General features: G+C 44.1%; 2 protein-coding genes across 4 annotated transcripts; one reads left to right on the forward strand and one right to left on the reverse strand.

Annotated features, from left to right (window-relative positions):
* Window positions 1–36,320: 36,320 nt before the first annotated feature.
* RFXAP (regulatory factor X associated protein) lies at window positions 36,321–42,702 on the forward strand. Its single transcript, XM_048848234.2, has 3 exons — window positions 36,321–37,073; window positions 38,895–39,002; window positions 40,783–42,702. Exons 1-3 carry the CDS (start codon window positions 36,336–36,338, stop codon window positions 40,891–40,893), a joined length of 957 nt encoding a protein of 318 aa, XP_048704191.2. The 5' UTR covers window positions 36,321–36,335; the 3' UTR covers window positions 40,894–42,702.
* Window positions 42,703–49,502: 6,800 nt separating this feature from the next.
* On the reverse strand, window positions 49,503–121,441 carry SMAD9 (SMAD family member 9). 3 transcript variants are annotated; one of them, XM_048848142.2, is made up of 7 exons: window positions 121,296–121,441; window positions 98,015–98,644; window positions 86,921–87,178; window positions 80,970–81,077; window positions 72,519–72,740; window positions 62,853–63,109; window positions 49,503–58,127 (listed from the first exon to the last, which is right to left on the reverse strand). In XM_048848142.2, exons 2-7 carry the CDS (start codon window positions 98,424–98,426, stop codon window positions 57,984–57,986), a joined length of 1,401 nt encoding a protein of 466 aa, XP_048704099.1. In that variant the 5' UTR covers window positions 98,427–98,644; window positions 121,296–121,441; the 3' UTR covers window positions 49,503–57,983. The 3 variants fall into 3 exon arrangements, with proteins under 3 accessions (XP_048704099.1, XP_048704089.1, XP_048704109.1); XM_048848132.2 differs by lacking the exon at window positions 121,296–121,441 and adding an exon at window positions 120,708–120,918; XM_048848152.2 differs by lacking the exons at window positions 80,970–81,077; window positions 121,296–121,441 and adding an exon at window positions 120,708–120,919.
* Window positions 121,442–125,734: the final 4,293 nt, after the last annotated feature.

A 125,734-nucleotide genomic window follows, 5' to 3' on the forward strand; every position in this document is an offset into this window, starting at 1 on the left:
TCCTCCCAGTTTAGTATCATCCGCAAATTTGCTGAGAGTGCAATCCACACCATCCTCCAGATCATTTATGAAGATATTGAACAAAACCGGCCCCAGGACCGACCCTTGGGGCACTCCACTTGATACCGGCTGCCAACTAGACATGGAGCCATTGATCACTACCCGTTGAGCCCGACAATCTAGCCAGCTTTCTACCCACCTTATAGTGCATTCATCCAGCCCATACTTCCTTAACTTGCTGACAAGAATACTGTGGGAGACCGTGTCAAAAGCTTTGCTAAAGTCAAGAAACAATACATCCACTGCTTTCCCTTCATCCACAGAACCAGTAATCTCATCATAAAAGGCGATTAGATTAGTCAGGCGTGACCTTCCCTTGGTGAATCCATGCTGGCTGTTCCTGATCACTTTCCTCTCATGCAAGTGCTTCAGGATTGATTCTTTGAGGACCTGCTCCATGATTTTTCCAGGGACTGAGGTGAGGCTGACTGGCCTGTAGTTCCCAGGATCCTCCTTCTTCCCTTTTTTAAAGATTGGCACTACATTAGCCTTTTTCCAGTCATCCGGGACTTCCCCCGTTCGCCACGAGTTTTCAAAGATAATGGCCAATGGCTCTGCAATCACAGCCGCCAATTCCTTCAGCACTCTCGGATGCAACTCGTCCGGCCCCATGGACTTGTGCACGTCCAGCTTTTCTAAATAGTTCCTAACCACCTCTATCTCCACAGAGGGCTGGCCATCTCTTCCCCATTTTGCGATGCCTAGCGCAGCAGTCTGGGAGCTGACCTTATGCTGTTCTTCCCTTCCTGCGGACTTCCCATCCCCTTGTATATAAATGGAGCTTTCATTGTTTTGATTCCACCATGCTTAATTTACACAGACAACAGGTGAATAGCTGCCCTCTCTCCTGCCTGTGAGGGAACCTGTTTCTCCCTGTTTGGCCACAGACTTTGAAATATAATATGATTAAGCATCCATATTCCCTCATATAGTGTTAATACATTCATTTCACAATAATATTAATCACCAGTGTAGCTTTAGCTTCCAGAAAAGACCTGAATCTATGCTCTTGTATAATACCGCAATAATTGTGTACGATCAGTTGATTCAATTGCTTATCACTTGAGGTTCAGCCCCCTTGGCTTTATAGACCATTAAACCTTTGAAATAGATACTTTGAAAAGTAAAACCAGACCAAGTTTCTCTCTTGCTGGGAGTAGACACCATGCTGCCTGCTCCCCCACTTGTTTTTGAGAGATTTGTTTCCACCCCTTGTTAGCCTGTTGGGTCTGTTTATGAGATTGGTAAATACATACTCACTGTCTCTCAAAGTACTCTGGAAGTAACTCCCTGGTGGGGAAAACAAGTTCCTTTCTCTAGTGCAGGCCTGTTTATCAACTCTCCCTGGCAATCCTGGTTTGCACTCACATCATTCAGAATTCCAGCATATATTCATAACACTTAATACCTGCCAAGTGCACACATTGTGCAAGAATACTAATGATCAGAAAGTTATTGGTTTTCAAATGATACCTCACAAGGCATATTTTGTACAAAGATTTTTACAATAGTGTCTAGGTTGTGGGTACAAGGGTGCTCAGGGTCACAGAGAGCTAGCACAAGCAAGCTTGGAATCACAGTCCTAACTCCAAGTGTAGACATAGCTTTAGTGAGAAGCAGGCTAGTGTGAGGTAGTTTATATCCAAGCTTGCTGCAAACTGTGTTCATTTAGACAAGCCCTAAAATAAGCCATTTTGTCTGAAACCATATATTTTGCTTTTTGTGTATGAAAATAAAATAGCATACATACATCTTGTTTGACTGGATGTCCTCCAAATTCCAACCTGGAATTCATCCATAATGCCTTTGGAGACTGTGGCAGGGGTTCATTCACTGCTGGGGGACATCCGGGGATTTGCTCCTTTCAGGTTTGACGCCCCTTTCTGATGGTTGCTCACATCACATTCCCCACCCACATTTGCTCTCTAGGGCTCACACTACTCTTTCTTCATGGCTCAGCCCTCCAGCCAGGTCACTGTATAGTCCTCCCCTTCAGTGTCACTGAGTCAGCTGTCTGCATGCCATTCCAGACAGTGTTCCAGACCAGGGCCAGATCTTGAGCCACTTTCCCAGTGCGTGGTAGGGGAATCCAGGCCTGCCTACTACCCCAGGTTCTAGCCCAGGGACCTTATGTCCAGCAATTACAGTCAGCTCACTCCCAGACTCTGTCCCTATTTCCTTGGACTACTTCCCTTTTCTCCCTTCTGGGTTTATTGGCCCAAACTCCCTCCTCCCAGAGAGTAAATATAGGCTACTTTCCCGCTCTGACTTCTTGCCAGACTCCATAGCCCCAAACAACCCTCCCTTCTTCCAGGGAGTGACTGCAGACTGCTTCCCCTGCAGCCCCCTTTCTGTTCTCAGCTTCATCCCTTTATTCATACTGAACTTGCTCCTTCCCAGCTGAACTTCATCTTCCATTAGGCTTTATTGAACCCTGGCTCTCCTCCAGGTGCACCACATAAGGGTACTGTAAACGACCTAATTTACCCTACTCTGCCTTGTTCTGTTGGGTTCCGGGAAGTAGGCAGGATACTCTGCCTTGTCCTGTTGGGTAGATACCACATCCCAGAGACACAAATTAATGTTCTGTCTTTCAGCCTTCTGAGTTTTGTTCGGAGTTGGACATTTTGGAGATTACGTGGACAGTGGAGTAAATATTAAGTTGACTCACTAGGAATCAAAAGCACATATATAAATCTTTGCAGGATTAAGATGTTAATCTTGCTGGCCATATTGCCCTCTCCCAAGAAAGAAAGAAATGTCCTTGTATAAGACCAGGTCTACACCGCAGACTATCTGGGTATAACTACATCACTCAGGTGTATGAAAAAGCCACACCTCTGAATGACATAGTTATACTGACCTAACTCCCCGTGCAGACAAAACTATGTCAACAGGAGATCTTATCCCATCGACACATATCCCCGAGAGGCAGCAGCTGTGTCATAGATATGCTCTCCTGTCAGCATAGTAGCATCTTCACTAAAGCCCTCCGGTGTTGCAGCTGCACCACTGTACATGAAGACAAACCCTTAAAATTTGCAAATCAGAATAACAGCAAACAAGACTCCTAAGCATTGTAGAGACATTTCATTGATGAAATATTTTCTGTCACTTTGGCATACAAAAATGAATTCTCAAAAGCAAACTTCTATCAACAGAGTTGTCAGACACAGCGGTGGTGAAACAGGAAAATCAGTTAATCATTGTCAGGCTATGTAGAAGAAACTAATAAATCGCCCTTATTTTTATTATTACACAAATCTTCCAACTGAGCACATAAGAAAAATTTAACAAGATCATAATTAACCCCCCCTGCATAATACTGTTATTGTTAGTCATTCTAAATTTTGCTGGGAGCAGAAAAGAGATGCAGCAGTCTAATGATAAAAAGTTTACAAAAAGTGCCAATAGCTTATTATTACATGCGTTATTGATTTCACTAATATCTGGGCAAATCAAGCGTCTTCTCTTTTTGTAACAGTGTAGTACATTTCACTCTCCAGGCATTAGCTGAGGTCATCAATAACATTTCCAGTCGAAAGTGTGGAACCTGGCACTAAAGCATTTAGTTAAAAGGCCAGTAGGGGAAAAAAATGTGTCCATTATTGACAGAAATTTGTAAACACCTCCCTTAGGGAGGGACTATTGCCAATGTCTAGTAAGGAAGCTGCTATAGTACTGCTTCTCAAAATGCCATCCCTATTTATTCTTCAGTGTCTTTCTCATTTTGGTTAAGATTATTGAGGAGGCTGGGACAAGAAATCTCTTAGATTATTTGATTGCCTCAAATCTTGACCCTTGTTAATCTGGTATCGGTATCAGGGGCCAGACACAAAGCTGGTGTAAATCAGGATACTCCATTAAAGTCAATGGAATTACCTCAATTGACACCAGCTGAGAATCTGGCCCTGGGTACCCAGGCTGATGCTGTTCAATCTAACAGCTGCCTTGGATTTTCAGGGCACAAATACATGACTCATATTTTTATCCAGACATTTGGGGAGAAGGAAGCCTTATTGGGATCCAGGAAGTGGGTGGGCGAAGCCCGCCCACTGCTAAAGGATCCCCCCCCCCCAGCCTAAGGGGGGAATCCTTAAGACCTGGGAAGGGGAGAAGGAAGCACACTAAAGGTGTGTCTACACTGCAATTAATCTCCCACAGCTGGCCCGTGTCAGCTGACTCAGACTTCCAGGGTTTGGGCTGTAGGGTGGTTTAATTGCCGTATAGATGATTGGGCTCAGGCTGGAGCCCTCCCCCTTTCCAGGGTCCCAGCAAGCGGACTTCACTGCATCATCATCTACACTGCAATTAAACAGCCCTATAGTCCCGGCCCCCAAGCCCAAGTCAGCTGACACAGCCATGGGCATTTAACTGCAGTACTGACATATCCTAGGGGCTGGTATAGTAGGCAGGATGGTTTACTATTGGGATACGGTTAATGTGATATATGTGGTGTTAGAGTAGATGGGCCTTAGTGGTCCTTAAATCCTTGTCCTCTTAAAAAGCCTTGTTAATCAGTACCAGTGTCTAAGTGAGGTGGTAATGTTGGATTTATCAGAATGTCAATCTGAGGTACTGTACTGAAGATTCTAAGGGATTGGAACAGTTCCTTTGTCAGATAGGCTTTTAAAGTCTCTCTTATACAATTTTCACTTTTTATTTTAATTTTTCTTTGTACAAAAGGCCTCGATTAGAAGAAAAGTCACATATTGTATATTTTTAAATTCTTTGAGCCAAATTGTCTGCCCCTTGCAGATTTCCTGTCATCTCTCAGGGGGTGGGAAAGTGTGGAAACAACCTGAGGAAGAATAAAATGTCCTTTGGTGCTAAAATGGGTAATAGGCTGACAATTCCTTTTCCAAGAAACTGATTTTCAGAGAAGGAGAGCTCTATAATTAAAGTTACATTTACATTTAAAAGGACTGCTCAAAACAGGCATTTAAGAATTTGCACATCTTTCAGATTGCACAGCAGGCTATCAAAACTCTTTGTTTGCCATCCGAATATCCTTAGGATTGTATCAACCAAACTGAAGTCCAAAACCACTTTATTTTCCTGTATCAGAATAAATTAGTATTGTAAACAATTAGTAATTTACACAGGTGATTGCAAAGACATACTGATCAAAGCAACACAGCATATTCAGCCATGGGAATTCACTTACTGAAAGTATCTCTGTTTTTGTTCATTATTAACTTCTTTTTAAAGAATTTTGTTAATTCCCATTTACAGAAGCAACTTCAGAAGCTCTTACCCAGTGTTTACTCAATCACAGAAACTATGAGATTTTTTCCCTGAGTAAAAAAAAAATTAACAAGTGAATGAGGACTTCAAGATTTGGCCTATAAAGTTTATGTGAACAGATACATACCAAAATGGGTTGAGGAATACATACAAATAGGTGACAGGAAAAGATCTGTATGCATGTATATATGTAGTTCAATGCAGTCAACACGACAGAAACATTACTTAAAACACACCTTGTACTGAAAAAATTAACTCTCACACTAAAAGACAACAGGATACATTATATTTTAAATAGATATCCAAACACAGATGAAAGCCAAATATATACTGTTTATTCCAAAAATGGCTGGGTTGTAAACACAAGGATTCCAACGGTAATCCATGTTCTGAGAATGGAAATACTTAATGACCCTTGTCCCACTTCCCTCAAATCAAAATGCTCTTACTCACAAAAAGAATCCTCTTGAAATGAATTGTATTTCATAATGCAGGCAAAATACACATGTATATTGATTTGAGGGGAGCATTTTTATTTGAGGGGAATGCGACAAGAATCATTAAGCATTTCCATTCTCAGAATGGAGGAGGTCCATCTGGGACCAGTTTTCCATAGGCAGCAATACTTTGATCCTACTCACTTGAAGTCAAGTTTTGCCATTGATTTTAAGGGGAGCAGGAGCAGGTAGTAAAAGGCTGCAAATAGTCACATGCCCTTAAACTAGATAAAACACCTGCTACAAGGAAAATGCATGCATAGATTTTAATATTAAATATTACTTTTAATCAATCATCATATAACTAGATGACTCCAATCCTACATTGGGCACATTATGAAAAATACTTCATCTTAAAGATTCACTTATGTCTTATAGCAAACTATCAGTCCTGAAATGTTTAAATGATGGGACATTTTCAGTACAATTTCAACAACACTTTTAGTGTAAGCCTTTCGCACAGCTGAGCTAGCCAAGTGAGTGAGCCTTTCTTGGCACATCCAGAGTCCCCAAAGTGGGGTCCTCCCATACGGGAAGTAACTGTGAGTGGGAATCAGGTATGTGTCTATTTTCCTGCCTCTCTTTCATTAAATGTAACAGCGTCAGTAGCAGAAGGAAGTGTGATATCAGTGTAAACTCTTCCAGCAATAAATGCATGTGGCTCCTCTGTTTAATTAAATTGTGCCTGCTGTCATTTTTCCAGTGCTGGTTTATGCAGGCCCATCAATGAACTGATTACAAGGTCACATCACAGTATGCCAGATGTATTGTTAGTCTAAAAGTATAAGCAGGTGACGAGATACTGTCAGTGGTTTGCTTACAGTCATATGGTTTATTAGGGAGTCATGATTCTGTTAACACTGTCTGCTGGAGTAACTGAAGAATAGTTCTGGTATTAAAGTGACAGTGTCATGTTTATTTCAGCCTCAAAATTGAAGCTTTGTAAAGACAAGGTTTCCAAAAATCTAAGATCAATAGAAATTTTCTCATAATGTCTTTAAAATTCCAGTGGAAACTCTTTTTTAATTGGATTTAAACATCCTCTGCTGTGTTTACCGTGTGCCAGGTGCTAATCACAGTGCTTAATCTATTGTTGAAACCATGAAGGTTTTAGTATCAGGACTTGAATAGAATAAAACCTACATATTCCAGTATGAAAGCCAAAGCCTGAAACTGACTAGTAACAAACATGACACTGACTAGCTAATTTACACTGCCCCGCCCAATGCAGTGCACAGAGAATAGGGGTAGCATTAATCATAAAAAGGACCTTAGATTTTAAACCTTTTGGGTTGACTCTAACCAAAACCCATTTTTGTCAATCTCAGCAGAAAAACTAAGAACTGAGTGAGCATGGAGACTGAACCCTCTTATTATAGCTGGTAATGGTCCTTCCAATTTATAGAAGGGGCATATTGGCAGGATAGCTTAGCTAAGTTTGTCCCGTCCATCCAATAGCTGATTTGTAGGTAGAGTTCCTTGCTCTCCAGTAGAACCAGTCAGGAATTTTTTGATGAAATTTGCGGGAAAGGGGGTGTAAGAAAATGCTGTTACATTTCTGCTAAACGTTTCAATGAATCAGTTTCTGTATAACATGGGAGAGCCAAGGTTTCAAATCATTGCTCTGAATCAAGGAGCACAGGGACTTGAACCTGAGTTTCCCACATCCCAGATGAGTGCCCTAGCCTATGGGCTATTCTAAGCTGGGTCTTGAGTGTGTTTTTTAATGTGAAAATTTTTGGAAGATCTAGTTTTTCTTTCGTAGTGGAACAAAAAATGTCAAAACCTCAGTTTTTCACAAAATGGAATTATTTTTTTCCATCCAGCCCTATTCTTCAGTGCTTTCAATCTGGCATTAGAACCTGCATTATTAAAACAAAGCTAAATCTTTCCCTTACATAGGGCTAGACTGCATTAGGACCTATGTGAAGCCTCGCTGTCCCAGGTAGAGAACTGGAAGGGACTGTGCCTAGTAGTCATTACTCCTGTGGGTGCAGGGTGTCTGCAACTTGCCTTCTCTGCTAGGCTGCTGCAGGCTATCTACTTTGTAGGCCAATGTGGAGAGTAGGGTAGAGTCATAGCCCCCCTCCTGTCCATCCCTCCTGGGGTGGTGTGTGCTTCTAGGTTTGTGACACTACCCAAAGTACAATCTGGACTGTTGAACAGTTGAGTACCCTCAGTTTTCTAACCTGAGGTGCCTTTTACACTGCTTTGCTGCAAGAACAACCGCTCCTGGTCTGTTCACACAGCCTCCAGCAGGTAATTCACTCTCACCTATGTTGAATGAATGCTATGGCTAGCCATTCATGAATTATATTGCAGAGTGAAACCAGCAAATTTGCAGTCCCAGACTTGTCCCCAGAAATGTGCATCTTGTATTGCCCAGCTCTTTCCTTCTGAACAATACAAGCTCATAGAAAGTCCCTAATTTCATTAATAGAAAATGATATGCACAAGACTTGCTATCTCAAATGGAAGTTCCCAAATACACTGGTTTAGATAAAATAATAAAACAAGATTATTAACTACACAAAGAAAGATTTTTAAGTAATTACAAGTAATGAGGCATAAAAGTTAGAATTTGATTCCAAGAAAATAAAAAGTAAAAATGCAACTAATATATAACTTAGCAAGCTAAATGAACTCAAAGCAAAGTTTTTTCTCATCACATGCTTTTGCAGTCTACTGGCTGGATGCCTTTCAGTCAGGAACCCTTCCCCAGTTCCATGTCTTTTCAGGTGCTGCTTGTACCGAGAGCAGAGAGAAAGGGAGGAGGAGGAGGAGTGACGTGTGTCCACTGTTCTCACCTCTCATAGCCATTTTCCCCCTTGAAGATCACCTCCAACTAGGTTTCAGGAAACAGAAGGTCTCGGGGACGGGAACCCCCATCTGTTTCTTTGAAAATATGTAAAATTCTCTCTCAGACCCTTCTTCCAGCCAAAGAATGGCCGGTTAACCAGGTGAAAGTCCATTTGATTATATTGATACCTGGCTGAGGTGTCAGTTTGCCTTTTGTTTCTGAGGAACTGGTTTGTGCCTGCTTTTTTAAACTTAGTAATGCCATACAGTAGAATCTTATAGCTTTATGTACAATGTTGCCACACATATTTTACCAAGACAATAATGTTCAGCAGATTATGATTTTTTTTTCAAATGATAGCTCAAAAGTCATACCTTGTACAAAATTTATCTCTTAAATTTAGTCTCTTAAAAAGGGTGACCATAATAGTACAGACTGTCACAAGGATACACTGAGGGACTGAAATCATGTCTAGTCTTTGTGCAGGTCACTCAACAGAGAGAAGAGAGACACCTGTCAACTTCCTCCCTCCATGTGCCTGCGCAAGTGTCCCATAATACACAGCTTTATTTCTCAGACAGCTAATTGCCTGGGTTCACACTGAACTAGTGAATAAGTATCACATTTGTCACCTTGATAACATTTTAGGTTCTGCTTTTGTTAACTGAACTTTACAATGGTAAAAACAAGAAGGTCTAATTAGGTATTCATAAATTCAAAGTATCCTAATTTTTAGGCCATTTTTTATTCCCCACTTTGTTTAATGAAGGAGAAAACTGTCTTTATCAGAAATGTCTCATACATCAGGAAACTAAGATAGTGATAATCAGCAAAGAATGACATCATGCTGTATTTGACATCATGCAGCATTTGACTCCAGCAGCTCTTTGTAGCGCAGGGGTAAAGCCCTTGTAAGCAGAGCGGGGGTGGGCTATGGCCTCCTCCCTGGACATCTTTTATACGTCAGGATGCAATTTGTTCCTCTCAGGGACAGTTCTCTGGTACCCAAATAGTGTGGTGAACAGTATTTGAGGCAGGGGATCCCCTCCCCTCTGCTCTCAGTGAAGATGCAGTAAGCTTTGTTGTTTTGCTTGCTGCATTTGGTCAGACTAGCGCCTTAGCATTATAAGTAAGGATAGATGACCCCAGACAAACAGGGGGTCAGGTCTCCATAGCAGGAGAGGTTAAAAGAGCAGCAGCAGCTCTCTCCAGCCTGCTCCTCTGGTCACCATGCAGGTTTCCTAACTAAAATCTGCTTAGGAAGTAATGTGGTTCACAGCAGCATTAACTCCTCCCCTGTCTTGGCTAGCCTCAGGAGGAAACAGCCAATAGCAGTGAGACTTCTTTAGATGCCATGATGCCAGGGGTCTCGAAAGTTAAGGGTAAATCATAGGGAGGGATGGCTAACTGTATAAATGACCTGGGTCATATGAAAAATTTTGTTCATACCAGTTACCTGGACATATGGCCTTTTCAGGACACAGATATCCTTCCAACCCTCTTGAATGAGGGATCTTTCTTCCAGGAAAAATGCTGTGAGAAAAACTAGGAAGGAATGAGATGCACAGAGAATTGCAAAGTAGTGGGGAAATAAATATCATGTGATTTTCCCCAACCTCCCCCCCTTCTTTCTGATGAGTGTAATATGGAATTAAAAACTTTAGTTTTAGAAATGATTAATGCCAGGTAAGTGAAATGAACCAACATCTCAAGCTGTCTCGATGCTATGTAAATAAAGATCCAGAATGAAACCCATTTGTCATAATGAAACGTGGTTTGGTGACTCACTGTGGAGATTAGAAACAGAAGAGAAGCATCCAGTTTAGGTTCTGAATGAACTTTCTCGCTGATTAATAACTGTTAAATTGTTGTCTGAGGTATTTGTACTGTGCCTTGAATGAAAATAAGATTAGGCTATTGCAGGGTGTGTGCGTGTGCGTGTGTGTGCACAAGCACTGCAACACAATCACAACCTCATTATTTTATTAATGCCTTAACATAAGGCTATGGACATCCAGAGTGAGTCAGTTAGACAGCTCGATTCTCCACTGAATGTAGACCAAATGTGACAGATAATTTTGTTGGATCAAACAGCAAGAGGTATATGAATGTCTGATCTTCAGTATCTGACCTTTTCTACCAATTTATAATGTGTGCACTGCTTTCCACACAGAAGATCGCAGGAAAAAATACTTGGTATACTTCTGTCTCTCTCTAATACTACAGCATGTGCCCCTAATTTGGAGCTCATCTCAAATTGCTGTGCCGTGTGAACAAACTACCTCAATGCACAGGGTCTGAAATGTCCACTGTGACAGATGTACAGCGAAACTTTTAAAACATGCTGACTTTTTAAGGCTGTGCATAAAGGGAACTGGAAGGTTTAGGGGACTGGTTATGGGTCATGTTCCTCTGCTGCCTTGTGTAGTTATTGATACTTGTGCAAAGTGGGTGTAAAGCACTGTAGGCCCAGTTCTCATTTCCACTAAGGCCACTTTACATCCCTCTGGCAAGGTAAAGTGGCTTTAGAACATAGGAATGGCCTTACTGGGTCAGACCAATGGTCCATCTAGCCCAGTATCCTGTCTTCCAACAGTAGCCAATGCCAGGTGCGTCAGAGGGAATAAACAGAACATGTAATCATCAAGTGATCCATCCCCAGTTGTCCACTCCCAACTTCTGGCAGTCAGAGACTAGGAACACGCAAAGCATGGGGTTGCATCCATCACTATCTTGGCTAATAGCCATTGATGGACCTATTCTCCAGCAATTTACCTAATTCTGTTTTGAACCCAGTTATACTTTTGGCCTTCACAATATCCCTTGGCAACAAGTTCTATAGGTTGACTGTGTGTTGTGTGAAGAAGCACTTCCTTTTGTTTGTTTTAAACCTGCTGCCTATTAATTTCATTGGGTGACCCCTGGTTCTTATGTCATGGGAAGGGGGAAATAACACTTCCTTATTCACTTTCTCCACACCATTCATGATTATGTAGGCATCTATCATATCCTCTCTTAGTCATCTCTTTTCCAAGCTGAAAAGTCCCAGTCTTATTAATCTCTCCTCATATGGAAGCTGTTCCATATTCTTAATCATTTTTGTGGCCCTTCCCTGTAGCTTTTCTAACCCTAATGTATCTTTTTTGAGATTTAGTGATCAGAACTATATATAGTATTCAAGGTGTGGGTGTATCACAGATTTAGACAGTGGCATTATGATAGTTTCTGTTTCATTATCTATCCCTTTCCTAATGGTTGCTAACATTCTGTTCGCTTTTTTTGACTGCTGCTGCACATTGAGCTGACGTTTTCAGAGAAGTATCCACAATAACGCCAAGACCTTTTTCTTGAGAGGTAACAGCTAATTTGACCCCATCATTTTATATGTACAGCTGGGATTATGTTTTCCAATGTACATTACTTTGCATTTATAAACATTGAATTTCATCTGCAATTTTGTTGACCAGTCACCAGTTTTGTTCAATCCCTTTGTAACTCTTTGCGGTCTGCTTTGGACTTAACTATCTTGACAAATTTTGACAGGTTTCAGAGGAACAGCCGTGTTAGTCTGTATTCGCAAAAAGAAAAGGAGTACTTGTGGCACCTTAGAGACTAACCAATTTATTTGAGCATGAGCTTTCGTGAGCTACAGCTCACTTCATCAGATGTATACTGTGGAAACTGCAGCAGACTTTATATACACACAGAGAATATGAAACAATACCTCCTCCCACCCCACTGTCCTGCTGTCATAACCATCAAATCTACCTGAACTTTTCAGAGCACTTAATCACACAAAAGACATCCCCAAAAAGAGTTCTTGTAAGATGGCATGGACATGCATTAGAGTTCATCATGAAAAACTGCTGAACTACAAAACCCTCAACGTGAATGAAAGCCTCAGAGGCTGTATTCAGTTGACAAAGATGTCATTGAAGTTGAAGGATAGCTTGCTCTCTCTTCCCACTAATGTCTGACATCACCATTGTAATTCATGTCCAATGCAGGCTAATTATGCACCACTGCATCAGCATGCAAGCTAACAGCATGCATGCTACTGTCACACACCGAAGTGTAGGCAGTGTGGTCTAGTGGTTGGAGCAGAATCAGAGAGCAGAGCCTGAGGTATGGTCAGGAGGTAAGCCAGTGGTTGGAGCCAGGACCCAGAACAGAGCCAAAGGGCAGAGCAGGAGTCATGGTTAGGAGACAAGCCAGTGGGCAGAGCCAGGAATCAGGGGGATTCAAAGGAAGCCAGGGACTAGGGCTGGAGCAGAGCAGGGGCTGGACAGGAAGTAGGTTTGGCACAGTTGCAGGCGTGAAACACATTGAGCAGACTCTATGCTGCTCTCGCTACCAGGTTTAAACAGGGATCTGTTGGCCCTTCTGTCCAATCAGGGAGCGCAGTCCCTTAGTGAGGGTTTATTGGGCCCAGCCAAGCTTATTGGGTTGCTAGGAGACCGTGCCCAGAGCCATCTTGAGTTCCTGACAGCTGCCAGTCTCGGTACAGAAGAAATCACAAGAGTCTTGGCTGATTTCTGTCTTTTCTGGATATGACGTGGTTATGCACAACAGTACACCAGAACACTGTGACGCAATGGCCCATGTGGTGATGTAAGTCTTACACAGCGTTTGCACTGATTTCACAACACAGTCATATTGATGTATAGAAGACTACGCAGAAATAACAAAAATACCAATCTGTAATAGCCTCTGCGGGCAAACAAGGTGGGTTTGAGCAGGATAAGGATATTCCTTGTATATAAGAACAGCAATAAGGGAATGCAATGCTCCTGAAAGCAGGCAGTAGAATGACTGGCCTGCAATGACACAAGCAGAGGCAGTGCAAGCTTGTCCAAGTTCCCCCTCTGATGTACTTCACCATGAACTTGGAGAGGTCACTTACATTAGCAGGTCTATATCCACAGTCAGTTCTCAGTATTTCTGTTGACATGGCCAACAAGCTTGACAATTAGAACAGAGCAGTGTTTCTTCAACACGGATCCCTGGGGGTCCATGAGGATACTCCAGGGGGTCCACAAGTCATATCTGGGGCCGCCGGCCCCACTGATCAACTCCTCCCCCTCCCTCCCAGTGCCTCCTGCATGCCACAGAACAGCTGTTCAGTGGCATGCAGGAGGCTCTGGGAGGGAGGAGATGTGGGGACGGGACACGCTTAGGGGAGGGGCAGAAAGAGGCTGGGAAGAAGAGGGGCAGGGGTGGAGTGGGGTGAGGGTGGGGCCTTGGATGGAGTGGGGGCGGGCCCTGGGGCTGAGCGGGGAACTTGGGGGTCCATGAAAAATTTTAAATCAAAATGGGGGTCCTTGGGTTGCTAAAGTTTGAGAACCGCTGGTATAGAGGGTATTGCGCTCAGAATATTTATATAGTAGAAACAGGGCTGAGACAATTCACTCATTTCACATAGACCATCAAAGAGCCTTCACACTGTAACAACTTTTAGTTACTCACAACCTGGGCTAGATTTAACCTGGTGACCTAGTGTGTGATTTTCAAAAGTATCTAAGTGACTTAGGAACAACAATCCCATTGGCTAACACTAGGCCAGCTATATAGGAAAGTACTCGCATACACAGCCCTCTGGCTGCATGGTGTGGATGAGATCTGCTCACCTGAACCAGTGTGGGCAATAGTGGAAAATCTTTTGAAAATGTCCCTTACAGTAGATGATTCATGTCAGATTCTGCATAAAACTTCCCAGCCTTAAATTATCCCACCCTCAACTTGTGGCTTTTTTGTTGTTATTATTCCAAATATTGAGTATGCTTTGGTCTGTTAAATTGGGTTGTCCACCTTTTTTCTGACTGCACTGAGAGTCATAAAAACCTCCCTTTCAAACGGTGTTTACACTAGGGATATTAGAAAGAAATCTGTACCAGTGTTACTACTTGTGCAGTTAAACCACTGTTAAGAGTGGGGGGGATGTCTCCCCTCGAAAAAGTCCCTAATGTAGACATGGCTTTCAACATAAGGGTGCAAATGTTGGCTGCTAACTGCCTACCTTCTACTGTTCTTATTTAAGGCCTTTCAAGCACTGGAGTGTTAACCTGTCAGTGAGCTGATGTATCTGCAGTGGCTCTTTGCAAAACGAGACAGGCAAAGTATGAGAGTGTTGAAATGCAGTGAGTATGTATCCAGTGCAACTGTATGACCTTTATCAGCTAGAGGTTACCAATCAGTCTTCTATGCATTCATATACTAGCCCCCACAACTAGATATTTATTACATGGACAAAACAATAGCAAGGGAGACAAAAGGATGACCCAACAGACTACACAAATACAGTACTGTTATTTGCATTCATCTCATGTTGGTTTTCACTAAACCATTCCGACTCAATCCTTCAGAGAGAGGACCAAATTCTCTGATTTCTGTGGAGTTATGCCAGCAGCAAATTTGGCCCAGAGATTTATTTTCGTGTTGTCAGTCATCAGCCTTATATTTGGAACCAAAAGGAGCAGATGGCAGCAATTCTAGTAACAACTGGGTCCTTGTAGTGTGCTTCAATGGAACAAAAAATTACAAATAAGTCTTTTCCATCTGTAATTGTATGTCAGCTATGATCTTCAGAAGAGCAGTAGTACTGGTTGGCAATAAGCCAGTTGATTTTTAATTCTCATTCATTTAGGGCTCTGGAAGCAACCGCAATACAATTTTACAGTACCAGTTTCAGGATGATTAGAGCATAAACTATTTATTCCTCCAGCTTCTGAGGTGTAGATATGTAGCGTCAGATATCCCATGATTTTTGGTGGCAATATCAATGAAATATTGCTATTATAACTGTTAGGACCAATAATTATTTTAATATTTATGCAGAATCATTGGTGTGATTGAGATATTTGCCTCAGAGACCTCACCTGCACTACGAAAATTACCTCCTGCTGACATTGGGTCTCCCTGAACTAGTGCTGGAAGAGTTTAACCACAAGTGAGAATGCGACATGATCATTTTCAGTGCTGTTACAGGTACTGTTCTTGAGACTTAGTTGGGGAAGCTCAAAGGGACATATGCTGACAACAACTGTCAGCAATGGGTCAATTTCCTAATGTTGATGAAGTCTCTGAGGCAAAGCAAGTCTCATGACATTAATATCAGTAAAGAGCCAGTCACACCAATGGTGCTATATAAATAACAACATAATCATTAGCAGTAATAATTAATGCTAATATTTCACTGAAATAACAAGAAGAGATCATGGACTATCCCATGGCACCAGTTGTGCATGAACAGAAGTGTATTCTACTCAATCTTCATACACAGCACAGTAGCAACAAAGCAGTTAAATGTATAAGGATAAGGCAGTCACTCACTGCACTTTTATAGTTCAGATTGCAAGAACCATGGAAAGGTAATTTCCTTCTAGTAAATTCTAAGGAATTGGGTTTTTTAACAAAAGTGATCATGCTTTTATTAAACTTGTTTTTTTTCTTCTTATATGTAGGCAGTGCTCAGTGCTCTGAAAAAGCTTTGCAACATTTCAAAGGTCATGATTTGAAGGGCATTTCATAATTTACTGAGCCAGAAGGAGAGCAAGATCCAGACTTTATGGTTCTCAGCTTGGGACAGCTTTCTAAGGAGCTTTAATTACCTGGCACAAAAGCTGGGCCATGTGTTGGGACCACATTCTGCCATTGTTAGTCAGAGGAATGCTCCTCCAGCAATTACAATTTTTCATCTGTGAGAAAGTACTTTGATGAATCAGTCAGGTGGTAGTTTAATTACAGAGCTCAAGCATGATCTCATTTTGATTCAGGAAAAGGCTTTTGAATACTAAAATCATTCCATTAGCTCAATGTTTTCCATACAGATTTGGTGGGAGTCAATAAAGACACATGGTACTATTAGGCAGGATGAGGGGCAATGAGGAGGGAGACTTTTTTTGTGAGATTCCTCAGACTGGGTGTGTGATTAGGCTTTGTGTTTTGAGTCCTGATCAGCAGAATTTTAATCAGGAAAAACAAGAGAATGCAAGTGTCTTAGGAAAATCACAGGGAAATATATTAATATCAAATGAATCAGATGGCAAAAATAGGTCTGCACTATTAGTGTTCTACACTTATTTGAGGGGACATAGGCGGCGACTCTGTGGGTGCTCCGGGGCTGGAGCTATCAATATACATAGCTCATGTAATAGATGGCTGCATGCTGTACTTGTGGATGATCCTCAGTGGGTAGACAATCACAGGGAACTACTCTGGGGTCTTGTACATGACCACAGACTAGTGAGGCAGAGTTGTATTCATGACATGGAATAAGCAGCAATAGCTGCAAAACTTTAGAATGGGGAAGCAGACTTTCCTGAGTGTCGTGGGGTGAGCCAGCCCCAACATTACAGTACCAGACCACAAGGATGAGAACTCCCTTCCTCATGAGACAGAGTGGTGTGAACACCCCGTGGATAATCACTGGTCAGTTGGCACCAGTTTGGAGGTGGGAGCTGGGGTGCTGGAACAATTTTTATAGTGGGGGTTCTGAGAGCCATTGAACCAAACTGTAAATCCAGTATATAATGGAACCACTTCAAGCCAAGGAGTGCAGCAGCACCCTGAGCAGCCCTAGTTCCAGCACCTATGGTGGGTGGTGTATGATGGGGGAGGCTTCTGTGGGGGAGGTTTTCAGGGCAATCCACAGTGTGCTGCAGGGGAGGAGATCTAGGTGGCCAACATTCCAGAGATGACTGAGAGAATTAAGAAGTTGGGGTACTTGAACTGTGCAGATTTCACTGAGATAACCCACGTGCCACAAAATCCCAGGAGTACAGTAACAGAAAGAGGCACGGTCAACAGTGATTCAGGCTTTGAGGTTCATTGTGGAAGATTCATGGATGTGTCAATAGGATGCCAGGCAGACTGCATCATGCTAGAATTTTCACAAATCTAGACTTTTGAAGATTGGACAAAGAGGAACTCTACACCTGCTGAACAACACTGACATTAATGGTGTTTCTGTCCCAACTGTGATTCTGGGTGACCTGCTTACTCACTTTCACCATAGCTCATTTCCTGACTCCACAAACTCTGCAGGAGCAGGATGTTATGGTCCCTTCATATTCTCCATTTTATTTTTTAGTGATTCTTTTATTCTGTCTTCTCCAATGTTGGTCTTCCCTCAGAAGCATTTAAAGAAACATTTCTAAAATATTTTGGCTTATTTTTCTTATCATGATGGCACCTAGGAATGCCAGTCCAAGATCAGGGCCTCTTTTTTGCAAGGTGCTATGCAGACAAATAACAAAGAAAACAAACCCTGCACCAGAGGGATTACAGTCTAGGTGTCAAATAGGATGCTACAGGTGGACAAAACACACAGAAGGTATATGGGAAGACCAGGCAGCAAAGATAACAGAGTTTAGCAAAAACCCTAAAACCTTTTCTCAAGATATTTTTTTCTCATTGTTTTCCTTTCTCCTCTTCTCTGTCTAACTTCAGGGTATTTTCTTTTCTTCCACTCTCTTCTCCCATTCTCTCCCTCCATTCTTTCCCCATTACTACTCTATCCACTCTTGGTCCTCTCACTCTGTTACTCTCTCCTCACTCTTCTCCTTGACCCTGTTATTATGGAGGGTATAGAGTATGTCCTGCTCATATTTCAGATATGGCTGGATAAGCATTTTGAGGACGAGTGGGCAAGAGGAATTTGCAGGCATTTCCCTCTAGCAGCCTTATCCAGAGATTCCCAATTGACATCAGTGGACTTTGGATCAGGCCCCAAATATAGGTGAGTTGATAGGTTTGCTCTGCAGTCTCCTGTCCAGTCTTCCTCAGCTAGAATATTGGGGGCTGCAACGCAGGGCATCAAGAGTAAAAGTGAAGTGCAAAATAAAGGAAAATGGGGAAGGTTTAGAGTTCTGATGGGGACGTGGAAAAACTCTCCAGAAACAAACACAGTGAACATTAGGCCAAGTGATTCAAGGCCTAAACGATTTTACAGTGGTATTGCTCTTTATTAAGCCCTAACATTGTTACAGGAAAAAGCCTATAGCCGTCCAGGCTGCACTTAGGTTTAATCGCCAGTATAGCACATTAGCTGGAATTACATTTACTCCATGTGCTAGCTAGACTCAAAGTTAAATTAACCCTTGGGAAATATATAAAACCATTTGAAGGGTGGTTGGCAAGGTAGGAGTTTTTATTGCTATTCTAGAGGCTGGATTATGCAGTGTCACTCCCATGCTGCTTCAATAAATATATATTAAATTGAAAAATGCCCCTTTAAAAATTCTCTTTTGGAAATTTGAAGGCTAGCTGTATAATATGTTCTGCAGTAACTGCTGAACTTCTGCAAAAGGACACATTACATTCCTCTTGTTGTAGATAAGAGCTTTGGCCCAAGGAGAGGCTAATTCCTAAAGACTCTTTTTTTGATGCTGTCACATATGACATTCTCAAAAGTGAACTTGGGAAATACAGTCTGATGAAATTACGAGTGACCAACTAGTTGAAAAAACCATTCTGAAAGAGCAATTATCAATGGTTCACTGTCAAACTGGAAGGATGTATGTAGTGGGAGGTGGGGTTTGTCCTGGGGTCAGGTGCTATTTAATATTTTAATTAATGACTTGGATAATGCAGTGGAGAGTGTGCTTATAAAATTTGTAGATGACACCAAACTGGGAAGGTTTGCAAGCACTTTGGAGGATAAGTTTAGAATTCAAAACAACCTTGACAAATTGGAGAACTGGTCTGAAATCAACAAGATTAAATTTATTAAAGACAAGTACAAATATATTTAGGAAGGAAAAATCAAATGCAGAACTACAAAATGGGGAATAACTGGCTAGGTGGTAAGACCACTGAAAAGCATCGGGAGGTTATAATGGATCACAAATTGAATATGAGCCAACAATGTGATGCAGTTTCAAAAAAAGCGAATGTCATTCTGGGATATATTAACAAGTATATGATGTAAGACACGGGAGGTAATTGTCCTGTTCTATTGGTACTAATAAGACCTCAGTTGAAATACTATGTCCAGCTTTGGGCACCACACTTTAAGAAAGATGTGGACAAATTGGAGAGAATCCATAAGAGAGCAACAAAAATGATAAAAGGTTTAGAAAATCTGATCTATGAGAAAAGGTTAAAAAAAACCCTGAGCATGTTTAGTCTTGAGAAAAGGGAGGACCTGATAACAGTCTTCAAACATGTTAAGGGCTGCAGACATTATTTTATCATCCAACTTCAACCCAGAAGACACCTGGCAATGGGCAGGCTCTGATGTAAACAACAAGCACCTCATAGATGATTCCCACCATCTGGTCTCTTGCTCTGCTGAAGACAGTGGCCAACCATCAACGATATTAGGATGTTGCACACACCTGATGCACAAATGGGGGATCAAGGATTTGCCACAGCGTTAATGTGGAGATCTCCAAACCATCAAACACATTGTGAACAAGTGCTCCCATCTTTTCATTTCCAGGAGGTATACCAAAGGCGCACTTGGCATCTCCTGAAGCCTCAAATGGATTACAACCTTTCTGTTAACTTGTAAATGTTGCTATTTCCATACAAAAGAAGAGCTGTGATAAAGAGGACAGTGATCAATTGTTCTCCATGTCCACTGAAGGTAAGGCAAGAAGTAATCTGTAAGTTAGATATTTGGAAACATGTTCTAACTATAAAGATAGCTAAGCACTGGAATAGGTTATCTAGGGAGGCTGTGGAATTCCCATCATTGTAGGTTTTTAAGAACAGGTTAGACAAACACTTGTCAGGGATAGTCTCGATATACTTGGTCCTGCCTCAGTGGAGGGATGGACTAGATGACCTCTTGGGGTCCCTTCCAGCCCTACGTTTATTTGATTCTATGATTCTGTATAATCTGCTGGTGACACAAACTACAGCATTTGAAAGTAGCCTCAGCTATTTTAATAGGTGAGAGCTCTTGGAAGACTACTCTATGACAAATTATAAGGAATTTACAAATAAAGATGTATGAGCAAGTCAAATCAGTGGGAATTTTTAAAATGATGTGCCAGCAATGCCCCTCTGCCATGTACATTGGTCAAACTGGACAGTCTCTACGTAAAAGAATAAATGGACACAAATCAGATGTCAAGAATTATAACATTCATAAACCAGTCGGAGAACACTTCAATCTCTCTGGTCACGCAATCACAGACATGAAGGTCGCTATCTTAAAACAAAAAAACTTCAAATCCAGACTCCAGCGAGAAACTGCTGAATTGGAATTCATTTGCAAATTGGATACTATTAATTTAGGCTTAAATAGAGACTGGAAGTGGCTAAGTCATTATGCAAGGTAGCCTGTTTCCTCTTGTTTTTTCCTACCCCCCCCCCCCCCAGATGTTCTGGTTTAACTTGGATTTAAACTTGGAGAGTGGTCAGTTTAGATGAGCTATTACCAGCAGGAGAGTGAGTTTGTGTGTGTATGGGGGTGGGGGGGATGTGAGAAAACCTGGATCTATGCAGGAAATAGCCCGACTTGATTATGTAAAGAGTTGTCACTTTGGATGGGCTAGCACCAGAAGGAGAGTGAATTTGTGTGGGGGGGTGGAGGGTGAGAAAACCTGGATTTGTGCTGGAAATGGCCCACCTGTTGATCACTTTAGATAAGCTATTACCAGCAGGACAGTGGGGTGGGAGGAGGTATTGTTTCATATTCTCTGTGTGTATATAAAGTCTGCTGCAGTTTCCACGGTATACATCTGATGAAGTGAGCTGTAGCTCACGAAAGCTCATGCTCAAATAAATTGGTTAGTCTCTAAGGTGCCACAAGTACTCCTTTTCTTTTTGCGAATACAGACTAACACGGCTGTTCCTCTGAAACCTGTCATTAAAATGATGATGATGATGATTGCATAGCACCAAGAATGTACACGGAGCCATACAGTGGAAAATCTGTGTCAAACAGGTTGCTACTCCCTTAGCCCAGAAAATCTTTGAATCTAATGGCCCCAGCAAAGACAAACCTTGCAAACAAGACAGAAAGAGTGGGATTACAAGCAGACTTTAAGCTGAGAGGTGCAGCGCCTAACTTTTAAGCACACTGCCACCAAGTGCAATTCACAGCCCCAAGTTGGGTGGCTAGGCTCCCTGTACAATTCCTGGTACTAGACACATTCTTGGTTTTCATCTAAAGACTCGATGGATTTAAACATGACTGTTGAAACACAAATTAACAGTATGCTTTACCACTGCAGAATTAAAACATACATGCTCAGAAAGAGCTAGTCTCTTTAGCTGGGAGCTACGCACTAGAAAATTAAGAGCAAGAAATAAAAGGGATGGAGCAAAGAGAGAACTGGGAGTTATAAAGCAAAACGTACATATTTTCTTATAGCATGGAATACTGACATTACAAGTGAGATTAATGCATGCAGCAGCTTACAAGCATTTCACAGAGTCTAAACACTGAATACATTCTTATCAGACTAACAGCTATTTTGAGCAAAACTAACATACAGATGAATTGGTCTGGACTCCTTTAGTAAGTCTTTTGATACTGCCTCACATGACCGTCTCATAAACAAACTAGGGAACCACAGCCTAGATGGAGCTACTATAAGGTAGGTGCAAAACTGTTTGGAAAATCATTCCCAGAGAGTAGTTATCAGTGGTTCACTGTCATGCTGGAAGGGCATAATGAGTGGGGTCCAGCAGGGATCGATTCTGGGTCTGGTTCTGTTCAATATCTTCATCAATGATTTAGATAATGGCATAGAGAGTACACTTATAAAGTTTATGGATGATACCAAGCTGGGAGGGGTTGCAAGTGCTTTGGAGGATAGGATTAAAATTCAAAATGATCTGGACAAACTGGAGAAATGATCTGAAGTAAATAGGATGAAATTCAATAAAGACAAATGCAAAGTACTCCACTTAGGAAGGAACAGTCAGTTGCACACATACAAAATGGAAAATGACTGGGAAATGTCTAGGAAGAAGTACTGAGGAAAGGGATCTGGGGGTCATAGTGGATCATAAGCTAAATATGAGTCAACAGTGTAACACTGTTGCAAAAAATGCAAACATCATTCTGGGAGTAGTAGGAGTACAGTAAGCAAACATGAGAAGTAATTCTTCTGCTCTACTCCACACTGATTAGGCCTCAACTGGAGTATTGTGTCCAGTTCTGGGCGCCACATTTCAAGAAAGATGTGGACAAATTGGAGAAAGTCCAGAGAAAAGCAACAAAAATGATTAAAGATCTAGAAAACATGACCTATAAAGGAAGATAGAAAAAATTTGTTTGTTTAGTCTGGAGAAGAGAAGACTGAGAGGGGACATGATAACAGTTTTCAAGTACATAAAAGGTTGTTACAAGGAGGAGGGAGAAAAATTGTTCTTCTTAACCTCTGAGGATAGGACAAGAAGCAATGGACTTAAATTGCAGCAAGGGCGGTTTAGGTTGGACATTAGGAAAAACTTCCTAACTGTCAGGGTGGTTAAGCACTGCAATAAATTGCCTAGGGAGGCTGTGGAATCTCCATCATTGGGGATTTTTAAGAGCAGGTTAGACAAACACCTGTCAGGGATGGTCTAGGTAATACTTAGTCCTGCCTTGAGTGCAGTGGACTGGACTAGATGACCTTCCGAGGTCCCTTCCAGTTCTATGATTCTATGATTTACGAACAAGGAAAAGAGCATAGGGTTTAGATAGCAGTAAGAGCAAGGAGCCTGGGGGGTCAGGGAGCAAGGTGGCTCCTGGATATGGACAGCCAAGTAGGGAGCGTGAGGTTCAGATTATCTTTGTCTCTTCTGTGGGAGCACAGCTACCTTTTCCACAAGCATCTCACACATTCACAGCCAGAACTGTAGCAGTCATCACTCTAGAAATTTATACAGCTAATTTTTAATTTCTTAGATTAATTTCTCATACGAAATCTTATCAGTGGGACAAATGCAATAACTGGTGACAGAGTAGACTAGAAAGGAATTTACATTTATATAACACCTTTAATAGACAAGTTAACACAAAGTGTTTTTCGAAGTGATGACTCCAACCCTTCTGCTGCCTTCCCTTGGCACAGAGGGGAGGAGAAAGATCTCAAAGTCACAGAAGATGGTCGTCAGGGACTGAGAAATGTGGTGTGCTCCTCTCACATTACTTAGCTGGTGGCAGTCCTTCTGTGAACTACTCAGAACCCTTTTTGGGTTAGGACCCCTACAGTTACAATACCGTGAAATTTCAGATTTAACTAGCTGAAATCATGAAATTTACAATTTTTTAAATCCTATGACCATGAAATTTACCAAAATGGACGTGAATTTGGTAGGGCCCTAATTATAAACCTTCATGGATATGAAAGGGGTAAAAAGTAGCTTAGTCTTTCTGCTGCTGGGCTTTTTCCAAAAGCAAGATGGATCAGCCAGTTACTGTAGGGATAACTAAACGTATCATGATCTTCTTGATGTAAGGGCTTGATTTATAAAATGAAACATTGCCTCTTTCCCCCAATTCATCAAGTAAATGATGCTTAGTGTCAAATTCTGCCCTGACATAATGTAATTGTACAGGATGTAAGTCAGGGCAGAATTTGTCCCTTAGCATTTATATATATATATATATATATATATATATATATATATATATATATATATATATAATAGAAAACAGGCATATTTGTACATAATATCACTATCTGAGATCTTTATATACATTGTTTTCAAAAGTGAAAACAGAAAACAGCACAGGAAAACTTTGTAACAACACACAAGCAGATTAATATGGCTTAAGACTGGCATTTATGAAAATAATGTCTGCCCACAGTAGATGAGGTAGCTGATCAGAACTACTAGGTACTTTCCTCCAAAAGACCTTTTGTGACAAAAGCTGAAGCATACTGAGCTAAACTTCATCTTGTCATTATTTTTACTTTCCAGAGCTCAGCCTTTGCACTACTCCTTCCCCACCAATAGAATCACAAATCCACACCATCTCCGCTTCCCACATTCACCCAGTTCAAATCCCATTGACCAGCACTCCAGCAGTGGCTTTACCTTCTGAGCACTGTACTGTTGTTTTCAACCTTTAACTACGCGTACACTAAATGTCTTTTACCAAATGTTTACAGCCAGATGCTACCTTCCTTACAATGACTCCTTACAGAGGAAGTTATTACGCAGAGTGAGTAATGGCAGGAGAATTTGGCCCACAATAAGTGACAGTGACAGAAGAAGCAAAAGACTAACATGGCTTGAATCATGTGCTTTCAGATTTTTAGAAAATACCCCGATACCTTATAATAACTGCAGAAAAGCAGAATGAGATAAAGTTTATGACCTGACTATTAATTAGCTCCTTAGTCAAATTTGTAATATTACTTGGCGTACAATATGCTTGGTTTCAGCTCATGTAACAGAAATGACTTATAAATGGGAAAAGAATCAATGCTACAGTAACTAAGTTCTTTTTTGTACAGTTGTACAATGTGCAATTGTAATGTGACAAGGCACTTTGAAGCTGGTGATGCCTTCAAGGGGAGAGGAAGTATGCTACCATCCCCACCTTACTGTCATTTCTGTGAGGAGAAAAGCAGACTTGTTGATGTTCTGAGCATTTGCAAGATGCGTTTTTAAAGTATTCCCAACTCCATGATTTTAGTGTGCAACAATTTAGAGCCAAATGCTTCCCTCTATTGGGCACTTGCAGAAAACTGGTTTGAAAATTGAGGTTGGAGGGGAAAGCAGCCTAAGCAGTGTGTTTTCCCCTCCCTCCCAGTTGCCTCTCTACACAAACACAGCACATTTGAAGATCAACAGGGTCTGATGAGATATGATTGCCAAGATAGAAGGCACAGTCAGAGAGCAGCTGCAGGGACATAGCACATACATATATTAGTCTGTTTCTCCTTCCATCAGCCATTTCTGCATGTTTTGACAGAAAACTCATCGTGTAGCATCAACCAGAGACAAAACCAGGGGAGAAGCACACAGCTGCTTCAGCATTGATGTGTTACATTCTCAGGATCATTCAGTGATTCAGTCCTTTGAATAGTGTGAACCTTTCTCTCCCCTGGGGGAGCTCTTTCCTTCTGAGATGCTCTGAATCTGATCCCACTGAAGTCAATAGAAGCTTTTGCTATTCATGACAGCAGGCTCTTGACCAGCTAATGGCAAAGAGAGTTAAAGCCCTGAGAGCAGCTGGCAGGCAAAACACATTAATGAAGAACTTATAAATCTTAATTAGTGAGAGGAATATGGTCTTAATCAGTGACTGCATAAGCCAACAACTCTCAATCTTTTCCATATCAGGACCACCCTTCCTCCCTATACCCCCTTTCATCTACTTGGTGTCTAGCTGAGACAATCTCCATCCCGACTAGCAGTCTGTGATCCCCTGATATCCATCATGACAATCAATTTAATAATAATAAAAAAGCAGTTTCCTAAGGACAAACTAGTAACTGAAACATCTGTACCTGCAGATAAGAATTTGCAGAATTGCTATTTCACAGCTTGAACGAGGCAGTAGGAAGAGGTGAAGAAATATAATTGCAGTCCAAGAAAAGAACTTTCTGTACATAACATGAAACAATTCTCACTCATGTAGGTGACTCATGAGTGCTACCAAAAAAAAATCATGAAAATCAGAAAAATTGGATGATTTTTAAAACACCTATATGTGAGAAATTCTTTGCATAAGACCAGGAAGACAAAATAAAATATAGATGCTGAGCTAAATATGCAAGCAGAAAGAAGTTTTAAAACTTTGCAAGAAGTAGCTGCATGGTTGACCTGTCACAGAATGTCCATGTATGTACTGTGCAAGTCTCACAGACAACATCTTACTGGTTGACTAAAGTGAAGGTGATAGGTCTATGTAGGGTGAAACTTGTTTGTAGCTGGCTTGAGACTCTAATGAAATATGAATGGCTCCATAATCAGTGCATGAAGGAAGTTAAGTAGTAGAGCCAAAAAAGGTGACCCCCTGGCCCAACCATTATTACGAGTTAGAGAACATAAACAACTGAAATTCCCCAAGGCCATAGATGTTAGAAGTGGAAAGACTTGCTGGACTTCATAGATCATCTGGTCCATCTCCCTGACAACACAGGGTTGCTTCTTTGCTAACACTTTCTAGTGCTTTGTTCAGTCTAGCTTTAAATGTCCAAAGCAACCGGGCTTTTATCACTTCTACTGGAAGAATGTTTTACATCCTAATGGACCTCACCGATTTTCCTGATATTCAACCTCATTTTTTTTCATTTCTTCATTTCATTGCATTACTTAGCCTTACCACTTCATCAAGCACAGTAGTTATGTCTACTTTTACTATACACAATCATTTTTCTCTCTATTTGGTGCTCACACGCTTTGGGCTGCAAACATTGAAATCTTCTGCATTGTCAGTGTAAAGTGGAAATGGATTAAATGTTTTAGAAAAATAACAGTCAACCAATGTAACAATAGTCATTAGAATCAGGGATATTGACCCTTGCCAAAGTAACCGCTATGTTATCTACATCAAAGTCATATGCTATACCCACTCTAAAGGAACAGAAGACATCTAATCATAATCAAGAAGGACACTAGCTCTGCATTTGTTGAGGACATCCAAAATGCTACTGATAGTGTACCTGTGCTAAAAGAAGTAACATATGCCCACCCAGTCACAGACAATGAAAAACGCAATAGCAGCAAACATGGGATCCAGATGTCAAATCCACTCCAGCTGCTGAAAAGGCTATCACAGAAGGCTTTGTGTTGAGAACACGAAGTGGCCAGGTAACCAAAAAGCAGCTGAGGTTCAGCAATAGTAGTTCAGGACAGGTGTCTGCTAAGAGGCGAAATAATCCCCTTTTCTCTCCAGGAGATTGAGATCATCTTCCCTGACCTCCTTCCCTGGCCTGCACATTTCTATTTATGTTTTTTTAATTAATTTTAATCAGATATCATTTTATTTTCATTTAATATAAAATAAATAAATGAAGGGGAGGAGGCAGATAAACATAACCATTAGAATCAGTGGATGTGCCCTGCCATGGGACAGAAATACCCCTGAGAAATGTCATGTGCCTGAGACCAAGAAATAAAAATTAGCCTTTTACCAGCACTCTGACATGTCACGCCTTTAGTACAACCTGAACCTTTTTCCACAACTCAGACCAAACTGATCCCAAACTTTTTTCTGAGTTTGACATACCAAGGCACAATCTAGACTAGTCCTGTAACCTCGGGTGCCCTTTACACTGCTTTGCTGATGTAGCGTCCAGTCTGGACTGGTCATAAACAGCCTCCAAGTTACTCCCAGCTATATCTGTGCATGTGCTGCAGCCAGCCAGCCATCCACACCTTGGCTTTTACCAGTCTGGTTTATGCTGTAGGGTGACCCCCAGTCCCAGATTTTCCCACAGAAATGTATGTCCTGTACTGCCTGGCCCGCTCCTGGACAGTTTAACATATTAAATTTGTTATTCCTTTAGGGGAATAATATGCCAGCTTATTATCTTAAATAGTTATCCAGACAATTCAATTTAAACACATTGGATTAGATAAAATAGTAAAACAAGTTTATTAACTACAAAGAAAGAGATTTTAAGTAAGTGCAAGTAATGAGGCATACAAGTCATAAAAATAAAGATATAACATTTACTAGTGCCTAACTTAACAAAGTATATTAGATTCAAGCAAAATTTCTCACCACATGCTTTCAGCAAGGTTACTGACCAAACTCTTCAGGTGAGGATCCCTCCCACAAAGTCCAGTGGCAGTTCCTTTTGTCTTCTGAGGTGCAGAGAATATGCTGGGCAGGGAGAGAAAGGGAAGGGTGTCTTGAGATGTCTGTCACTTTTTTAATAGTCTCTTCCCCGCTTTCAGAAGCATTTCCAGCTGGGAGCAAGGCAACAGGCAATCTAGTGAAGAAAGAAAACTCCATGCTGTTTCTTTGCTAAAATGTAGATTTTTGTCCCTGCCCAGTTCCTTGCCAAAGAATGGCCACTTAGCAGGTAATGGTCCATCAGCCTTGGTCACACCTGGCTGAGGCACCAGAGCTTGCCTTTGTCTCTGAGAAACTGCTTTAGCCACACCCCAGACTTATCTAGGAAACATAGTTCAGTCATGATTTCAACTTATGTTCATAACTTTACATATAATGTTGCTCTGTGCATTTTGTCATGATATTCTTGATGAGCAAGTTATTTAAATAATACCTCACAAGGCAGACCTTGTACAAACATTATTACAGTAGTGTGTAGGGTGAACACAGGTGTATACTCTGTCACACTGAGGTTTGCAAAAATGTAGTCAATTTTTATTTTTGAAAGGCTATGTCCTTCTGCATGTTGTCTGGAAAACCGAAACACTTCAGTACTGTGAGAAAGGCTGTTTATAGTATTTGATAATATAAGCATCAAAACTTTGGTTATCAAAACCAAACCTTAAGAAGTTCACCACTGGCAGTCTAATGCAGTTTGCATTGCCATTAATGATGAGGGTTCAACATTCATTGCTTTCAAGGAATTAATATTCATAAGGCACATTTCACCATTTTGTTTGTTTTGTCTTTTTTGATTGTATGAGGTTTTCCTATTACCAGGCTTTAGAATCTCCTCATGGTTTTCTGACTAGGTTTTATGACTCAATATGGATGGTGTTAAGCGGTAAAATGAGCAACAGAACTAAAGGACAAGAAGCCATTTTTTCTGCTACCAACTTTTGAATCCTTTTCAAAAAGAAATGTCTTTGTTAAGAGATGGGCTTTAAATGAGATTAATTCTCAGTTTAGGCAACCCTCCAGGAATTAAAGATTAATCTTTAATTAAAGATTATGTTATATGTGATGAAATCTTCAGGAATACGTCCAACCAAAAGTGGCAACCCTATCACAGCTTTACTCAGAAGGCTCTATTTCCATGTATCTTTCAAACCTGTGTTTTAAAATCTCAGGCACTCTCCTTAGCTTGACGTTTTCATTTTATAATGGTGTAATAAGGTTACAAGATAATTTGCATTTATTTTATGGTTTCTCTGTAGGGCTACCCTAACATTGGATATATGAATTTCATCATTTCACTTTCCACTGAAGTTCTTAATATTTCATGAGATACACACATTAAAAGATAACAGCAAAAGCACTTTGTGTGCAAAACACTCTTAAACAACAATAAGCAAACAGACCTCATACCCTCTGTCCTCATAAAAGGGAAAATTTTGCTGCAGCTGCAAGTATAGACATCAGTGCCATCTTATGCCAGAACTAGGGCAGCTCAAGTGGCCTAATCACTTCATATGGATAGTGAAAGACAGGTTGATGTGCTAATACTGAGTTCACACCCTTATATTAATATTTGGAAAAAAAATCACTGCCTGTCAATATATTCTTAGTGTATTCCAATCGATAATCATAGAATCATAGAATCATAGAATATAAGGGTTGGAAGGGACCCCAGAAGGTCATCTAGTCCAACCCCCTGCTCGAAGCAGGAACAATTCCCAGTTAAATCATCCCAGCCAGGGCTTTGTCAAGCCTGACCTTAAAAACCTCTAAGGAAGGAGATTCTACCACCTCCCTAGGTAACGCATTCCAGTGTTTCACCACCCTCTTAGTGAAAAAGTTTTTCCTAATATCCAATCTAAACCTCCCCCACTGCAGCTTGAGACCATTACTCCTCGTTCTGTCATCTGATACCATTGAGAACAGTCTAGAGCCATCCTCTTTGGAACCCCCTTTCAGGTAGTTGAAAGCAGCTATCAAATCCCCCCTCATTCTTGGTGAGAAGTACTCATTAGAAAAGCAGTCATTGGGGACAGAACTCAAGAAGATTGTGAGAATATTGATGATGGTGAGAGTATTGATGGCACATCATCTAAACTAGTAAACTCATCCAGTAGCCACCAATACAATTAATCTCTTCTGGCTTCTGCTGCCAGCCAGATAATGGCTTCCCCAGTTCCTCAATTATGACCTAATAATTCTAATTTATCACCAGTCTGTACATATGTACAAAATGAAAAGTGGTGGTAGTAATGCTAACAATATACTTTCGGAATTTTACCTCTGCTGGGAAATTATAGTATATGAAGCCATGGAGGATACAAGCCCCTCAAATCTTACATCAAAGAGAAAAAGATTCTCCAGAAACTTTGAAAAATGTGTTATTTGTCAAGAAAATCAAAACAATGCAAAACTGTCAAAAGCCACCAGTGGTGGGTGGTATTCTGTGCTGCTGGCAGCAGAAGCCAGAAGAGATTAATTGTATTGGTGGCTACTGGATGAGTTTACTAGTTTAGATGATGTGCCATCAATACTCTCACCATCATCAATATTCTCACAATCTTCTTGAGTTCTGTCCCCAATGACTGCTTTTCTAATGAGTACTTCTCACCAGGATAGTTACTGAGGACTAGGTACTAAAAAATTGGCACAAAAGCTCTGGCACATCAAAATGAACCACTTTATGAGCACTAATGTAGATCAGAAATGTACAGACTCTATTCAAACCACGAGTAGGCAGCCTGCACAGAGATGAATATCTATGATTTAAGCATGCAGTTTTTGGCATCCGATGTTAGACAAACCTGGGAAGGCCAAAGACTGTGTATCTGTTCCCAGCTGGGCAGCTGGGACATGGAGATTAAGGACCACATTGTCAAAACATGGCCTTAATTCCCCAAAATCAAGGCTGGTACAAATGGTATATGGCATATAGCATTTGTTTTTTGCATTTGAACGTTTCTTACTCAACATTTTCTACAGTCTCTCCTAGGCACATCAGGAACAAAACAATATTTCATTGCAATTTTTAACCCATAATATTCCATGAGTTCAAAGTTAGGCTAAATTGATTAGCTATCCATTCCTTTTCCACTTCTGTTTCTTCTTACGCACAAACGTTCCAAATCATTCAAAAAGCAACCTTCTGGTTAACACAAAGTAGAAACATCATAATATTATAATATTTTGCTTTGCATTCTAAAGTGCCTTTCATCAAAGGATATCAAAGTATTTTGCAAACTAATTAAACCTTACAACATCCCTGTGAGATCCATCAATGGCGATTAGCCAAGATAGTTAGGGACACAATCCCATGCTCTGGGTATCCCTAAATCTCCAACTGCCAGAAGTTGGGACTGGATCACAAGGGATTGATCACTGAAAAATTGCCCTGTTCTGTTCATCACCTCATAAACATCTGGCACCGGCCACTGTCAGAAGAAAGGATACTGGGTTGGATGGACCATTGGTCTGACCCACGGCAAGCCTACACTCAAAACACTACATGGGTGCAACTGCATAACTGTGGCACTTTAATGAAGATGCTCTAAACTGATGGGAAAGAGCTCTCCTGTCGGTGTTGTTAATCCACCTTCCCAAGAGCTATGTAGATATGTCAGTGGGAGAAGGTCTCCTGCTGATATCCCACTGTCTACACGGTGGGTTAGGTCGGTATGACTATGAATTTTTCACACCCCTGAGCAACGCAGGCATACCATTATAGATCTATACTGTAGACCAAATCTCAATATGCCCATTCTTGTTATCTTCATTTTTTTCAGGTGTAGAAATTGAGGAACAATTATACTAACTAAGGGCCAAATTGTGCCTTTAAAGCACAGTCCTCCAGTAAGAACTCCAGTGCTGCAACTGAGATCAGAGAAAGTGCCTGAGATACCGTCTCCTCAGGTGAAAAGAGAGGGAGCTGCCAACAGGGTGGTCTTTGCAAAGACCTCTCAATTTTGGACATAATCCTCCACTTTGGTCTGAAATAGCCCATGCCTGTTGGCTTTCCTGGCATGTTGCAAAACCCATCTGTCAGACAGGACTCTTAGGGAGGGCTGGGGTATTTTGTAAGGAGTTTTGCCTTTGCTTGTTGGGCATTGTTAGGGGGCTTATTCCTTCACCCACTTACTTCCCTGGTCCTTCTCGCATGAACAGAGAGCAACAATACCCGAAGTCCAAAGGTGCAAACAATTCGATGTTTATTGGGGTGAACTTCCAGCAAGCATGATTCCAGTTTCCTTCCTTAGTATCCTCCTTCCCAGCTCTGACACCACAGAGCCTTACACCTGTGTCCCTGTTCCCATTCCTACCCTTAGCCAAACATGATTCCAACTTCCTTACTCCCATTCCCTGTTCCCATTTCCCCCTTTAGCAAAACATGATTCCAATTTTCTTACCCCCATTCCCTGTTCCCATTTCCCCCTTTAGCAAAACATGATTCCAATTTTCTTACCCCCATTCCCTGTTCCCATCTCCCTTACCCACATGCCCATGCCCACACCCACACCCACCCACACCCCCACCCCCTCACTTCCTCATTGACTACAGATTATATAGTAAAACTTGAGTTCCGCTTAGCTATACCTTAGCCAATCATTTTCCTGAAATTTAACTAACCAATCCTAACATATTGTAACATGATTATGTAACCAATTATATCCCACCACCTTAATTAGTTTACACCCAGCAAAATTAATTATACAGCAGACAGGAACAATCACAGAACCAGACAGAGATTATACAGACAAACAATAGCAAAGTGGGAACTATAATGACAAGACAATACAGAAGTGAGGATTTCACATCCCAGCTATTGATAAGTGAGTTCTTGCCAGACAGGATGCTATCAAACTAAGTTTCCTTGTACATTTTCTAGGCACTTCCCTTTCTCTGGAGGTGACAGGAACTATCAGGACAGGATTGTATTCCTAACAGCCGAATAGCACCTTATTTCAGTGTGACTAGTTTGGAATGTGAGGATGTGACCGTTCGCTTCCCAGCTTATGGCTGCCTCTGCTGCTTAGCCAAAGGCCTTAGCCTAAGAACAGGGCTTCAGACTGTCACAGTAAGAAAAGGCCCTTACACCAGCAGACAGTGATTTTGATTCTTTCTTTTATACCTCTATAATTAGCCAAGTGATAAGAATACACCTAAATTCTTAGAGTATAGGCCTTTACAGACAGGCCTGAATATCTATATCCTAACAGGCATGTGAAGGGGTCTGATGTATAAAACATGTTCCAACTAATTATTATATGGTTTTGTGGAGAAGGGGGGAGAAATGTGGTAGTATTCAGGTTTTGTCATTATTTTTGTACTGTGTTTTTAATTAATCAGAAGGACATCTAGAGTTTCAGACAGGCATTCTGTCTAGTTGCATTTAAATCAAAACAAATAAAATTAATTGACTTCAGCAGAACTACTCAAGCTCACCATTGAGTAAAAGGGTTCTGAGAATAGCCCTAATTGTCTGAGGTGTATATTATTATTCTCATTACTGTTGCTACATATTTGCACTAGTGCCCGCTATGTGCTAGGCACTTTCCAAAAACCTATGAACAATCCCTGCACCACAAAGATCACAATCGAAAGACAGAGATCAGGGGATGGGGAAAAAATAATATGCAACTTCTATACAATTTATATATACATCAACACGATTCACTCTAGGTACCAGTTCAGAGCTGGTTCTTTCAGAGGGCTACAAATTTGGCGAGATTCTTGTTGCATGCATGCAAGAAGGCACATCAGTGCTTTTCAAAAATGGAAGGTGTTGGTGCTGTTGATACGTGTTGTAGTTCTTTCCACTGCATCCTAGATAGAGCTGGGTAACAATGGGGCAGGGAACAGGCAAGACTCTGCCCAGCCCTAGATGCGGGGCTACATACAGGCTGATTCGTGGGGCAGATGAGCAGGACAGTTCCCTGGATCACCATGTGGCTTGGCTTTTTGCTGGGCTGCGTGGGAGAGTGGGAGCCTAGAGGGGCTGTCCGTAAGTTACATAGCACATTTCTGGGTCATTTTCACCCCCTCCTCCTTGTCACTCTTTGCAACAGTGTAACAAACACGCAGTATTAAGGGCCTGTGCCAGACTGTACTCCTTTAGTCACCCCTTGCATACTAATTGTAATAATCTTTGTACAAAGTAAACCTCATGAGGTATAATTTGAAAATTCATAATTTCACTTGCCCTGGTAACATATGTGGCAACAATGTATGTAAAACTATAACATTCCACTGTATGGTGTTACTAAAACATGTTTCAAGCCTGGGGAGTGACCAAACCAGTTCCTCAAAGATATAGGGCAAGCTGACATCTCAGCCAGGTGTAAACAAGGTCATTGGGTCATTACCTGCTAACTGGCTATTCACTGGCAAGAAAAAGGGCATGGGCAAAAATAATAATTTTATTAAGATGATGTTGAAGTAAAAAGAAAACGGTACAGAGTTTAAGCATAGAAGTTTCTTGTTATCAGGGAATAAGGTACAGATTATCAAGGGGTGCAAAATTCGGTTTAGGAGCAGGTGGCATAAGGAATACATAATCTGCAATCTCCCCGATTGGGGGTAAAAGTTTAATGGGTCAAAGTACAGACATTGAGATATGGGGGTATATCTACATTTTAGCAAAGAAACAGAATGGGGTTCCTGTCCACAGAGTCTGCCTGTCACCATACTCCCAGCTGGAAATGCTTCTCAAAGGGAAGACAGGACTATAAAAAGAAAGGGAAAACACCCCAAGGCACCCCTTTTCCTTGCTCTCTCTCTGTTGATTCACTGCACCAGAAGGAACAAAGGAAGCAGCCAGTAAAACAGAAGGAGGGGTCCTGCCCTAAAAAGTTTGGCCAGGAAGTTTGTGGAGAGCATGTGGTGAGAAAACTTTGAGTTTAACACAGTTTAAGTTAGGCACTAGTTGCATTTTATCTTAATTTTTATTGTAAGCATTTCTGATTTTTACGTCTCATTACTTGTATTCACTTAAAATCTTCCTCTCTGTAGTTAATATCCTTGTTTTATTGTTTGATCTAATCCAATGTATTTGAATTTAAGTGCTTGGGAAACTCCATTTGCAACAACACAATCTGTGCATATAATTTATATTAATAAAATGAGGGCCTTCATATAAGCTTGCATTGCCCAGGAGTGGGCTGGGCAATACACTATGCACACTTGTGCATGCGGGAAATCCAGGACTGGTGAGGGAGGAGCTGCTCTGGGGGTCACCCCACAGTAAGACGGAGGCTGGAGAGAGCCAGAGTGTAAGCTAAGTGTGGCTGGCAGGTGGCAGCTGCACAGACACTAAAGGGGTGGCCTGCATGCTGGGAACTCCTTTAGCAGGGCATTGCGAGGCATCCGAGGTTGCAGGGCAGGTGTGACATACTCATCAGCGTGGGTTGTACCCGAAGTCCGGGTAGCCCTAGCAGGGCCTGGCGCCCCGTGCCACAGTTCTCTGGCACAACGCATGTGGGAGTGGGGCTGCCCCGCTTGGCACGCGCACGGACCTCCGCAGACAAGGCGTCTCCATTGTCAAATAACCACCCCAGCTACCCTGGGTGCTTAAGGGCTCCACAGGCCCCCACTCCTCATTTCATCTTGGGGGGGAGGGATAGCTCAGTAGTTTGAGCATTGGCCTGCTAAACCCAGGGTTGTGAGTTCAATCCTTGAGGGGGCCATTTAAGAATCTGGGGCAAAAATTGGGGATTGGGCCTGCTTTGAGCAGGGGGCTGGAGTAGGTGACCTCCTGCGGTCCCTTCCAACCCTGATATGCTATGATTCACGCCTCGCCTCTTCGCCCATGTCAGGTTTGCGCACGCGCAGTAAATTGCGTCTTGGGGTCGCGACAGAACGACCGCCGCGCACGCGGACCTGACGCCCTGGTGTGGCACTTCCCTAAGTGCCAAGTTAGTTTTCCACAATGCGCATGCGTGCTCACTCCACACTCCCCTCAACAGTTGCCGCCGTAAAGCGGGCCCAGTTGCGCGCCTGCCACTGCCCCCAAGGCGCATGCGTTCCCGGGCCCACACGCATGCGCAGTAGGCACCCGGGAGGTGGCTGGGGTACCCCCGCACGCGCGCTAGGTCTCAGTGCTGGCAGGCGGCGTGTTCGTTTGGTCGCCGGTCAGGCCCGCCGCGCCTGCGCAGTCACTGCTCTGTGGCGGCCGGTCCAGAGCCGCCCGGAGCGCCTGTCAGAGGCGCTGGCTGGGTGGGAGAGCGGGACGGAGGGTCTGGGCGGCGGCGGCAGCAGCAGGGCCCTGCGGGCCGGTCCCGCCGCCGCTTCCTCCTCGGCCCCGCAGCTGACGCTGCTGGTGATGCAGCCGTGCAGCGGCGACGAGGAGGCGGCGGGGGGCATCGTGCGGCATCAAGGCCCCGCGCAGGCCCCGGGGACCTCCGGCGGCCTCGTGTTCCTGTGCGAGCTGGGCCCCAGCGAGGGCGAAGGGGACGCGGCCGAGGAGGGCGAGCCGGCGGGCGGCGAGAGCACGGCCAGCCCGGAGGAGCTGGAGGACGAGGAGGCGGCGGCGGCCTCGGGCGGGGAGGCCCCCCCGGGGGGCGGGGGCTGCAAGAGCTGCACGTACCAGGGCTGCAGCGAGACCACCACGCAGGTGGCCAAGCAGCGCAAGCCCTGGATGTGCAAGCGCCACCGCAATAAGATGTACAAGGACAAGTACAAGCGCAAGAAGAGCGACCAGGCCCTGGGCGGCGGCGGGGCTGGGGCGCCCCCAGCGCAGGGCGGGGCTGCCACCCCGGGGCCCAGCGCGCGGGCCGAGGTGAGGGGTTTGTGCCCGGCTCACCGCTGTGCCACGCTGCCGCGGTATCAGGGCAGAGATGTGCGGAGGTGGGGGGGCAGCCGAGGCTACACATCAGCACCCCCCCCAACCCCCACCGCTGTGTGCAAGGGTGGCTTGCTGTGCAGCGACCAGTTAGCAACACACCGAATCACTTGAGCGAAGGGAGAGTTGCAGGTAATCAAGTTTTCGGCGGGCTCCCCCATTGGAGGGGGGAAACCTAGCCTGCCACTATGTGCTGCTGTTACAGGTGTCTGGGACCGCACCTCCCCCACTGTAGAGCCACATAACTCTCCTAGTTCTCTTCTCCACTAAGGTACAGATTCAGTGCAGAATGGCACTAGTTATTTACATCACCTGCCTAGCTTTTTGGCTGCCCCTACTCCCCACACAAAGTGAGTTCTTTCTAACCAGCCTGTCAGCCTGGTATGATTTCCTGTCCTGTCGAGTTCCAATTATCTAAGCATGTTTGTGGTGGTCCAGGTGGTTCCAATAATAGTAATTCTCCTGTACCAGAAGGAAATCCACACCCGTCTTATAGACTGAGGCCACCGTGCCAGGGAAAGCCTTGCAGAGAATAACTTTTTGGCCATCCGCTTTCCTGCTCCACCCTCCCTGCCCCTTGTCTGTTACACTTATGAAACCCTGTAAGCACGCTTAGTCCTTGTATAATACTTTAAACATTCAGAACTATATGGAGTCTCACAACATCTTCATAAACTGAAAAACAGAGGCACAGGGATCACACAGTAAATCAGTGGTGGAACTGGTATTAGCAGTTTTGGCTCTCAATCCCAAACTCTATACAATGTAGTCTCTGATAGTTGCCATAATTTTTATAAAGAGTTTTCAAGCAGATTTTGCGTTTTGTGCATGTATTGTATCTTGGAATAGTATTTGGAAGGGGGAAACCACATTTCTTCTACTGAGTTTCAAAAAATGGTGATGGAGGCGGTTTGTACTGAGGGGATGGTTTTGGAAGGGGCCGGATTTTCCTTTTCCACAACTACGTAGTGTCTACACTAGGCTTTGAAGATTAGTGAGACTCAAGATCGAATATCGATATATGCATCTAATAAAGGCTGAGTCTTTTGACATTTAAAAAGAGATTATATGCTTTCAAGCACTGTAGACAATCTTGTTCATCTAATAGGTCTCTTTCATTTTTTTTCTTTTTCTTCAACAGTGTTGAAGTAGCAGATGCTAGGATAGGTATTTGCCTGACCCCTTTCAGTTGGAAGAATAGTTAACAAACTTTACAGGGTGGGATGCCTCAGGCCAGAGAGAAACCAGTGTGAGGAATCTGCAGGATATTGTGAAGTTAGCATCTTATCTGTGCTAAAATGTGGATAGAACTGCTGCAGCTGTGAGTATAGCCTGACCTGGCCTCCAACCTCAGATTCTCTAGACACACATTACTTTCACGGAAATATGGTTAAAAAGTGTGGAGGGAACAATTGGACTGTTTCAAATTACTTAATTTTTGATCAAATAGATTAAAATTTTATTAGCTAGCAATGGTAACTTGGTTAGGAGTCTAATTTAGAAGTCTAATTCACCAGTTTTTGGAGTCGTGCTCACTGTGGCGAGTGGAGACTAGAAGCTGTATAGAGGGAAAGGAGAAAAACAGAACATTGTGTGGATTCTTTTCCTCTCTGGCACACCTTATTTCCTTCCACAGGTTAGGAAAGGGAAGCAGGCCCTTTTATTCTGAAATCTTTCCCCTGTAGAAATGAAAATGCATTGTAATGACTGAACATATAACATATGTCTTTCCTCTTGTATTTTGTGTCTCATGTCCAGGATTGCGTTGAAGGTTCAGTTTCTGTTACAAAACAAAGAACAGGGTCTATTGGAGATCGCCCAGCAAGACCTACTCTTTTAGAACAAGTATTGAATCAGAAAAGGCTGGTAAGTACCATGGCTTCACAAGGCTGAAGATAGTAGGGTTGCATTTTGAGAACCAATTTTTGAAAAATTCTGTTGCTCACTCCTTTTCATATAGAATATGTATTGAAACTTATTGGTGCCCCTCTGGAAACTTGGAAGTCAATAGATTGCTGTTGTGCATTACATAGTTATACAAACACGTTTTAAAAACTGAAATATCAGAGTAGACATGAACGATGCACATTTCAACATCTGCTCAGAACACAAATATGAATAATCATGAGTATATGAATCACAATTACATTAGCTGCACGTGGACATTTCTGTACTATTAGAGAAATATGCAGTTCTTTCTTTGGGCAGATATCATTCGTAATGTATATAGGATGTTTTAATCTGTTAACCTAACTTTGCTGTAAAGTCTCCAGTAAAACAGTAAGATGTGCACTTTAAATGGTTCCAGTGCAAGCATCAGTCATGGCAGTGTAAGAAATAAAGTTAGTAGAATTCTTAGACTCACTACCTCACTTACTATGATATTGTATACACCAGTGGTTCTCAACCTGGGGCCCAATCAGCACTGAGCTGCAGCCCATGTGACATCCTCAGGGCCGTACAGGTAATATTGGATGTGGCCCACAATGGTAAGTAGTTTGAGAACCACTAACACTAACATCTGTTTTACATTCTAGTCAACACAAGATCATTTTTGTGGCTCCTTTAACTGCCTTCCCTGAAGGTCACTTACATGGAGGAGAGAACGTAATATATTTGGTGGTTTTGGCTTTTATTGTGACTGTTTCTACTGTACCTTCACCATTGCTTTTAATCTCCTTCCATCAAAAGAGAATCAAACTGCTCATCTACTACCTTCATTAACAATGAAAAGCAGCATAACCTGCCCTGATTATTGTGCTGGAGGTCTCTTTAGCCACCTACATGCATGATTAAAATGGAGGACTCCAGGTCCCAGATATTGTGAAGATGAAAGTCTTTAAAGAAAAGACCTCAGAATCCTAGGTGTTTAGCAAAATAACCTTATTTTTGTCTCTCCTCTCCCAGTGATATACAATATATAGAAGAAGCACCTATTTAAAGTCTAGAAATAAACTTTGGAATAGTGTTCATGAAGAGGAAGTTATTTTCTCTAATTCTTTAAAGTAGCCTGCAGAAAAATTGGAGTCACAAAGCAACCCTTTGGCTGCTCTCTGAGTCTTGCTATTGTATTGCAGTTCTTTGGCTCCCTTGCCTGACTGACAGTACCTTCACAGCTCTTAGCTACACTTGACAAGGTCCTTTTAGTAATGGAAACTGAAAACACTTTTATGATTTCCCTAGAAATATAGCAACCAGATGATCTTGGGAAAAGTAAATATTTCTTTGAAAGGCCTTTGCGAAAGATTGAAGCTCTTTCATTCATGGTTCTGCCCACCAAACAGAAAAAGCAAGGCACAGGTCCTCCTTGAACTGTGTTGCTATCTTCTTCAGTGCTTTGCCCCTTTTTCTCATTCAGCAATATTTCTTTAGGAAAGATCCCTTTGTTTTTAATATAGCCCACCTGGGGCAAAGTATGTGGGAAGGAGGAGGACATGATCTCATAAACCATAAGGGTATTTTTAAATGGAATGTTATTGTATACATCTTGAAGTTTTCCAGAAAGCCAGTTCTTTTTCCAAGTGGCACAAGGATGAAAACATTTCCTAATACAGTAGATAATGTTTAGCACTTTTATGGCACCTTTTATTCAAGGATCTTAAATATTTTGGTGTCAATTTAAAATATCCTCTTTTCTTTCTTTAAGTCATTATTAAGAAGTCCGGAGGTGGTACAGTTTCTGCAGAAACAGCAGCAACTGCTAAGTCAACAGGCTTTGGAACAAAGGCAGCAACAATTTCCAGGAGCACCCGTGTAATGGGGACAAAGATCTGCAGCAGAATCTCTTGCTGAAGTGGTGGAGGGATATGTATCTGACATAAGTGAAAAAAGGCGTGTTAAATATTAAGATGGAAGACTAAAATTGTTGCTGCTGCATTATACCTGTATTGTTTTGTGGTTGCACTTTTGGGGTTCTGAGCTGCGTGGATGTCCACAAATTTGTGAGCAAATCAGGAGGAATCTGGTTCCCCATTCTGTTTCAGAAATGTAACTTATTCATAATTTTTTATATAAACGTCATTGTATCAGTAATCCTTACATAACTCCCTACCCCTAGCAAAGTCTTCCATTATAAACTAAACACTTTGCTATGTGAAAGATTTCATAGCTTCAGTGTAGTCACTCTTTGATGATAATCATTGAAGAAATAGAGGCAATTACTTTCTGTGGAAGTTGTGAAATAAAAAAAGTACTGACTTTGAGCCAGCCCAGTAAGATGACATAGTAGCATATTGCTCAGGGATCTAAGAGACTTGAAGGCATTAGATGCTGTTGCACTAACAGTTATAGACAAAATAATGCCATGCAGTAGCTGCACTAATGGCTAAGAGTGTAAGTCATTGGTTGATCCTGTTGGTCTGTGTCCATAATTCACAGGTCTAGCTGGATTGGAGTGTTTAACTGTTCTCTCTAAAAGAAGTGCTACAGGGCTGTAACCAGCGTAATGGGTAGTTTGAAGGAATTGATGTGGAAAATAGTCCCAGAATGAATAGAAAGGAGAAATTGCCATTTAAAGGAAGAACTAAAGTGCAAAAAAGAAAATAACCTAAGGTTTTTCTATTGTTTACATGACCTTCCACTATCCAGTGTTCATGAACTTTACAAAAAGTAATATTCAAAGAATTGGTGGTCAGTAGTGGTGGACCGTAGCTTGCTGAGTGATAAAGTGACCTCATGGATGAACCAGTTTAAGAATGATATTAATTATTATTAATTTGTCTTGGATTTGAAGACCGTGAGTGACTTTCATTCCTCTCTGTAAGTGAATAAAATGAAATATTTAGAGTTAAAGTTGTTGAATTTAGTTATAACATCTGTGTGCAAAGAGTAAAACTAAATCCATATCACTTGTTCCTTATCCGTAATCTTCCTCCTACAAAAACAAACCTTTTAAAAGAGCTAATACAAAAGAAATATAATCTAATCCACTCAGGTTTCTAGTTAATTAAAATTGTTCATTGTAACAACTGGTTTACCTGTTTAAGAATTGAAACATGATATCACAAAATAATGAATCCTGAGTTTTTCTTAGTATTAAAACTAATTTTCTAGTAGAGGGTTTTTAAGTAATAGTATAAGTACTTATTAAGCTGTGACTTTGGTACAAACTCTTAAGGTCCACTAATAAGTATCAATTCAATAATATTTCTGTTACTCTTGTATGGGTGTTGTGTAAGATGTATTTATTTACAGAAATTGTTCAGATAGGAATCTATTAAACAGCAATTGTGTGTCTGGAATTGTGCAGGTGGTTCTCATTTCAAACATGTTTTAAGAAATTTTGTATAAAAAATTTTGGACCAATAAGTGTTCTTTGAGCAACTTTTTTGTAAAAACTCGTGTTCCTTATATTTCTTATTTGAACGTATTGTACATTCATTTTTATATTCTGTCTCTGTAATTCAAATGGCTAGCTCTGGTTAGGTAGCCTTACACTGTGCTGCATTTCCAAACTGCTTGTGTTCAGAGAGAGACCACACATTTAAAAAGATAAAATCAGATAAAGTGTTTTCAGGGTGTAAATGGTTGTTATATGAAAAGAAAAAATAAATACTAATTTTATAGATTTTTATTCTGATATTTATATATAGAAGAAAGTAGTGGGGGTTTTTTGGTCTAATTTGGCTAAGTTTTTTTTTGGGGGGGGGGGTTGTGAAAACATTTTGGGCGAGACAACTTGCAATTCAGTTAATTTAAAAAAAAAAAGTTACAGTAGTCTTTGCTACTGTAGGTTTCAGAGTAGCAGCTGTGTTAGTCTCTAAGGTGCCACAAGTACTCCTGTTCTTTTTGCGGATACAGACTAACAAATTTATTTGAGCATAAGCTTTTGTGGGCTACAGCCCACTTCATCATATGCGGAGAATGGAACATATAGTAAGAGGATATATATACATAAGAAAATATGAAAAGGTGGAAGTTGCCAAACTAACTCTAAGAGGCTAATTAATTAAGATGAGCTATTATCAGCAGGAGAAAAAAACTTTAGGTACTATACTTGCCCCAGAGCTCCCATGCCAATTATTATGGGGTTTTTTGTTTTTTTTTACAATCTCATTTTCTTATTTTTAAAGTTTTCTGGCCTGTTAACAATTTGCTGAGCCCATACATAAGAACATCTATACTGCGTCAGACCAGTGGTCCATCCAGCCCAGTATCCTGTCTTCTGACAGTGGCCAATGCCAGAAGCTTCAGAGGGGATGAACTGAACCCGACAATTATCAAGTGCTCCATCTCCTGTTGTGCACTCCCAGTTTCTTGTAGTGAGAGGGTTAGGACGCCCAGAACATGGGGTTGCATCACTGGTCATCTTGGCTAATTGTCATTGATGAACTTATCTGAATCTTTTTGAACCATTAGTTTTGGTCTTCACAACATTCCCTGGCAATGAGTTGCACAAGTTGACTGCATTGTGTGAAGTACTTTTTTTGTTTTAAACCTGCTTCCTGTTAATTTCATTAGGTGACCCCTGGTTCTTGTGTAATATGAAGGGGTAAAGAATGTTTTTTCTCCACACCATTCATGATTTTACAGGCCTCTATTATATCCCTCCGCACCCTCATAGTCAGTTTTTCAAGCTGAAAAGTCCCAATCTGTTAAATCTCTCCTCACATGGAAGCTGTTCCATACCCCTAATCATTTTTGTTGCCCTTCTCTGTACCTTTTCCAATTCTAATATATTTTTTTTGGAGATGGGGCAACCAGAAGAAACTGGTCTACAAAGAGTAGATCTGGAAATGGACTATACAAAGTGCTGTCAAATGCAAAAGTAAATTAGAAATTTTTCTTTTAATCTTTTAGTAATAGTTAACATGACTGCTAATTGTTACAATAATACATAATTATCAGAATTTGATTTGTTAATGGTGGGTCTTTCTGAAATGTCACTCAAAATACTCATTCTGTCTAAATTATGTTTGTGAATGTTTAAATTGAAGGTCTGATTCAGCAAATCCTCCATTTACGCAGCTACTAATAACTTTCAGCATTTGGATATTGTGAAGCAGGAATATATCACACTTGTCTAATGATTTCAATCTATTAAAAACAATCTGACATTAATTTACTAAGGTGAAGTGATAACTCAGGAAGTAGTTTGCTGTTTGTGATTTACTGAGCTTGTAAAGCATGTTAGGAGCCATACAATTTAAAGATGTGACATACAATGACTTAAGTTAGAAGAACTATGCTTCAAGAACTAGGCTGATCTCACTCAGAACATAAAGAATAAAATGTATGGGATGAAAATAAAATATAAAAAAAGGAAAGCAGAATCAAGTCATGTTGGGACTAGCAACTTCTTTGTGAGGCTTATCATCCTTATATTGATAACTTGTTATTCTGTTGTCTGTCCTAGTACATAGACATAACAACTGGTGATTAGATTTCACTCTGATTGCCCTTGACAGTCTAACAAGGAAGCTAAATTTTTCACATGCCTTCCTTAAACTGTGAGGTATTGGCATCTGAAAATTAGAATTTTGCATGCAGTGGCTGAACAGGCTACTTCCTTGCATAATAACTTATACAAGTCCATTTTACAAGCACATCATATAACTCAAATATCTATTATCTACCATATTGCAAGCTGACTGAACTCAGAAATACATGATCTGTGCTATTTTAGTATCTGTTAGCTTAATTTTCTCAAGTATGATATCTATTTGGGGCAGAGTGTCTTTCTTGAGTGTTTCATAAATCCTTCTCAGAGTTTAACATATTAAATAAGTATATTTGATATATCTAGCTTACCTAAAGGCACAAATTTTTGACAGTGAGGGTGATGAATCATTGGAACAAGCTACAAAAGGACATGGTGTATTCTCCATCTCTTGAAGTCTTCAGACCAGACTGGATGCCTTGCTGGAAGATTTGGTCAAACAAGTTAGTGGGCTTTTATTCCCAGTAACTGAGTGGTTAGAACACTCGCCTGGGATGTTGGAGACAGAGATTCAAATCCCTATTTTGCCTGATTTGGAACAGAAACTTCAAGTCTATATTCAAGTCCCATCTATATGCCCTAGCCACTGGGCTATGGGATATTCTATTGTGGTTTTATCTCAGTAGCTTCTGTTGAAGCTCTTCCATTTTGAATAAAATAATTAAATAGTCATTGGAACCCAGGTCTCCAGTGTTTGTGCCAACCATGGGGCTAGAGTCATTATCTCTCAATATTTAATTTTTTTTTTAATATACAAAGCTGCTATGGTAGAGATTGAGAGGGCCCCACCCCAGAATATGATTTAGCTCAGTAGCCAGGGCTCTTGTCTGAGAGGGAAGATCTGGGTTCAAGTGCGTGCCCCAAAACAGGCAGAGTGGGGATTAGAACCCTAGTGTTCTACATTCTGGCTAACTTCTCTAACCATGAGATGATATACAGAATGGGGGGGAATGTGACATGCCAAGCATTCAAATGTATACACCACTTGCCCAATGTATGCAGGAGTCTTCACTACCCTGCCAAGTCAGGGACCAGATTGGGAAAAACTGGCACTCCTGCTCCACCAACAATTTACTCATGCTGTTAAAATGAAAACAGATTCACAATGGGTCATGTTGATCTATGTCCAATTCCCACTTCTTTTCTACAATGTTTGCATGCTGTGACACTGGCTGATCATCATCCACACAGAAGCCGTTATTTGATGCAATTTCGTAGATCAAATGTTCTGCCAGATAGCCTATCAAGGCTCACAAACATTTGTTCAGGCTTTATAGTTATTGAGTGAATGGAGTGACCTGGATACAGAGTATTGTTTATGGTACAGAAGCTGTCACATTCATCCGTGAGAGAAGATGATCAGGTTACTATTGCAGTTTTCAGTCTTCTCATGCCAGGCACTACACTGCCTCCATAGTCCTTGAAAGGGGATGAGCTCTTGTAGTGATCTATTCAATTTATGTTAAACTTTCTATAGAGGCTTCCTATTCCTCTATCACTTTAGTTTGTTTGTCCACATTAGCAGGCTAGGTATTTGCCTGGTCATAGCAGTAGTAAATGCAGGCAGTGATCTAAGAAGAAATTCTTTGAGCAGACACTGGATGATCTTTTATTCCGTTGGCCAGTGCGATGACCAGCTGCATAGATTTGCAGAATGGCCTGGGCCATTCAATGTAGAAGGCAAGCGCTCTTCTGACATCTAGGAAATGCAGCTGATGCTCCTCCGACTTATGGGGCTTTGGAAAAAAGATGGGCAGATAAATCTCCTGGCCCTATGAAACTGGGCAGGAAGGCTGGGTGTGGACACAGTTGGACCTTGTCCTTGTAAAAGACTGTATAGGGCGGTTCTGTGATAAGTGCCCTAATTTTAGAGACACTGCAGGCCGAAGTTATTACAACCAAGAATGTGACCTTCCAAGAAAGGAGGAGAGACTAGGAAGCCAGCAGCTCAAAGGATGTGTATGTGCCATGAGCCGGGATAACATGAGATTTAGGTCCCACGGAGGGACTGGGTCCATGACATGTGGATAGAGGTGCTCAAGGCTATTGAGGAACCTGGCAGTCATGCTGTGGGCGAAAGCCGACTTGCCCTCTAGTGGCGGATGGAAAGCCGAAATAGCAGCCAGATGGACCTTAATGGATGACAAGGCCTTGGAGCCTGAGGTGCAGAAGTATTAGGATTAATGCAGCAAAGCCTGCTTGGGCCAAATGCCTTTATTGGAGAACCAGTACATAAAACGTGTCCACTTGGCTGTGTAGGTTGCTCTAATGGAGGGCTTTCGGTTGTCCAGCAAGACTTGATGGACTCTGGTTGAGCACTCCTACTCCTCTGCATTTAGCCATGCAGCAGCCAAGCGGTTAGGTGCAATGCTGTAAGGTTCGGGTGCAGGAGGGCATCGTGGCTTTGTGAGAGAAAATCTGGCCAGAGCGGTAGCTGAAATGGAGCCACCATCAAGAGGTCCAGCAGCGTGCCGAACCAGTGCTGGTGTGGCCAAGCTGGCACTATGAGGATCACTTTTATTTTGTCCTGCTTAATCTTCATGGGGACTCTGTGGATCAATGGAACTGGGGGAAAGGTGTACATTAGAGTCTCTAATCAGGGGAGCAGAAAAGTATCCAACAGAGAGCCTCTGTCGGACCCTCGAAAGGAGCAGAAGACGTGGCATTTCCTGCTGTGTCTGGACGCAAACAGTTTCACTCAGGGAGTACACCACCTATGGAAGATGATGCTGACCATCTCCAGATGGAGAGACCACTCACGGTAAGATGAGAAAGTCTTGCTGAAGCAATCCGCCAAAGAGTTTCTGGTACTGGGGAGGTGCATGGCTACGAGATGGAAGTCGTATTGCACACAGAAGTCCCATAGCCTGAGAGCTTCCTGGCAAAGGGCAGATGACCTGGCTCCGCCTTGCTTGTTGATATAGAACACAATCACTGTATTGTCTATCAGGACCTGAACCATTCAGTTTTATCAGGTGAGGTAGGAAGGTATGGCAGGCCAAGTGGACCACTTTGAGCTTCCTGATATTGATTTGTAGTGAACAATTGAGGCGGGACCAAATTGGGTCAAGCACCCAATGGTCTGAGGTCAGCCACAACCACGGTGAACGAAGGGGGGTAGACGGCCGAGGAAAAAGCAGGGGGGTGGATCCTGGGAAGTGGCTGGGGCGCCATTCTTGGGTGCATCCTCAAAATGCCTGCTTCTGGCTGCCCTGATCTCGAAAGGGGCCAAGCTGGGCAAAGGAGCGGGAAGACAAAGGTTGCTGTCGCTTAAACCCCTTGTCTTTCTCCTTTTGTGTAGGAGTTGGACCGGCACACACCCCACAATCTTGATGGAGGTGGGAGAGGCAGCGGCTGGAATGGCTTTCTAGCCTGTTGAGGGGTGTGCAGGCCCAAGGACTGGAGCGTGGCATAGGAGTCTTTAAGGCCGTGGAGCCATATATTGGTCATCTCCGAGAAGAGCCCTGCTCCCTCAAAAGGGAGATCTTGGAGGGTAGTTTGTATCTCCTGGGACAGCTTGGAGGACTGTAGCCAGGAGCTGTGCCTCATGACCACTGCGGAGGCAACCACCCTGGCTACCGAGTTTGTATTGTCCCAGGCCATCTTGAGGGCGCCTCTTGCCACTGCTTTGCCCTCAGCCACTAAAGTGGAAAACTCCTGGGCTTGGTCCTGTGGAAGGCCCTCCTTGAATGTGCTGATGGAGTCCCACAAGTTGAAATTGTATCTGCCTAGGAGGGCCTGATGGTTAGGCACCTGAAATTGTGGGAGTCAGAGATGGATCCCTGGCTGGATCCGGTCCAGCGGAGGGCAACAAAAATGATTAGGGGACTGGAACACATGACTTATGAGGAGAGGTTGAGGGAACTGGGATTGTTTAGTCTGCGGAAGAGAAGAATGAGGGTGGATTTGATAGCTGCTCTCAACTACCTGAAAGGGGGTTCCGAAGAGGATGGATCTAGACTGTTCTCAGTAGTAGCAGATGACAGAACGAGGAGTAATGGTCTCAAGTTGCAGTGGGGGAGGTTTAGGCTGGATATTAGGAAAAACTTTTTCACTAAGAGGGTGGTGAAACACTGGAATGCGTTACCTAGGGAGGTGGTGGAATCTCCTTCCTTAGAAGTTTTTAAGGTGTGTGCCCTTGTTGCCAAGAAGGCCAATGGCATTTTGGGATGTATAAGTAGGGGCATAGCGAGCATAGCTGCTTTCAACTACCTGAAAGGGGGTTCCAAAGACGATGGCTCTAGGCTGTTCTCAATGATAGCAGATGACAGAACGAGGAGTAATGGTCTCAAGCTGCAGTGGGGGAGGTTTAGATTGGATATTAGGAAAAGCTTTTTCACTAAGAGGGTGGTGAAACACTGGAATGCGTTACCTAGGGAGGTGGTAGAATCTCCTTCCTTAGAGGTTTTTAAGGTCAGGCTTGACAAAGCCCTGGCTGGGATGATTTAACTGGGAATTGGTCCTGCTTCGAGCAGGGGGTTGGACTAGATGACCTTCTAGGGTCCCTTCCAACCCTTATATTCTATGATTCTAAGGTCAGGCTTGACAAAGCCCTGGCTGGTATGATTTAGTTGGGGATTGGTCCTGCTTTGAGCAGGGGGTTGGACTAGATGACCTCCTGAGGTCCCTTCCAACCCCGATATTCTATGACGTCGCAGCGAACCCTACAGATACTGCTATGGCAGAAGTCGCCATCGACACTGCACATGGGCATGCACATACCTAGAATGGAATCGACTTGAGCAAGCACTTGAAGAACCAGATTCCAGTGGTTCTTCATTTGTGTAGTTTACTCATCTGATTGAGTGTTTTCTAAGGGGCGTACTCCTGCGCCTGTAGTGAATGGGAGCAGGACTGGGCCCTAGACCCTTATCAAGGTTTAATTTGTAAATCTCAGCCACACAGAAAAATGCAAGCCGAAAAACTGCTCTCAGTTTGGAAGTAACTTTATTAACAGTAAGCACAAGACATGTATTACACTAGGATAATTCTAGCCAAAAGAAATGAAAGTTTGATTTAAGAAGTGTGTTTTTCAAACATCAGACTAAGTACATTGTTTTCAGGCAGCCCCAGTGCTGCTATGGGTTTATTTTTGGATTGTAGATGTACCCTAAATCCCTTTTTTCTGGACAATGAAGAAGTTTTGCTCAGGCTGTGACAGTGGGAGGAAGAAATGTCAGAAATCAACCAGAGAGAGAACTCATGTAGTTTACTCTTGTATATTTAGGCTGGGCAGAAATTTGTTGTTTGAAATAATTTTGACAGATAATGTTTAATTTTAAGCATTTTTTTTCAATTTTTATTTATTTAAACTTTCACAATTGCACGAAATTATGGGTTTTAAGCATTTTTTTATTTCTATCCATTTAAATTTTCACAGTTGAAGGAAATTATGGGGTGAGGTGTCAGACAATAATTATTTAATGACAGCAGACATTGAGATCCAAAAAATTAAAGCTTTCTAACCATTAGAACACACATTTTCAGCATCACATATGAAAATATACAAAGTAAATATTCTCTCATAGGTTCTCAAGCTGCATTTTTCTTACTTCACCTATTTGTAAATTATTACAGATGGATACTTTCCCCACTGGTTTGTGTGTACAGTGAAATTGATGTTTACTGACATTCAACAATAAAAATCTAATCCTTCCAAGCCTTTGTACATTTATATATTCCATTTGTACTGGGTTTTTCCCTCAAGTAGAGTGTGATAACTAATACATACCAAAAAACAGCAGAGAACCTCTCAAATCCATAGTTTGGCCCCTCACATGCATACATTTTTGGAGGATTAGAGCCTTCATTACTATACACACTTTATAATCCACACACAAAGGGGTTAATCTTCCCATTTATCAGTAAAATTTAAATAGCAGAGGCAGTGCTGTAATGAGATCTTGAATTACTAATGAGTTATCTTTACAAAATATGCTGTGGTAAATTTATTTGTATTTTAGAAAGAATTATAAATAATTAAAACAGAACTAAAAGTGCCAAAATAAATGAAGAATATGTAGCGATGAGTTATCCCTGCTCTTTGTTAAATTTGCTCCCGTGCTCGTTAATCTGCAGTGTCTCACAGGCATGAGTGTGAATTAATGAGATTCTACCATACATTGTAATATCAGAAACATTTTGATACAGATGACATGATAATGTATTTGAAAGTGCAAGAGGTTAGGATTAACCAAACTTCCAAGGATTTCAATTTATGATGAATTATGTATTTGAAATTAACTGGTTGGTCTAGTTTTCCTGTGCTATTATTATGCATGACCATTTTAGGATTAACTCAGAATACAAAATAGCAGTATACATGTGTAACAAAAAGACTGCACATCAGAAAACAGTTCACAATTTGCCAGTGTGAATATTTCCAGCTATGATGGAAGTGCAACTGACTCTAAAGGACTCAGTGTGTAATTTAAAACAGAATTAAACCAGCCAAACCCAAAATGGTTATTAACTAAGACGGCAACCCCATGCTCTGACTGTCCCTAAGTCTCTCTGACTGCCAGAAGCTGGGACTGGATGGCAGGGCATGGATCACTCAATAATTGCCCTCTTCTGTTCATTCCCCCTGAAGCACCTAGCATTGACCACTGTCAGAAGAAAGGATACTGGGTTAGATGGACCATTAGTCTGATCCAGTATGGTTGTTCTTATGTTCTAACCCAGGGAATCAATTTAAGGAGGAAGTATTTGATCTACTTTGCACAAGCAGTTGATTGTAAAATAAAAGCTGTATGTTGTCTTGTCTTGTGCAGGTGCTCTGGGGCAAAGTGGGTGTTTGACAGGAGTATTAGCTGACCCCCTTCTAAACCAAGGTTTAACTACCACTCAGCCTCTCTTCACCTGGCAGAGGTGCTCAAAGGAAAGGGCTCTGAGAGTGGTTGTTCTGGGAGGAGGATGCCATTAAGAAGGTAGCGCTCGCTCTACACCAGGAGTCATGGCATTATGCTGAAGCCCCCAAGCTGCGGAGATTTTTTGTTCATGTGAACTTATTTTGATTTCTTGTTATAAAGGTTATTCCTTAAGAAACAGGCCTTGCTGACTGTGACTCTCCTTTTTTTCCCTGTCGAGTCATTCCAGCAGCTTACTGGGTGAAAGAGGGTACAGGGATTCTCTCCTCTATCCAGGAGCCAGGCAGAACACTGCCTGACAACTCCCTAACAGCGTGGGGGCAGCTAGCCCCAGTCCATGGTTCCTGATATGTAGTGCCCAGTCAGACTGGGACTACGGCTAGGCGCTTTTGCGCCATGCACAGACTCAGATGGAAGGATAGGGAGGCACGCATAGCTGCACATTTCTGCTGCACACATAAGTACACTGTCCAGCATGCTCCCTACCATCACACCTTTCCTGGGGGCATTCTGCTCATGAGCTCCTCTCCCTGGTCCCTCAGTGAAGCAGAATTTAGTCCTAAAAACTTTAGAAAGCTGCAGCCCTGCATGGACCCTTCTCAGCTCTTTCACTAAAGCTCCCCATTGTACCTGCTGACTATTCTGACTAGCTGCCTGTCCCAACTCAAAAGCAGGAGACACCCAGGATAAAACCAGCTTTCTTGGCAATGGCATAATCTGTATTATGAGCAACATGTCTCGGCTTTGAAAATGACACTTTAATGAGTGTTCTATTCTGAGTTTACTCCATTGTTCCCCAACCTTTATTTACCGCATCTGCTTCTAGTTTTCCTGGAATCAATAATGAAAGAGAGAGATTAATAGGAAGATGGATGAAATGCTTGTCTATGGTTTTGACTTCCATCACAAAATGCCCTGCACTGCTAGGGATGATATCACACATTACATTTCAAATGGTCTATAGATCTCCCCCCAGATTTATCAGATAGAATATAAGTATTCTTAAAGTTGCACATGAAAGAAAAAGTCCCTAATGAGCCAAGAACACTGGCTTTCCCTTTGAGATCCATTCCAAGAACAAGTAAATTCAGCCACGCTTCTTTATTAATGTTTCTATTCAACCGAAAGAAACAGATGCAGTTTCTTCCATAGTAGTCACTATAAATCTAAGGGACTGTACAGCTCTCTAAGCAGCAAGTGGTGAGTGATGCTTCCTGATTCCCATAGCTTTGCAAGCAGATAATAAATGCTGTCAGCCATGAAAGAGCAGGGTCAAATCAGACAAAGCTAGACACAGATGCCTCTCCCTCAATCCTGAAGCTGAGGGGGCCCACTGATGTTCATGCGTCAGTGCCACAAGGTGTGGAGTACAAGTTGCCGCTCCTTAGCAGAGCTCTCCTGTGATAATGTTGCAACCACCGTCTTGGTCACTACCAGGAACGAACCTGCAGAGCTAATGTGTGGGCCACTTCACTACAGTTTGACTTAGACTATAATCCTGACTGAACACCCATTGGACAGACTTACTGATTTCTGTGGGTGTTGGACTGGGCTCTAGATTCCCTAGCTGACAGCTGTGTCACAATCATATCCTCTGTGGAGCAGAGACAACAGGACCTTGGGCCCTAAGGGGAATGAGGATGTCTTCCCCTTTATTGCAGTCATAACTATTGCACTGCAAGGCCTTCTGTGCTCCTGTTTAACAGGAAACCTCTTAACTCTCTCCACAAACACATGCACTCACCGGGTCTGGACACTCTATATGCCTGCCCATCTGGTGTGGGGTAAATGGGGGACTAAGGATGGGAAAAAGAAGGAGGGGCCAACTGATGGCTTCATGGGGGATGCCAAGTTTGCTTGAACGGGCTCTGAAAAAAGGTGATATATTAATACTGCTATTTCTGAAATACTGGCAGAAATTAAACTACCATCAACCCACAACAATTTTCTCGCACAGATTTCTTAATAGGAAAATAAGCAGTCTGAGCACCATGATGAATGTTCTTTGTGCCGCCAGCAGCTCAAACCTCATAACTCTCTTGATACATTGGCCTTCTCTGTAAGAACCTTAAACATGGTTTGAATTGTTGATACGCAGAAGCTTTAAAAAAAAAAAAAAAACATTAAAAAACTTGTCTTTGCTAAGTAGTTTTCCTCTAAGTGGCTTTTAAATCTCTCTGGCAGCCTCTCTAAAAAGCTGGAGTATTTACGAGTTCATTTAAAGGTTTTTAATTGAATACTAGCTGACAGCTTCATGAAGACCTTTGAGCAGAAAATATCACTGTTTACAATGGGGAAACATTGCAGTGAAATACAGAATTACCTTGCCATCAGTTATGGGAAATTTATGTCCAGTTTCAGACAACGTGGATTCAGAAGAGGCTGAGCACCCAGCTAAAATCAATCAGGGCTGCAGACACTGAGGCCCTTTGAAATTCAGGCCCAAGGGCCCAGATCCTCAAAGATGTTTAGTCCCTTAGGTGCTTACTGCCACTGACGGGAACTAAGTATCTTTAAGGATCTGGTATAAGGTGGCTGAAGCTGGGCACTGCAAATCAGTGGCTGCTTTTGTAAAATTTGGACTGAGTGTAATTTAGGGTTTTGCCACGTCTGCTGTGAGCGCTTTAAAACCTGATGACATACCTTAACAAGGCAAGTGGGGTTTACACACTAGGAACTTGGTACTGCAGCCCTTACTCAGGGGTGTAGTCTTACTTAAGTTAATGGGGCTATTTTTATAAGGATTACTCCCAGGATGGTGGAATGCAGGAGGGAAAAAGCCAATCTGAGGTGACTGGTGTTTTAATCACACACAAATCACATGGGTTATTACTGTGCAAATGCCATTGCTTTCCAGCGGTAAAACCCCCTACGAACCGCAAATATTTTAGAAAAGAGACTGGTGCAGCTGGTTCTGCTGCACTATCAGCAGGAGACAACTGGATTCTAAAGCTGACAAAGACCAGGTGCACCTTGGAAGGGACATGTTCACTCTCCGAGTAGAAGAGGAAGGTGCTGAGAATGTCTATATTCAAGTCCATTCTATACAGGCATTAACAGGGGATTGAGGAGGAGGAGGAGGTTGCAACTTCTGCCCTCTGGGCTGGAGGGAGTCAATTGTCTTTTACTGAAAAGGGCAGCGCAAACCTAGGATACAGAATGGGGGAAAGTAAGTAGCTGCTGGAATGGAGCAAGTGGGTTTTCTCCATTCTCAATTGCTAAAAATGGAGGGGGAGCTGCAGTCAGAAAAGCACAGAAAAATTGGTGGAGAAACTGAGCAATGAGTATTTTGAAAACCACAGTTCAAAGACCCCAGTAGGGTGACATTGCTGATGCAGAGGATGCTGTGTAGAGAAGATTAGAGAGCTGATGAAAAAGTCTTTTCCGACTAATTTTCGTCAACTCTGCTAAGCAGTAAATGGCATGCCTAGAGTTGCTCTGTACCGATATTACTTGATTTCATTGCTGTGGGAGATTATAAAGGAAGCTTCTCCTGTCAGATAATGATGCTGCTGATATCAAGTGGTGACAGAATGGGGCTTTTCACCAATATACGTTTCCCTTGCTTGCTATCTTGCACAGAATTTAATGATAATTTATTATTCTGTGCAATAACGCTGTTGGAAATGCTTAAAGCTGTATTCAAAGAAAGTAACCCTGTTGGTTTATTAAAAATTCTTATGCTACATTCATAATTATCACCTTATAATAGATATTACACAACTTCTAGAAGTTGTGAGAAATCTTTTCAACAGATGTTGTTTGACTTTCATACAACATATACCTAAAGGTTTCAGAAATCCTCTTCTTACAATTGGACAGTGCAATGCTTAGTTCTAGATATTGTGCAAGGAGAAAAGAAAAATCATTCTGTTCAATAAAAGTTTCAGGGTAACTCTTCTGTTTAGTAAAAGGCGGGATCTATGAAGTTACTGGAGTTTCTGTCCCTTACAGCAACCTGGTTCCTGGCAGCTAGCTAAGCTGGCCTGCCTAGGCATAATCAAGTGTTCACCCACCCCTTTCACATGTTGTTGGTGATCATGAAAAAGGATTGGTGCCCTTCAGAAAAGGTTACGTGCCCTGGGCGAGTGGAGTTTTGCCAGTCTGGTTCCATTCACCAGAGTGTAGGCAACAGCTTGTCCAACTTGCAGAGGGAACGTGGACTGGAAGCTTATAAAACACTTTTGCCCACTGCTTTGCTCTGGACTTTCTGTTCCCCCTGCAGCCCTGGCCATTCCCTGCAACATGGCCAAAACCACTGTGCAAATGCCAAGGCCTATGGCTAAGATGGTAAACAGCCTATTCCAGCAACTGTAGGGATGAGTACTGTATCCTTTGCCCCCTGAGACTGGCTGAGAGCATCACCTGCTGAGTCCCTGAATAATCAGGGGCCCAGAGTCAGTCCCCAAAGCAAGGCACCATCAATACAGTAAACATATCCGAGTCAATCCCACTCCCACCTCCCACTCTTGTATGTTTGCTGCTCCCAACTCTGCCATGTACCCAGTACACAGGCTCTCCCACAGGGAATAAGCTACTTATGTAATTTCACAATTTACACTTTACTTCCCTTTTGTGACTCAGATTCGAAGTCCCTTTCAGACGTACCATGGATAGCACCACAATAGTCTAACTACAGATAGTTCTAATTTAAAAACAAAATACATCAATACTGCTCAGTGGAATTACATGCCAGATAAGTATTTAATTTATTTATTTATCTATCTATCTATCTTGCAAAAAGCAGTAGAAGTTAACTCAATTTTTATATATGCATAGATTTTGGTTTTGTTTAAATGAAATTGTTCTTGTTTTTCAGTGCAACAGTACCATACACTACTGTGTCAACAGTATCTGACTACTGCGGTTAGGCCAGGATGCTCTGACAAGGAAGAGCTGAACACCTCCTGTGAGCCAGCAGCTCCCACTGAAATCAACGGTACATGTGGAAAACTAAGCTTCTCATAGGACCTGGCCCATAATGCTTTGCCATAGTGTGACAGACTGTACTTTATGAAACTATGATAAATCTTGTACAAAGTATGCCTTGTGAGATATTGTTTGAAAACTCTTAACTCGCTGATCATTATTGTCCTGGCATAATATGTCTGGCAACATTGTATGTAAAGTTAGTAACATCATAGAATCTTATAAGGCATATTCCAATTCTGGGGAAGCAGCCCAAACCAGTTCCTCAGAGACAAAAGGAAAATGGATGCCTCTGCCAGGTGTCAACAAAATCAATTGGACAATCACCTGAGTAAGCGGCCATTCTTTGGCAGGAAGAAAGGTGTGAGCGATAAATTTGTATCTTGGCAGACAGACTTGCTGTCACCTGAATCCCAGTTGGAGATGATTCTCTAAGAGGAGGAAAAGATATAAAAATGAGGAACAGAGGACCCAAATCACCTCTCTCCTCCCTTTCCAGCTGCTCACAGCATTAACAACCCCTAAAGAAACACCGAACTGGGGGAAGGGGCCTGCCTGAAGGAGTTCAGCCAGTAAAAGCATGTGGTGAGAAAAACCTTTGCTTTGAATTCACTTCGTTTGATAAGTTATTACTTTGCATTTTACCTTTTATTTCTTTGTAACCAATTCTGACTTTTATACCTCATTACTTGTAATCACTTAAAATCTATCTTTCTGTAGTTAATAAACTTGTTTTATCTAAACCAGTGTGTTTGGACTGAAGTGTTTGGGAACCTCCATTTGAGATAACAAGGCTTGTGCATATCATTTTCTATTAATGAAGTGACAGACTTTCTATGAACTTGTATTGTCCAGGAAGGTGCTGGGCAGTACAAGACGTACATTTCTGGGGACAAGTTTGAGACTGAGAATTTGCTGGTGTCACTCTGTAATATAATTCAGGAGAGACTGGCTAGAACACTCAGATCTTTCAGCTGGGAGTGATTTTGCATGCTAGAGGCTGTGTTTGAACAGGCCAGGAGTGGTTATTCTCAAAACAAAGCAGTGTAAAAGGCAACCCCAGGTTGCGAAAAGAAGGGACACAGCTGTTCAACAGTCCATATTGTTCCCTGCAGAATGTCACAAATAGGGAGACAGACTGGAACTGCTGTTTATTCCTTTAACTCACCAGCTGAAATTCACCCTATGAACAAATCCTGCGGGCCACTTTGGTCCTGCTTAAGTCCTCAGAATTTAAAACGGATTTATGCGGTGCACAGCTGTGGTGTTGGTTCTCTACAGCCAGGGGTTCTTAATCCATATGGCATGCTGAGAATTCTCACCTCTCAAAGACTTGGGTGGGAAGTGAAGATGCTCACAGGAAATGTTTAGCTCTTTGCAGGGATCTGGTTTATTTCATATAAGAGAACAGATGTGCTAACCCTGAATTTATCACCTTGTCATACTAGCATCATGTTAACGAGAAACAACAAAACATATCATGAAAAAAATAGGGATAGTAGACTATGTATATATATTTACATCTACATATAGAAACTTCTTTTAATTGGAGATTCTATAAGCCACTGCCTGCAATAGCATCCATCCTATAGGTAATATTAGAGATGATTCTTAAGAGACTGAGGAGATGGGGTTATGAGGTGAGCCCATCTGTGTGAGCACCTTATCCAGCCATTGCAATGGTCCATGCAGATGAATCTCAATCCAGCAGGGAGTGCTTGTCACGTCCTGGCGATGATACTCTGCTCCCCAGCCCTACAGAAATACCAAAGGATCAAAAGGTGAGGTTTTTTCATTGTAATTCCACCACTAAAGGCCCAGCTTCATTGCAGCCAGTGGGAAAGTGGCCAGCGATGTCAACTAAGTTGCCAGCATTTAATACATTTTCCTAGGGCCAACTTCTCCAGTAAGTGGGGAGTCTCAAGGGCCAGAGCTGTCTATCCATTTCAGTGAATTTAAGATTGTTGGTGACATGATTATCTAAAAGTCTGTGGTTCACACAGATGTTTGAATACTAAAGACTCCTACAAGGCCCCATGAGCCTCTTCTAATTTACACTTAGTTTATTTATAGGTTTTTCCATCCTCCATCAACCCCCTTCCTCTTCTGGGGATTCTGACCTGCAACTGTCCCTTGTGGGGAGGCTTCATAGCTTTCTCATTCTGGGTTCTTGAGTACATGGGTTTCTCTCCCCCTGCCTTTCTTCTAATGGAGGGGGAGGGGGTTCTTCCTCTCTTGGATTCTCCTCTAGGGTGGGGAACATTTTGGGCTTCACCCATTTGTGTATGTTCCCATTCCCTATATCATCATTCCCTCATCTCCTGCTCTGCCATTCTCACTTTGGGTCTCCAATCTTCCCATGTCCCTCACTTCCTATTTCCCTCTGTCTCCTCCAACAACTACACCCTCACCTTAAGATAAGGTAAATGGGGCATACACACACTTGCTCTCTGTTCCTGGCTCTCACAGACCCCACCACAGGGAGATGGGATATACAAGAAGCCTTCGGCTTCTCAACAGTTCTCTACAGTGGATCCTTGTAGCAGGAGGCCACTCTGCCAGCTGCCCAGGACTCTTACTGGGGTTTGAGAGACCCCAGGGGAGTATGATGGGGTTAATAATGCATTGGAGTCCTGGAGCACCAGGACAACCAACAAGTCTGTTTCAATGGGTGCAGAACTGAATTCTTATTGTGCAACTAACTGCATAAAATAAACCACAACATTCAGTATGAAACCTAGTGGAGCGACTATGCCCAATTTCAGCCCAAACACAGAAGGCCCAATTCTACCACACCTAGTGGGACTACGTAGTACCTTACTCAGTGAAATCAGCACGGTAAAGTGGCTTAAGAGATTACAAGACTAGCTCAAAGTTACACTTCTGGGCAATGTCAGAGCCAGGAACAGAACTCCGAAGTCAATAGGACTAAGCACAAAGTAAGATACTAGTCAGCATGAGTGAAGTTGGCAGGAGCAGGCACTTTTAGTGGGTCACTAAGCAAAGATGCTGAGGTTTAATCTATGTTGCTCCTGATCTGGAGGGCTAATAGATTTGCCATCACCAAAGAGACATTTACTTTAATACGGTGTGAATTTTTACAGGGAGAAGAGTAAGCTTTGGGACCTGTCGAACAGGCTCCTTTTAATCAATTAATGTCATTCTGGGCTGCAGTGAAGTCAGTTTACATTAAAGTTCTGGAAAAGTTTTCATAAAAACTCTTTTCTTTACATTGGCCCCAGTTTGTGTACCAGACCTCCTGGATCTGTAATACTGGTGTGTTCTGTACTCTTTTTTCATCAGAAAGTGCATAGAGAGTAGGACAAATGTCAGAAGTGCCTAAGCCCCTCACTTTATTGGCGGTACTGCCAATCTGAGGGGAAAAAAAATCAAAGTTTGTGCACACCTGACTAGTTTGGTGCATGGAACAATGACTTACATTGCAGCAAGCCAAATGTCCAATCCATCTTGTTTAGGTGGCTGGACAGCTCCCTCTTGTGGCCGCTTGAACACGTTCTCAGGCTCTTTAATGCTCAAATAAATTGGTTAGTCTCCAATGTGCCACAAGTACTCCTTTTCTTTTTACGAATACAGACTAACACAGCTGCTACTCTGAAACCTGTCTTTAATGGGTTTGTTACTCTTCATGCTGCACACTCAAACCCACCGGGACTAAAATGGCAAGGAACTGTGACTTCTGCTTGTGTCTCTATCAAAGAAAGTTACTCCAACTCCACTGCTGCTTATGAACAGCCTGCCCTGGGCTGCAGCTGGAATTCTTGGCTCCCAGTACTAAAATGAAGCTGGAAGCTTAAGCAGATGGAGGAGCTCTCTGAAGTGATTAGAAAGGGAGTACAATCAAAACTACGGGCAAAATCCTAACCTTGTTGTCTTGTGCCATATGATTGCGATGGGGATGGCAGTGACTAAGTGGAGTCCTGCTTGCCAGCATAGAGCAAATGGCTCAGAGGTTTGGAGGCAATGAACTCAGAAGAAGTCCACACTGGCGGTTCCAAGTAGGAGAAGCACAGGCCCCTCCTGGCAGGTTCTGTCAACAGCAGCCTACATGCAGGGAGCCTGGGGGTTGGCCATGCCCTAGATGAACAAGCTATGCGGTCCCTTCAAGCTGTGGAGCACCACGGTAAGTGTTTTCCAGGTCCTCTCTTTAGCACTGCGACCTCAGGCAGTGTAGTCCAAGAGGAAGTGAACCAAACTGGGAGTCAGAAGACTGGGTTCTGTTCCTGATACTGACAAGCTGTGTGATTGTGGATGTCTCATTTAACCTCTCCGTGCCTCAGTTTCCCCATCTGCAACAGGGAAGATGATGCCCATCTTTGTAAAGAACATCACAATCTATAGATGAAAAGCGTTCTATATGTTCTTAGTATTATTACAGTTAACAGCACTCAAGGATGCACAACGTTGTAATTCTAACCAGCTGCTGCATGGGTGCACTGGGGAAGAAGGGACAGAAAGCAGCTGCTTGCACCCTCTGTCCCCAGTGGAGGAGAGGACAAGGTTTTGCGACAAAAATGACCATACGAGGACTCCCAAAGCAGTTTTCCAAGGAACAAATAAAAAGGAGCAATGAAGTTTGAAAAGATTAGAAATGGACCTCTCACACATTGAGGATAGGGAGCCAAAAGGGTGATAATGTTTACAATTGTTTCAACAAAGCAAGATGATAACATGGGAGCAGTCTGGTTCAGCATGAAAACACAACAGCATTCCCTGCCACTCGGGTTTGATTCCAGATAACACATCAAAGAGAGCGCCAGTGAGTTACTGAGATAATGAAGGTGTTGCATGCACTTCCTGAACAAACATGCCCATTCATGTCTTCCAACAAAGAGCACTGTTTTCGCTACTAATGCTTGAGTTGTACAAGACTTCAATTCCTTCCGAAACTGGAACACAGCATAACAGTGCAGATCATGGCTTGGGAGACTTTGGCTTGCACGCTTAGGAAAAAAGTGCCAGGGGATTTTTAATGTCCACAAAATGCAGATAGGACTTTGGTCCTTAAGGTTTTATAGGAAAGGTCTGCACTTAGGAAGCTGTTCAGACACTTTTCGGGGTGGTTTGAGCCTGCTGATATTCATTCTAGGCAGATCAGTCCTGATTCTTGGCCCAAAAGCCCTGTCCCCTCTGGCATAAATACACTCAGCTTACTGTAGTCATTTGGACAGCACCACTTCTTGTATAAAGTTGCAAAGACCGGTCAGTTATTACAAACAAGATCAACTAGACTGAGGGAGTCTTCCAGAGCTGAAGAAGTGAAGAGAAAAAACTTTCAGTCCTCTGTGGTTAGCTTTCTCCCAGAACTGCAATCATAAGCTCTAGAAGCACTGGGAGAGGTTTGTTCAACCACCTGAAAGTTACCAGGCTCCTCTTAAGCTATGTCTACACTAGCAATTAAAAGACAAAACTTTTGTCGTTCAGCGATGTTAAACTTTAACAGAGATGTTAAAGTATTTTGTTGGCAAAAGAGCCGACAAACAGCAGCTACACTGCCCAACTTTTAGAGACATGGCTGCGTCAACATAGCTGTGTCGCTAAATCCTGCATAATGTAGACATGGCCTTCATCAGGACAAACTAATGGGAGATGGATGGGCCTGTGAGGTTATAAACTGTAATTGTAAATGAGAGGACAAGCTGCCGGCAGAGCTCAAAAGGTTCTGTATTCTATCCCTTGCTCCTAAGCTTTTTCATTTTTCACTTAGGTCGATATTTCCAAACCTGGGTGCCTAAAGTCAGGCTTCCAACTCTGTACCTAAACAGCAATGGGCTGGCTTTCAGAGGTGCTGAGCAACCCCAACTTCAAATGATATTGAATGGGAATGACGGGCACTCTGAAAATCATCCCACCTTTATCTAGGTGCCTAAATACGGATTATGGAGTCTGACTTTGGGGACCTAGATGTGAAAATCTGGCCCTAGTCTCCTCTTGCTGGGAAAGGGCATTGAGAAGATAGTAGAAAAAAGTCAACTCTAGCAGAATCTGATACATTCCAAGTTTCTGGAGAGCAGTTAGTCTGGCTTTAGACCAGGCCATGGCCCAAAAAAGCAATAGTTTCAGTGGTCAACAGTCTCCTCAAGTCAGTGGGCAATGGGCAGTTGTCTTCAATACTATTGATCATAAGGAGATACTAACTCACTAGCTGAACACGGCTGGGATGGATGAACAGCTTTGAAGAGATTCTCTTCATTCCTTGCAGCGAGAGATCAGAAATGTGTGGACCACCATCAATTCCTATCAAGTTCAATGAAAACTGAAGGTGTTCAGCACCTCACAGCTAGGCCCCATCACTTTCATTCTACAGCAACTACAGACTGTGAATTGTTTAGGAGCATTAATACATTTTTTTATGTTAGTGGCGAGACAAAAAACTCTATTGTAAAATATCAACACAGTTAACTGATCCCAGGGATTTCCCTTTTCTTTCCAGAAAGGCAACAGAAGAAAAGGAATCCTTACTTTAACAAAGCTCATTCGGATAGTGCACATCTTGGTCAGCTCATACACCACCTCAAAGCCATGGTTGACTGACTGGGCGAGCAACTGGGCAAAGAGCTGGTTGTTGAAAATCTTGAGGCTGCAGCCACTGGGAATCTTGCAGACAGTGGCTGGGTGGAAGCCATGCTGATAGTTACAGTTGCGGCTCTGTACAAAAATGCTGCTGTCACTCACGCATTCTGCATACACCTCGCCACCAACATAATACAGATGGACACCTTGAAAGAACAAAACCCACGAGTTATTTCTCTGTAATCCTTGACATATATTATATCAGGGCTTTACACTTTGGCTACTTTACTTCTGTACAGTGTAGCCAGGGGGCGTGGTCTCCCTCAGAGACTGATTGGAAGGAACCCCCGTCCACACCTTGGTGGGCGGAGCCAGGACACCCACGCCCACCCTGCCAAAAGCAGAGGGGTGGGACAGGAAGTATAAAGGGCAGGCCAGGAAGTATGAAGCTCAGTTTGGCTAGAGCCACCAAAGGAGACAGATGCCTCCCACCTGCTGTTCGAATGGGAGCCTGAAGAGGACCTCAACCGCGCTAACTCGGCAGGATTGCCAGAGCTGCCAGCCAACCAGGATGCCGAGGAGCTGCTGCTGGTGACATATTCTGGTGTATGGAGGACAACCCCAAGACACAGGTACACAGCAAAGGGAGCATAGGAAGTAGCCCAGGGACAGCTGACTACAGTCCAGTTGTGTTGTTACCTGAACCCAGGTCAGCGTATTTCGGCTGGATCACCGCTGACCCATTAGCGGAACCATCTGCCAATGTTAAGGCCCTGGGCTGGAACCCAGTGGAGTAGGGTGGGCCTGGGTCCCCCCTACTGCTAACCCCACCCTAGGGTGGCAGCCTCCCCACTTTGGGCCAAGAGGCCTGCATTTGTCTGCCATTTGCCAGAGCTAGGATGTCAGACTCTTTGGTGCTCCACCCTGCTTGAAGGCCTGAGCCCCTAGACTGGTGCTCTGCCCTGTTTGCAGGCCTGAGCCCTAGACTGCTAGCTACTCTGCCCTGTCCGAGGGCCGAGCTTGTTAGATCACTCATTTCTCTGCCCTGCCTGAGGCCAGAGCCCTGGACTTCTTGCTGCCTAGCCCTACTTAGAGGTCCAGGGCCTCAGACTGCTAATCCCGCAGTAACCCTTGTCTTGCCAGGGGCCTGGGAGTAAAGGGGCATGGCCTCCCTTGGAGACTGATGGGGAGGGACAGACATGCAGTCCTACATACAGGAACCAGCCCATTATTATTCCATCCATGTAATTCCTGTATCTCACCCTAATGATAGTTACTGTAAAGTCACAGATTTCCTATACAAAATAATAAAATATTGCTACTGATACATATAAACACCTACATAAATACACATTAAATGTAACATATCATGCACAGAACAAACCTTTCAGTGAATTATGTCACAATTCTATTCCATACCAAAAAACTATACCAAAAGCCCATTATTAAGGTTGCAAAATCAAGCATACTACAAAGTTAGGAAATGACAGAATTAAGGTTGCCTGCGCAGTCTTAATTTCTTCCCCTGCACACTGGATATACCTCATTCAGTACACAGAGTGGAGGGTACTCTCTTACCGAGCAGCCATTCAACCGTTTGTTTTATCCTCACTGTTCAATGGGTGGTCCCTGCCTTATTTACACTACTCAAACCCTGCTACAAAGACAACAGTATTAATTTCCTCATGTGTTTTTCCTGCAGCATCTGAGTGTTTAAAAATATTAAATTAATTAATTTTCCAAACACTCAGAGAGGAGGGGGTAGAATTTCCACCTTACAGACGGGGAACCGAGGGACAGACAGATTAACACCAAATGTATTCACTAATTTTGAGTGCCCAATTTGAGACATGAGCACCTGATTTTTCAGAGTACTTAGTATTAGGGCTGTCGATCAATTGCCGTTAACTCACGCGATTAATTAAAAAAATTAATTGCGGTTAATCTCCCTTTTATACGCACTATTAAACAATAGAATACCAACTGATTAAATACATTTGGATGTTTTTCTACATTTTCAAATATATTGATTTTCAATTACAGCACAGAATACAAAGTGTACAGTGCTCACTTTAAATTATTTTTGATCATTTTTACAGTGCAAATATTTGTAATCGAGAGTATTTCAATTTACCTCATACAAGTACTGTAGTAAAATCTCTTTATCGTAAAAGTGCAACTTACAAATGAAGATTTTTTTGTTACGTAACTGCACTCAAAAACAAAACAATGCAAAACTTTAGAGCCTACAAGTCCACTCAGTCCTACTTCTTGTTCAGCCAATCGCTCAAACAAGTTTGTTTACATTTACAAGAGATAATGTTGCCCGCTTATTAGTTACAATGTCACCTGAAAGTGAGAACAGGTGTTCTCATGGGACTTTTGTAGCCGGCACTGCAAGGCATTTACGTGCCAGATATGCTAAACATTCATATGCCCCTTCATGCTTCGGCCACCATTCCAGAGGACATGCTTCCATGCTGATGATGCTTGTTTAAAAAAAAAAAAAAAGTGTTAATTAAATTTGTGACTGAACTCCTTGAGGAAGAATTGCATGTCTCCTGCTCTGATTTACCCACATTCTGCCATATATTTCATGTTATAGCAGTCTCGGATGATGAACCAGCACATGTTGCTCGTTTTAAGAACACTTTCACTGCAGATTTGACAAAATGCAAAGAAGGTACCAATGTGAGATTTCTAAAGATAGCTACAACACTCGACCCCAAGGTTTAAGAATCTGAAGTGCCTTCCAAAATCTGAGAGGGACGAGGTGTGGAGCATCTTTTCAGAAGAATTAAAAAAGAGCAACTCTCCAATGCAGAAACTTCAGAACCCGAACCACCAAAAAAGAAAATCAACCTTTTACTGGTGGCATCTGATTCAGATAATGAAAATGATTGTGCATCGGTCCACACCGCTTTGGATTGTTATCAAGCAGAACCCCTCACCGGCATGGACACGTGTCCCCTGGAATGGTGGTTGAAGCATGAAGGGACATATGGATTTTTAATGCATTTGGCACATAAATATCTTGTGACGCTGGCTACCACAGTGCCATGCAAACGCCTGTCCTTACTTTCAGGTGACACTAAACAAGAAGAGGGCAGCATTATCTCCTGCAAATGTAAACAAACTTGTTTGAGCGATTGGCTAAACAAGAAGTAGGACTGAGTGGACTTTGTTTTATTTTTGAGTGCAGTTTTTTGTACATAATTCTAAATTTGTAAGTTGCATTTTCATGATAAAGAGATTTTACTACAGTATTCGTATTAGGTGAATTGAAAAATACTATTTTTTTTACAGTACAAATATTTGTAATAAAAATAATATAAAGTGAGCACTGTACACTTTGTATTATGTGTTGTAATTGAAATCAATATGTCTGAAAATGTAGAAAGTATCCAAAAATATTTAAATAAATATTCTATTTTTTTTATCACACAATCAATCATGATTAAAAAAAATTAATTGCTTGACAGCCCTACTAAGTATTATATAGTACTTTCTTCTCCTGTAGTCCCCTGCCTCATTCACCACACACTTTCCAACTTTGGCAATAAATGAAGCAGGAGTCATACGAACAGTTGCCTTCACTACACAGCCCTGATTCACTTCCAGAGCAGGTCCATCCTGGGCATTGAATGAGATCGGTTCTGTGGAAAACACACTATATGATCATGTAATTAAAGACTGTATCATAATGCACATGCACAAGGAAGCCAAATTAATGTTGCACAGGCACTTGCTAGAGTTAATCTCTAGCTCACAGTGTTGCTGCTCTCACTCAAGCTAAGCTAGCTCAAGTGTAGTAACAGTGGAGCTATCTGTTGCAATGAAGACAAGCCTCTCTGCCTCTTTTTTTGGTCCATCTGTAAAGTGGGAACAACAGGGGTGTTGTGTGGATAAACACATGTACTGACAGTGAGCTGCTCAGACACTACAGTGATGGGGCAATAGAAGAATGTGATATAGGCAGACACAGCGAGAACACTGCCACTGACTAGCCTCAGGGCAGGAAGAGAAAACCAGAAATAAAAATATTCACTGTGGCTTAAATTTTCAGCAGATACTAGTAATTTTGGGTGCCCAACTTGAGACAACTTAAAGGACCTGATTTCAGAAAATGCAGAGCACCCACCCTCTGAAAATCAAATCCCTTTAAAAGGTATCTCAAACTGAACATCCAAAATGAAAGACAACCAAACTCATAAGTCACTTCTGAAAATTTAGGTGACACTATTTTATTTTTGTGGATTTTTAAAAAAAATATGCATATGATGAAACTAAAATGCCAAAAGTATTTCCATTTCTCCAGTGTGCATTCACCGGAGACAAGCACCTTCAATGACAACCAGTCAGCTGCACTCACTTCCAGAATCCCCAAATCAGGAGTTCCCATGCTTTTATGGGATTTCGTTCATCTCTTCAGATCCCTGAGATCCAGCACCCTAGAATCCTCCAGATCTTTTCGGTACTACAAAGTAAATAGATCAGAAGCCTCATGTCTGTCTTTGAAGTTTGACTGATGAAATTGGACCAATTTCTAGCAGATAATTGCACTATGCTCGGGATTATTACTTGCTTTGATGTGGTATTTCCAGGAAACAGTTTCAGGGTGGTACACTGGATGACAATTCTATTACATACACTTATCCTAATGATCTAATCTTGTTTACTCACTGTTTTTTCTGTTAACAGAAGAGATAGTTGTATCCATTTCAACAGCTTTCATCTGTCTATCTGACATGCTTTAGGAACTATGAATCGTTAGTCCTGTCCTACAGTCCTGTGCTTAGGGCATTTCCACTCCTTCTGAGCATTTTCCTTTCAAGTTGGATGAATAGGGAAATGCAGAGAAATAAAGAGAGTCTCAGCTGGACCAGGATCTTCCGTGGACAATTAGGAATCTACTCAAAGGAAGAAAGCTAATGTAAGGTTCTAGGATTTTTAATTAACACAGACAGATCTTCAAATCTGAACAGATGAGAACCACTAGTGTTTACCACATTTTCTTCTTGCTCTGGAGATCATTCCCGTTCTTCCCCTTTGGGCAGAAACCCATAGGAATTAGCGGCCTCAAATGAGAATTTTAACCGTGAGAGGCCTAGCAATTGCTGCTTATGGATCTACAACACACTACAATACTAGAGTATGTTTATATACAGTCTTTGTCTTTATTTTCGAATAAACTGGAACTGGATGACTATCTCATTTCCACTGTTCAAAAAGAAATCACAACTATTTGGGGTTTCATGAAGCAACACAACATCTTAACTGTTCCAAAGGACAATACGTAGAAAGGTGGGAGGCCGAGGAATGGCATCCCTGCATTTGGCCTTCAGATATGCTGTTTTTTGTACCAAGCATATCAGATTTGTTACTTGGTTTAGGCCTTCACCATTTCAATCAGTTTAAGACTGAACTAGAGATAATTAAAATATTGTTTTGAGACTGGGAACTGGTTAGGGCCACTGAGAGTTGTATTCTGTTGGACCCTCATTTAAAAAAAAAAAAATGTAGTTTAGCTGATCATTGCTTAATGAAAGCTTCTGACCAACACTTACTACTGCAACTAAATAAATTACAACCTCAAAAATCTTGAGCGTATCTTCAGCAGGGAATAGTCCAGTTCAATTTGGCTGTTTTATGTCCTCCAGCAGAAGCCATTCCAATGGAAGGGGGAAATCCATAACTGAGCACTTCAGAGTTTGTTTATTTCTTCAAATGCACACTGCAATAGAGGCAGTTGGGATTATACCAACAGGGGCATGTACATTTATTGATTATTCTGGATCCCAATCAGGAAAGGAGACACTATTTAAAAGGCTAGAATTCTCCTGGAAACACTTATAGTAGAGGTTGGGTTGCTTATTTTTCTGTGGCAGAGCCAAGTTTCCTGTTTCTTCCCTGTTTCTGCCATTGGCCTGCCAATGCATCAGTGACCTATATCAAAACTTTTATAAGACTAAATGTCAACATCATTGCTCATACTTTGTTTTAGATCTTCTAAGGGCCAATCAGACTCTAAATACAGACGCTCCCCGGGTTACGCAAGACCCAACTTACGCAAATCCGCACTTATGGAAAAAGTTCCATAAGCTAGAAATAGGAGGGGGTTTTTTTTGCGCGTGAGGTGTACATTTCCAACTTATGCAAAATTCAAGTTACTCATGGTGTTCCGGAATGGAACAACTGCGTAAGTCGGGGGGCATCTGTACTTAATCCTCAGACAACTAACGTCAGTTAGATAAGGGTTATTATTTCAGCTTTATGGAGGGGAAACCCAGACACAGAGTTTCAGCAACTCATCCAAGTGACTTTGTGGCAAAGACAGAAACAGAATTGTGCTGACTCACGATTCTGTGAACAAGGAAGAGGACCAGTCACAGAACAGAAGATCATTAGGCTCAAATCCACAAAGGCATTTAGGCTTCTAACTTTTGTTGATTTCAGTAGACGCTAGGAGCCTGTTTTAACTGAGCCTTAGGCCATGTCTCCACTAGCAAGCTTACACCAGCACAGCTGTATCGATTCAGCTGCGACGCTGTAAGATCACTTGTGTAGCTGCTCTATGCCTGTGGGAGAGAGCTCTCCCATCAACATAATAAAACCACCTCCACGAGTAGCAGTAGCTGGGTCAAAAGTGGTAGTGTAGATGTAGCCTTGGTGCCTACGGGACCAGATCAGAGCTGATATTAGGCATTAAAATGTCCCAATTACTCAGATCCCCTCAGAGAGAGAAGTAACAAAAAAGAAAGCAGTGGTCTATGAAGAGGGAGAAGGAAATCCAAAACTCCATGCTTTGTTTTATTTTGAGAAGGTTAAAACTGCTGATCCATTTGCTGGTCACAGAAGTGGCAGGAAGATATTATGAGCTGGGGGAAACCTTATTGTAGGTTGAGTTAAACCCCCATTGAGATTGATAGGTGTGAACTCACCCTTCAATTAACATGCCTATGAGCATAAACCCTCACCTAAAATACAAGGAGTGTGTGAACCCACCCAAAAGCTTTTGGCGGAGTATTGTTTTGGGTAGGTGTGTATGGGGGAGGGAAGGGAATAGCAGAAGCGATATACGACTGAAAAAGACAAGAACAGAGAGCAAGAGAGAGAGAGGCAAAAAGCAAGGCGGCCAAGCAGTAGCCCGGGGTGACCAACCTGAGCCTGAGAAGGAGCCAGAATTTACCAATGTACATTGCCAAAGAGCCACAGTAATACGTCAGCAGCCCCCATCCGCTCCCCAGCCCCCAGTGCCTCTCACAGGCTAACAGCCCTCACCAATCAGTGCCTACTCCCCACTCCCCCCACCCACCGCAATCAGCTATTTCACGTGTGCAGGAGGCTATGGGGGGGGAGGGGGAAGGAGTGAGGGTATGGCAGGCTCAGGGAAAGGGGCAGTAGCCTTCGGAGAAGTGGTGGAGTGGGGGCAGGGCTTGGGGCAGAGCAGGGGGTTGAGCAGTGAGCACCCTCCAGCACATGAAGTTAGCATCTGGAGCTTCAGCCCCAGAATCAGTGCCTAGGTAAGGAGCCACATATTAACCTCTGAAGAGCCGCATGCGACTCCAGAGCCACAGATTGGCCAGCCCTGCAGTAGCCTATGAACACCATGTGACCCTGGAAAAAGCTAGAGAGAGATTTTTTTGGGCTGTAGGCTGAAGAGGCTTGGAGCTGTAAACTAAGAAACTGCTCCTTTTGTTCTGGGTTCCTCCTGCATTCGGAGAAGGGGGGCTTTGTACATTCCTAATAAATAAACAAGACTGCATCAAAGAGAATATCAGAATCCATCAACTTCTACTTCCAGATGGAACATCCCCAGGGCCCCATAATGTGACTAGCCGCTCAGGCTGAAAAAGGGCCACACTGATGCCAAGTGCGGGATCCAGTTTCCAAGGAGAGAGAGACTGTGAGCTGGACTTCTGTTGAACCAAGACGGAACAAATAAAGGAGGTACTTGCTCAATCAAAAATGTCCAGTGGGATTTTAAACAAGACCTACAACCAGAGCTGGAGGTTTCACAAAGGAATTTAAAACAAGACCTGGAAACTTCACAAAACGAATTACAGCAGCATCTGGAGGATTCCCAGAAAGGGCTGAGAGCTGTCAAATCTCCGTTGGAGCAACAACTGCAAAAACTCCAGGCAAACTGGGATGTCCAGATGCCAAGCTCCCAGGGAGGAAAGGCAAGACAGATCAAAGAGGTGACCAGCAACCTGGCTGCCACAGACCAGAGGTTTCCACTAAATACTGGCGACTGGACAACTTTTACCCAATTTGGAACTTGCTAACAGAGATGAGCTGCAGCAAGTAGCAGCCTTCTGTGTCTTCTTGGAGAAGGGGAGGGCAGATTGAGAATCTGATGGGGATGTGCCACTCTCCAGTAGGAGGGTGGTAAAGCACTGGAATAGGTTACCTAGGGAGGTGGTGGAATCTCCATCTTCAGAGGTTTTTAAGGCCCGGCTTGACAAAGCCTTGGCTGGGATGATTTAGTTGCGGATTGGTCCTGCTTTGAGTAGGGGGTTGGACTAGATGACCTCCTGAGGTCTCTTCCAAACCTAATATTCTATGATTCCAAGGCAAAAAGACATCTAAAATTCTCATCATTGAGCAGAATAGTTGCATCACAGGAGGGGCAAGTTTTGAACTCCAGGGATTTTGTTTCAGCTACAGCAGCTAAATCTTGGTACCAGAGAAGCCTCTAAGGACGCTAAAAAAAATAATAAAAAAAAAAGTGATTGTTTTAAAGCTAGCAGGTGTAAGAGAAAAATAACAACTACACTAATGACATTATCTACAATGAATTTATATACACGAGTAGAAAAAGTCACACAATGTACAGTGAAGTGGACACTACAGGGGTTCTGTCTTACTGCCACAGGCGATCACAAGGAACTGAAGGACGGCTGGACCTGCTCTGCTCTTTCTGGCCTCAGGTGGGGGAGACGAGGGCATACAGAGTCCAGGCATGGACCCAATGGACGCTGCTGGCCAAAAGAATTCAGTTTTGTGTGTATGGAGCACATGTGCACTTCACCAGAAGTGGAATACATGTGGGCAACTACTTGAAAAAGAACTTTAGATTTCTCTTAGATTTAATTAGTAAAAGTTCCCAGAAACACAGAATCAGACTGGACTGGTTTCCTTAACCTGCCAGAGAAAAAAAGCAACAGAGGAAACTTTAGCAGTGCTATCTAAATTTATGGCTCAGCTAGTTAGTGTGTTGTCTGTCTCCACCTGCTTTCTGGTGATAGAAAAACCAGCAGCAAGGCACCAATAATTGTTTTCTTAGTGACATTTCAATGGCAATATTCGCAGTTGCCAGAAGTTCTGATAAATACAAATGAAAACACATACTTCCAAGTTAGAGCAAAGTTTTGTTTTTAACTATGGGCTTCATATAGGCCAAGTAAATAACCTGTGTAAAAAGCTACCCTCTTCCCAGTAAAGAACCAGTGCCTCATCTACTGCTTCAGAAAGAAGCCAAGCAGGTGGCTTTACATTCATGTTGGTTAGGTAGACAGATACAATGGACAGACAGACAGACTTTTCTAGTTCTAGACAATGGACGTTCTTCCAAGCTCTATTCCTCACCAATAAGAGGGAATTTGCTCTTACCTTTTCCTATGTGTCGCCTGGTGTTTTCTATAGTTGAATTCCTGTTGACATTAGAGAGCAGTCCAAGACAGAATCGGTTCCTATTATTTGAAGGATCCGTGAATCCATCTATAAGAATACTCCGAGAGGAAGCCTGGAAAGTCTCCCCTACTCGGTTGTTGAGTTCATAGTAGGCAACTGAGCACCAGTGCTGGGGTTCCTCATAGCAAACAGGTCGAAAGTCTGTAGGAAATAAAATAAATCAGGTGCCTAGGTTACAGTAATGCTTGTTTTTCTATCCAAACACTCTCAGATCTGATCTCCATCTAATCAGTCACTTTTCGTCAGGGGCAGTCTCAACAGCAGGTTCCATTTCTTCTTAGTTTGCTGACTAGCGCTTCCAAAGGGAGAACATTAGAGAACTTAAGCATGTGCTTAACTGGAAGCATCTGAGTAGTCCCACTGAAACTCCAGTGGGACAACTCGTATGCTTAAAATAGAGCATGTGCTTAAATTCTTTACTGCACTGTGCCCAATCACTCCCTTGGAAGCTTTCCAGGTTGAGTTAGATTTGCAGTGCCCGGGCAGTTATGTGCACTGTATCTCTGACAAACAGGAGCCAGGAGTGAGCAAACTGGTTCAGTTTCACAATAAAAAGTGAGCTGAGCCTTCATGCAACGTGCGATTAAACCTAACGCCAAGCAAGGAGGTTTTGCATGTATCAACCCTTTGTTTTATTTCTTATTTTTAATTTTTACACACCTCAGGATGGCCTGCCAAAATGCCACACAAAAGGCCGTTCTCCTGCTGTGAAATGTACAAAATGTTTCCAACTGAGAGTAGCTAGGCAGGTGGCCAGCAGGGATCAGTGATCTTCTTAATGTTTCTGGGAGTATTTATTTGTGATGGGGGAGGGGAGAGGAAAGATGACTGGAAACGTGGTGGCTGTCACATGGGTGTGATATGTACCTACACGTTCCTAGCTTGATTACCCTCATCCTCCCTCCCCTCCAGTTGTGGGCTACATGCACTTGTGATTTCCTGTCTTAATTGAGATTGTAAGGTTTTGAGGGCATGGACTGTCCTTTAATATATGTGTTGCACAGTGCTCAGCACAGCGAAGCCCTGAACCTGGCGTCTGTGCAGTAGTTCAGTACAAGGAGCAATCATAACAACTGCACTCAGAGCAGGCCCATAGGAAACCAGAGCAGAGGAACTTCTCATACCACAGATTCCATGGGGCACTGCTCCTCAGTGGTTGTCTCCGAGATGGGTGAAGGGGTGGGCTAAGGGAGGAGCAAGTCAGTAGGTCTGCAAGCTGAGGTCTGTAGTCACTACTGTAGCCCAGAGGCCGTAGAGGGAGGAAGTTACTCACCTTCTGCAGTAATGATGGTTCTTCAAGATGTGTCCCCCTAAGGGTGCTCCACTGTGACTCTAATTGGAGATTTTAGGTCTGTTCAGCCCGCACATGCGCTCTCTCCCTCTCATGGTCTGCCTCAAGGCTTTCTAGCGCAGCGTAGGTGAACCTTCCCTCAGTTCCTTCTCTACCACACAGCCCTATATTGAGAACTCCGAAGTACAGGGGAGAAGGGCAGGTTGTGGATCACCCTTACGTAAACAAGGTGAGTAACTTTTTATTGTTTGAATAGCGTCCCTATGGGTGCTCCACTGTAGGTGACTTCACAGCAGTATCCCCCATGGTGGGCTGGGGCTTCGGAGTGGAGTTTGTTACTACAGAGAGTACTGAGGAGCCGAAGATGACGTCGGAGGCCCAGTCTCCAGTGATCACATAATGTTCTGTGAAAGTGTGGTCAGAGGCTTAAGTTGCTGCTCTGCAGATTTCCAAGATAGGGACATCTTTAAAGAGTGCAACCGAGGTAGAAATTGACCTTGTGGAGTGCGTACAGACTCCGGACAGAGGCAACAAGTTGAGTCCTTGATAACAGAGATTAATGCAACTGAAGACCCTTTTGGATAGACACTGAGCCAATATCACAGAGCCTTTGTGTCTTTCTGTGAATAAAAGGAAGTCCTTAGTCCTGTCCAAGTAGAATGCTAGTGCTCTTCTAACATCTATCATATGCAGAACAGCTTTCCTGTTGTCACAATGTAGTTTTGGGGGGAAAAAAACAGGGGAATGGATCTGTTGATTCATATGGAAGGAGGAGGCAACGTTAGGGAGAAATTTGGGATGCAGCTTCAGGGTTACTTTATCTTTAAAAAAAGACCATGAATAGGGGGTGTACTATCAGGGCTGCAATTTCTCCTATGCACCTACGTGAGGAGATGGCAATTAGAAATGCGGTCTTCATGGACAGGTGAAAGAGAGAGCAAGTTGCCATGGGCTCAAAGGGAGGTTTAAGTCTAGGTTAAGATCCCAGGTCAGAGAGGGTGGTCTCATACGCGGGAAGAGATTAGCAATGCCTTAAGGAATCTATGCATCAGCAGGTGAGCGAACACCAAGTATCCATCTACTTGATGGTGGAAGGCCGTTACGGCTGCAAGATGTACCTGAAAGGAGTGGAGCAAGAGTTTTGACCTCTTGAGGTCTAAAACCAGAGGGAGAGAGGACAAAGCCTGGTGATTAGAATGACACCAAATTTAGAATTGTTTCCATTTTTGTAGGTAAGTACATTGAGTGGTCAACTTTTGGCTGTGTAGCAACACATATTTCGCCTTGTTGGAGCACTCTACCTCTAAGTCTTGGAACCACGAAGGAGCCAAATACTGAGATGGAAGATCCACAGATTGAGGCGAAGGATCATCCTGTTGTTTTGAGAGAGCAAGTGAGGAATGGGCCAAAGAGCAACCAGAGGGCATACTGTCATGTGTGTCCAGAAAGGGAACCAGACTTGTCTTGTGCAGAAGGGGACAATCAGAATAACTCACACTTTGTCCCGTCAGATTTTCAAGAGGACTTTGGATATGAGAGGGAATGGAGGAAAGGCATATTAAGGTCCCTGTCCCATAGAAGGATGAGTACAGCTCCCAGTGAATGTGTCCTTAGGCCAGCCCTGGAGCAGTAGCGAGGACGTTTCCTGTTTCAGTAAATAGTGAAAAGATCTGTAGTCAGGGTTCCCCAAAGGGTGAATATGTTGTGAAACACCTGAGTTCAGTTCCTATTTGTGGTTGTGAGTTCCGACAGACTGTCAGCTGTTGCAGTCTGCAGATACATAGCTGAGATGAGCACATTGTGATGGATGCACCAATTTCAAAGTTTGAGTGCTTCCATGCAGAGGGAGGGAGATCTGGCGACCCCTTGGTGATTTATGTAAAACATACAGGTCATATTGTCCATCATGACCTTTGTGTGGGTATTTTTGATGAATGGCAGAAAGTGTGCACAGACGTTCCTGACTGCTATTACCTTCAAAGAATCAATATGGAGGGCCACTCTTGTGGAAGACCACTTGCCTTGAACCTTTCGGTCACATAGGTTGGCTCCAAAGCCTATTAGGGAAGCATCTGTTGTTAGAGTCAGCGTCGATGGTGGCTGAACAAATGGAACACCTGCTTGAAACCTATCCAGAAAGTACTTTAACCAAACTGCTATCAGTGCCCTGCATAGTTAAGTCAATTCCCTGAACAGGGACAGACTACTGAGCCACATCTGAACACACCTCATGAACATCTGGGTGTTTGAAGTGACAAAGGTTCATGCTGCTATATGACCTAGCAGCTGCAGAAAGCTCCTGGCCGATGTTTGGGGGATGGCCTGGACTGTCCCTATGAGACTCGTGAGGTTGGAGATGTGGAAGTCAGTATCTTGTAGGCTGAGGGCTGCAACCCAATCTCCTTGCTCCAGAGCTGGAATAATGGCTGCTAGAGTGATCACCTGGAACTTCTGTGCCTTTACGTATTTGTTTAGTGCCCTTACATCTAGAATGGGCCTCTACCCTCCCTTCGCCTTGGGGAATCAGGAAATAACTGGAGTATAACTCCTTGCCTCTGAGTTGCATCGTGATTGGTTCTATGGCCCCTAAGTGTAATACGTCTATTTTCGTGGTGAAGTAGGTTCTCATGAAAAGGGTCCCTGAAGAGGGAAAGGGAATTAAATGGCATAACCCTTCGAAATAATCTCCAAGACCCATCTGTCAGAGGTGATATTGTCCCAACTGCTGTGAAAGAGGACCAGGCAACTTCCAACGGGACATGACAGGTAGAAGGCAGCTGATGTTGCAAGAAATAGCTATTTGGACTCTCAACCAACCCATTAAAAGTGTTCAGCGGAGGCGGGAAGAGAGGATGCAGATTGGGGTTCTGACTGCTTCCACTTTTGTACTGTGGGCTTTTTGCGCTGCGGTTTGTAATCATGCTGTGACGATGGGTACTGAGGAGGTCATGACCTCTGCTGTGGTTGAGAGCTGTATCTTCTCTTTTGTCCTGTAGTGTAGATTCCCAGAGAGCGTAATGTGGCCCGGGAATCCTTCAGGGTGTAGAGAGAAGAGTACATCTTATTCACAAAGAGCTTGGGCCCTTCAACGCGAGATCTTCCACTGGCGTCTACAGTTCTTTGGGCAACACTGAAAAGGTGTAACAAGGAAGCCCGCCTCATTACCACTGCCATGGACACCGAGCGGATCGCTGTATCAGCTGTGTCCAGTGCCATCTGTGGCACAGTTCTAGCTACTAACTGGCCCTCTCCGACAATGGCCTGAAACTGCGCCTTCTGCACCTCTGGTAAATGTTCCACAAATGCACTGAGTTTCACATAATTAATCAAATCACATTTGGCCATGACAGCTTGGAGGTTCGTGATGCTAAACTGCAATGTTGCCGATGAATATGCCTTCCTCCAAAAGAGATCTAGTCTCTTCCAGTGTCGATTGTATGGGGTTGACTTTACATGATGTTGTCTGCCGCATGCATTAATCACATCTGCTACAATTGAGTCAGGTTGCAGATTTAAAACAAAAAGTCTGCCTCTTTGGGAGGGACGTAGTACTTCTTGTCAGCTTTCTTGCAGGTTGGTGCAATGGAGGCTGGTGTCTGCCGGATGACTTTGGCAGGATCTAGAATCACCTCATTAATTGGGAGGGCAATTCTGGATGATGAGGCAGTGTGCAGAATATTCACCAGTTTGCAATGTGTCTGTCACCTCCTGCAGGTGACTTTGCAGCTCATCTGCTACCCTCTTGGTCTTAAAATCATCACCGAGCGATTGGGGGGGGGCATTATAGCCTTGTCTGGTGAAGATGAGGAGAAGATTTCAGGAGGGGTAGCTTCTCTTTCAAGTCCTTCTTCCTGTTCTTCCAAAGCTTCCTCCTCCACTGGCTCAGGGGCTCTGGACAGAGAGGTTGGAGGGGACCATTTGGTGGATTCTCTCTGAGAGACAATGGACACCCTTGACGTGTGGGATGTGTACGTCGCCCAAGGATCCCAATACAGCCATAGGCAAGGGAAAGGCATGGATGGCAGAGACGCCCAAGGGGCCCATAGCACGATAGTGGGTCGGCTCAATGGAATTGAGGACCCTTGTATTGTAACAGTGGGCGATGGTAAGAAGCCAGGGAAATGACATCCTTCTGGTCACTGTCAGACTCATCACTGGGTAAGGGTGGCATTGACCAAGATGTTGGTGGCATACAGCCTGGTGCTGAGGATGATTCCGGGCACCAGGATGCACTCGGTACCGGGGCCCCGATACCAAGTAATGGTGATTGTGTTTCTTCACCAACCGTCAGGTCGCTAGGATACCAGAACTCTTGCAGTATCATCGGCTCACTTGGTACCACAGAGAGGGTCTGTGATACGTTGCTGGTACCGATGGTTGTGAAGGTGCAGAGCACTCCCTAAATGGGAGTTTTGTTAAATTTGGTAACAAAGGTTTACTCGGTGCCACTCCTTTAGAGGCAATACGGTATTTGTCTCTCCCCTCAGGGGGCAGTACCACTGCCTCGGAGCCCGCTTCTCTAGACAGTGCGGCTGAGCTCACAGCGGAGGAACCCTGATGCTTCTGGGTACCGCATTTCGGAGCTGCCAGTACTGAGGTGGCCAATCACACTGGGGAAGCCCTTTGACAGGCCAACGGTGCTTGGAGCCCTTTCTCCTTGAGCCTTTATGGGGGGAATCTGCTGTTTTTTCTGCGTCTCTACCCCTTTGAAGTTGAAAGCTCCGGGGAGGATCCAGGGTTGGCACTGGAGTCCCCTGGCAGCTGAAGTGCCTTCTCCATAAGGAGGACTTTTAACTTCAGCTCCCAGTTCTCGCGAGACCTCAGCTTTAGCTGGTGGCAGAGGGAGCACTTCTGAGGGATATGGGACTCTCCCAGGTACTGGACACTGTGAGAGTGTCTGGCTATTACAGGAATCGACTCCTTGCAGGAGAGGCACCTCTTGAAGCTAGGAGAGCCAGACATGCCCAGGGAGGTAGGAGCTATCACTCTCTAGCAGTGAGGAATGCAGAAAAAAGATGTTCTGTCCTCTTTTTTTTTAAACCAAGGGAAGTTAGAATAACCTCTCAACACCCCTGGGGTGGGGGGAGGGACAAGGGGGATCCTCCCACAAGGGAACTAAAGGTAAACTAAAGTTCTTTTTCTTCTTTTAGCCCAGGGGGGGTAAACAGAAACATTAACTATTAAGAAGACCAAAAGAACCAAAAACAACAACTACTTAAGCTAAAGATGTAGAGAGAAAAAAACCAAAAAACTGCTCGCTCAGCTGGAGGCCAAAGGTGGTCGATAAGGAACTGAGGGGGGTTCACCCACGCAGTGCTAGATAGCCTTGAGGCAGACCACATTTGAAGCACTGGAAAGGGTGACCTAGGGAAGTGGTGGAATCTCCTTCCTTAGAGGTTTTTAAGGTCAGGCTTGACAAAGCCCTGGCTGGGATGCTTTAGTTGGGGATTGGTCCTGCTTGGAGCAGGGGGTTGGCCTAGATGACCTCCTGAGGTCCCTTCCAACCCTGATATTCTATGATTCTATGACATGGCTACCTAAAATCTCCAATTAGAGGCGCAGGGACGCAGATACACCTACAGTGGAGAACCCACAGGGACACTACTCGAAGAAGAATAGTTGCAAAGTGATTCTAAAGCTGTTCCATGCCCTAGCCTTTAGCATAGGGATGGGGGCTTCCAACCCTCCCAGCTTTCACTAGGTCTCACAGAGCATGGGGATGAAGAGCTGACCTTCTCTACAGCTCTTTCTGTGCACCAGTTACACTACTTATTATTCAGAAAATATAAGTATGTATTACAGCAATGTGACATTAAAAAAAAAAAAGATGGAAATACTAAAGCCTCTGAACAGAGTGCTTTATGATGGGTAAGTAACTCACCCCAAATTGAGTCAATAAATCAGTCCTGATTTTGACTTAGATCTTGCTGTGTTACACATTCCTCCCTCCCCTCATTCCTTATTTGATCTTCGTCACTACAACCTGGATAATGGTGTTTGTTTTCATTAATACTTCTAACTTTTGTGACCCCACAGATGCAAATAAAATCAGAATCTTTTGTCCTGGTACCTGAGTCACTGAATGCTTAAATCCCTCTCTTGCTACTGAATGACAAGCCTGGGCTGCCTCCTTAACCTCAGATCTGGCAAAGTCCACTGTTACAGATGTGCCTTGTCCTCCAATCTGGGAGTCGTCAACAGAGGTTCCGTAGGCAACTTCTCACCTCACCTGGACAGGCTCAGGGAGGAGGGGCGTTTCTTGTGGACAGTCCTCGGCGGGAATCTGTCGTTGTGCCCATGAGGAGTGCCTTCTACTCTCATGGGCAGCCCTACAAGAAGAGTCCTTGGACTTAGATGTTGAAGGCTCCACTCCAAAGCATGTGCTTGGAGAGGCACAGATGAGAGCCACCTAGCCTTCTCCCTCACGTGCTTTCGTAGGCGAAGCTCACAGGCTTCTCAAGTTCTGGGTGGGAAGAAGCGATTGATCCTGCACTTTGCAGAGATATGTGCCTCACCCAGACAATACAGGCATCGCTGATGTTCCATCTGATGGAAAAGGAGCAAGGGCAGGAGATGCAATTCTTGAATCCTGGGAATCTGAGCATAGTCCCAGAGCAGAGGAGCAGGTTCCCCAACCAGGGAAAAGAAATATTCTATGCTAACTATAAATTTAACTACTAATTACTAAGCTAAAATATATAACTATTTACAAATATTTTCTTTCTTTGCAGGTTATACAACTGAGCGACGGAGGACATGAGTCGGACTCAGACCATATGGCAGCAAGAAGGAACTGGAGAGGCGTAACCCTCACTCCCTCTTATACCCTAGGCCAGGAGCACAAGGAGATCTACTGTGCATGTGCGGGCCAACGGACACTGCTTTGAAGAATTTCCAGACTCGGGTGCACGGTGCAAATGCATACCCACATGTGGAATACACATAGGGACAAGCACTCGAAAAAGAACAATAGGCCTTCCTGCTCTGAAGAATATATAATAATTCTTTGGCTAAGAATTATTCCCTGGGAAGCAGTACAAATACTTGTATATTTTCAGTTTCTCCAGCAGCAGATTTACCTCCATTGGGCAATGATAGCACTAACTGATTGTCAGCTGTTGCATCCACTGATCGTCCATTTTGGTTTCCTGGTGTTTCTCTTGCATTGTAAGGTGGGGGCGTTTCAACTAAAAAACAGAAAGACACTGAGATCAGCAAGTTGGTAAATTTTACCCAGGTCTGCCTGGTAACTATTCAACACTACTTCAGCATAGTTTAACTGGAGAAGGGTCCAAAACAGAACCTGAGTCTGAACCCCGCCCTCCTCAAACTCCAGGTCAAGACTGTTTCAGATTCAAATCCCTGGAGATGAACCTGTCCCTATGGTTTAGGCTCTGTGTCAGGTCCAAAGGCAGAAGGGTCCTAATTTCCAAATACAGTCTGGATGTGGCCCAAGATGACAGAAATTTCAGCTTTGATTTTGGCACTGGTTAGTCTGCACCCAGTCCCAGTTTAGCCTCAAACCCAAACTCCATGGAAAGAGTGGAGTTCCATAAATGGGCTCCCTGAACCCAGCCCGCTTCACATGGAATCCTGGTGAGGTTGGAGAGCAAAGACACACTAGCTGATCTCAACTGCCTTGACGGGGGCGAGAGAGAGCCGCACACAGGCCTAGACTAATACACAGTCAGCAAGACCTGAAAATGAATCAGATGGATTATAGGCAGAATGTGGAAGGCAGGCATTGCTAACTGTCTTGCCCTATGCCATGAAGCAAATGAGAGCACCTGCATTCTGCAGCCATTGCAGCCTCCGGCTCAGATTCAAGCAAAGACCAATCAGGACTGAATTACAATAGCGGTGAGGAACGTGGGTATAACTGTAATGAGTTCTGCATTAGACAGAACCGGGCACTTTCCAGGTCGAGTGATAGCCACTGTGAAGTAGTGTTGTACTAGGAGTTTCCATTCTGGAAAGCAATTCAGAATGACCCCTATTCTCCTGACCTGCCTAGCAAGTGGTGGCCTTGCCCTGGGAATAATGGAGGTGCAAAAAGCATCCACAACCACTTCAAAAGAAGAGGTGCCAGAAACATTATGTAAGCTTTATCTGGATTGAGTTTCAGCCAACTGTCCCCCATCCAAACAAATCTGTCTGTAAGACAACCAAGAGATAGTTACAGCAGGACAACAGGAAAGGAGGCACACAGTTAGAAGTCACTAGTTTCACTCTGTATCCCAGTCCGTATCCCTATCTCCCATCCGGCTCATACACGTTCAACAAGATAAGGAATAGAACAGAGCAAGCAGGGAAACTGGACAATGATGAGCACCCCTAGCTTTTGGGAACTCCCTTCTACAAGGCAGCTCAGTCACAGAAGAGTCGTGGCAACACCCACACCTACCATGGACCACAGCTAGGCTACCAACACCTGGTGATAGGTCTAACATAATTAGCAGGGAGAAGACATTCTTGTCCCTTACCGGCAGATCTTCCACCATGTTAATCAGAACTCTCTGGGTCATGAAATGGTCTGGACCTAGATGTGCAAAGATGTATTTAAACAAAAATGATCTAATCCAGGTGGGATTAACCCAATCCCCACTATCTCAAGAACCGCTCTCACAAATGGAGGAGCAGAGGCTGGCCAGTAATTTGCAGAACAAATATTTTAGAACAGAGGCTGCAGTTCCACACATGTATGTGCAGAGGGAGACTGGCCTCTCAAACGTTTGATCATTTCCACTAGCACCTTCCCTCTAGCCTTAACCAGCCAAGATAATCTATGGCACTGGCTGCTGGCTACCAACGACAGCCTGCCTCTCAGAAAGAGACACAAGATGACGCTCACGCAGGACAGAGCGGGCATTCATCCCCTCACACTTTGGGGAGGGCCAACTCTCTTTTAATCTGACCGATCTTCTTGTCAAAGAACCAAACGCACTAATGAAAAATAAACAAATGAACTACAAAAACAGAGCTCCTAATTCCTGAATTTTTTCATTTACAGAACAGCAGCCTAGGAACAGGAAAACACATCCTCCATTCTAATATATGCCAAGAAGGAACAGAGTGCGTTAGAAAGCGGAAATAAAGACCTTGTTTTCATATTTGAAAACACAGATGTAGACCTCGATCCCGCAAACATTTAAGCATGGGAGTCAATTTACTCTTGGGAGTAGCAATTTAATGGGACTACAAACAAAGAGTTGCACTGGTGTTTACATGTTTGCAGGACAAATAAGAGTATCTAGGTTGATATTCACCCGTGTGCAGAGAGACAGCAAAAGACATCTGTGTTGACCTGGCTTGACGTGAGTAATTGGACATGGGTGACAGACAGGATTAGAGAAGTAAATGGATCAGCAGGCTGGAAACAGCAAGTCTGCACCGGCTAAGATAAGGGGGAAAACACCCAGGGAACCATTTACAATGGACAAGTTAAGTCCGAAACATAAAGATGGGGTAAAGAATAAGTTGTGCATGGACAGAGCATGCTGTACAGGGGTTGGTTCCTACAAAATGACCAAGCCAATCCCAAAACATGGGATGCAATGTATAGTAAATGCAATGTAATTTGTAAATGTACATAAAGGAAAGTTTGCAACGTAATTTTGGACAAGTTGTATGCCCTATACCAGGGGTCGGCAACCTTCAGCATGTGGCCCACCAGGGCAATCTGCTGGCGGGCTGCAAGATATATTGTTTATGTTGACCATCCGCAGGCACGGCCCCCGGCAAATGCTGAAGGTTTCCGACCCCTGCCCTATGCCAACCCCTTACACTTGAATCTGATCAATTCAGCATAGCTTTGCTGCATGACTAAAAAAAAGAACCCAAGAGACAAGAGTTGGAGTTCTAGGGGAACCCCAACACTGTGCACCCTTAAACCCTATTTTGAGGGCTTAAGTGGGAATTAAGTGGTACACAGGCATTGGGTGGCCCTCCACGTATAGCGGATAAATACACACTAACTTGTAAAAAGACCACGGAACCAGCAAAAAGGCAAGAACTGCAGTATACAGATTGATGTTATTATTACGTATATTTCAGCAGTGCCCAGGACCAGGGCTCCAATGTGCTAAGTCAGGGTTTCCCAAATGGTGGGCCCCAACTCACTGTGGGTGGCAGAAGGGTCAAGGTAGGTGGGTCATGCATACCCCAGAAGCGCTCCCCCACACACACACTGACTTCCCCTGGGCAGCAGGCAATGGCATGGGAAGTGGGATCCAGGCATTAGAGAGGAGGAAGCACCTACGGGATACATCTGGGATGGATACAGGATGCTGACTGTCTGCTTGCTGGCTCTGGTTGTTTTTCCTGTGTTGTTGCCTGGATCCTGCTCCCATGTCTCTTGGGCAACAGCATGGAGAGAGGGATGTGGGCAGCAGCAGTGTTGAGGAAAGGTCTGGAGCCAGCAAGTGGACAGTTAGCACATTGGTGGCGATCACAAACCAGCCACAAGGAAAGATGGACTATCTGGGGCTGCAGGAGGGGAGGCCAGGATAATAGTGAGTCCTGTGACAGGGTTGGGGGAAACCCCATCCTGTGCGGGGCGACTGTGCCTACCTCTCTTAGGAAATGGCGGGGGGCGGGACATATGAATCTCAGCCTGAGTCCATACGCTCGCCATTATCTGCAGGGCGATGCAGCCTACTGGCCAGAGTCCATAAATTCGCCCTTGCAACTGGGTAGTAAGGCCTAGGGCCCAATGTCAGTCAATCCGCCCCTTTTCGCAGGGCAGTAAGGCCTAGTGGCCAGAGTCAGGAAATCCGATCCTTCTCACAGGGCAGTAAGGTCTAATGGCCCAAATTTCTACATTCGCCCCTGTCCACAGGGCCATAAGGCTTAGTGGCCAGAGTCAATAAATTCGCCATTGTCAGCATGGCAGTAAGGCCTAGTGACCACTGCCAGAAACAGAGGGAGGGGTTGCACCCCCAGCAGGGGGTCCAGGACCTCCCTCTCCACCGGATCCCAGCCCAAGGCCCTGGTAGTGGCCGTAGCACAGGCCACTGAGTCAGCGGGGCAAGGCTCCGACTCAAGGCTTTGGCTCATTCACCAGTCCACCCTTTGATTCCCCTGGGCTGCTTCCTGCTGTCGTCCCTGCTGCTATGGTCAGGTGTCTGTTCCTCTAGGTTCTCCAGTCTGCCCTTTCTCCAGCGCCTCCGAACCCTGCAAGGCCTCCGGGGTTGCCTTGGCATCTGCCTGGGATGCGGCATCCCCGGGCTCCTAGGGTCCCAGGCTTCCGCTAAGCCTTGGATGGGGTGGGCGGCACACGTCCTTCCTCCATGGCAGTCAGCCCCAACCGAGCCGAGCTGCTCCCTTTTATATCAGTGCACCTGGAGCATGCCTAGTAGAGTGAAGTGGGTGTGCCTTCCTCAACCCACAATGTAGGGTTAACCCTTCCCCGTCCAGTGCAAGGTTCACAGTCCACAAAAGAGATGAATGTGCTAAGCACTGTACAAACGCATCAATAAGCTAGCCCATCTTGAGTAACTTACAATCTAATTTGTGGGAAGATGTAACAAGTGAGAGTGACAAAGAAAAGGAAGGAAGGGGGAAGGGAAGATGAAGGTTATGAAAAGAGAGAGTCATGCGGTTACCCAGATAGCTATTGCACATCTTGAAGGTTCCTGAAATTACCACAGCCTTTTTAAAATTAAATAAACTCAGCTGTCCCTGACTGTTTCGCAATCAAATAATTTTGTCTCCCATTCAGAATGACGTATGCTCCGATTTGCTAAAACGCAAATTAAGCCACTTACATTTTCAAGTGGTTTTACAAGCTTTCAGGATCAGCTGAATTCACAAGACATCCATTCTGTGTAGTTTACAATGGGCCTCACCTTCCAAGGACACAAGTACAAATCAGGAGCAGTTCCACTGAAGTCAACAGCTACCCAGGTGTAGAACCACAGTGAGTGAAAAGAGAGGCCCTACTTATACCCTGTCATTCTGGGAGTACATCAGTGAGGTTGCAGAATATGAGCTAAAATGATTAAAGATGCAAAAAAGAGACGATAGAACAGGTAGGAAAACAAAATCTTCCTATGTCCATAGTGTCGGATTATAAATAAATAAAGGACAAATGAGAACATTAAGGACAGGAATTTAGATGCTCAAAAGTCAAGCTGCAAGATTCAGCTCTGAATTACATCCATGTAAACTCAAAATTGAAACTAATAGATTTACACTGGTGTAACAGGAGCAGAATCTGAGCCAAGATTTCTGTAGTAATGTTAATTTGGAGTTGTTTCACATGGCATATGTTGAACACCACGAGTATCAATATATTCCTTGAAACTTTAAAAAGTAAGAGGTTCACAATATGTGCAACATGAATGAGTGAACTTTACAAAGAAGCAAACAGAAAAGGAGTACTTGTGGCACCTTAGAGACTAACCAATTTATTTGAGCATGAGCTTTCGTGAGCTACAGCTCACTTACGCATCCGATGAAGTGAGTTGTAGCTCACGAAAGCTCATGCTCAAATAAATTGGTTAGTCTCTAAGGTGCCACAAGTACTCCTTTTCTTTTTGCGAATACAGACGAACACGGCTGTTACTCTGAAACCTTTACAAAGAAGGGAATCTTGGACCTGACTTAGCATCCTCTGAAGTCCATGGGAGTCCCTCCACCATCTGCAGTGGGCGCTAAATCAGTTACCTTTTTCATTTCCTGAATTAAGTCTTTCTGTTCATGAACTTCAAGTGACATCAACAAATGCCTTCGTATTTTACTTTCCCTGTCCCCCTTACCAGGAAAAGTCCAAACCTATTGAACCTGGGGAGTTCACAAGCTCCACTGACTTTCCCGCTGGAGTTTCTAAGCTCCTTGAGAGCTACTGGGTCTGCCCAGAGCTCACAGGCTGTATTAAAGGAGAGTCTCATTCCATTTCTTTTCATCTATTTAGCCTCCTAACAGAGCATGTCCATCGTTTGCTTCAGCCTCGAAACACCATGCAAGATCTCCTCCTGCATTCACATTCACTGTCACAGGTGGACATCTGGAGACCATAGTTACTGCTTACCTGTTAGCTGATATGGACTTCCTGGTCCAGAAGAACTTCCTGGAGAGTTAGGGTAGCTGATGCTGCTGGGTGACTGAGAGAACATGTTACTGGGTGATGATGGAAAAGGGGTGCAGGGAGTGTGCTGGAAAGAATCAGGATAGGTGGCATTATGTGGCATCAGAGGCTCACTGTGGAGGGAAGCACTCCGGAACTTGGCAAGGAGGCTGAGATGCGGGTTAAATTCACTGTGTCTTGGAACCAGCACTGGAGGCAACACTGAAAACAAACAAACAGAGTACAAGTTTTAGTCAACCACTCACTCTAGCGTGCTGTATCTGTTTCTACGTCTGAGCGACCCACCACACTACCAAAACGTCACTTCAGACACACTATCCTCTGAATGCTGCTATAAATGTGTTACAAACGTATTTTAAATACCCTTTACCAGCATCCTCATGGTTTGTTGTTGTTACAACCCAGTTCATCCAGCACCCCTCACTGAGACTAGAGCAGTGGTTCTCAAAGCTGGTCCACCGCTTGTTCAGGGAAAGCCCCTGGTACACTGGACCGGTCTGTTTACCTGCCACGTCCGCAGGTTCACCATTCCAGGCCAATGGGGGCTGCGGGAAGCAGTGCGGGCCAAGGGACGTGCTGACTGCCCTTCCTGCAGCCCCCATTGGCCCAGAGCAGCGAATCGCGGCCACTGGGAGCCACAATCGGCCGAACTTGCGGACGTGGCAGGTAAACAAACCGGTCCAGCGCACCAGGGGCTTTCCCTGAACAAGAGGCGGACCGGCTTTGAGAACCACTGAACTAGTGGATAATAAATCTGCTCAGCAACTTTCTTCTTTCTTCAGTGGCAACAGGGTACCATTCCTTACACAGTATGACTAACGCTTTCAGATAGCCGGCCCAGTTCTCCAGCTGCTACATGAACAAAACTCCAGCTGTCTTCAACAAGGAGAGAGAGAGTATGCATGCACACCACCCCCCCCAAATAATGGAAGTGGCACATTTATACCCATTAAAATTACAGCTCCCACAATCTCTTTTCTGGGATGCTGAAGAAGTCAGAGATTTGCTCAATACTCTTGATATTTGTCAAATTCAGAGCCCACTTTAATAGTAAAAAAATAATATTTGGCATTTTTCAGGGATGGGGTAGTATAATTATCTGAATTTTACAGATGAGGAAACTGAGGCATGAAGAGATTAGAGACCAGATTTTAAAAGGTATTTAGGTACCTGAAAATGCAGACAGGTGTCAACTAGGATTTTCCTATAGTATTCCTTTCAGAATATCAATTAATTTATTTGTTCTGGTATTTCAACTCAGGTCCAGAGAAACAGGAGAGTCAAGATGCTCATGATGGAATCCATGTAAGTACAGCAGCAAGATAGACTTGGGCCTGGTCTGCACTTCGGGGTTAGCAAAAAGAAAAGGAGTACTTGTGGCACCTTAGAGACTAACCAATTTATTTGGGCATAAGCTTTCGTGAGCTACAGCTCACTTCATCGGATGCATACTGTGGAAAGTGTAAGGATCTTTTATACACATGCTTTGTGTATATAAAAGATCTTCTACACTTTCCACAGTATGCATCCGATGAAGTGAGCTGTAGCTCACGAAAGCTTATGCCCAAATAAATTGGTTAGTCTCTAAGGTGCCACAAGTACTCCTTTTCTTTTTGCGAATACAGACTAACATGGCTGTTACTCTGAAACCTGTCATTATTCGGGGTTAGGTTGAATTTAGCAGTGTTAGGTCAATTTTAAAATGAAAGCGTCCACACAACCAGCCACGTTCCGTCGACTTAAAGGGCTCTTAAAATCGACGTCTGTACTCCTCCCTGGTGAGAGGAGTAGTGCTAAAATCGACCTTGCTGGGTTGAATTTGGGGTAGTGCAGACGCAAATAGACGGTATTGGCCTCTGGGAGCTATCCCAGAGTGCTCCATTGTGACCGCTCTGGACAGCGCTTTGAACTCCGATGCACTAGCCAGGTACACAGGAAAAGCCCTGGGAACTTTTGAATTTTATTTCCTGTTTGGTCAGCATGGCGAGCTCAGCAGCACAGGTGACCATGAAGTCCCCCCAGAATCGCAAATGAGTTCCAGTATGGAGCGAATGGGAGACACTGGATCTGATTGCTGTATGGGGATAAGCATCTGTGTAGGCAAAACACCGATCAAAAATAAGAAATGCAAATATATTTGCCAAAAATCTCACAGAGAATGTTGGAAAGAGGCTATAACAGGGACACACAGCAGTGCTGCGTGAAAGTTAAGGAACTCAGGCAAGCCTACCAAAAGACAAAGAAGGCAAACGGTCACTCTGGGTCAGAGCCCCATACATGCTGCTTCTATGATCAGTTGCATGGCATTCTAGGGGGTGACTCTACCAGTACCCCACCACTGTCCGTGGACACCTGCAAGGGGGGAGTCTCATGCAACAGGGAGGAGGATTTTGTGGATGAGGAAAAGGAGGAGAATGCACAGCAGGCAAGCGGCGAATCTGTTCTCCCTGGTAGGCAGGACCTTTTCATCACCCTGGAGCCAATACCCTCCAAAGGCAGGATCCCTGACCCTGAAGCTGGAGAAGGCACCTTCGTGAGTGCACATTTGTAACTACAGTACAGGGTTTAAAAGCAATAGTGTTTAAGGTTTGATTTGCCCTGAAGAATTGGGATACATTCTCGGCCAGTACAGCTACTGGAAAAGTCTGTTCACATGTCTGGGGATGGAGCGGGAATCCTCCAGAGACATCTCTATGAAGCTCTCCTGGAAGTACTCTGAAAGTATTCTGGAATCATTGCAGCACAAAGCATGGCAGCAAATGGTCCTTGGTTTTGGTCGCATTCAAGCAACATTCGGTCTTTATCTTTCTGTGTTAGCCTCAGGAGAGTGATATCATTCATGGTCACCTGGTTGAAATAGGGGAATTTTTGTAAGGGAACAGTAAAAGGACCCCGTTCTTGCTGGGCTGTTTGCGCTTGGCTAAAAGGGATCATCCCGGAGAATAGCCATGGGGTGGGGTGGATACAGTGTGCTGCACATCCACCCACAAACCGCAGCCCCTCCTTTTAAATGTGAAACCCAACCCATTGCTTGCTCTGGGAAAGGAGGGCGCTGCAGTTGGAAACATTCCCACATGTTATGCGTAAGAAGCCAACCCTATGTACCCTTTACCTTACCATGGCTGCATGGAAACCGAATTCTGCTGCCCAGCCATGTGTGATGTGTCACCATACTGGCAGCCGCTCAATATAAAAGGCAAAATGCGACCTTGTACTTAAAGCACATGTGCTGTCTGCTGTGAATTGCTTGATTCACTGTGAAAGAGTCTCCCTTTTATTCTCAGAAATGTATCATCTTAAATTTTACTCTCCCTTTTTATCCCAGGTGCGAATGTTTCCATGCTCCCCCTATCATCTACGTCCCTGAGGTTATCGCAGATTAGAAGGCAAAAAAAAAAAAAAAAAGCACTCACGATGACATGTTTTCTGAGCTCATGCAGTCCTCCCGCACTGATAGGGCACAGCTGAATGCATGGAGGCATTCAGTGTTAGAGGCTAGGAAAGCATTAAGTGAGCGTGAAGAGCAGAGGCAGGAGGGCGAAGAGCGGAGGAGATGCTCAGGCTAATGCGGGAGCAAACAGACATGACGAAGCATCTGGTGCAGGTGCAGGAAAGCCAACAAGAGCACAGAACCCCGCTGTATCCATTGTACAACGCCTGACCTCCTCCCCAAGTTCCATATCCTTCTCACCCAGACGCCCAAGAACACGGGGGAGGAGGCTCTGGGCACCCAGCCACTCCACTCCAGAGGATGGCCCAAGCAACAGAAGGTTGTCATTAAAACAGTTTGATTTGTAGTGTGGCTACAATAAGCAATGTGGCCTTGTCCCTCCCTCCTCCCCCATTCCACCCTACCCAAGCTACCTTGTCAGTTATCTCCCTTTTTTTTTAATTAAGAAAGAAAGAATGCATGGTTTCAAAAAATAGTTACTTTATTTCCAAGGGGGGGAGTGTGGTTGGCTTACAGGGAATTAAAATCAACAAAGGGGGCGGGTTTGCAGCAAGGAGAAATACACACAACTGTCACACCAAAGCCTGGCCAGTCATGAAACTGGTTTTCAAAACCTCTCTGATGCGCAGCGCGCCTTGTTGTGCTCTTCTAATTGCCTTGGTGTCTCGCTGCTCAAAATTGGATGCCAGGCGATTTGCCTCAACCTCCCACCCCGCCATAAATGTCTCCCCCTTACTCTCACAGATATTATGGAGCACACAGCAAGTAGCAATACAATGGGAATGTTGGCTGCGCTGAGGTCTAACCTAGTCAGCAAACAGCGCCAGCGAGCTTTTAAATGTCCAAAGGCACATTCTACCACCATTCTGCACTTGCTCAGTCTATAGTAGAACTACTCCTTACTACTGTCCAGGCTGCCTGTGTTCGGCTTCATGAGCCATGGGAGCAAGGGGTAGGCTGGGTTCCCAAGGATAACCACTGGCATTTCAACATCCCCAGCGGTTATTTTCTGGTCTGGGAAGTAAGTCCCTTCTTGCAGCTGCTTGAACAGCTTGGAGTTCCTAAAGATGCGAGCGTCATGCACCTTTCCCGGCCATCCCACGTTGATGTCGGTGAAACGTCCCTTGTGATCCACCAGCGCTTGCACCACCATTGAGAAGTACCCCTTGCGGTTTATATACTGGTTGGCAAAGTGGTCCAGTGCCAAGATAGGGATTTGCGTTCCGTCTATCGCCCCACCACTGTTAGGGAAACCCATTGCAGGAAAGCCATCCACTATGTCCTGCACGTTTCCCAGAGTCACTACCCTTGACAACAGAATGTCAATGATTGCACTGGCTACTTGGATCACAGCAGCCCCCACAGTAGATTTGCTCACTCCAAATTGATTCCCGACTGACCGGTAGCAGTCAGGCGTAGCAAGCTTCCACGTGGCTACTGCCACTCGCTTCTCAACTGTCAGGGCAGCTCTCATCTTGGTATTCCTGCACTTCAGGGCAGGGGAAAGTTCAAGAGTTCACAGAGTTCAAGGAAAGTGGCCTTACGCATGCGAAAGTTTCGCAGCCACTGTGAATCATCCCCTACCTGTAACACTATGCGGTCCCACCAGTCTGTGATTGTTTGCTGGGCCCAGAATCGGCATTCCACTGTATCAACCAGCCCCACTGCCACCGTGATATCCCAACTGTCACAGCTCATGTTTTCAGGAACATCTGTGTCCATGTCCTCATCAAAATCGTCCTTGTGCTAGCGTCTCTTAGCCCGGTTCTGCACATACTCCAGGATAACATGTGAGGTGTTTATAATGCTCACAACAGTAGCGATGAGCTGAGCGGGCTCCATGCTTGCCGTGGTATGGCGTCTGCAGGAGAGCAGAGTTGCAGTGGAAGCGATGGATGACAACGGATGCCACAAGAATAGATATTTATACAGAATGTCGAGAGGACCTGCGAGGTGGATTCATGGCACCAGGAGAGCAGATTTGCAGCGGAAGCGGTGGAGGATGATGGTTAGCAGTCATATTGCACAATCTGCTGACAGCAGCACCCAGGACACAACAGCAGCAGTGACGGTGAGCTGAGCGGGCTCCATGCTTGCCGTGGTATGGCGTCTACATGGAAAAAAAGGCGCAAAACGATTGTCTGCCATTGCTTTCCCGGAGGAAGGGGCGACTGACAACATGTACCCAAAACCACCTGCGACAATGTTTTTCCCCATCAGACACTGGGAGCTTAATCCAGAATTCCAATGGGCAGCCACTACCCACAGTGCACCGCTCCGTAAGTCGATGCTAGTCACAGTAGTGAGGACGCACTCTGCCGACTTAACAAGCTTAGTGTGGACATACGCAGTCAACTGTATAAAACTGATTTCTAAAAATCGACTTCTACAGAAATCGACCTAATTTTGTAGTGTAGACATACCCTTGGATAGATATGGTTGCTAACTGCATAGCAAAGTCAGTGAATGCACCTTAAATGCCTGGAATAACGTTTTGTGCCCTCTAGTCCAAGGGTGAAAATTAACTTGTACTGCTATGTTGCTCCAAAGGTCATGCCCCAGCAATGGAAAGGGACAGAGCTGTGTGTTGTATTTAATCATAGCATATTGTCAATTAATTTTCCATTTAATAAATTTTTATGAACAAAACTTATGGTCACCTTTTTTGTTAGACTTCCTTTCACTTCCTAGTTTCACTTCGTTCTCTCTTTTCTGTGAAAAATGGGGGGGCAACTTTTCCTGTCTGTAGCATCTGTTGTTTTTAAGTTTTCCTTCTCTATCCCTTCATATTGTGTTCTCTTTTTCTTGCCCAACATTGTCTCCACTAGATCCCCCCAAGTTATTCTGTTTCTCCTGTCTTCCCCATTTGCCACCTCTCCAATCTCTTTCAATATCATATTGCTCTTTCATAACTTAACCCATCAACCTTTTCCTATCTCCTGCCTCCCCGAACACTCCCACCCGCCCTCTGGCACATAACACCTAATAGCCTGACGACTGAGTATTAAAAACCAGTACAAATGGTTGGGATGGAGTGGGGAGGGGATTCACTGTCCAGAGGCAATGCCCAAGAGAAAAGCCATCACCTCAACTACTGGGAAACTGGGAAGGCACTGGGATTCCTACCAGGGTGCTGTCCATGGGTCCTACTCTAGGACTCCATCTGTCTAATCTGCCTCTTGCCTGAATGTGTCCGATAAATTGGAACCCTCCAACCTGACACCAATCCCTTCTGGCTGCCGGAAAGAAGGAATATTTTTTCCTGTTCCTCTCTCCTGGTTGCGATGAGTTCAGGTTGGTGGTCCCCCACCTCCCACCAATCTCCTGACTGTGATGCGTCTTTGCTGCTCAACCTCTCCCTTAGCTGCTGGGGTTTAAAAGTCTTCTCTCTCCAGTGAACAGCTCCAGTGCTTGATGCTCCTGCTCTTCAGAATTTCCCCAAGCAGCAGCATGAAACTGACCAGACTTTTGTCAGTTTCCTTGTGGCCCACAGGGTTTATAGCAGCCACAAAGGGGATGGCCATGGTCAGTTTCACTCTACTGTAGTTTGTGGAAGCCCTGAGCAGCACTCACACTACAGTAGCCTGTCTATAGACTTAGGAAGCTAGCACTGCATCACTTGTGCTCTCTTTGTATTTGGAAAGTTTTCTTTGCCACCGTGAGGACTAGAAACAATTTTTTTCCTAAATGAACCCTGACAGTCTGCAGGTGCTGATGGCACTTGCCAGGGAAAGCTTCCTACTTGCCCAGGATAAGTGGGCAAGCGGAGTTTCCAAGCCTTGCAGCTTCGTAAGCTCAATAAACTGTTATATCCAGCTCTGACTGGCACACTTCTCCAGTGTACTGCTTCTGTCACATCACTCCATCTTTCCGCTGCCTGCGCCATACTGTGCCTAGAGGGGTGAAGCTACTGGGGTGGCAAGGAGAGTGGCGGGTTTTTTTCGTTTGTGGCTAGTAAATCTCCAGAGGTTCCTTATTCTCCCTGCTCCTTTGCCCGCAGATGCTGTTCTCTGAATCGTAAGAGGTTGCCATGCTGGAGACAGGATAACCACAGGTATGACACTGAAACCCTGTATGACCCCCTCACACCCAGTCTGCACGAGTGATTTACCTAGTTTACCTCTACTCACCGCTTTGCCCCACCTTTTGTCTAATATCTGTAGCTGGCCCTGTGGGGGTACATTATTCCTCCTGCTCATTACAGGAGTATGACAATGTGCCCCTAGCACAGCTGGCTACCAATGAGCTGATCCCCTGAGTCCTGCCATTGCTGCTCCTGGACTAGGTTCTTTATTGGCTATTGCCTTCCACCCTCATCTATTGCAGTAGCTCTTGCTGAAAACCTGGCCAGGCACCAGATGAAGACAGTTGTGTGGCACTCTGAGAGCTTACACGTGCACCTGCCTGTTGTGCCTGTGGCTGCAGTTGCTAATAAACACAACAAAATTTTCACACATTTTTATCCCTCATATAGTTGTTTAATGAAGGGTACATAGTTGCTAAACCGCCACTGATTGCCAACAGGGCCCATGCCCATGGGCCCTGCCACATTGGGGCATCCATGCACACCCCGGCACTCCTGCCAGGGAACAGGGGAAGCCCCTGTCCCCCAACCCCACTCCCCAGCAGCTGTGCCGGACAGGCAGGGCATAGCAAGCTCCCATGGCCTGCCAGGAGCTGCAGGCGGAGGAAGCCCCCGCGCCCCAGCCCCATTTCCCCGGCCGGAGCACCAGGAGGGGGGTGAGGGGGACTGCAGGTGGAAGGGGTGGGGAGGGGCCCCCACTTGCTCTAGACCAGGGCACCACAAACCCCTAATCCGCTTCTGGGTACAATAGCACATTTTCAGGGTCTGACCCTTGTGCACGGCCGCAGAGTTTTGCACTTTTGAGAAAGCAGTCCTAGATGAGATTCCCCCCTTCCCTGAACTTTCCCTGTGTTCTTGATCATGGGCAACCCTACAGTAACAACAATGACATGTAGCATGTGAAGGGGGAAAATGGTCAGTTTTAAGCTTCACAAGGATTCAAATAGTTTCCCAGGGTCCTTTTCACTCTTGGACCATGGCCACTTTTCCATGCTAACAGAACTATACAAATATTGTAGAGTAGATTTTTAGGCAGCCCACTGGCTGGGGAGTTACCACATCTTCCTTTCTGGACAATGAAACACATTTACAGCAAGTCAAAAGTTCACCTGTGCTTCTGCTGTCTGCAGCAGCACTGCATATAAGAAGCTCCACTGTCTGTCACCCAGTACACAGAGCGATCTCATTTAAAAACAACAGAGCAGGCAGTTTTCACATTATTTTAAAATTGCACTTTTGGTTGGCAGTAATCCATTTGTAACTCAGACTTCTGACCTGGAGAATGGGGAAATGACTCTAGCCTTCCAATCCACCTCCTCTGAATTGGAAGGATTATTCTCTTTCTCCAACCCTCAATCCTGCGAATAAAGGGGATGTTTCAAAACCGGGGAAGTGACAGTGGTGCTTTCTAACAGCACCTACTGTGCACTGGGCCAAAGTCACTGCCTGGATTCCACCAGCAGTTGTGGGCTTGGGGAAGTTTCACTGGAGGGAGGCTGGCAGTGGCAGATGCCACACGCAACCTACGTTCTGTTGTTCAGCATCTGTCACAAAGCTGACGAGGTGGCCTGAGGCGAGGGGGAGGGGTCAGTGCATCTCGAGTTCCAGGCTGGAGCTTAGAGTTGGTCTCCCTGGTGGATATCTTCTGCCCCTTCTTTCCCCTTCCGCCCTCTTCCATGGTGAGTCCCATCCGTCTTTGGGATAGGAGGAACTCACTGAATAAATCAAAACCACTGGTTTTGAATTTAAATTATGGATCTGACTACAGAATGGGTCACTCAGGAGAAGGGACAATAGAATGGGAACAATGGAATTTATGGAAAGAGTTGAAAAAAAAAAAGGACATTTGTGGATCGATACAGCATAGCAGTTTTGAGACTATCACTGGGTTTATTATTGAACAATTCAAGATTTAGTTTCTTTAGCTCCTAAGACACAAAGAAACTCACACAAGCCTACAGGAACCACAGTTAGATATGAAGAGTGTTGTATTTTTCTGTAGCTAACCAGAATTGTTATTTAAATGGATTGCAGCCTAGACAATTGGGAGCTGTCACATTTTGTTCAAAGGAGAGGAATGCCAGGCACCAGGACCAAATACTGACAGAGTCTGACCCTTAACCCTCTGGGCTTAAGGGCAAAGACAACAAACTTCAGAGCTCCTGCAGCAGCATCCAAAACTGTCGCAGAACAACAGCTGTTAGCAGACATTGACTAGATCATAAGATCTGTGCAGTTTGTGGTTAATATACTGATATAAATGGAATTACTCCTGATTTACACCAGTGTAAGAGGACAATAAAGCCAACATCCTTTCAAAGGCAAAGATACACAAAATGGATATTATCTTAGTGTCTTTTTGGAGATAATTTGAATAGCTTATTTTAGTAAATCATTAAATCAACCATTTCCACCCAAATTAGACAACTATCAATTCACCTGTAAGATTTTAAACAAAACAATGTTTTTAGCAGTTCAGATCCATTTCGGAGTGAGCTCAGTTTTAAAGTAAGGAACACCAGGAAGGGGTGCAGCCATTGTTGCATATATGTTAACAAATGCCTTTTTCTCTCTTAAATTATATGAAACAGTAATAAAAGAAAAATCCCACAGTTCATTTTATCTGATCTTAATGTCACTTCAAAGTTTATGACGGACAGAGGATCATCAATGGCAGTACCTGGTTTAGTAACTAACTACAAATCCTATTCACTAGTAAATTGCCACAAGACCAGTATTGGACTCAACAATTTTACAATCATTGTTCAGCAGTTTCTTTGCCACACAAACCCAATGGATTGATCCTGTGATAAGGGCAGGGATTTACAAACCTGGTTGAAGTCTACCCTGAAGATGACCCTCAACAGAAAAATTTAAAGTTGCATGAAGACTTGGAGGTGGGGGGGTGAAGGGGGGAAGGTATAAATGTCCACCCAGCTCTGAAAAACTCACAATGGCAGGACAGCAGGTATTTTAAGAGGAACTGATCTAAGGTCTAGGATCTCTGGTGTACCTTCATGACAATTAATCCATTGCTGTGGATCCACTCTAATCTTTAAAACGGCCATTTACTGTGGATTAGCAAGTCAGCTTTTGTCCTTTTAGAGTTGGGCAAAGATCCAATCAGGATGGAGAGACTAGTTTGTGCCTACATTTCATGCTAATGGGAACAACAGTGCCAGCACATTATCTAGTGAGGTTCTCAGGGCAGCTAGCACCCAATACATCAAAGGAGAAAGCTTTCAGCACCCTGGACAAGTTCCTGATGTCCTTCTCCTCCCACACGTCAATGGGATTTCCTTCTCTCTTACCACAGGAGAGGCGAGCCCCTAGTAAATCACAATTATTGGCAAAAGCTAGATCTGGGATCCCTTTCTGCAGAAAAGACAGCTGATCTTTCCAGCTGAACAGAGCCTTCTTTGTTGTTATGATGCAGTAAGTACAGACATTTCACCCAAAGAGCTGATATATATATTTATATCATTTTCAGCTGATATATTACCTGGGGTCTCCACGCGCCGGTAATGGTAGGGATTGATGCAAACTTCTTTCTGCTTCGAGCCAAATGGAAACTCGCAACATTCCAGTGGTTTCAATTCATGGTGAGACTGTAAATCGGGCCAACGCCACACTCGGCAATAGATGACGTGGGGCAGCCCCTTGCGATGAGACACCTGCAGCCTCCCGTCCAAGGAGCGTGGGATTGTGACGCACTTACTAGGCTGACCAGGACAGCTCAGAGCCCTCTCAAGTTCTTCCATAGCACCTTTCTTCTTCTTCAGTTTCTTCACCAGGGAATCTACAGCCTTCTCTGCCCACTTCTCCTCTTCATCTCCTTGTTTCCAGCCCAGCAGTCTCTTCACTGCTGGGCTGGTGAAGGAGAACAATGAGCTAATAGGGGTGCTGGAGTGCATAAGAAGCAAAGATGGTGTGTAAGTGTAAACAGAAGCACAAATCTCTCTGCTGCTTACAAAGCCTGGGTGAAGTCTTCACAATATTCAGATGGGCAGGTGCCTTCACAGAAAGTCTCTTCTCCACATAACAGTCTTCCTAATCTTAGACACAGTTTGAGAACATTCCAACTGGGTGGGACTCAGACCTCTCCCCAATACCAAGAAAATGTTGATCAAGCCTGAAACAAACACACAATCCATAGTTAGGTTTAATACATTTCCTGACTTATGTTTTTAATGAAATTAGATAAAAAGAGAAATAAGTTCAAAAGTGTGTTGTTTTTTTTTCACTCTGTTTGCTATTTTGGGCCCAATGCTATCCCTGGAAGCTGGACCCTTGGTTTTTATATTTCTTGGACGTTAGACTGAGCAAAGAGTCTAGTCACTTTAACTAGTGTTTACAGTCAGCTTCTAGTGAATTCACTTCCTGTTCTCCTGTGGTGGTCAGCTTCTTGAGGGCCTTCCTTAAAGCATGGGAGGTGGAGGACCTCAAGAAGCTGACCACCACAATGCCTGTGCCCAAGAGAGTCTGTACACCCGGCACCTCACAGGGCTCTGTACCTGAGTGCTTTCCTCTGTGGACAAGGAGGAAAGGACATTTGTCTTGCAGCCCCAAATCAGAGTGGTCTTTGTTGTTGCCCATATGACCCTATTTGCCCAGCAGATGTACATGACAAGCACTGGGAGAAAAGATTTATCATGAAAACATGAACAGCATGAGTGAATTGAAAACAGGGAGGAAGAAACACATTTGTGTACACAAAATACACACACACTTATTTCAATGCCATAGTGCCAGTCTCTGTGCTACGTTATAAATGAATTCAACAAGCCAGAATGATTTATCAAAAGAAAATCAAGTAGCTGATAAAGCAGTGAATTGTAGTTGGTCTCGGTCAGCAATTCCCAAACTTGTGTAACAACTGGATCAGTTTACCAAACAAATGGCCTGGTCCTTCCAGGAAGTGTTGAGTGCCCTCAACTCCAACTGACTGATGCTCTGCACCTCCTAGAAGCAGGCCCTAAGGCCTGTCTAAAATCAGCTAGGCAAGGCTACGAGCTTCTTAATGAGGATTTGATCCTTAATCTGTTTAGGATCCATTAACCAGGGGATGGGGCTACTTAGGGAAAACTGGGGTTTAAAAAGCCTGTGCCTAAGGGACCAGAGGAGCAAGCAAACAGGAGCAGTAAACAGGGGAGTTCTGAGAGGGAGCCAGAGAGCCAGATCCACCAAACATTCTCTAAACTTAGGCCAATAAACCACTCCCCACCCAAACCACCACAATCCACACACACACGCAACCAAAAAAAAGCTGCAGGAATAAAAAGAATGAAGGCAAAAGTCCAGCAGCAGAGTGGGAGCTATCCAGTTTATTGCACTGAATGTAGTAAGTATTATTACCTGCTTTGTGAGCAGATACCATGTGTGTGCATTCGGTACAACGTGCTCATGGCCCTCAGAAACCGTGTATGGGCTCTTGAGACCAAAGTGGTTGAACTAGAGAAGCTAAGGGAGACAGAGAGGCACAACACAGATGAGAGTTTCCGGGACACAACAGAGTAGTCCTACCCTCAGTCTGACAGCCTCTGTGCTGTTGAGAATGAAAATCTCGGGGAAGGAGAAAAGCAAAGTGGAGTGGAGGGAAACGATTCCATAGTTGGGACCTTCCTTCCAGATAATGTCGTGGTATCCTTTTGTGCTGAGGATACCTCTCCGGGGATGGAATACCAGTTATTGGGAAGAGACTGATATTAGTAATGGGGAATTTGATCTTTAGAAATATAGATAGCTGGGTTTGTGGTGACCAAGACAAACGCATGGTGACTTGCCTGCGGGGTACAAAGATTGTGGATCTCGAGACACCTAGATAGGCTTATATGCAGTGCTGGGAAGGAGCCAGTGGTCGTGGTACGTGTATGCACCAATGACATAGAGAAGGATAGGAGATAGGTCCTGGAGGCCAAATTGAGGCTGCTAGGTAAGATATTGAAGTCCAGAACCTCCAAGATAACATTCTTTGAAATGCTTCCAGTTCCATGTGTAGGGCCAGTTAGACAGGCAAAACTGCAGAAGAAGATGATGGTGCAGGAAGGGTTATAGGTTTATTAGGAACTGTGGAACATTTGGGAAAGGAGGAGCCTATACAGGAAGGATGGGCTCCACCTAAACCAAAATGGCACCAGATTGCTGGCATGTAAAATTAAAAAGGTCATAGAGGAATTTTTAAACTACAGGCTAGGGTAAAGCTGAGAGGTGCAGAGGAGCAAACAGTTTGGACAGAGACATACCATAGGGGAGGCTGTATTAACAAGGATTTGCTATATCCTAGTAAAGAGAAGAGGATAGAATTTGATAAGTAAAGCTAGGAAATGCAGAGAAAAAACAGTCATATGACAAAATGTCCCATTCAATTACATCACATGAAAGCAGACAACTAAAAAGTGACAAATTATATAAGTGCTTGTATACAAATGCTGAAGTCTAAATACTTCTAAACAGATGGGTAAACCTAGTATTAAGCGAGGATATTGATAGAATAGGCATCACAGAAACTTGGTGGAATGACGACAATCAATAGGACATGGTAAAACCAGGGGACAAAAATACATAGGAATTACAGAGTAGGTTATGCTGGTGGGGGAGTGGCACTGTATGTGAAAGCATAGAGTCAAATACACCAAAAAGCTTAAATGAATCAAACTGTACCATAGAATTTCTATGGATAGAAATTGAAGAGTACAGAAGTAGGAATATACTACCGATGACCTGACCAGGCTGGCGATGGGGAGTGTGAAATGTCTGGGGAGGCTAGAGAGGATATAAGAATAGAGAACTTAATAATAATGTGGGATTTCAACTATCTCCATATTGACTGGGAACATGTCACCTCAGGAAGGGATGCAGAGAGAACGTTTCTAGACACCTTAAATGGCTGCTTCTTGGAGCAGCTAGTCCTGGAACCCACAATGGGAGAGGCAATTCCTGATTTAGTCTTAAGTGGAGCACAGGATCTGACCCAAGAGGGTGAATATAGCTGAACCACTCGGTAATAGCAACTGTCATATAATTAAATTTAACATCCTCGGGGGGAAAGAAATACCAAAGGAAGCCAGCACAGTAATGTTTAACTTCAGAAAGGGGGACTACCCAAAAATAAGGAAGCTAGTTGAAACAGAAATTAAAAGGTACAGTCACAAGAGTGAAATGCCTGCAAGCTGCATGGATTTTTTTTTTTAAAAAAACACCATAATATACGTTCAAACTAAATATACCCCACAAATTAAAAAAAAAACAGTACGAAAGACCCAAAAGAAAATGCCACCATAGCTTAAAAAAAAAAAAAAAAAAAGAGTAAAAGTGGCAGTTAAAGGCAACAAACCTCCTTTAAAAACTGGAAGTCAAATATTACTGGAGGAAAACAGAAAGGAGCATAAACTCTGTCAAGTGTAAAAGTATAATTAGGCAGGCCAAATAAGAATTTGAAGAAGAATTAGAAAAAAAGACACAAAAACTAATAGTAAATTTTTTAAGTACACCAGAAGTAGGAAGCCTGCCAAACAATCAGTGGGGCCGCTGGACGATTGAGGTGCTAAAGGAGCACTCAAGAAAGACAAGGCCATTGCAGAGAAACTAAATGAAAACTTTGCATCAGTCTTCACTGCAGAGGATGAGAGGGAGATTCCTACACCTGAGCCATTTGTTTTAGGTGACAAATCTGAGGAACTGTCCCAGACTGAGATGTCAATAAAGGAGGTTTTGGAACAAATTGGTAAATTAAACACCAATAAGTCTCCAGGACCAGATGGTATTCACCCAAGAGTTCTGAAGGAACTCAAGTATAAAATTGCAGAACTACTTAGTGCGGTATGTAACCTATCACTTAAATCAGCTTCGTGTGATTCTGATGCTTTAAAAAAGGCTCTAGGGGCAATACTGGCAATTACAGCCCAGTAAGCCTGAAATCAGTACCAGGCAAATTGGTTGAAACGATAATGAAGCACAGAATTATCCAAAACATAGATGAATATAATTTATTGGAGAAGAGTCAAGACAGCTTTTGTAAAGAGAAATCATGCCTTACCAATCTATTAGAATTCTTTGAGGGGAGTCAACAAACATAGGAACTAGAGTGATCCAGTGGCGATAGTGTATTTGGACTTTCAGAAAGCTTTTGACAAAGTCCCTCACGAAAGGCTCTTAAACAAACAACGCAGTCATGAAATAAGAGGGAATGTCCACTCATGGATCAGTAACTGGTGAAAGATAGGAAACAAAGGGTAAGACAGGAATATATAGTCAGTTTTCAGAATGGAGAGAGGAACCAGCAGTATCCCCCAAGGATCTATACTGGGACCAGTGTTGTTCAACATATTCATAAATGATTTGGAAAAAGGGGTAAACAGTGAGGTGGCAAAGTTTGCAGATAATACAAAATTAGTCAAGACAGTTAAGTTCAAAGTAGTCTGCGAAGAGTTACAAAGGAATCTCACAAAAGTGGGCAACAAATTGGCAGATAAAATTCAGTTCTGATAAGTGCAAAGTAATGCATATTGGAAAACACAATCTCAACTATACATACAAAATGAAGCAGTCTAAATTAGCTGTTTCCACAATAACTCCAAGATCTCTTTCTTGAGTGATTAGTTCCTGAAAACATCCATTCAATGTGCAGCAGCAGTCAAAAAAAGCGAACAATGTTAGGAACCATTAGTTGTATGCAGTGTTGTAGCGGTGTCAGTCCTAGGATATTAGAGAGACAAGATGAGTGAGTTAATATCAGAAGAGTTCTGTGTAGCGCAAAAGCTTGTCTCTCTCACCAACAGAGGTTGGTCCAATAAAAGACATTAACTCAACTACCTTGTCTCTCTAGGAACCATTAGGAAAGGGATAGATGATAAGTCAGTAATCATAATGCCACTGTATAAATCAGTGGTACCTCCACACCTTGAATACTGCATGCAGTTCTGGTCACCCCACATAGGTGCTGGAACTAGGAGTGCTGGGGATGCAGCAGCTTGAAGTGGTTCCCATCATAAACAGGGTTTACAGTTTGGTTCAATGGCTCTCAGCAGCCCCACTATACAAATTGTTCCAGCACCCCGTCACCTTATCTCAAAAAAGCTAATATTAGAAATGGAAAAGGTACAGAGAAAGGCAACAAAAATTATTATGGGTACGGAAGAGTTTCCCTATGAGGAGAGATTAAAAAGTGTTTAACTGTTCCGCGTGGAAAAGAGACAACTAAAGGGGGGGAAATAATAGAGGTCTATAAAATCATGAATGATGTGGAGAAAAAAAAAAGTGTTATTTACCTCTTCACATAACACAAGAACTAGAGGTCACCCAATGAAATGAAGAGGCAGCAGGTTTAAAACAAACAAAAAGTATTTCTTCACACAATGCACAGTCAACTTGTTGCCAGGGAATGTTGTGAAGGCCAAAACTATAACTGGTTTCAGAAAAGAATTAGATAAGTTCATGGAGGATAGGTCTATCAGTGGGTATTAGTCAAGATGGTCAGGGATGCAATCCCATGCTCTGGATATCCCTAGGCCTTTGACTGCCAGATGCTGGGTCTTCTAGACAACAGGGGATGGATTACTTGATAATTGCCCTGTTCTGTTCATTCCCTTTGAAGCATCTGGCATTATCTACTGTCAGAAGACAGGATACTGGGCTAGACAGACCTTTGGTCTGACCCAGCAGTCAGATATCCAGACTCTACTCTATACACAGCTATTGAGTTTGGGCTGCTCCAAATTCCAGCCTCATGAGAGAAAGCAAAAACCTGAGCAAGGAGTAATGGTCTCAAGTTGCAGTGTGGGAGGTTAAGGTTGGATATTAGGAAAAACATTTTCACTAAGAGCGTGGTGAAGCACTGGAATGCGTTACCTAGGGAGGAATCTCCTTCCTTTGAGGTTTTTAAGGTCAGGCTTGACAAAGCCCTGGCTGGGATGATTTAGTTGGGGATTGGTCCTGCTTCAAGCAGGGGGTTGGACTAGATGACCTCCTGAGGTCCCTTCCAACCCTGATATTCTATGATTCTATGAATGGGAAGGAGCACTGATGATGACTAGTGGATCAGGCCCTACGGCAGGAATGGGGAACCTAGAGACCCAATGACTAAATCCTGCTGTATCAGTACGGTTGTAAGTACCTGCTATAGGCTGATGGGGAAAATGGGGCACATTTCTTATCTGAGGGGTGTCCCCAGGCATTAATGTATGTAAACAACTGTTCTTGATAAGGTAATGTAATTTTACAATTAGCAGACCTGAAGCATACGTGGAATACAAACTCACATACGTAAGAATATTGTTCTGAGATTTTTTTCCATTTTGAACAAGGTTTTAAATAAACACATTAATCTCTTCCAGTCAAATTAAATAATTCAACAGTGACCTCAGCATGAGTCTGAACACTATTGTTGTTAGTGGGAGAGAAGCCAAGGGTACATGTATAAAAGCAAAAGCAGTGCTCTGCAAACCATGTGATGAAGTCTAAGATAAGGCTATATTGTACGATTTCCTTTCGTGCTCCTTCCTTTCTCTCTTAAAACAAGAATAAAAAAAAATCTAAATGATCATGCAAAGCATAAATGGTATTAAATGCTGCTTTTAGATATACATACCCCATACTGCTATTGACTAATATTATCATCAGAGCATCCTACCTCAGTGCTATTAGATTACAGAATACTGCAGGCTGCTCGGCAGACTAAACCATTTGTTCCTGTGCCTGGATGTTCCATTAGGAAATACTTAGGCAGCCTCTCTGCTATAGTGCTGTAAAGACAGAAATATGGTAATTCACAACTTAATTTAATTTAGACAATCTTTTAGGACCACATTTGTTTCAGACCTAAGCATCTTGTATCGAGCAACTTATACTGGCAGTGGGTGCCTGCAGCACTGCCAGGTTAAAGTTCTAATATGCTTTAAGCAATGCTTGAGTCTGAAATGTTTCCAGCGTTGATAGTCTGACATGTTTTCCCATGCGGATGACCTAAGTCCATGGGCAAAGCGTGCCACAACTCTGATCAAACTCTACAGTTTTACAAAGTCACGAGCTTTGCCATTTGAGATCCAGTGTTGCCACCAGTTCTGGTCTTACTGTCTTTGAATTTCAAGCTTTGTGGTGATAGCACATGCAACACTTGTGTGAATACCTTGCATCATTCAGTCGATAGTTACTTCTCTGGCATACCTCACTTTCCATAGAGCCCAGGGTGGAAGGGTAAGACAGCATGAAGCCATATTACTTTTCCACAGACTCCTTCTGTGATAGGAAGACCCTTTAAGAAGGACCCAAAGGCTGTTGCAGGCCACAGAATACCCCGGCAGTGTGGCTCTATTGAAGCCATGCTGCTAGGGACCCTGACACTAAGAGGAGAGGACTGCAAAGGACACAGAACCATCACACACTTGCTGTTTTGTGACCTGATCCAACTCCCAATGAAGTCAGTGAAAAGGCATCTAGTAATGTAATGAAAGCTGCATCAGTTTGTCCAGTAGCAGCACACAGCCCTGGCATGGTAGAGCCCTGTAGTCAGGAATGAATCTTGGGAGTCTCAGACTCTGGGACAATTCAAGTAGAGCCCACCGAAGAAATGGTGCAGCCATTGGAACTTACTCCGGCACAGAGGACTAGCACAAAGCTTATGCATCACTTATGACCCATTTAAATCCAATTTTGAGGAGTTTAGTGGTGCATAGCCCTTGTGCTGATCTTCTACACAGCAGTGGATTTCACCCAGCAGGTATCATCTGCTCTTGTTGAGGTCAATGGGAAAAGTTCCACTGGCCTTATCGGAAACAGGATATGGCTACAAGCTACTGTGTAGAGAGCAAATCCAGTTTTGCCTAATGCTGTGTACATACGTATTTACAGTAAGAACTGCGCCCAACTGCACATCCATCCAGGACACAGCGTACAATGCTCTTGCTCTCACTGTACACCCAACCGACTGACTCACAAGCAGCATGGGTACCCGTCTAGAAAAAGACTGCTGTCATCAGCCTCGGTGTCACTGAAACCGCTAAATATGTGCCCAGAGAAGATATTCTCAGAGGGCTGTCTAGACATACACTGTGCAGTGCTTTGGGATCACATATTCCTAGACACTGGGAAACACTGAATCTATAAGACAGCAACTAAACCTCCACAAAAATCAACGGGAAAAGAAACCATCTGCAGAGAAAATGTCTCAAATATAAAGGACTGTGTGTTTAAAGCGATACTATCTGTACGTTTCCTACATACTACTGTTACAGCTAACACCTCAGATTACTGTAACTAAAAGAGATCATAGGGAAAGAGTGTTTTTCCCCCCAGGGTTTTTCTAAATGTGTGCATTTGACACCACTCTGTGTATATTCTGTTTCATTGCAGTTAGTTCCCCCTGTTCTTTGTGCAGGTCTTTCACACAGCAGCAAAGGACAAAAAAAAACAATTTTTAAAATATGAAAATGTGGTAAAGTCAAAATTAGTACAATGCTTTATCATAATTAGCTTTTATATAGTGTTTTTCATCAGTAGATCTCACAGAAAGCAGGAAATCAGTATCATTAACTCCATTGTACAGATGGAAAATTGAGGCAGAGAGGTGAACTGAGATCAGTGGGAGAACTGGGAACAGAATCCAGGTCCCAGAGTGTGAGTCCAGAGATGTATCCATTAGACTACACTAACTCCCATAACAAGGTACAGTTGAGAGGCATGGAAATAAAGCTGAGGGGGTGAGTAAGACAGAAAAACCATTTTGAAAGGGAAACTAGGAAAGCAGACAAGACAGGAGGAAAAAAGCTGAAGGGAAGGAAAAAATACAAGGTAAGATGGAAGAATCCTATTGCAGCTTCAGATTAAACATAAAGATGAAAGGAGGCCTGCAGCTGAAGGGAATTCAGTGACCCACACATTAAGTTTATTTTTAAGTGGCCTGTATTTTGAAGCCTGTGAATTTCAGTTTCAGACTATCTACACAGTTGAACACTAGGCCCCACCCTCCTTTATCATTTACAATTTCTAAGCCCTGTCTAACATGTCTGAACATGGATACCCTTTAATCTAGCTTTAGTTGTTTATACTAACTATGACTTGAGAGAAGGATTTTTGATAATAGTAATTCTAAACCTTGTCTTTTTGTCACATGTACATGCAAATACTAGCAAAGCAGCTGGGGTGAAATCCTCACCCTATTGAAAGCAGTGCGGGTTCTGCTACTGAATTCAATACAGTGAGGATTTCACCCCAGAAATTTTACCCTTAAAGAATTCTCTCACTCACTCACCTTTGAATGACACGTAGTGTGATGAGAGAGCTCTTCACTCCTTTCTCCCTGAGCACTGTAATCAGTCCTGGATCTCTACCCGTGACTCTCAAACTACTTTAGCTGTATGGTACTGCTAGTGACTCCCCATGCCTGATGGAAAGGAAGTCAGCCGCTTCTATAGCACCAGACCTCTTAGCTTGGAACCTGCAGGGCCTTCTCAGGGTACATCTATACTGCAATAAAAGACTCGCGGCGTGGCTATGGCTGGCCCAAGTCAACTGACTCGGGCTCACGGGGTTTGGGCCCTGCGGTTAAAAAATGCAATGGAGATGTTTGGGCTTGGGCTGGAGCGCAAGCTCTGAAAATGCATGAAGGGGGTGGGTCTCAGAACCTGGGCTCCAACCTGAGCCTGAACAATAGAGTCGTGGGGTTTTTACTGCAACATAAACATACCTTTTAGGGGCTGGTGTCTCGGACTGAGGAGGGGACAGGTTTTCCCAATCTAGCAAAGAATCCAGATAATAAGGCTAACTTAACTTTCTTACACAGCTCCTTTCACCATGGAAACTTAAAGGGGGTGAGAGTCTCAGGGCAGCTTCAGGCTGGAGCAGCAGTGAGCTCTTGAGCCAGTATGGAAGCACTCGGCATTCATGAAGACATCTCTGTGCCTCCAATGACATCTGTGTAGGAGTCACACCACCCATAGGAGCTTCCGGACTCAACCCTCTGGTATGTTCACTGGGGTCAAATCTCCTCTCTCTGCACGAAGACTCTGGAGGAATTCTGGGCCTTTCAGATTTCTTTACATGGCATTCTGCCGAACCCTGTCATTATTTAAAGTCTTTCCATCCACTTACTGCTGATTCACACAAACAGGGCCCAATCCTGCAGCCCTTCCAAAACCCACTGTAATCAATGGTAGCTCCAGATACAGAGCTTGCAGGATCAGGCCCAAAGTAAGTATCCGTTGTCTTCATCAGAGCAATATCCGTCTCAGATCTTACAGTTTACTGCTGTGATGGGAGGAGCAAAGCAAGAGAATCACGATGGACCCATAGTGAGGCAGAGTGGCCCCCCTTCACTACAGAGGGGGTTAACTCCCCATGGTGGGAGTAGTTAATATCACCCTGCCCCCCCTTGCAGGAACTGCACAGGCAGGACAGGAAGTATAAGAGTAGGGCTCTGCAGCTCAGTTGGGGCCAGACCAGGGAAGGAGGCAGACGATCCCTCCCAGAGAGCCAAGCCCTCAGCAGAATCTAGGACCAGCCGTCAGGAAGAAAGTCCGCCCACTGCCCCAGGAGACAAAAGACCCTGAGAAGACACCAGAGTAAGGGTCGCCTGACTGTAAATCCGAGCACCAGAGCCCAGTGGTGACGGAGCAGTGACGGAGCAGAGCCAGCCAGAACCAGTAGGAAGTAGCCCTGAGAAACAAGAGGTTGGCCCAGTTGCGCTGCCGCGATGTGAGGCAGCAACCACACGTTTCCCTGTGGAGGGATTAGCCTGACCAGATAGCAAGTGTGAAAAATCAGGACAAGGGTGAGGGGGTAATAGGAGCCTATATAAGAAAAAGCCCCAAATATCGGGACTGTCCCTATAAAATCCCGCCTATGGTGACAGTCACCCTAGGTGGGATTGCCCACTCCTGCCCAGGCCCTGGGCTGGGACCTGGTAGAGCAGGTCCCCTTAGCCTCTGACCCCAGTCCTGTATGCGGGGCTGGACGCACACTAACCTTTAGGCAAGAAAGCTGAAGTAGACCGTTGCTGTTTGCCCCCATTAGGAGGCTAAGGGCCATAAACTGTTTAAGTGCATAGCCCACGCCTAGAAGGCCCGGCCCATAGACTTCTGTTCACTCTGGCCAGGAGAACAGGACTACTGGCTCATCGGGGTGTGCTGAACCCTCCTTCTGGAGACCTGAACTGCTATTCAGCCAACTTGCATGGTCGCAGGTCAGACCCGGTAGGCATGCTCACTTCCTGATGCCATCAGAAGGAGTGTCCCTGACCCCAAGAGGGAAGAACACTACAAGGTGGTGGAGAACTCAGGCATCATCCCACCCCTGAGTCAAGGGGATGAGCCAAGGGCTAACCAGAGACCACCCCACAGAAGGGGGACAGAAAGAGATCCCACCGTGGTGGATATAGAGAAGCTGATAAAGTGACTTGCGGAAAGCCAGCAGCAGCTCCTTCAACAGCTGGGCAGTCAGAAGCAACAAGAGAGTTGGGGGCCCAGCACCAGGACCAGCAGCAAATGCCTGCAGCAGCTCGCTACCCTACTATCAACACCAGTTGCCCCTAACCCTGGTGGAAAAGCAACTCAGACTGGCCCTGCCATGCCTGGATGCTTGGCTAAGATGGGCCCCAACAACAATCCGGAGGCCTTTCTTGTCATGTTTGAGTGGCCCACCTCAGGAGCCAACTGGCCCCCTGAGCAGTGGGCCACCCTTTTGGCTCCATACCTAATGGGTCCAGCCCAAGCTGCGTACCACGGACTCCTGGTGGTTGACGCCCAAGACTATGGGTGCCTGAAAAGTGATGCCCTCGACATCACGTCAAGACATATCAGTGACGACTGTGCGGAAAGCCATACCCACCCAGGGCCAGGCTGAGGATGGTTGCACAACGTCTCAAGGATGCATGCTGGCAGTGGTTACAATCTGAGGGCTTGTCTACACTTACCGGATGATCGATGCTATTGCTCGATGATCGATGCATAAGCTATTGCATCGCTTAATTCGACTTTTCCCTTTGGTGTAAACAAGGCGTGACTGGCATACTAGGGCCAAGGTCACCGAACAGGCGGTGCTGGAACAATTTATGCACATCCTCCCGGCACAAGGAAGCATACGGATCCTTCACCACCGGCCAGGGACCCTGAATGTGGCAGTCACGCTCATGGAGAATTTTTTGGCCATGAGATCCCCGTCAACCCCAGAGTTCATGCTTCCACCCTGATGACTTCGCTACCAAGAGAAGAGAGGACCCGAAGCCAGTGAACAGCCCCAGGCCCGGCCCAAAATGCCACGACAGACAGGACTTCACCAACCCCCAATGATCACCCAACATCTAGGGCAGGGGTCTCAAACTCAAATGACCACGAGGGCCACATGAGGACTAGTACATTGGCCCGAGGGCCGCATCACTGACACCCCGCCCGCCCCCAGCCTCGCCCCCACTCCGCCCCTGCCATGAGGCCCTACCCCTGCCCCGCCTCTTCCCACCCCTTCCCTGCCCCCATTCCAACCCCTTCCCCGAAATCCCCACCCCAACTCTGCCCCCTCCCTGCCCCCAGTGCAGGAGGGTTGCGGGGTGTGGTGGGGGCTCAGAGCAGGGAGTTGAGGTGCAGAAGGTGTGCAGCATGTGGCAGGGGGCTCAGGGCAGGGGGTTGGGGTGCAGGAAGGATGCGGGGTGTGGCAGGGGGCTCAGGCAGGGGGTTCAGTGGGCGGGTGCGCAGGGCAGCTCCCTGCCTGCCTGCCCTGCCCCCGCACCACTCCGGGAAGTGGCCGGAACCTGGGGGAGGGGGGGCAGAGGACTCTGAGTGTTGCCCTGGCCGCACCTCCTGGTACCTCCCCCGAAGCTCCCATTGGCTGCGGTTCCCCATTCCTGAGCGCCGGGCCAGAGCTGCTCTAGATAAACGCTGGGCGGGGGGTGGAGGGGTGGGAGGGAAAGGGAGCTGGTGGGCCGCAGAAAATAACCCTGCAGGTCGCATGCAGCCCGCGTGTTTGAGACCCCTGATCTAGGGGAACCACCATGGTCCCGGACATCGTGGGGAAATCCCAAAACCTGGGCGAGTAGACCTGCTCAACAAAACCCAAGGACAGGCCCAGGTGCCCTGAAATCAGCCCATGTTTCACTTGTGGCCATTTCAGCCACCTCTGCCGGGAACGTCCAATGATGGGCTGTAACCTCTAACAGGGCTGTAACTTCCCCCAAGTCCATAAACAACCCTCCGACAAGTGGACGATCCTGATGGAGGTTAGCAGGGTGCAGGTCTCCGCACTCAGACTTGAGGTCTGGGCAGACCCTCATCTGCCAAGACCTCATTAGGACCCCCAGGCCCACGAGAAGGGATCATCTGCCTCCAGTGCATTCATGGGGATGTGAAGCCCTAGCCCACTGCTCGAGTCACCAGGATGGTAAACAGTGAAACTAGGACCATGACAGGCTGTGGCCTTGAAGCTGGCATATCCAGTCATCCTCGGCTGCGACTGGGGGTGATTCATGGAGGTCCCATGTACTGCAAATCCCAAATCCAATCATCCACAGTTGGCGTTTGAGGGAGACCTCCTTGAAGGGATGAGGGAGATGCCCAGTGACCCAACCCGAGTGTCCGGGAATGTCAAGATAGCGAGCTCGACACTGCTGACAAGGGGAAAAACCCTGTGCAACCCTGTGATGAAGAGTTGCCGAATTTGGGACAGGTTTCAGCCAAGATCAACAGGAAAACCCTCATGCTTAGTTGAGCGTATGAGCAGTTAGCACAGATTCATAGATATTAAGGTCAGAAGGGACCATTATGATCATCTAGTCTGACCTCCTGCACAATGCAGCCCACAGAATCTCACCCACCCACTCCCGCGATAAACCTCTCACCGATGTCTGAGCTACTGAAGTCCTCAAATCATGGTTTAAAGACTTCAAGGAGCAGTGAATCCCCCAGCAAGTGACCTGTGCCCCATGCTGCAGAGGCAGGCGAAAAACCTCCAGGGCCTCTTCCAATCTGACCTGGAGGAAAATTCCTTCCCGACCCCAAATATGGCGATCAGCTGAACCCTGAGCAGATGGGCAAGATTCACCAGCCAGACACCCAGGAAAGAATTCTCTGTAGTAACTCAGATTCCACCCATCTAACATCCCATCACAGGCTATTGGGCCTATTTACCATGAATATTTAAAGATTAATTAATTGCTAAAATCCTATTATCCCATCATACCATCTCCTCAATAAACTTATCGAGTCTAATCTTAAAGCCAAATAGGAAAATCACGGAACCCTGCCGGGCAGCACTCCAATTCGAGTTAACAGGCGATGCCTATACCACATTGACCGCAACCCCCAGATGCAAGAAACCGGAATCAGCTGGTAGTGCCCCAGTGCCACCAACAAGCCATTCTGCAACTTGACCATGACGTCCACACCATGCAATGCTTAGCCACGAGTAGGGCACTACCAAATTCATGGCTGTGAAAAACGCATCACAGACCGTGAAATCTGGTCTTTTGTGTACTTTTACCTGTACTATCGGGTGAAAGTATACAAAAGTACACAGTGTTTCTCAAACTGGGGATCCTAACCCAAAAGGGACTGCAAAGCTATTGTAGGGGGGTTGCAGTATTGTCACCCTTAACTCTGCACTGCCTCAGAGCTGGGCATCCTGACAGCTGCTCTCCGGCCACCCAGCTCTGAAGGCAGTGCAGAAGCAAGGGTGACAATACTGCGACACTCTCTTGGGCCGGGACCTGTAGTTTGAGAAATGCTCACTTAAGGGCTATATTTTGCTGTTTTTAAATATATATTCATCCTTTGTTACAACACAATGAAAATTAAGATTTAAATATTTGAAACCACTACATTCAAGATTTTTAGAATTCTAGGACCGTGAAATTTACAAGAACAGACCACGAATTTGGTAGGGCTGTAGGTATGCTGCCAAAGTTTCCCCCAAAAGTCCTCCAACATTGGGACCAATTCATCCCACCCCTACTCTGGCCATCTGGAAGGTCCCACAATCATCAATGCAGGTCCCCCCCTTTGAACTGTTGTATGCCTGGCAGCCACAAATGTGGGAGAGCTGGGAACAGGAACTGTCCCCATCACAGGGCCTCCTGCAACGTCTTGCAGCCACAAGAGCAGCTGGTGAAAGTAGTGGGTCTTAGCAAGAGAAATATCTCCCCAGCACGCAGAAGGCTCAAGAGCAGACCTACAACAAGGGAGCCCGGGAGAGAACCTTCCAGCCCGGTGAGAGGGTTGTCCTCCTGCTCCCCTCAGATGAATCAAAACTGCTAACCTCACAGGGCCCTTGCCACCAGGCTATCTGCCGGCTGGGGCTGGTCACCTATGAGATCTGGCAACCAGACAAGAAAGAGAAACAGTAAGTCTACGATATAAATCTTCTAAAGCCATGGCAGAATCGAGAGGGGCTGCTACATTGCCCCGTATGTCCCAAAGTCAGACTTAGGACCCCTGGCCCCCATCCTGACTGACACCGGAGAGCCACAGATTGGGGACAACCTGACCCAAGAACAACAAAGGCAGGTCAGGAGTCTACTAAAGGTGTTCATAGCCTGACCAGGATAGACCACCTTCACGCAGCATACGATACTGATGATGGCAGGGATGATCATCCAAGAGACCACTCGGCCCCTGCTACAAGGAACACAGAGATAGTGGAAAAGGAGGTACAAGCAACGTTGGACCTGGGGGCACTTGAAAGGTCCCAAAGCAAATGGTGCAGCCCCATCGTCCTCATCCCAAAACCTGACAGGACTCTTAGGTTTTGTATAGATTTTAGGAAGGTAAATGCCACATCCAAGTTTGAGTAAGTCAGCCGAACAGCAGTTCAGATCTCCAGCAGGAGGGTTTAGTGAACCCCCATGAGCTGGTAGTCCTGGTCGGCGGGAACAACAATAGTCTATGGGCCTGGTTCTCTGGGCAGCGCTAAGCACTTAAACAGTCTACGGCCCTCAGCCTCCTGACTGGGGCAAACAGCAAGTCTATGACTTCAGCCTTCTGGCTTAAAGGTTAGTGCACATCCAGCCCCTCATACGGAGCCAGGGTCAGGGGAACCCAGGCCCACCCTATTCCACCAGGTCCCAGCTTAGTGTACATATAAGTAGCACAATTACTCAGAATCATCTCCCTTTGATTGTACTGGCCTTCTGGGTATTAAAATATTAACTTCTTAGGGAAACTGGTGTCCATGTCTATACATAATGAGCCACGCTTGGCTTCAGCAAGGGCTGATCTATAAGAAAACTTACATTGGCACAGCTATGTCTCTCAGATGTGTGAAAAATCCATGCCTCTGTGAGAGATAGCTATGCCAATTTAACCCTCCTGTAAACAGCATGAGGTTGATGGAAAGACTCTCCCATTGACTTAGCTACTGCCTCTCGGGGAGGTAAATTAACTACAGTGACAGGAGAACCTCTCCCATTGGCATAGGGAGATGCTACAGCATCTCAGCTGCGCCACTGTAACACTTCAAAGTAGACACTACCGACGCCAACAGAAGGAGTTCGCTGGTTGCTGTAGTTAATCCTCCTCCTCCAGCAGCAGCTTGGTGGATGGAAAAATTCTTCCATTGTCCTAGCGTTGTCTACCTGGGGACTTAGGCCAGCTTAACGACCCGACTGACATAGTTAAACCGATCTAGTTTTCTAGTGTAGACCGGGCCTTTGGGGCATAGCTGGGGCTTAATTCTCCAGCTGAACCTCACATGTTGATTTCAATCAATGATCTAGACCTTTACCAAAATAAAGAACAAGGGCCCAATCATGTAGTCCTTGCTCAGGTAAAACTTCCATTTGAAGCCAATAAGGAGTTTTGTTTGATTAAGGACTGTTGGAAGGGGCTTCCCGAGACAATGAAAGAGGAGGCTTAACCAATTATTGCTATTATTTATTAGTGTTTAGACTCCCTAAATGATAGCAGGACCCCTTGGTGAATGGCACTAATAGATACACAATAAGACAAAGTCTCTTCCCTGAAGAGTTTACAACCTAAATAAACAAGACAAAGACTAGGAGAAAGGAAATATTATCCCCATTTTACAGGCAGGAAGAGTCCCAAATTCCTTGCATACCAGGCATTCCCATCTAAGTTGTAGCAATGTCCAACATTGTTCCTAAAAATGAAACAGTTGGAAAAATTAGAAAAATAGAGTTAATGATTTTTAAAATAAATGCTGGCCCTTCTCAAATGAAGTGCACATCCAAATGCCATAATGACAAACACTTACAGGAAGAAGGGTACTGCAGAAGTATTTCAGTGTCAGGGCTGAGCTAGAATGTATTTCCATAGTAATCAGATCCTGTAATCCTTCTGATCAATTACTGGGATTCCTGGAGATTTTCCCACACAACCATTTTAGGAAAAGGAATAGCTCAGAATTAGATGTTCAACCTATTGTAATGGAGATATACGTAAAGAGCTGTTACCTAACCTGTACTTAATGCGGACTTTTCATTTGTAGGATATTTTATGTGGAAAATTTAGTATCTCAGGTCCCTAGAACACCCTGTACCATTTGATCTATACTGTGCCATACAAACAAAGGTACTAGATGAAGCAAATATTAGATCTTCATAGGTGTAAAATTTTCCAGCTTATTACAAAAGAGATTTTGGGCCCAATTCGGTGAGGTTCTACTAGGTCCTGAGAGCCTTCAATTTTCCCTGAAATCAGGGGAAACCAAAGGTGTTTGGAAATCCTTCAGCATCTGACTATTAATGTTATGTTAACACTGTTGTGATGTGTTTTACAAAGACATAGCTTGGTGTAGTTGAATGCAAAACAAATACAGATGAGGTTTCAAAATAAAAATTCCAGAAGAGAGAACTTTCAGAATTGATTCCAATCCGATTGACAGCAGGTACAAATAAAGTAGCTGTAATTCCATCATGCTCCATTTTCTCCTAAGCACACAAAGTATAAAATGGGTATAAGGGGACACAGAATTTTTTCTTCTTTATATGGGATTTGAGTATTTCACTATAACATGGCTAAGGACCAACAGAGCTGGGTACCCATCCATCCAGGTATATATACAGTTCCCATCCGTGGCACAACTGCACTTGCTTATGACTTCAACTGGAGTTGTGGGGTGCTCACTCCCTCTAAAAATCAGGGTGTTTTTATAAGAGACAATGTGTGGCATTAGATGCTTAAATTTAAGCACCTGAAGTGTGGAAGTGTTGGCCAATGTCTTATTTTCTATTTCAGGCAGCTTTACACCATTTTAAGGATTTCACACTTAAGTAAAACAACCTAGAAAATTAAACGCAAAAAAAACCAAAAAACCTCAGAATAAAGAACAAAACCAAAAAACATTTCAACTTTGTTGAATGTTGGTGACTGCCTAGCACAACCATTTGCAGTTAAGTATTATTTACACACTACAGTAAAGTTAGCAAACACTCCATTGCAGAAGTGTAAACCAAATCACGTAACAGCTGCATACCTCAAACTGCTTACAGAATAGAAGCATAACCAAGTACAGTGCAATAGAGAACAAACAACAGAGTACCAGCTAATGGTGATGGACCTACTCCTGCGGCCAGTGAAACCTGGGAAGGGGCGGGGGGGGGGGAAGGGGGGGAAAGAGGCCTAACACTGAACAAACATCCTGATTTGTTTTTAAATGGACCACAGCTTTGGAGCTTATGAGAAACTCCCATATGAGATTTGAAAGTACGAAGCTTAAAATTTAATGTGAAAGAAAGAAGGAAAGCTGGTGTATACAGATTCCAGAGGGTGTATTTATATGGAGAAATGACTGAAGCATAGAGGAAAAGGAACAGGATTTTGGCAGTGGTGTTTCTGATGGGGAGCAGAGCTGGAGAGCTTGAGGCTGCAGTATCAAAGATGGAACGTTGCCACAGTGTGGACTAATGTTGTGGCAGCAGTGAAAGAAAGGAAGGGAGGAATTTGGAAAGTACAGTCAAGAAAAAAAAAGAGAGAAGATTTGGCTAAGGATGTGAGGAATCAGAGAGAAGCCAAAGTTGTCACCAAGAGTTCGGATGAGGGGAGGATAGTGAAGTTATTGACAATGACAGAGAAAGTGGGAAGAAATACAGAAATTGCATTCCTGCTCTAAGAACAGTGAGGATACACAAAGGTGTTCCTAATCAATGGGGGGGGGGGAGGAGGGGAGTATAGGGTGAATTTTGCAACCCTAACCTTAAAGTCAACCACCAGAATGATGGGGATTAGCTCTGTGAAGAAGTATTGAATATGAAAGTAGGTTTGGAAAGAAAAAGCCATAGAAATTTTCTACATCTGTGCACCATCCCAAAAATATATCTGCCTGGAGGAGTTACATCTTTGCCTTATTTGCTGCAATCCTGATTCTGAACTAAAGAAACGGTCTATATCTTGTTTGTATAAGGTGTTGCAACAATTCTTGCAGAAACCTTTAATGGTCAAAGCCACATCTGTCTAAAGCCACATACATCTGCAACACAAATCTGGTATCTTATCTTAATTCTAATTCAAATGCATTTACTAGAATGGATTTTAGTAGTCTTGGTTCCAATCCTGTAACCCTTTGGCACGGCTCTCTTGAGTAGAGGCTGCAAGATTTTCAGTTAACTAAAAATAAACAATAGATTTCCCACTGCATTCTCAGGAGCAGTCCCAGATTCTTTGTTATAAGCACCTTTTCATAAATATTAATCTTATTATTTGAACATGATGCAAAAAAACTGCCAATGAAAATGAGTTAGGTTATTTTTTTTGAATGGCCATTTTATGAAACTGAATTCTGTTTCTGATTTTTTCTTATGTCAAATGCTCTCGGACAGTACTAAACCAGCATAAAGCTCTCATATTGTTACTTATTCATTATTTTGTGCTGCTAATGTACAAATAAACATCCATATTATTGTTTATACCAACCAGCAGCAGGAAATCAGACAGTAGGGAACAACCACCAATTGCAGACATGGTTTTTTTGGTATTTTGTTTTTACTTAAAATATTTACCATGCTTTCTCCCCCTCCCCTTATTTCCAAAGAATATTCGGAGCAAATAGAATCTATAGAAATGCTCATTAGTAACGTTACATTATATTATTTGCAATGGACAAATTACTCAAAAGCACATTTTCTTCTTCTTGGCCAGCTTTAGTCTATTAATTTCATTTAAAACAGAAGGCACAGTCCAGCTGATCCTGGAATTGCAGCTAGCCACTATTGTTAGTAATACTCTACTTAGTGCTCTGGTTAGAGGTCACTAATAATTAACAGCTATCAACCTCTGAATTAAACAAGGGGAAAATAAAACTTTATCAAGATGGATTAGGCTGGCCACTAGAATTACAACAGTTTAGTATTCAAGAGAGAGGATTGTGGGACACACTATCTCCCTGACTGATAACAGCAGATAGTTAAGATGAAGAAAGTTTGTAAAGAAAAGAAGAGGGGTGGGGGAATTAACTATCCAATGTTTTGTGACATCTTTTATTGTGTATCTAGTCTTATTCTAGGGGGTTAGCCCCAGTTATGTTCCCACTGAACTCAATGTGAGTGCTACCACTGATTTCCAATGGGAGCAGCATCCAGACCTTCGTGATATTTGATTCCTCTAAACATATTTCTATCCTCAACATATGTTTTGGGCATATATGTATGTGTCTCTTGGGTTTGGACAAATGTGTTAAATAAGATACTTACCTACCTCAAAAGCACATTGTGAAAATGAGTGTTGTAAGGTACTGGGGATGTACACCATTGTATTTTATTTCAGTTTACACATATACAGAAGTGTCTATCCCAGACTCTGGGTGCCTTTAATAATTTTACAACCTTAATTACCACAGTGAGTGGTAATAAAATACACTAGATCCATATTTTAGTCACTTTTGCAAAACTGCTGGTGTTTCTAAATGCCAGGAATAAAGTGAAGAAGAAAACATTTACCTCTCCCTCACCTAGGAAAGCCAGACAGAGATGAGAATCTGAAACCACTGTAGAGCTCAGTAAATATATAGCTATATATTTCTTAACAAATTTCACTTACCAAAAACTTTGTTGATATATACTTATTTGAACTGGTATAACAAAGGAAACGTAAAAATTACTTCCCAGTTTTAAAAGCAAATAGGAAACAAACACAAACCAGCCAACAAATGTTAGCGCAGATCAGCAATAGCGTTGGTACCTATCAAATCTAAAAGAAGGGAGCTGTCTGGCTGAATAAAAGGATGAAGTTTGAGTGATGACAGTTGTCCAAGCCATCGCTGTGAGGATTCATTGCTCAAAGACGAATTTTACAGTACTTCCTTTAGATTACATCACAGAAGGTTAGAAAATAATGTGCTCCTAACTTCTATAAGCACATTCCTACGTGCATCTCATTTATAAAGTAATGACTTTGTCTTATCTGCACTGTCCTTCCTGCACAACCCCAAACCTGAACACAGTCCAAGAACTTGTACCTTATTTCTTGCTTCTGTGAGTTTAAGAGAAAACTCATTCATTGAGAGGTTGATTATTTTTTGTCAAGAATTTATTTTTTCCTTATATCTATTTAGAATAAACATTTAACTATACATGTGTTCTTCATTTTTATTCACATTAATGAGAATCCTTTAAAGCAAGTACAACTGGTAACAGTTCATATACATTTAGACTGAAAGTACAAATATCTGGAAGTCTCCCCACTATATTATATAACAATTTAGAAACTGAACCAACTATGAATTTCCTCCATTTGCAGCTGTCCAGGCTTGCTTTAAAAAAAATAAATCAGGCGACTTCCCATAGCTGAGAAGATTGTTTTGGAAATCCTGCCCACTGGTAGTAATTGCTTGTCCAAGAGACACTGATCTGGTTCAGATTGGTATGCTAGTTACCCAAATATGCTAACAAAATCTGACAAATACTGATGTTTCATTGGCAGGTATTTCCAGTAGCAAGATTTCTAGACTACAAAATGAAATATGAAGGGAAAAAGTGTTTCAAAACGTGCCATGTGGGGTTTTTTCCCCGCTAAATTAGAAGGAAAGAAATCATAATAGCGGGAAGACGTGTCAGCGTTTAGCCATCCATAAAAGTGTTTTTCCTTGTGCTCCTCCTTTCGATCACAATACTGGCGTCAGTTTGTCTCCTGTATCTGTTTCCCCCCTCCCTCCCTCCCTCTTGCAAATATCTGGCATAGGAACCAGCCAGCAAAGCGGGGGGAAGCAAGTATTTTAGCACAGGGAAACAATCCGCATAGCAGCCTGAAAACACTTGAGAAGCATATTCTTACCTCTGTTTTTAAATGCCTGCAAGGTAAGTACAATACAGAGCAATTACACGGAAGAGATCCACGCCACCACCCCATGGCAGAAGCCATTTCTTTCATTGCCTCCACTGGACTGTAATTATGAAGCCCTGGATGGAGGTGCGTTTTCGTCTGGGTCAGCACGGGAAAGCGTGCCCCGAGTCCGTGCCCGGCCCGCTAGCGACGCCCGCGCAGAAGCGGCAGCCTCCACCCCAGGCGCCCGCGCCCCGCCGCCGCTGCTGCTCCGTCTCGGGACCGGCAGAGAGGCGGGGAGCGCGTTCCCGCTTGCGCGCGCGGACAAGGGGACCCTGAGAAAGGTCCGGTCCGGTCCGGTCCCGTCGCCTCCCCCCAGCTCTCCGGCCATGCGAACGTGCCCGTCTCGGCACCTTCCGCCCAAGGTGCGGGGCGGGCACGTGCCGCAGGCTCCCGCCGAGCGAGAAGTTTGCAGAGCCGCGGGAGGTTGGCAGGCAGCAGCCTCCGCCACCCCTGGCCGGCCGAGGGGCTCCGCGGGGCGCAGCCCTGGCCGCGGGGCAGCTCCACGCCTCGCGTGGGGAGGGGAAAGGAGGCTCTTACCTGCCGCCCGCGCGCCTCTCTGCGGCTCGCTCGCTGCCGCGGCGGGGACAGGGACGGGGACGGGGCTGCGGCAGGGGCCGGCAGCAGCAGCAGCAGCAGTCCCGGCCGGCGTCAGTCAGGCTGGAGCCGCCGAGCCCGAGCCTGCCTTAGTGCGCCGAGCTGGAGCGCGGCCAGGGAGCGCGTCTGCCTCGGTGCCGCCCCTGGGCGCTGCCCACGCCCACCCCAGCCGCGCGGGGGGGTCTGGGCCGCGCCGAACCCCTGGGGGAGGGGGCCCTGCTCCGCTCCGCCCCGCTCCCGCCACCTGCAAGGCCGGCTCCTCGCGGGGGGGGGTGTTTGGTATTCAGTGAGGGGAGCCCAGCGTGCTAGGAGCTGTACGAACAGGCACCTGTGCCCCAGCCCCCAGCGTGCTAGGGGCTGTAGGAACAGGCACCTGTGCCCCAGCCCCCAGCGTGCTAGGGGCTGTACAAACAGGCAAGTCTGCTCCAGGCCCCAGCGTGCTAGGCCTTGTACAAACCCTAAACAAAAAGGCTCCTGGGGCCCCCTTCACTGGTGTGTTTCACTCTCTTAGAGGGGCTAGGACTTAACTTGGGTGCTTGGAGAATCCAGGTGGCTAGTGTGCTTCAGCCCCCAGCATCCATGGAGGTTGAAAATGCAGGGAAGTTAGCTGTGGACGATAACCAGTGGGTCACCCCCTTGCATCCCTCTACCCAAAGCAGGATTGTTCCCTGCACAGGGTTTACCTACTCACTCACCTGTCAAAAGCAACGGCATGTCCCTTGTGACTCTCGTTCCCACCCAAGGATGTGGCGCTGCCAGGTAATCAATGCTGAGGGTACGTTTGTAATGAGTTTATTCCTAATGCATCCAACTGACAGCCGTGTTTGTCCGTACGTTGCAACAGAACGTGTTATAACAGTGTTTATAAAAGGTGTTAAACCATTTCATCTTTACCCCACCGTAGACAATGTTCTACTGCTCTATATCCTGCACTAATATATAATGGGACAGATCACTGCTGGGGTGACAGCGGTGTGTTGGAAGGCGAGAGAGGTACTGAAGGGCCCCATTAGCCCAGCCATTTAGGAGTCAAAAGTGCAAGGGGTGGGAACCAGCTAACACTGACAGCAATACTGCTCCTCTTCACCCCAGGAGCCCTGGAGGCACTATGCTTAGTATAAGCATAAGGCTTTTCTTCTCCACAGCTGGAGCACTGGAGATCCTATCTCTACTCCTGTGTGCATGAGGCTCTCAGGGCCTTCCTTTTGCCCTTTTAATACAAAATATGTTGTAAATAACATCAAACCACATTTGTAAGGGAGTTTTGGATTGTTACATCAATTTAAGAGATTAGATTGTCCAGAGGATCATAATTTGTAAACAGGTTTCAGAGTAACAGCCGTGTTAGTCTGTATTCGCAAAAAGAAAAGGAGTACTTGTGGCACCTTAGAGACTAACCAATTTATTTGAGCATGAGCTTTCGTGAGCTACAGCTCACTTCATCGGATGCGTAAGTGAGCTGTAGCTCACGAAAGCTCATGCTCAAATAAATTGGTTAGTCTCTAAGGTGCCACAAGTACTCCTTTTCTTTTTGCAAATTTGTAAACAGTTAATCATAGCCAGTATATTACCTATCTGTAATACTTAGGGTGACCAGATGTCCGGATTTTATAGGGACAGTCCCGATATTTGGGGCTTTGTCTCATATAGGCACCTATTACCCCCACCTCCTGCCCCAATTTTTCGCACTTGCTATGTGGTCACCCTAGTAATACTAGATATTAGCTATTAAATATTTAAATAATCATTTGCACCCTGTGTAACAGCTTGTAACAAAGCATATTATAGAAGCAGTGATACATAGAGTTTAAGAGAAATGACAGCCACCGGTGATCTCTAGGGCTACAGCCACTGGCAATTGAAGTCCCTAGAAATAACTGGTACTTGTGAATTTAGGGCTCTAGGCACTGATAATTAGGGCTCTGTGTCTGTCATGGAGGTCGCGGAAGTCACGGATTCTGTGACTTCTGCAGCAGTCAGTGTGGTTGACCCCAGGGGCCAGCTGCTCAGGTGGCCCCAGGGACAGCCACACCGGTTGCTGCTGGAGCAGCTCTGCAGCCAACTGCTCGGGCGGCCCCGCAGGCAGCTGGCCCTGGGGACCGCCCAAGCAGCAGCTGGTGTGGCTAGCCCTGGGGACCGCCTGAGGAACTGTCCCCGCCTGAGGACCTGGCCCCTTGGGTGGCAGGAGCAGCAGTGTGTTGGCGGGCCGGGGGCGGCAGGAGAATTGGTGTGGGGGAGGGCCCGGGGCGGCCCCTTCCCCCCTGCCAGCAGTGGTCCTCTGCTTCTCCCGCCCCTCTCCCCAGAGCAGCACCCCTGCCCCCAGCTAAGATTTAGTCAGGGGTATTAGTACAAGTCATGGACAGGTCACGGGCTGTGAATTTTTGTTTATTGCCCATGACTTTTACTAAAAATACCCATGACTAAATCATAGCCTCACTGATAGTACATAACAAACACTGGCTAAATCTAGAGCTGTAGTTGCACTGAGGGGTTCCAGTTGAATTGAATTAGGGCCCAAACCTCTGAAACCTGTCTGCATGGATGGTTAAAGATGCTGCCAAATGTTGGTCAGTTAATTCCACCCTGCCAACTTTTTCATTACAAACTGTCTCCATGGTAAAACATAGCAGCTAAGCTAGGTGGTTTGGGTAGGCATTAGAACACCCCCCACCACACACACACAAATGTAATTATAGCTCCATAATAAAAAGTTTGCAGTGGGGATTGGGGGGATAATAATAGAACTATCCAATTCTTGGACTGCTTCAGCTTCCCTGCCTGGTCCTACACATCTCAAGGCTTCTGCCAGTTCCCTACTATTGCTGTCTTCCATCACCTGCTTGGAGGCTTCTTGATAGATGAGTGGTCGAACAGATGCATTATTCAAAAATCTATTATAAACATTTATAAAGTGGCTGTCACCATAGTACCGAGGTGCTACATGAGCCTTTACACCCATAATACTGTTTATCTGTAAGATTTATATACTTGAAACATTACATCGCAGACGTAAAGAAAAGGTGCACAATACGCTGCAGTGTTCTGTAGCAGCAGGGTTGTTTACTGACTTTAAGTTAAATTGATATAAGCCAGTTAAAAACAAATTAAAATGTGCCCACACAAGCCTTGCACAGATTTAACTAAACTGATTTAAAAACAGATTTAGTGAAATGGTGAAGCTAATGAGTGCGCCTATTGTATCTTCCCTCCATGGTCCACTCCTGGAGTGCACAGTCAGGTGAGAGGCCTCCAGCTGTCATCTGCCTCAGGGCAGGGACCCAGGTCCTACTCCCTTCTGACTGGGGGATTTAAGGCTGCACAATCCCCTGCCCTTACACTGTGATATCCGCAGCAAGCCAGTCTGCCTAAACACCAGCACCTGGGCTGTGCTTTCTCTCCAAGCACAATGAGCAATATGTGCCAGCTGCGACAAGTTACCACACAGCTCTTCCAAAGCAAAGTTTATTTATTTTTAGGGCAAAAGTATTGCAGAAAAAACTAAAGCAATAAAAGTGCCAACATGCTTATTAAACATACCAGTAATCACTCATCTTCTACATAAGGAGTCTGGGGGGCCAGTGTTCCTTTCAGTTCTTCAGCAAGGGTTTGGGGATGCTTTAGGACCAAAGCTCCAGTTAATTTGCTAAGCTAAATGGAAGACCCTGACTCTGTTTAAACTCAGCCTTTAAATCCATCTCTCTCTCTCGATCTCCAGAAAACTCATTTTGAACAAGTGTATGCAGACCATCCCAGGGGATGGTACCACCCCTCTGGAATTGTTTACAGTCTTATTGACTCACCTTACTCAGCCCCCACTGTTTTTAGTTTCTGCAGGAGTTGTGGCAACCCTCCCCCATGCAACAGAACGCAATCGTACACAAATCATTAATACAACAGTCCCCAAAGATACTGCATGGGATTGCAATATCTGTCACAGTGAGCATGTTTCTTGCATGCACAGTTACAGTTCAGATTATACAACGCACTTGATGTAGTCACTTTATCACAATGAGAGGATATGATATACATTGCCTCAATCCCCAGGAAAGCAACTGAATAGCACACCTCATGAATATAGTTAATATGTTATCACAGCCCTAGTCTGTATCACCCCTTCCTACTTTGAGTTCTTTCATTGGCTTCAGATCCTCTTCTGTGTCAATTTGAAAATCTTTGTTCTCACATTCAGGCTCTGCGCAGCTCTGCTCCAGCCTACAAGTTATCACTCGTCACCTCTCACTCTCCTGTTCAAATCCTGAGTTCTCCTAATCCCACTTTTCTCCATGCCTCTTCCCTCCCACCCAAGTTCTTGGCTTCTCCCACGCTTCCCCCTATGTATAGAACATACTCCCTGATCCTACATGTCATGCAGCCTTCTCCTT

The sequence above is a fragment of the Caretta caretta genome, chromosome 1 (assembly GCF_965140235.1).
Source record: "Caretta caretta isolate rCarCar2 chromosome 1, rCarCar1.hap1, whole genome shotgun sequence".
NCBI lineage: Eukaryota > Metazoa > Chordata > Testudines > Cheloniidae > Caretta > Caretta caretta.

Excerpts from the sequence above, each read along its gene's own strand:
- RFXAP (XM_048848234.2), top strand. The coding sequence starts at position 36,336 with ATGCGCAGTAGGCACCCGGGAGGTGGCTGGGGTACCCCCGCACGCGCG. Across the intron at positions 37,074-38,894 it reads GGCCCAGCGCGCGGGCCGAG|GATTGCGTTGAAGGTTCAGT; the intron begins GTGAGGGGTTTG and ends TCTCATGTCCAG. Across the intron at positions 39,003-40,782 it reads TATTGAATCAGAAAAGGCTG|TCATTATTAAGAAGTCCGGA; the intron begins GTAAGTACCATG and ends TCTTTCTTTAAG.
- SMAD9 (XM_048848142.2), bottom strand. The coding sequence starts at position 98,426 with ATGCACTCCAGCACCCCTATTAGCTCATTGTTCTCCTTCACCAGCCCA. Across the intron at positions 87,179-98,014 it reads CCGGCGCGTGGAGACCCCAG|TGTTGCCTCCAGTGCTGGTT; the intron begins GTAATATATCAG and ends GTTTGTTTTCAG. Across the intron at positions 81,078-86,920 it reads AAGTCCATATCAGCTAACAG|TTGAAACGCCCCCACCTTAC; the intron begins GTAAGCAGTAAC and ends TCTGTTTTTTAG.